Here is a 107,595-nt window from a genome sequence, read left to right as displayed (position 1 = left end):
GATAGTATAAAATCTAGCCAAATCCTACTTCTATTAGACTATTAGTAATCACTATATTCTCAAACACTCATAATTTTTTCAACTATCATATCATATAATAACTAATATATAAAGCTAAATTTTTAGTCAGGACACGAGACAATGACACTTGGCATTCCAACTTTTTGTCAAGTGTCGCGCTACGTAGGCGACAATTTATTATTAGTATGACACGTAGGATTTATTTGAATACATTTTTGAATAAGATAAAAACGTTAGATAGATTTAATAAGATAAAAAAGGTATTTTAGAGTTTTACTTTCAATAAAATTAATATAGATTTAGTAGAATAAAAAAATTATTAGTTTTATTTTCAATAAAACTTTTGGTTTAGAATTTTATTTTCTATAACACACCAAAATTTCTATGCAAATGGCAGCAGATCCAAAGAGGTACAAAAGTAAAAAAAAAAAAAATAATAAATAAAAAAATTAATAAAAAAATAAATTCAAAGTGACTTATTATTATTATTATTATTATTATTATTATTATTATTATTATTATTATTATTATTATTATTATTATTATTATTATTATTATTCTATATCCGTTCTCTTAAGTCTTAACGTTCAGAAAAATTGAAAAAAGATAATAGCTTTAGACAACTGTTCTTTTTATTGTACATTATTACTTCTGCAACCCTACATTACACTTATGCCAATCCCAGTTTTCTACTTCAATATTTACTTTCTTTAAATTACTACGTATAACTTTATTAAAAAAATAAAAATTGTTAAATTATAACTTTCAAAAATCACAAATTCTTATGTGTGGCTAGCCATAGTAAGCGTTACAGACGTTACTTAGTTAGTGTTATATAAGGGTTACTCCGTCAGTGTTTTAGGGTTTAGTCGGTCAATATTATGGTTTACATGGTTAGCATTATAGAGGTTACTTCATCAGTGTTATAAGGGTTACTCGGTCAGTGATACATGGATTTTTTAGTGTTACAGGATTTATTTAGTGTTATGTAATAATAGGTGCAATTCCAAACTGATTTCTTCTAATTGCATGCCACCCTGCTCTCCACCTCGGCCACCGGGCACCTACAAGTACTATACCTGAAACCGTGCGCCGATGCCGGCGAAACCTGACCTCGACCCTAACATTGACCGAGCCACCACTCTACTTTCTCTTCATTCATCCCTAATCTGTAAACCCTAACCCTAATCTCCCGTCTCTCTCCTCCAAATTCATTGTGACACATTCAATTTCACTGTAAAAATCCTCCAAACATCTTCGTTTATCTTCCAATTCTTCCATGGATTGTTTAATTGCAATTTTCAATCACATTAGTTGTGTGCTTAATCAAAACCCTAAATTTTTAATTTGCGGAATTAAGGGTTTTGAGTGGAGGTTTAAGGGGAGGAACAAAGTGGAGATGGCAGGGGTGGGGCGAATTGTGTTCGCCAGCAGCTCCAAGGAAGGGGTTTTGGCGTCGGTCAGTGGGGAGGGAGAGTTTTTCGAGGGGAGGGTTTTAGGAAGGGTTGCAAAGTGGTGGTTCAGGGGTCGGGGTCGAGCTAGGTGGGAAACATAGTGGTGGTTTAAGGGTCAGCGCTAGGGATGTCAATCTAGTATAAAACCGCCCCTAGTCCGATCTGATCCGAAGAAAAAAAAATCCAAACCGAATCCAAGAAAGAATAATACGTATCCGACTTCGTTTTTAAAAAATCTGGTCGGAGGAGTGTCGGAGTTGGAGTCTACTTAGAATCCGACTTATCCGATCCGACTTCATTTTTTCTATGTACTTCTATATTTTATTATTCAATTCATGAATTATAGGTCTTTAAAGTCGATTATATATGGGTTGCTATTGATAATGGGGTCAAAATTAAACTTAAAGTTGGAGTCTGAGTCGATTCGGGTCGGAGTCGGATGTTGGAAATTCAAGTCGAATCGGAGTCCGATTCTCTAAGTCAGATGTCGGAGTCGGAGGCGGAGGCAGATTAAAAATTCGACATCTTGTAGGGTTGGAGTTAGAGCCGTCAATTCGAGTAAACGGGTCGGGTTTGGGTAGGGTAAGTGTGGGTTGGGTTAACTCGCGTTGGGTCAATTCGGGTTAATGTCGTGACCTATGCTGGTTGGGTTTAGGTTGGGTCATGCTTGAGTCGGGTCACATCGGGTCATACATCTTATCGGGTTTGGGTCGGGTTTAGGTCGGGTAAAAAAAAGAGAGGATTACATTCGGGTCGGGTGAATAATAGGTCGGGTTGAATTCGGGTTTTCACGGGTTAAGGTCATTCTTGGGATCAGGTCGGGTTCGGTTCAAGTCAATAATTTGCGAGTTATAATCAGGTCGGGTTATTCTCGGGTTTAAGTTGGGTTCGGTTCAAGTCAATAATTTGCAGGTTATATTCAGGTCGGGTCATTTCGAAGTCGGGTCATTCTTGGGTTCAAGTCGGGTTCGGTACAAGTCAATAATTTGCGGGTTCGGTTCAATTAAAGACAAAATACGTTCAATATTAACATAGAGTAGTTTTAGCCTTACGAAGTTAAGACTTTACAAGTAGATTACAATATATATAGCGTATATCTTTATTTAGCTAGTCAATCTATATCTACAATAATAAAGATGTATAAAACAATAAGTCAAATTGATTTCGGGTTGAGTCAATAACAAGTCGTGTAGATTTCGGGTCGGATTTGTAAAAGATCAGGTTGAAATTCGAGTCGGGTCAGTAATAGGTCGGGTTAAATTGGGGTTAGGAACAGGTCGGGTTGAATTCAGGTAGGGTTAGTAACAAGTCGGGTTAAATTTGGGTTTTGACGGGTTAAAAAGAGTTTGGATCAATTTCGGTTCAGGTCAATAATTTACGGGTTATATTCGAGTCGGGTCATCTCCTGGTCGATTCATGTTCGGGTTCAGGTCTCAAATACTCGGGTTAACTCGGGTCTAGGGTTGGTTTCAAGTCGGATCAAATCAGGTTCAGGTCGTCATTTTTTCGGGTTCAGACGGGTTGGTTAATAATCGTGTTCGAGTCAGTATTTCGAGTCGGGTCAACTTTTGACAGCTCTACTTGGTGTCACTACTACAAATATGGGAAAAGGGATCTATCTAAAGAGACCTGTTACAAGACTTAACAGGTCTCTTTGGTCAAAGAGACCTGTTGTTATTGATAACAAGTCTCTAAAGAGCGATTTGTTGGCGGGAAAAAAAACAAAGAGACCTGTTGTTAGTGTTAACAGGTCTCTTTGTTTTTATTATTTTTTTTAATCTTAAATTTATTTATGATTACTTATATCCTAGTATTACGTGTACACTAGTATCAAATAACTAAGAAGCAAAAAAGAAATATTGAGTAATTTTTTGTTTATTAAAAAAAAAAAGTTGAGACTACTTCACGTGTACTACTAACTTTAGGAAACGTATACTATACTACTAACTTAGAGTTTTAGACTAACACATCCTCATAAAAAAATAAAAATTAAATTAAGGGGTTTCTACTTGGTAGTAGCAGTTCATAGTTTCATCTTCTTCCTCCGATAATCCAAACCCTTGAAATTCCATGGCTTCCTTCCCAAGTTTTTCACTACCTAATTAAAGGCGATCGTTTTCAAGATTGTGTTCACCATCATCTACTTTGTAAGGCCGTCACTATCGTGAAGTTTACAAAGTCGCCACCATCTGAAGCGCACTCGGGCCACGACTATCAACCACTCCGTTTGTTCAGGCGATTGTACGAGGTAAGCCGTTCGATTTCCGGGCCACGTCTCCCAACCACAATTTCGTTCTTCTTTCATTGTTAACTATCAATTAATGATAAAGATTGTTCAATTTTCAGCCATAATACAAGGAATTGCACTACTTTGATCGATTTCCCGCCACAACCAGAAACCCCTTATTCTTTTTAAGGTATTTTTCATTCATGTTCCTTACCCAGACAAATTATTGATACTAAGGTTAAAATTGATTTCTTAATTAAACCTATACTACTCACTAGCTTCAATTTTTATATGTTGTATATATATACTAATTTATCTTGCTTTTGAAGTCTATTGTACTGTAAATGGATTTTATGTTTCTTTTTATTATTCTCTAATTGAATACAATGTTCTAAATTGATATGATATTTAAATTCAGATGATTCATGTTTAATTTATAGGTGTAAAAATTCTGCTTGCATATATGGTGGTTGTTTGGGTTATGGTTTCAAATTTGATTTTCCCGTGAAAAGTACGGTTTTGTCGTATTTCGATTGATAAAAATATTTTGTTTAATATAGTAAAATATTTGTTGTATTCTCTAATTTAATATCTTTGTCACCCCCTTACATACATTACAAGGATGCTACTATTTTTATGTTCACTGCCACATATCTCTTTTTGTTGTTCCTCATATGAATATTTTTATTGTAGGAATGCAATTAATCTGAAACATTAGTGTCTTTATTATATCTTGAATTGACCTAGTCATTTAGGATTTACACATTATTCGGTTAAATATATTGATACTAATAGTAATCAACATAGTGTATGCGGAGAACTCTAAGGAAATGCCACCGAATTTTTATTATTTTTTTTTTAAGTGATAAGTGAGTATGCATTCACTAGTGAGATTTATTAAACAAATTCGAGTTAGGTTGGTGTGATAAGGACCCAAGACTTACATGTACATATATGTGAAGACATTATCGCTTTCGAAAATATTATGATTTTATGAATTAGTCTTGAATTGCTATTGGTGCATATAGAATGGATCGAAGTTGGATATCAACAAAACAATCGGGTGACCCGGAATATCAAGCAGGTTTAAAGAGTTCATTAATTTTGCAGTTACTAATAGTGGAGGTCGTCCCAAGCTACCATGTCCTTGTTATATGTGCCACAATTTGCTACATAAGAGGCCTGACAAAATACTTAATCACTTGAGTAAGTGGGTATTTGGTAAAACATATACGAATTGGATTTGGCATGGAGAATGTAAGGAAAAACCTCTTGTTAGTAATGTAAAGGGTAGTGTGTGTGAAGGTGATAGAATAAATGAGGCTGATAATTTGGAAGATTTGTTGCATTCAGTGAAGGATAACTTTGATGATAATCCTACCATGTTTGAGAGCGTTTTAAATGACTCTGAAAAGCCTTTGTATGACGATTGCACTAAGTATACTTGATTGTCTGCGATAATCAAGTTATACAACTTGAAGGCAGGTCATGGTTGGACTGATACAGGCTTCAGCATGCTACTAGAAGTTGTCAAAGACATGCTTCCAGAAGACAATGTCCTTCCATGTGGTACTTATGAGGCAAAAAAGAGTTTAAGCTCTATGGGTTTACCTTACGAGAAAATCCATGCGTGTCCTAACAATTGCATAATAAATCAATATCATTTATGCATAATAAAATCAATATCATTTATGCATAATAAATTTTATAATAGGGTTCTAGATATTTTTACACTTAATTTGACAAAGTGAAGGTCGTTCAGGGCTTATTTGAACAACGCGGGTGCAAATTACCCTCAAATGGCTCATTTTAATCCTACCATTGCATATTTCAACCCATATCATTATATTCATTTGTTTGTATGTGTAATTATTTTTTAATATAGTTATAATATAGCATCATCTTCCATTATGAATAAGTCATGACTATATACGGCGATTTATTGTTTATCTTGCAGTTTTTTCAAGCGGACCCCTGTACATATTCAACTGAAAATATTGACGAAATTAGAGACTTGTGGGCTAAGTATGTTCTAGAGCTTGAACAAGATGACGTTAATGAAGGAAATGAAGATGGTATGGACATTGTGTGAGTTTAGTTTGTCCATTACTTTTGGGAAAAGTATTGCGAATTTTAAAATTTTTTGTATAAAACTTTTGGAGGTTATCTAAGATGGCATGAAAATTAAAAGAGTTTGGTTTATATTTTTGGGAATTGAATACTAGATTTTGTTTTTCAGATGTTGATGTATAGTATTTTTGGAGTTATATTGTAATTAATGGATATTTGTAAAAATGTTTATCAACTTTTATATTATTATATGCTTCATGAATATTATAAAATTATGGAGTAATGTATATGATGTGCATATAAATAGCAGGTGAAAAATATAGGTACATATATCCTACAGGTTCCATAGAGAAACAAATACAGCTCATATACCGTACAAGAACAAATACTATAATTGAATTTTTGGCAAAAAAAAAAAAAATAACAAAGAGACCTGTTGTCGTTACTAACAGGTCTCTTAAATAACAACTATGAAACCTATTGGCCATGGTAACAGATCTCTTTGCTTTCTGAAATTTAAAAAATAATCACACGCAAAGAGACCCGTTGTCTTACTTCTTAGGTCTCTTATTAATACCAAAGAGACCTATTCTATTGACCAGGTCTCTTAACCAAAGAGACCTGTGAGCTAGAGACCTCCTAAGAAAAGGTCTCTTATGTCTATTTAAATAGGTCTCTAAGGCATATTTTGTAGTAGTGTGTCGGATTTTACGTAATCCGATCTGAATCCCCCATTGCCATCCCTAGTTGGGGCCGGCGCACGGTTTCAAGGGTAGTATGCACCAGCGCGCGGTGGTCGAGTTTCTTTTTTCTCCCCTTATGTTATATACCTTTGGTATTTTAGTTCTATCCCTATTTCAAGGCATGTTTCCAATTTTAGAATTGGCTTTTTAATTGGTTTTACTAACTTTTACTGATTTTGGATGTTGCAAACGGGGACAACAATGTTACATTGTGGAAAGAAGGCGGTGGATGGAGAGTGGCAGCATGTTTCAACCGTAGAGCCATAGGTTTTGCAAATTTCTCTTTGTAATTTCTACCTTACTACAATCTACAATTATTTTTCTTATGGACTTGACTGAACTAGTTTTTTAATTCGATTCTGCTATAGTTTTGTTGTGTGGTGATACAGTTGATTGTATGCTTTACTATGATATTGTTTTACAATATTTTCATTTAAGGTAGAGAAAGACATACTTGTGATCCTTTCTGCTTTAGGTTTTATACATCATCCAAGTTTATTGTTTGCACATTTTTTTGATTTGTTGATTTCATTTTCTCATTAGTAATACCTGCAAATCGGCATGTCGTGTTTATGATATTTCGCATCACAAATTCACAATTCCTGTAGTCTATGAAGGACTAGACGTTGCTTCTGCTCAGTAATGCTGCCTACAAATGCATGGAATCGTCTCAACTGGTTCCCTCCCCCAAATGTCGTACCTCTAAATGTAGGTGTATGCTTATGATAATCATACCTCTAAATTCAGTTCGATTATCATCATTATTCACCTATTTTACTTTAACATTCGACTAACCTCATCTTCCATTGTTTCTACAAATCTACAATACCATACATTAATCTTGATGCATGTTATGTACTTTCTATATTGATTAATCATTTATGCCAATAAAATTTGGCCTACAAAGATATAACAATGTCCTATATATAAACAATAAAAGTGAAACGTACAAACGTAATATAGCTCATGCATTATATGATTATATCAGCTTGGTGAACCTTTATTATGCATCTGAATGTACATAGACACAAGTCATTGGTTTGATTACCCAAATCGAGTACAAGTGTTAGCTGTGAATGAAAGGGGTAGATATGTTTAATAAGGGGCAGCGGTAAAGATATATCTTCCACTGATTATTCATAAGTCCTGATATTATGAGTAAGTTGTTTAGTTTTAATTCGTACATTATTATAATATGTATATTCAATCTATATTTCCACATCAATCCTACGAAAATAAATTAGAAGTATACTGTCTTAATACTCTAATAGGCAATATATATTCTACATCATCTTTGCCCTCAAATATTTAATCTTATTAATTATCAATTCAAGGAAGAAAGAACGCAGCAATGCATGAACAAACTCCATATCATCAATTTTCCGCTTGGCATATTCATTGAACACGATATAAGCACATAGAGATGATTTATTAAAACTAAGAACCATTGTCAAAAATTCCAATGACCTTGATTAAATTAAGAATCAATTCGACTGAACAAAAAAGGAAAAAAAAGAAAACACAGAGAGAGAACATTTCGTAAAAATCAAATATCGATCCATCATGATAAAGTTTCAAATTGAACAATCAATTCCATTATCCTTACTTAAACAGCAACATGAATCAAGAAAAAAAAAAAAAATTAAAATTCCAAGCAAACAAAATTTGAATTCCATCATCACTATCACAAAAATCGATTCACCTATCATACTAATTCAAATCATATTAAAGCTGCAAGGGCAAAAAGTCAGATTAAAGAGCATAAAATTAATTTATAACCAAGAATAAGATTATTTAAAGGTAACTCTCACTTTACCAGGAATAAGATTATTCAAGGGTAACTCTGGCACTAGTTGATGATGCCTTTACAATCAACGAATTTAAAATAATTATACGTTCTTTAGGATTGAACTCTTTCTCAATGAATTTCCAATTCCAAGGTTCCGCATTACTATATCCTTTTGAAGTTTTGGTAATCACCATACAATCCAACATGAAAACACTTTGCAACAAGTAGATAGCAACTGGTATCCACTTTAAATGGAAATTAGTCAGCTTGACCTCCTTCAGATTCTTGTGGACATATGGAATCGGAAGTTCACAGCTCTGACGGACAGGAGAATTTGGAAACTAGGAAAAAAAAAAAACAACAAACAAACAAACAAAAAGATTACCTGTCAAAATTACACCACATGAATAGTTCAAAACTAAATTTGTCAATCTATTTTATAAAATCATAAATTTAAAGGAGTTTGCCATATTTACACTCATCTCAAGCTTTTCCAAAAGCGGAAAGGATTTAAGAAGGCACGGGAGAGCCGACACTATACTGCCATCATCATTCGCACTGGAGTCTGGAGATGAATAGCTTCAAAACTGAGTGAAATATTTTGTGTGGGCTAGACGGTAATTTATTAACCTGAAAAAGAAGAAATTCTAGTAAATCAGACAATCATAAAAACTAGATATTAATAAAATATACAACGAGATGAATCCAACAAGATCCACTTAACCATATAATCTCTTATAGATTAACGGAAAATAATAATCAAAGTTATCAAAGTTTGACTCAAATATTAGCAATGGGGCAAACAAATAGGAACAGAAGGAGTACATCAGTATATGTTAGCCAACACAAGCATATATTCATAAATTCCACCACGCACCAGAGGTTTCCCTCCTCGGAGGATCAGATATTTAATTTTGGTTTCAGCTGCAAGACTTTTTAACATATCTTCTCCTCCACCAGATCCCAGACACATATACACACTTTCCAAATTTGATACATTTTTATAAGAGCACTTCAAAGGATTGTCATTAAAAATCTCTAATTTCTTCAAATTCTTGGCACTAAGTTCAAATTCTTGCAAACTTGGACATTCTCCAATTGAGAGGGAGCGCAAGCGAGGGAAATTATTGCCGATCTCCAACTTATCGGGAAGATTACACATTCTCAACCGTAAACATTCAACAGTTGAACAACTAGATAAGATGTCCCGCCACTGAATGCCCATCCCCTCTAGAGTAATATTAGTTAGATGAAGTGTAGTTAAGTTTCTTGGTACAATAAAATCATTCTCAAGCTTCAGGATGCAGGAATCTAAACGCAGATCTTGTAAATAAGAAAATTGGGAAAGAAAGGAACCGCTGATAAGATGCAACCCTTTACAATGGGACTGGAAATAAGCTCTCCACCTATCTATACATATAAACTGCAGGGCGAGAATGTGTAGACCCGTATTCGCAGCAGCAAAATTGATCCAGCGATCAACATCATCGGTATAACTGTCATCAAGGGGAAATTCCCTGTTTCTCATGGTGAGAAACAAAATTTGTTTCTCATGAGGGCATTTTCGTGAATAAATCAACAACTTTTTTAATATTGTGGGCTCCACAGTTGAATAAAGTTGAAAAAGTTGTTGATTTATTCACAAAAATGCCCCATGAAAAACGAATTCGTTTCTCACGGTGAGAAACTGGGGCTTCCTCGTCATCAAGGCAACATGCAACAGTAAAAGATAAGATCTTCTGACCCCTGTAGTTCTGCAGCACCTGATCCACACTTTTCACATATGCCTGCTTATAAGAAAGTTGTTCACAATGAGTGCAATGAATCCTGTGTGGATTACCAGACAACACAAACCAATCCAAGTCGAGGGATGGAATGGTCAAGCACAAGTTTCTCCATCTTTTTGATAGCACAGCCATTCTTGCAACATCACGCAGCGACATATATGAGAGAATATCTAACAAAACCACATCAGGAAGTTCACTGAGACCATCTTTGACATTCACATTCAGATTGTCGACCTTGGAATTATCATCATCAATAACAACCTACATTGTAGCATCTCAATTAGAATTACCAATACATTCACCTGATTATCATGGAAATAACTGAAAATAAAACTTGTATGTTTATATGACTTCAAATTATGGAGGCCAGGTCTCATAGAATATAACAAAATAAATTACCTTGCAAGAGTGTATTCGATTGGTAGCACGATAACTCCTCCATATTCCATAGAGTGCAGCAACAGTAGCTACAAGGAAGGTGATATCCACCTTCATATTCTAAAAGCAAAACATCAATATTAAATCCTTAAACAAAAACATAAATAAAATACTGTTGTAAAATAACAAAGCAGCCCCTGTAATACTGATTGAGTAACCCTAAATCATCTTAACCTTTATAACACTATTGAGTAACCCCTGTAACATTGATCAAGTAAAAGCATCATACCTATAATTTTAAATTAGGTGATTTGCTTGGTGAAATCGCTAAAATTGGGTTTAGAAATTACAATTGATGGAACATTTGAAAATTAGACATTATCATCTTCTTCTCTCCCTAGAAATAATTAATAAAAAAATAGAAATAGAAATGTCTTATATGCCCCGTTTATCAATTTGGTAAATCAAGCCAATGAACATGTATTTCCTCGGGATTAACATCCCTTGTTTATCTAGGAGATAATATAACAACCCCAAATCTCCCTCTACGGAAATACCAGTATAATACGTATAATTATACTGTAGAGATAGACTTGAGCGTGTTACCGCCGCGTGATTATGCAAGGCTACCAAAACTTACTAAACAAAGCCAATACTTTACAGCGGAAAACTTCAATACTCTTTCTTTATTAATAATAGACCATAAATAGTAACCATTGTCATGAATACTCAAAATAAAACATAAGGACCAACATTCCCTAATCTAGGTGAAACCATTCTCAGGACTCCATATGCTCAATCATTGACTCCACCTGAAATTAGTTAACACTGCTTACCATTACGGTAAACAGGGCGAGTCAAAACAAAATAAGAAATACGGATTAGCAAAATATGCTAAGTACGATAAGTGCAAGATAATTAAACTCAATTTATTAGCAAACATGCTTTTGAAATCAATTCCATCCATTCCAAAAATTAAACCAATAATTCCAACCCATAATTCCAACCCATAATTCCAAAACCAATTTTAATAATCAATATCAATAGACAAACCAATAAAACCAATTTCTCTTTAAAATCCAATTCCTTTAAATCCAATTCCTCACCCAAGTGTGCACACCCCCCAAGCTAGTCTCCTTATGTTACAAGGCTATTCTTGAAGAAAAACCTGGTCATGTAAAGTCCAAAGCCTTATCAATAAACCAAATCCGCATAGTGGGATTACCAATATGCTTACAAAGCATTAATAATTATTATTCAATAAATCATTTTTAAATCCAATAATTCCAACCTTTATAATAATAATTTAAACTCTTTTTTATTAAATTCAACATGCTTCCAAAATCAAACCTTTTAAACATGAATAATAATTTTAATTATTCAAAACATGATATAAAAATCAATACTCCAATTTATTTATCAAAACCAACATGCTTTTATTTCATAAATCATAATTTAATTCAATTCAATTTAATCCAATCATCATAAAATCATTCAAACATGCTTATTCAAACCAATCACTTTCAAGGTATCTAGCCACCTAACGTACCTTGATCCTTGCTAGCAAAACCACACAAAAGGAACCTCAAGAATCTTGATCGAACACACCCTACAAATAAATATAACCTTAATCAATAAAAGGTTAAAAATAAACATAATAATTAAATTAAAAACCCCTAACTATATGTACATGAACCTTTTAAATCATTTTCTCATAAATATCATTAAAAATCTGATTTTATATAATTAAAACTACTCATATTAATTTTTATAAATCCCCCATAATAATAGTAATTGATTGAATAAGAGAAGAGAAGAAGAAAAGATAAGAAACCAAGGAGAAGAGGAGGAGGAAGGGGCGGCAAGGGCAGCAGCACGACGGTAGGTGGCTACTTCTGGTGGTGGCTGGCGGCGGAAGGTGGTGCCGGGGGTGGAAGGTGGTGCTCGGTGGTGGTTATTGGCGCAAGGAGAAGAAAAGAAATGATAGATAGAGAATTTGAGAGAGAATTATGAGAATTTGTGTGAGTGTTTGATCATGAATTGAAGGGGTATTTATAGGCTAGTATGAGCATGAATTATGGTAGGAAAATGTAAAAAGAATTATGGCAAGAAGAGTTTATGGAATTACTTAGAGAAGTGAATAAATAAACAAGGAAAGTTTTGATATTAAAGGTGATTGAGAATAATAAAAATATGGAAGGTGTGTTGTCATGAAAATAATACGGCAATTGGAATTACTTGGGGAATACTCAAAAGAAATAAAAGGTAAGAAAATATGATGATCAAATATTAAGAAGATGGGAAAATGGAATTAAGGAAAATAAGTGATTTTAGGGAGATAATTAAAAATACAATTTACCAAAATAATTTCCCCCAAAATAATACAAGAGAGCCAAAAATCTTGAGCTTTCCACAACTCAGATTTTCGGATTTCTTTAGTAGTATTTAGGAAGATTTTTGCTTGGTTCTAAAGAATAAAAATAATTGTGTAAATAATATAGAATAATTAATTAATTAAATACCAATTATTCACCAACAAAATAACTAAGAAAATCAAATTTCCTACACATAGGAAATCCGAAATTCCTAGCTAATTCATGGGAATTTTCAGCCATCTTAATTAATTAATAAAATATAGTTTTGCCTTAATTAAAATATCCGAAATATATAAATAATCCATTTTTTAAATAGGATAAATGGATAATAAATCTTATCCAAAATAATAATTAAATTTCAAAATGCTTTTGGCGCCAAAATTAAAATATTATTTTGGCTCCAAATAATAAATTTACTAAAATACCCTTTTTATAGAACAAAATACATATTACAGATAATCTGGGATAAGCCCTTACTTAACTGTTTGTCAAAGGAAAAAACAAAAAATATGAAGTATAACTTAGCTGACATGAGTTCTATTCAGTTTCTACTTTCTAGTTGAACCTTTTTTTCAATTTTTTTTTAATCACAAATTCTAATTTAACTGTTCACAGTCCCCACATATAAAGTACATACAATCACCATCAACAGTCAATAATCATCAATCATCAATAATAATCAATAATCTATCCTACAACACCAGCAAAATTTCATATCAATGCAAATACGCATCAAGTGAACTTTGCGTTTGTAATTTTGTGTCAGTTTTAAGTCATCATCAATGGCTTGAAAATTCTTAGCTTAATTTTTAAAATCCATGTTTAAAATTACATTATTTGTAATTATTTCTTAGATTATGTTTATTTGGGATGCGTAACGATTGTATATGTTTATGTTTTGTTTACTGATTTTGTTTTCATATACATCTAATTTAATTCGAGAATTAAATTTGAGCAAAAATGATTGGAAAATCAACGTACGAGTTTCTTGCCTGTTTAACGTACAAAACTCCACAAACAAGATAACTTAATAAGTTTGAATATGGTCCTATTGAAGTTATTTTTATAAATTGTTTACCTGAATTAAATTTTTCATAAACCTCTTTGGTTTTTTTATTAATTTATTTTATAGAACAAAATTAGTGATTTTGGTGGCTTAATCAAGTTAGTAAATTAACTTAATTTCTTATTTTTTAGTTACAGGATGACTATGCTGATGCATGCCTCAACCAAAGCCAACTTTGTTCAACATTTTTACTCCGTTAGATACTTTTCAGTCGTTCCAAATAAGAAACAATACCATATTGTTAATGACAACATAATATTTCAGTACATATATTTGATTTTTTACAATTACAATTCTTAGATTATTTCCGCAACAATTTTTTATTTCCAGCTAAATATATTGATTTATTTTATATAAATGTAAAGATTTATTTTATATCAATTTTATTTTTCTAACATTTTAATGTTCTATCTATCCACTTTTTAAGATTAGATGTAGTTTTTTTTTCGAGGAAAGATTAGATGTAGTTGGTTGTGAATGAAGTTGGTGATTCCATCGAAATAAAAGATAAATGGTATATATCTGTTTTATTATTAATATTATTATTATTATTATTATTATTATTATTATTATTATTATTATTATTATTATTATTATTATTATTATTATTATATATATACTGGGTGGTTCCGCTGAAAACAAGGCTTATGCTAAAAACAACAAATCTCAACCATTCATTATTAGCACAAAAGATCAGACGGTTTAAAAGCCCTAAGATCTTTCCAACCTTACATATAATCAATTCAACCGTTTTAAAGGTCACTACATACTAAAATAAGGTAAATTTATCGAAATTGAAGACATTTACATAGAGTCACTATATATAAAAATAACATAACTATATCAATTTGACAATAATTACATAGTTGTCACTATATATATACTTAGGGTAATTATATCAATTTGATCCCATTTACCTAGAAGTCACTATATATAAAATTAAGGTAATTATATCAAGTTATGTTAATTTTGACGACATTTACACACAGGTCACTATATATAAAAATAAGAAAATAATAACAATTTTGACGATGCTTGCACATAGGTCATTATATATAAAAATAAGGTAACTTTATCAATTTTGATAACATTTACACAAAGGTCACTATATATAAAAATTCGGTAACTATATACATTAAGGTCACTATCTACAAAAATAAGATAATTATATCAATTTTGACCATATTTACATTAAGGTCACTATGTACAAAAATAGGATAACTATACCAATTTTGACCATATTCTCATAAAAGTCACTATTATACAAAAGTAGGGTAACTATATCAATTTTGACTACTTTTACATAAAGGTCACTATATACAAAGACAAGATAACTATATCAATTTTGATGGTAAATTCCAACCATAGTCAAGCAACACTAGGAGTAAGCAAAACCCAGTCAAAAACTAAGGACCCGGTCCCGGAACCGATTAGTACCGGGTCTAAGATTTTGGAACTGCTCCCAGAACTAGTATCAACCGAGTCCCAAAATTTTAGACTCGGAATCGGAACCGGTGGGTACCGGTTCCAGAACCGGGTACCTGGTGTTGTAGTTGACCAGCCATTAAAAAAACTTGAAACCATAGAAAATTTCCAGAATATTGAGATGAACAAATTAGATCTAAGTCTAACAAATACATGAATTATACATTACCAAATAAGTATGAGTCAAATAATCTATATAAATTATAATTTAACATATAATCGGGCTTCTTCTTCGGGTCACCGCCCTTAACTATCACCTCTTCTCTCATTCTCTTAACATTGGTGTGTTCTTCGTTGATGTGGTGGTGGTTCCGACTTCCTCAAATGCCATGAATGAGAACCTGTAAGAGAGAACAAGTTCATAATATGTTTTTCGTCAAAAAAATAATAATAATTAAGAATTTGATATAGATTTAAGAATTTGGAAAAGGGTGGTTGATGAATTATTAGATGATAGTGGCTGGTGAAATTTGTGAAGATGGTGCATTTGGTGGCCGGTGAAGAGTTGTTTTAGGGTTTTAATAATAAGAACTCCTTATAAGATGAATGGGTTGTGAGTAAGTGGGCTGGTAATAACAAAAAAGGCCCAATATTTCATTTGTTTATTGGATTCCAAAATTTCAGATGACTTGAAGAATTGGTTCCGAGTACCCATCGAGTACCGGGTCCAATTTTTTAAGAATTGGAACCGAAATCGGTTACAGCCGGATCCTAATTTTCGGACCCGGAACCGGTGGGACCAGTTCCAGGTCTGGACCCGTCGGGTCCAAACCGGTTCCGGGACCGGGTACCCATTTTTTTCGCCCACCCCTAAGCAACACCCAATCTAAGAGCCACTTGGATTTCATACCTTGCTGCCGCAACTTCTGCATCCTCCATATTCCACCTTCTTCACATATGTTGTACAACAGCCCATACCTCCCCCTTCTCATTACAAGCAAAAAAAACCAAGGCCCACATATTTTCTACCCAAATGCGCATCCACATTCACCTTTGTGACACCCATAGTAGGTCGAATTCATGCTACAACCAAAGAGAAATCGGCTTACAAAAAAAGCGATAAATTTATCTAATTTGACGACATTTACATAGAGGTCAATATAAACAAAGATATGGTATTTAAACAATTTGACAAATCATACACATAGGTCACTATATATAAAATAAAGGTTATTTATCAACTTGACACCATTTACATAGAGATCATTATATATAAATTTAAGGTAATTATATCAAATTTACCACATTTACACAAAGGTCACTGTATACAAAAAATATAGATAATTATTCCAATTTTACAACATTTACTCAAATCAAGAAAAAACCACACATAAAGAAATACATTGGCAGGAAAGTAACTTATAAATTGCAATTGAAGGAGAACAAACAAGTCATACCACAAGAACAATTGTATCTGTAGAATAGTGTAATTACTACGTACTTTTTAGCCAATTTTATCATCACACATAAAACCATAACTGACTACAAAAAAAAAATTCCCATTTCCAAAAATCCTTAAACTATGTGTACATTTAACGTCTCACGAAAAGGAGAGTCTAGCCATATACAACCCTTACAATTAAAGCTAATTTAAGCCAATGAGCCTAGGGTATGCGTACATTTGTACACTTACTATCAAGAATTATGCATAAAACTCAAATTAAGAGTTTGAGAAACAGAGGATATCTAAGTAACTAAATGCAAATCATATAATATAAACAAAAAAATATACGAAGAATTTTAATGCAAATAATCCATATATTATTCACGAATCACACATCAATATTGTTTACTAGTTGAATAACAAAAATTCAACCCAAACAACACCATAATCAAAGCAGAAAAAACAATAAAACAAAATTTCCAGACCATTTATCAATATCATAGTCGAAATTTAGCAGCAAAATCATCACCAATACACATAAAAACCTAATTTACTAAAAATCAAGCAGAATCAAACAAAATACAACTAAAAAAAACTCCTACAAAATTGAAACTGAAGTCGAAACTCAAAAAATTCGAATCGAAAAAATCAATTTGATTTGCTAAAAATAACATGCTAGCTCAAAAGCTAACAATCGAAGAATTCCTGAAAAAAGGGAAAATTACAAAATTAACTCAAAAAATTACACAAATGAAGCTCAAAACTACATTGGCGAAACTGAAATTTAAATCAAAACTCAAAAATTTCAAATCGGAAAATCAATTTGATTTAAATTACTCAAATAAAGCGAAATTAAAAATGATTTACTCACTTGATAGATTGTAGACGATAATGGCAATGAATTTGTTAATGAATCGAAGCAATCACAACTGTTAATTGAAGTAGTAGCATGAACACTTTGAAGAAGAATGAGTGCTTTCCCTTAATATTATTAGGAAGAATTGCCATTCCATATATACATCTACTTTTTTTTATAATTCCCAATTTACTGTCCACCCCAGCCATTTAATGAAATTTTTTTTTTTTTTAGTTTTTTGGCAAAACCGCTATTTGAGATAGCGGTTTAAGTAGGAACACCGCTACTTCAAGTAGCGGTTTCCACTCACTGGTCACTGTCAAAATTTCATCCTCGTCTCTCTGCTCTTTCATTCTCAAACTAATCACTTTTTCGATAAAACCAAAGTCCCCAATTCTCCATTGCCCATTATCCATTATACCTCACTCAAATTTCAGATCTCATCACTCTACTTCTCTCGTTAATTCTTCATATTTTCTTTCTCAATTGCCTAGCATCCTCAAACAAAATTTGTTAGGGGATTTTTCGATTAAGTTTGGGAATTTAATTTTTTTTTTTTTATAATTTAATTGGTTCTGGGTATATAGTCTTGCAATTCTCTTGTTCAATCCTATTTTTTTTTCCATCATCATATACGTTTTATACAAAGTATATGATAGAGTATAAAAACATACTCTATCAGTATATACTGTTAAGTATAGTGTGGACTGTGTGTTATGCGTCGCTGCCTTTGTCGACTGACCAGTGATCACCACCAATATCATCGTCTTTGTCCTCACATTAGGTGCAACAGGGTTTATAAAAATTTTAATTTTAGTAATTATGTAGTTTAGATCTAACTATGAGATTGTTTTGTTTTCCTCATTGTAATATTTTACATACTAATGAAATATATGACAACTTCTCTCTTGTTCTTGCCCTTCTCTCTCTAAAATCAGAGTACTCTTATTTTTTTTTTCACTAACAAATTAAGATTTGATTTTGTTTTTTATTTAATTTGGAGGAGTGTAATTTATTTTACAGTATCTTGTTTTCCTTCTATTTTTTATATGAATTCAGATTATTGTAGAATTTTATTAGAGAAATTTTTTTTTACATGAAATGGAAACCGCCACTTGAGTTGGCGGTTTTCCCTCAATTGAAAACCGCGAATTCAAGTGGCGGTTTTGTGTTAAACCATTAAAAAAAATAGGTTTAATTCTTAAATGGGTGACGTGTGTTAGGAAGATATTCCTTGCCTTTCTCATTGATTTGCAATGTATAAATACAATCCTATTCTAGGTAATTACAATCTAGGAAATCATATACTCTCTAGGGAAGACTATACAACTATTAATGTATCAACCTAGGGAATAATGTGTACATTGCATCTAACAATACATTGTATCTAATATACCCCCGTAGTCAAAGCGGGAGGTAATCGAACGCTGAGGCTATCACGGAAGTCTTCGAATAGAAGTTACGGAAGTCCCTTAGTAAAAATGTCAGCCACTTGATAACGAGAGGGATGTGAAGTACTCGGACTTGCCCTCGAGTGACTTTTTCACGAACGAAGTGGACGTCCATTTCAATGTGTTTGGTGCGTTGGTGTTGAACTGGATTTCCGGTGAGGTAAACCGCACTCACATTGTCATAATAGACCACGGTGGCTTTCTTGATGGGGCAACGGAGCTCAAGGAGGAGATTGCGTAGCCAGCAGGACTCAGCTACCACGTTTGCCACACCCCTATATTTGGCTTCAGCACTTGATCGAGACAAGGTGTGTTGCCTTTTTACCGACCAAGAAATTAAGTTTTCCCCAAGAAAAATGCAATAGCCAGAGGTGGAGCGTCTCGTGTCTGGGCAACCACCCCAATCGGCGTCGGTGTAGGAGAAAAGACCCGAGAGAGATGATGGGTAAAAGTGTAGACCAAGCTTCAAAGTACCTTGTAGATATCGCAAAATGCGGCGAAGGGCTTGCATATGTTCCTTGCGAGGATCATGCATGAAGAGGCATACTTGTTGAACGACATATGAGATATCGGGGCGGGTAAAAGTCAAATATTGTAGAGCACCCGCCAAGCTTCGGTATAGAGTAGGGTCCTCGATTGGTGGGCCGCAAGTAGCACTTAATTTTGCCTTGGTGTCGACAGGGGTGGATGATGGCTTGCAAGAAGACATGTTGGCTCTAGCTATGATATCCTTGGCATATGCTTGTTGAGATAGAAATATGCCGTTGCTATGGTGTGTGACCGAAATTCCAAGGAAGGAGTTAAGTATGCCAAGGTCCTTCATTGCGAACTCCGAATTTAATTTGGACATAATAGACTTGCGAAGAGTGTCGGATGATGCAGTGAGGATGATGTCATCAACATAGAGAAGGATGTAGGCCACTTGTTTGCCATGACAATATATGAAGAGAGAGTGGTCGGACTTGCTATGAATAAACCCAAGAGTGGACACAAAAGTAGCAAATCGGTGATACCAAGCCCGAGGAGCTTGCTTGAGGCCATAGAGAGCTTTATTGAGGAGGCAAACATGACCCGGTTTATTTTTGTCACGAAAACCGGGTGGTTGATGCATGTATACGGTTTCTTCAATATCACCATTCAAGAATGCATTTTTAACGTCCATTTGATGAATGGACCAAGCTTTAGACAAGGCGATGCTAAGAACGGTGCGAATGGTTGCCGGTTTGACTACCGGGCTAAAAGTTTCATCACAGTCAACTCCAACCTGTTGGTTCCTGTCATTAACAACAAGTCGGGCTTTATGCCTCTCAAAAACACCGTTAGCATCTTTCTTGTGGCGATAAAGCCACATACAAGGAATAATATTTGCATCACGAGGACGAGGGACCAACTCCCACGTCTTATTATTAATTAGAGAATTGTATTCCTCGAGCATGGCATTTTTCCAATTATGGTCTCCAAGTGCTTTGATAGGATTAGTGGGGAGAGGAGAGGGAGTAGCAGTGGTGTGGAGATTAAAGTGGCGTTTGGGCTTAAATATCCCATGTGAGCTTCTAATAGCCATTTGAGGAGAAAGAGATGGATTAGGATTTTGAGTGGGCTGATGATTGGAAATGGGCCTTGGAGAAGTAGCAGCATCATGGTGGAGAGGAGGGGAGACGGGCTGGGCCTCCGTTGTGGGGAGAGTGAGGGAGCCGTGAGTTTGGGGAGAGAGGAGGAGAGTGGGCTTCAGGGGGGGTAATATGGTTTGGGCCGTGGGGTGTGTTTGGGCCGTGGGAGTGGGGTGGGCTGCTGTAGGAGGAGTTTTTGAGTGTAAGTGATGTAGAATAGTAGGGGAAAGGCCATGTTCAAGAAATTCATAAGTGTTGGTAGTGGGAGTGTGGATTTTGGAGAAGGGGAATTGAGTCTCATCGAATAGTACATGACGAGAGATGAATATTTTGTTGGTGGACATGTCATAGCATTTGTATCCTCGATGATTAGAAGGGTAACCCAAAAACACACAAGGGGTGGATCGAGCTTGGAGTTTGTTGATAGAAGTAGAGGGGAAAAGTGGGTAGCAAAGGCACCCAAAAACTCTAAGATGTGAGTATGATGGATCTTTGTGGTAGAGAATTTTTGTGGGGGAGTTGAGTCCAATGGTTTTAGAGGGGAGGATGTTATGTAAGTAGGTGGCCATTTGTAGAGCATGGTGCCAAAAGGAGGGAGGCATGGAGGAATGAGCAAGTAGGGTACGAACCATGTTGTTTATTGATCGGATTTTTCTTTCGGCTTTCCCATTTTGAGAGGAAGTGTGGGGGCAAGAGAAGCGAAAGAGCATACCATTTTGTTCACAAAAGGATCGGAAAGGACCATTATCATATTCTCTACCATTGTCACATTAAAAACATTTAATCTCACGTTCAAATTGTGTTTTAGCATATGCACGAAATTGAAGAAAATAAGAATGAACTTGAGATTTCTTGCATATAGGAAAAGTCCACAAAAAATTGCTAAAATCATCCAAAAATAATACATAGTAAAGATGCCCTCCCGAACTCAATGTAGGTGAGGTCCAAAGATCACTGTGAACAATGTCAAATGGCATAGAAGTACTAGACATAGAAGGATAGAAGGGAAGTTTAACATGTTTTCCAAGAGGACAAGAAGTACACATGCTAGCATTAGAAATTCTATTACAATCCACAAAATTGTTCTCTTTTAAAGAACTCAAAATATTATTTCCGGGATGCCCTAGTCTATCATGCCATAGAGAAGAAGAAATTGCAGCAAAAGTTGAAGGTGAGGGAGCTTGAGATAAGGCGGTGGTGAGGGGATATAAGTCGCCGGAGCTATCACATCGCATAAGAGTTGTCCCCGTCGAAAGGTCCTTCACAGAAAAACCAAACGGGTCAAACTCAATAGAAACCCAATTATCACTAGTGAATTTTCTAACTGAAATTAGATTTTTGATTAATTTGGGTGCATGAAGAACATCATTGAGGGAAAAGGGAGGAAGGGGAGATGGAAGGGAAGCACAACCGACACCATTAATTGGAATACCATGCCCATTGCCAACAATAATATGACGTTGTTTGCTCAAATTAAAATAAGACGAGAGAGTACCTTGGTTGGATGTCATGTGAGAGGTGGCGTCGGTGTCCATGTACCACCCGTCATCCGGTGGTGTGAGAGAGAGAGTATGCATTGCGGCATCAATATCAGTTGGAGCATAATTCACTGTTGAAGGTGCTTGGGCCGAAAATGCTTGTTGTTGTGGGCGTGGGCCAAGGATTCCTTGCTGCATGTTGCTTGGACCAGAAGAACGAGGCCATGAAGTTGGGTAAGGGCAAGGAGGGGCAGCCCATTGTGGCTGAGCCCAAGGTTGGTAGTGAGGCCAAGGAGCCCATGGACCCCAGGGCTGCCACTGTTGCTGCTGGTTACGGTGGCCCTGTGGTTGCTGGTTGGTGGTGTGTCCACCACGGTTGTGGCCGTGGTTGCTGTGGCGACCCCTGCCACGACCACCACCCCCTCGGTGGCGACCGCCGCGGTTTCCGCGGCTGTTGCGGTTTGAGTGGTGAGAACCGTCTTGAACGGAGTGAGCTTCACCCTGAAACTGATCGGGGTCATTTGCGGTGGTAAGGAGAGCGGTGCCGGCGGCGAGTGCCTCAGATGCGGCTTGGTTGGAGAGGCGGGATTCTTCAAGAACAAGCATGGAACGAGTTTTGTAGAAGGAGGGTAAGGGCTCGGTTTGTTGGAGAATCGCAGCAACCCCATCAAACGATTTTGGAAGGCCGCGGATTATGGTGAGGATAAGTCGCTGGTTGTTCACCGGAGCATCAACGTCGACGAGTTGGTCAGAGATCATTTTCACATGTTGACAGTAAGCAGAGACGTCGGAGAAATTTTTCATCTCGACGGTGGAGAGTTGTGCCTCTAATTGTACAGCCCTTGTACATTTGTTGTCCTGAAAAATATCCTTCAATCTATCCCAGGCTTGTTTAGCCGTTGAGTTTGGCTCAAGAATTGTGGTGAGGAGGTCGCGAGAAATAGTGCCGTATATCCATTGAAGGATGATAGCATCAAGGCGAGTCCATAGGGCGGCGTCAATGGAGTCGTCTTTCTCATCAGGGGGGATTATATGGTCAATGACCTCGTAAGCGCGCGCCTGAACCTTGAACAACTCTGCCCACGAAGAGTATAATGGAGTTTTGCTCATCTCCAATGTAATTGGGATAAGAGTTTTGATGTTGGGTACAGCAAGAGCGGGGTGGAATGCAGGAGTTTTTGGTGGGTCAGTGGCGGTCATGCGGCTGATGATTAGAGGGGAAGAGGGAGAGAAGAAGATGAAGAGAAAAATACAGAGGAAGAAGACAGAGGATTCAAATTAGCCTGATACCATGTTAGGAAGATATTCCTTGCCTTTCTCATTGATTTGCAATGTATAAATACAATCCTATTCTAGGTAATTACAATCTAGGAAATCATATACTCTCTAGGGAAGACTATACAACTATTAATGTATCAACCTAGGGAATAATGTGTACATTGCATCTAACAATACATTGTATCTAATAACGTGGACAGTAAATTGGGAAATTATAAAAGTTTAGCTGTATTTATGGAATTGGAGGTAATTGGGGCATTATTCAAGGAGAGGACTCAAGAAGAATTGAGAAATTAGGAGAGAGAAAGGAGAGGAGAGATAAAATGACGCATGAAAATGAAGGAGGAGAGAGAAAGTAAGGGTTTTGTGTGTAATTGACAGAAAAAATCCCCAATCGTTAGATTTGATGAGTCAATCAACGGTCCAGATGAAACGTATTCAGTTTTCATATTTAGTCTTGTTTTCACATGATCCTCTTCCTATATATAGATGTGCATCTAATAATTTTTGTTACCTGTGTTCATGTGTGTATTTTTTAAAATTTTCTTATCAAAATATTTATTAGAGGAAACAAAGCCCAAATTAAACTTTGGATCGGAAATTTTTTTTGTCAAGTATTTAACAAAATTTGATCACGAAAAAAGAATGTTTATGGGTGATATATATATCATAATAAATGACGGATGAGATACCATATTTATGATTTATTTATTAATTATAAATACAATTTTCACATAACTAACATCAATTTAAAAACTGTCACTTTCTAACAAACAAATTAATCAAAATATTATATGGTATAAATAAGAATATTATATTTTTGTGAGATTTAAGGACATGTTCCGATTTACCTAAAAAAATTGAATTGAATTGAACTGAACTGATCTGAATTGATCAGACCTGAACTGAATAGAACTTAAATGAATTGTTTATGAGAGAAGGAAATTAGGAACTGAACTGAACTGAAATTAAGCTAAACAGAACAGGTCCAAGTACTCCGTAAAAAACATAAAAAATAAATTAATTGTGCATCGTACGGGCTTTTATCTAGTCAATAATCAATAACATAATGCTAAAACAGACACCAGGAATGACACGTGTCATTTTCAGATACTGTTTTTTCCCTCCAAAATCCCCTTCCCCTTTTTTCCCTTTTTCCCCCCTTTTTTTTTGCCATTAATTACCTATTATAAGCTATACACAAAATATTTACCAAATCATATCATATAATTGTGATTATTTTGATTCATATACCTTTTATTTCTGTAATTAATATTTTCCATTCTAGCTATGTAAATTTTAGACTACTATCTAATGTAATTTTAAATAAATGTAGAGTTTCCGAATGTTTAACATACAATCCTAAAGTAAAATTAAATTAACATAGGTTAAAAAATATACATAAAAAAGTTAAAAAAAAATATATTTTCCAACCAAAATTTATGTTAAATTAATAATAATAATAATAATAATAATTAAAAAAATTGGTGAATACGACGGGTAAAATATATACTTCTTATAAGATTGTAGTTACTGAAGTAGAAGATATGACAAGAAAATGTTAATTTTTTATTTTTTTTTCCGCGGGAGATAGAAAATGAAGGAATATACTTCTATTATATAATTAAGTGAAACAATATTCATTTATTTTTCAATTAATAAATTAAAATTATAAAAAATACTAATAACTTACCATATTATTCAAATTACATTCTTTTATTTTTGTATCCACCATTAGTAAATAAGCTCTTATTACTAATTGAATTATCTTTGTTTTATTTTCCTACAGAATAAATAATTAATAATTTGATTTATAAATCGTGCATCGCACGGGCACTATGCTAGTATATACTAAAAGGCACGCCCGTAATGACACGTGTCATCTCCTGGTGTATCCTTAGTTTTTTCTATTGTTACTTAGTTTTTTTTTATTATTCAAAACATCTATTAATTAATGAAATAATATTTACAAATTTTTTTTATAAATATTCCATATTATTGTAGTAATTGTTATATTTAAAATAAAAAGATTTCACAAATATTTCTAAAAAAATTTGGGCAATTATAAACTAAAAAATATATTCTTAAAATAATTTGTGACCTGTTATAGCATCATTACTATTTTCTAATGCTTTTCATACTCTACCCAAATCCTACTCATGTTACTAATCATTACCTTCTTAAACACTCCTAATCAATTCTTTCAACTAATGTTTTGACATACTTAAAATGCTAAATGCTATCAAGAACACTACAACTAACCAAGTGCGGATTTATCAATGATATACAAAATATTACATATAGGAGCATTTTTTTTAAGGAAAAATAATCCTAACTTTCATCAATTTTGGTAGAATAATCCCAACTTTGGATTATTCTGGAATAATCCAAACTTTGGGGGGTCTTCTTTTTCTTCAATCCCAAACTGTTCAACAAAAGTCAATGACTTGTTGTAACAGGTTATGTGCCACGTGTCAAGTTGCAATTAGTCCATAAAAAAATAATTTTTAAAAAAACACCCAGAAACCCCTTAATCCCATACCTGACCACCATAACCACCACCTGCCACTGCTGGCCGCGCCAACTCCTCCCTTCCCTATCCCAACAGTGCGCCGCTTTCCCCCCAAACCCCCTGTGCCAGTGTTGCGACCCACTTCCACCCACAATTCCCTCATTTTCCATTCGAAACACCCTCGAAACCCCTCCCCCACTCCCGAAAACCCCCAACAACCACTTTCTCACCGTCAAAAACCCTACTGGCTTGGGTTTTCGATGGTGGGGGAAGGGTATTTGGGGGTTTTCAGGAGTTGACGAGATTTTTAAAGAGAGTTTCGAGGGGTGGTGGTGGCTCGAAAAGGAGTTTTGAGTGGTGGTGGCGGCCGGAAATCGAGTGATGGTGCCAGCGGAAAAGGAGGGGAGGAAGGTGGCCTGGGTCGCATCACCGGTGTTGGGGGAGGGGGAAACCGGGGTTGGGGGAGGGGGGAAACCGGCGCAGGGGGAGAGAAGAGCAGCAGCGACCGCCAGAGCTAAGGTTATGGGTGGCCGGATTGTTTTAGGTGGTGGTTTTTTCTTTTTTTCTTTTTTTTTAGTTTTGTTTGTTTTTTTTTTTTTATATTTTGTTTTTATATTCTTTTAACCAATTAACGAGTGATACGTGTCACTTTTTTTAAAAAAATAAAAAAAAAACATTCAACCGGTAACCGATATTTGGGATTGAAGAAAAAGAAGACCCCTCAAAGTTCGGATTATTCCAGAATAATCTAAAGTTGGGATTATTCTATTAAAATTGATGAAAGTTGGGATTATTTTTTTCTAATTTTTCTTTTTTTTTAATAAGAAAATACATATAGGAGTATTACGGAATATGCTTTCTCCTTTTTTTTTTACTTTACCTATTTCATTTATCACGTTTAACAATGCAGAACTTTAACGGTTAATAACTTTACTTCTTCATGCCAATGCAGAACTTTAACGGTCAATAACTTTAATTCTTCATGATTAAAAATTATAAAAGTTATATATTGTGATAGTATTTAAAGACGAATCTAACAGTATCTTACAAGATCATGATACTATACATGATTTGACCTTATATCTGAACTTGTTCGATGATAAATGTTTCTAATAAGATACACCCTCCGTCCTTTTATTAGAGGCTCGTTTCTCTTAATTATGTGAGAAATATATATTAGAAATAGGTCACTAATTTAGAGATGGAAGGATTAATACTAATCTATCTAGAACTCCAAACCCAACCTTAAATCAATTAGAATGACTAGAATGCCACTAAAAGATTTCTGCTTACCTATTCAATTTTCTATGCCACTCTACAGCCCCGTTCTTTAGAGCTGCTCTGCTCTGCTCTGCTTAAATCAAATCTGCTCTGCTCTGCTCTATTTTCAAATAATAATTAATAATAACAATAATGATAATTAATATTCAATAATAATAATAATTAATATTGTATTGATGATAATAATTTATTATTTTGAATAATTATAATAATTATTAATAAAATAATTTTAATAATTATTAATATTAATGATAATTAATATTTATTAATCATAATAATAATTAATAATAATAGTTATCATTATTAATATTTAATAATTCAAACTATTAAGAATTAATATTTAATAATATTGTTAATTAATAATTTCTAATAATTATAACAATTCTTTCAAAAATAAATAATAATAATAATAACAATTAATAACAATTTCTTTTATAAACATTTGATATTAGAATCACAATGTGTAGAAACATTATATGTATGTGGGTATTGATTGTTAGTTCATTGAGTTGAATTATTTTTCAAATCTTTCCATACAATTTAAGAATTAAAAAAAAGAGGTTGTTTTCAAGTAGTACTTTGTATATCATTATTATATTTAGGGTATAAAATATATGATTAAGACAAATTTATAAGTAAAATCATTATTACTTATTAAATCATTTTATTTTAAAATTTTTGTGAAATAAATATAAGTAAACTGTTGTCTTTTATCTTTTTACTATTAACATATGTTTTTTTTTTTTGGTGAGAAAGTGGGCAAAGCCCAGGAAACAAAACACACAGAACAAAACGAAAACAAACGAAAAAACAGAACAAAACAAGAAAGGAAAAAACAGAACAGAAAAACTAAGCTAAAGCACTGTGAAATCCTTCAGCTCTCAGCCATGAAGGCTAAGTCCTAGCAAGCACCATTCGAGGACGAGTAGCTCCCCCCAAATCCTCCAATAAAATAGCCTCAAGATCCTTCGGGACCGCCGAGAAAATAGAGATAGGTTGAGACGCTTCGACCCCAAAATTGGCAAGCCAATCCGCCACTCGATTAGTCTCACGATAACAATGTTGGATTGTGACCTCCCATTCATCACGATCAATGAGAGCGCAGCACTTCCGAATTATATGAATGTAAGGAGAGTTGGGGGAGAAATCTTCCACCAACATTCTGACTACCACCTCCGAGTCCACACACACTTGAACCTTCCTATGTCCCCCATTCCAAGCAATAGCTAATCCTCTAAGAATAGAAAGTAATTCAGCCTTTGTACACGTGCAAATCCCGCAATTAATAGCAAAGACTTCATACAACTCACCACGATGTCCTCTGATCAAGCCACCACCACCAGCCTTCCCTGGGTTGCCCTTAGAGGCGCCATCAGTATTCAACATAACCTGTCCCTCTCTAGGAGCTAACTATTTAACCAGAATCTCTTCTCTCTTTCTTTTAGCTGGACTGTGAATGCGTGTATGACGATCCCACGCCTTTCTAACCAAAGCTACCCGAGTATATATAAATGCAATTTGATTAATTGGGATATTAGCGTTCATTCCATCAAAGCTCCTGGCATTACGCCACTTCCAAAGCCACCAACTTGTAATTGCAAAAATTAGAGCCCACCCCTCTCTTTCAGCATGTCTACGAGGGTCCATATGTTTCATAAACCAAGATTCGAAATCATCCCCCAACCTTTCTTCATCACTCATTCCCAATTTTCTCCAAATACCCACTGCAGCAGGACACGATCTCAATATGTGCTCTGTAGTTTCTTCCCCAGCCCCACAAACTCGACATCTAGGATCATCAAGGAGATCTCGAACAAATCTGTTCTTATTAGTCATTAGGCGATCTTGAATAGCAAGCCAAGCAAACATACGGACACGTTGAGGAGCTTGACTTTTCCAGACTACCTTCCACTTATCACAATCTCCAACCTCTTCTTCACCTCTAATAATATCCAACGTTGATTTAATGGTAAAACCACCAGAAGGAGACCCATTCCAATACACCTCATCAACATCATCTTCACTCGCACTAAGCTCAAAAGAAGCTATAGCTTGCAATTCATTAATCGACAGAAAAGCAGCAAAAATTTCCCACTTCCAACCCACATTTGGATCCCAAAATTCCCCCACCGTAGCATCTTGAATATCAAGAGGAGGACTTGGATTAGCTAACTCGATCAGAGGAGTATTCGTTGCCCATCGATGATGCCAAAAGAACGTCCTAGCACCATTTCGAACAACCATATTAATTCCCTTCCGCACCACATCAATACTACTCATGATTCCCCTCCACGCATTCGAAGCGTTTTGCTTGGATTTGAACATATCAATATCACAACGGTTATTGCAATATTTACTACGAAGAACTCTCGACCATAAAGCATTGGGCTCGGCCAACACTCTCCACCCAAGCTTAGCCAAGAAAGCTGAATTTGCTTGTCTCATTGACCTTATACCCAACCCACCTTGATCCTTGGGTTTGTTGATCGTATTCCAAGCCACCGAGTGAATTTTCCTTTGACCCTCCGCTTCACCCCATAAGAACTTTCTTGATCTTCTATCAATATCGTCACAAGTGGACCGAGGCAATAAAGTTGTTTGCATAGCATAGTACGGAATCGAGCTCAAAGATGATTGAGTCAAAGTCGCTCTACCAGCCATTGACATCAACTTAGTCTTCCAACCTGCAATTTTACCATTAATTCGGTCTACCAAATATTGATATTCCTTCTTGGAAGTCCTACCATTAATTGTAGGCACTCCGAGATACTTTCCAAAGTCATCTGTAACCTCCATATTCAAAGTACCACACACTGAATCACGAATGTCATAATGAGTGTTATGTGAAAAGTAAACCCGCGACTTGTTAATGCTGACTTTGCTTCCTGATGCCTCACAAAACCTCTCTAAACAAGCCTTCATGAGGGATGCTTGCTCGACAGAAGCTTCACAAAAAAGTGTAAGGTCGTCCGCAAAAGCTAGGTTCGAAATCAAAGGCCCATCACGACTAGCTCTAACCGGTTTCCAGCATTTGACTTCACGCTCAATGAGATGAGCCAAACGCTCCATACATATGACATAAAGATAAGGGGATAGGGGATCCCCTTGTCTTATCCCACGGCTCGGAGAGAAAAATTCCATAGGTTCGCCATTCCACAAAATACTCAACCTAGCCGATGTAATACAATGCATAATTACATCCACCATAGCTTGTGGGAGTCTAAGCTCAAGAAGAGACTCACGGATAAAACTCCATCTCAACCTGTCATACGCTTTCTCGAAGTCAATTTTCACCGCCATAAAGCCCACCTTGCCTTGCTTATACCTCATCGTATGAAGCATTTCTTGGACAATAATAATATTATCCGTAATTTGACGTTTAGGCACGAAACTACATTGAGTAGGTGAAATAAGAGTAGGCAAAAGGCTTTTCAATCGGTTAACAATTGCCTTAGTAACCAGCTTATAAACAATGTTACAAAGGCCAATGGGGAGAAATTGCTTGGCTTGTTGAGGGACATCTACCTTCGGTATCAAGACAAGAAAAGCATCGTTCAAGCCATCAGGAAATTCACGCCCTTCCAACACATTTGTCACTAAAGCAATCACATTCGGCTTAACTAAATCCCAATACCTCTGAAAAAATATCGGTTGGAAGCCATCTGGACCCGGAGCCTTGAAAGGCTTCATACTTTTCAAAGCTTTGTATATTTCACACTCTTCAATCGGACGATTAATTCTTTCCTACTCATTTGCAGCAATAGTAGGAAAATAATCAGGAATAATGTTCTCCTGCCTATAGACCAACTGCTCTTCCACAAAAATATTCTGCCAAAAATCAAGGACAATCTGCTTCACCTGATCAGCTTCCATGACCCAAACTCCTTCACCATTCTGAAGCGTCTCAATTCTATTTCTTTTTCTTCGGAGAACAGTAGTCAGATGGAAATAACGTGTATTTCTGTCTCCATACATAATTTTTTCCTCACGAGATTTCTGAAACCATAGCATTTCTTCCTGATCAAGAACAATCTCCATCTCCTTCCTTAATTCACCTTCAAGCTTAATAAGATGTGGCTGTCTTCTTTGAGCTAGCAATTTTTGAATCCCCTCTAATCGAGCCCAGAGCTCTGCCTTTTTCCTAAAAATATTGTGAAACTCCTCCCTATTCCATCCTTCAAGCTTAACTGCAAATTCCTTTAAATAAGGAATAATCGGGGCTGCCCTGTTCCAGTTTGTCACAACAAAATTCTCAAACTTTTCGTGATGCATCCAGGCTGCTTGGAAACGGAAAGGACGATTCACCATCGAAATTGGAGCGAATCCATTAGTGCTAATTAAAATCGGACAATGATCCGATTTAATTCTTGGTAAATTTCGCACCGCACCCTCCTCGAACAACAAACGCCACTCCTCATTAGCTAATCCCCTGTCAAGACGGGCCGATTTTAGAGTATCAGGAGTAAGACCACGAAACCATGTATGTTCAGGACCTGTACATCCCAAATCAATTAGGCCATTATTCTCAACCCAGTTCGAAAATTCAAGACACCGTCTTTGCATCTCCGAGTTATTATTTCCATTCCTCTCTTCAATCGACATAGTCTCATTAAAGTCACCTCCAAGGAGCCACGGACCCTGATAATTATTTCTAATACTCTCAAGATCCCTCCATAAATCACGGCGAAAAGTGCTATCCGGACTTGCATAGATAGCAGAAAAAAGCCAAGGACTATTAACATATGTTAAATATGGTATACATATATTTATGTTTTTACTCACCTAAATCAATGGTATATGCACTTAGTAATAGTAATAGTAATAATAATAACAACAACATTAATAATAATAACATTAATAATAGTATGACTTTATTGTAGATAGAGGAGTGGGGGCCCAGATTGTATCTCGGCTTCCCACTAATTTATTGTAGATTGTATGACTTTTGTTTTTGAGATAATAATAATAATAATAGTATTAATAATAATAGTAGTAATAATAATAACAACATTAATAATAATAACATTAATAATAGTAATAATAATAATAATAATAATAATAATAACAACATTAATAATAATAACATTAATAATAGTATTAATAATAATGTTGAAATCTGCTCTGCTCAGCTCGGCTCTGCTCTGCTGAAATTTAATCTGCTCTGCTTTGCTGACCTCTGCTCTGCCAAGAAGCTCAAAAGAACAGGGCTTACCTGCCACACGATTTCTCTTACAATACTTATGACATACGGAGTACTATTATACTAATGCATTATTATTACGGAGTATAATTTTCCAATCCGACTACCCGAAGAATCCACGACAGCCGACATCAATTTAATGTAGAGTTTATTAATAAATCCCACAAGCCACAACAGCACACTTAAGTAAGATTATAGAAAAGATTAAGAAGAATAATTAGATTAATTACTAAATTAGATGAATTCAAACTAAAATAAAAAGTAATTCTCACTGTCAGTCTGTCACACTTGTCATCTCAATTTCCCCAAAAAAGTGGAAACTTTTATTTCAAAATTCACAAAAAGTAAACGCCCATTATTTTCTTGATTTTTTTTAATAATAATTATTATTTTTAAAATTTGAGGTAAAAGACCTCTTTTTTCTCAATCATCATCATCATCATCATCAACAATTTTGAATCTTCTCCCCTGTTTCGCCGATCAAAAATATCGCGATAACAGAGGAGAGAGAAAATTAGGGTTTCAAATTCCACCATTAATGGCGATTTTGTATGCTTTGGTAGCTCGTGGATCGGTAGTTTTGGCGGAATTTGTTGGAACATCGACGAATGCAAGCACAATTGCGAAGCAAATTCTCGAGAAGATTCCTGGTGATAGCGATACTCATGTTTCTTACTCGCAAGATCGATATATTTTCCATGTTAAGCGTACCGATGGTCTTACTGTTCTTTGTATGGCGGAAGATAATGCTGGACGTAATTGATTTTTCTCTCTTCTTTTGATTTTGATTGTTTTAGGGTTTGTTGTTTTATTGATTGATTGTGTTAAATGTTAGGGTTTTTGTGTTGTTTGTGAAATTGTGATTGTTAATTTGTCATTGATTATGAGGTCATTGCGTTGATTATGAATCATGAAGAATTTGATTGATTGTTAATTTGTCATTGATTGCTGCTTATGCATTGCGTTGATTATGAATCATGAAGAATTTGATTGCAAGATGATTGTTCTGTGTAAGAGCTTGATTTTGAGGTCTTTAGTTGCAGATGATGGGTATTCCCTCGATCCCGGAATTTATTGCGAAAATGTTATGTAATGAATGTTTGGAAAAAGTTGTCACTTTTTATTTTTGATACATTCTTGGTTTATGATTGGATTTTCCTCGATACCCTATTAAGATATAAGAGAGGGAGTAAGAATACTTTTTTAAAGTTTTTTTTTCCTTACTAAGGAAAGTTGTGAATGTGACATTGATCTTTATGGTTTAGAAAGCTTTTTGCTAGCAGATTAGTGGATTTTGAGCTAAACTAGTCAAGATACTTGTGTTTTGTACTAGGTTTGGGTTGGTAAGAGAAAGACCATATGTGTTTGTAAGCAAAGGGGAGCATGCCCATGAAGGCATGAGAATAAATTTTGCCGCTTTTATTTGTTCTATTAGATTTTAACTGTGATATTATAGTGAAAGCAAAGTGTAAGGAAGGTATGGTGGTTTGATTTTCCAGGTAGGAATGAGAACGAAGTAAAGTATGATTATTAATCAAGGTTGAAAATTTTTCTATGCTTGTTGATTTTAGGAGGTTGAAAATATTCTTGTTGTTTAAGAAATTGGTTGACAGAATCATTTTTTGTGTAATTTTTGATTGAATATTTGAAAGTATTTCTTATATAGATGTGTGTACCGTTACTTTGATGCAAATTAGTGGTGACTGATGCAGGAGTCTCTGCATGGTCAGGTTACCTGAAATGTAGGGATTTTCCCAAATAATAGAATACGGTGTTGGTGAATGGAACCTAGAGTTAATGAATGCTATAGGCACTATGCAGGATCTTTTATCTTTCGTTGAGTGTTAAAATGCTGATGATGTTTGTCCAAAAACTGGCTTATGATATGTTGATATTTCACGTGTAAAGCATAATGTAAGGGTATCTTTTCCCTCTATTCTGATACACCTTAACTTTGTTGTATAGGAAGAATCCCATTTGCATTTCTTGAAGACATACATCAAAAGTTTGTGAAGGCTTATGGACGCTCTATTCATACTGCACCTGCATATGCAATGAATGATGAATTTTCAAGGGTCTTAAGCCAACAAATGGACTATTACTCAAATGACCCAAATGCTGACAGATTGAACAGAATGAAAGGTGAAATGGCTCAGGTATGGCGTGTATTCCTAGCTTTCTTTTTTATATTGGGTAGTCCAACATTATATTGTTGTCTTCTTCCCAGTTTTACTTTGGATATTGAGGCATTATCTTTGAAACCATTGCACGGTTGAGGTCCTATCATGAAAAGTTAGTAATAGAATTTTTGATAGATCAAGTGCTTCTTCGCAGCAAGGGATCAGGGTTCTTAATTTGATAGTTTTGTAAATCATTCCTAGGAATAGTGAAGTACATGCCTGCAAGCTGTTGTTTGGTGAAGCAATTTTCTTGTGTTGATGTTACTATAATGTCTGTCTCATTTTGGTGCAACAATTGTAGGTGCGTAATGTCATGATTGAGAATATTGATAAAGTTTTGGATAGAGGGGAGCGCCTGGAGCTGCTTGTTGATAAAACTGCCACATTACAAGGCAATACTCTTCGCTTCAGAAAGCAAGCTCGCCGCTTCAGAAGCACTGTATGGTGGAGAAATTGCAGGCTCATGTCAGTAAACTTATGTGAAATTTGATCTTTTTTTTTTCTTTTTTTTTTTTCAAAATTATGTTTCACCCTTCAATTATGCTGTTTATTTTTGCACTGCTTGTGAAGAAACCTAACTGGTAGTCACTAGTCAGTGTTGCACATTGGTTGTGTCTGACTATACTTTTATATGTGTGTAAGATATAATGCAATGCTGCACACCTGCGACCTGCTAACATTTCGCTGCTTGTCATCTAATACAACTGTCTTTATATTTTAACATTAGACCTGTAAAGAATATGGAGGGCTAACCATTTGTGCAAGCCTATCACTTTTATGTAAGACAATCGAATTTATGACTCTAATTGGATATTTGGATGTCTAGCCTCTAGTGCACTAATGAAGTAATGATCAACTAAAGTTATTTACTTGTTATTATTGATGCATTGCTTACACACCTCTTGAAAAATTTCAACCTTACCTAAATCTGAGTTTTTCAATTCTTGCAGGTTAACATTGATTGTCGTTCTCTTGATCATCATATACATCGTGCTTGCCTTTGTTTGTCATGGGCCTTTGCTACCTTCCTGTGTTTAAGCGTGTGGCTGAAGCATTTGCTATAATCAAAGTAGACACCTTCATCGATGGATTAATGCTTGCTGGGACATTGTCTGCAATTTTCTCGTGGTGGTGATCGATTTATTAAGATGCTCTACATGGCATATACAGTATAACTTATTGCTGTGAAATTGTTACTATTATTGCTTTATTTTTGTATATGCTAGGTTGCCTCCTTTTCATGTTCTCGTTTTTTTGGTTTTACTGGTTGTTTATCTCTTAGCTCCATTAATTCTTTCTTATTTTCACATAAATTTCTCGGGTGTACTATGGGTGGTGTGGTGTTGGCTGTCGCCGTGGTTTCTTGTTGGAGTTTAATTGTGAACATTGTATTTTTAGTATGACTTCTTGTCATACACACATTCAATATACAAGTATATGTCAATACGTGCAATGTGCATTGAAAGATGCCTTTGAATTTCGTTTCTTACCCTGTCTTTACTTTACTCTTTCATGTGGGACTAATATCATATGATACGCTTGTGTACAATATTACCAGATTTACCACATATATGCTTCAAGGTTGGTGAGGACTTAATTCCTTCCTTGTTGCTTTGGTTGCGACCCCTTGTGTACAATATTATTCATATTATCCATTTTGATAACTTTTAATTAATTATATTATACAAGGATTACATATGAAAAAATAACTAATTAGATGGAATCTCGATAGCTTCATTGTAACACTTATTCAACAACTAATATCACTCCTAAACTTTATAAATGGTAAAAACATACATTGACAAACATGTTAAGTTCATACGATAAGCCTAAAAATAAAATATCCAATTTCTCCATTAGTTTGACTATGCTCTCTTTTCTTTTATGAATATTTTTATTTCTTATTGGATTGATAAACTACCAATATTTAATCTAAAGAGCAAGCTGATGGGGGCAAGGCAGGGAACTCTAAATCAAGGGTGGCTTGTGTCCAACCTCGAGTGAGTTTGTTGTGTTTATCAGAACCAAAACTAAATATCAGTATTAGTACCAAATTATTAATATAAAAGTAACACTGTTTTTTGTTTAATAATTATTGACGTAATAACATTCTTTTTTTGAAGAACGTAACAATATTATTTAGTTACTTTTGTTTTTGACAATCTCGAGGTAGACAAAGCTATGAACCAACTAACCCATGAATGAATCAATCAAGGATAAGACCGTGTATATCTTCCCTCTAAAGCGCGTCTCTTGGGAGGGTTCCTCTAGGGCTTCCTAGTTTCTTCCTTTTCTGAAGGTGTTCTCTCGATTGCTTCGAGTTTAATTGCTATGGCGAATGAAGAATTAGTTCCGAAGATTAACAGTAATGAAAACGTTCTTAGTGATGATGAAGACGGGGTGGATTGGGTGGTGGAAGGAGAAGAGGATGAGGAAGTAAGAGTCTCTCTTGGAGTTGTTTGCAGAATTTGGACAGATAGACATGTTAATTCCAATGCTTTAATCGCTCAAATGAACCGTCTTTGGAACCCTAAACATGGGATGGAAGCCAATTGTATTGAGAAGAACCGCTACTTATTCCAATTCCACCATTGGAAAGACAAGCGGAATGTTATGGAAGGGAGGCATTTCGACAGGCACGTTTTGATTCTGAATGACATCGAAGGTAATTGCAAACCCTCTGAAATTCCTCTTTTTCATGTTCCTTTTTGGATTAGAGTGTATGACCTTCCATTTATGGGAAGGAGCAATATGACTAATGCAAAGACTATTGGGGATAAATTGGGGGTTTTTTTTAACAATGGACCAATCTGGTGATGCTGGAATTAACAAATCGCTGCGCATTAGAGTCAATGTTGATGTGCGTAAGCCTTTGAAAGATAAAATTAATCTGAAATTAAGAGGTGGGGTGAAGGAGAGTGTGAGTATCAAGTATGAAAAACTTCCCCTGTTCTGTTATGGCTGTGGGATACTTGGACATGGCGAAAAAGATTGCGAAGAAGGTAATTTAGAGGTGCCTGATGCTAGAAAATTCTCGGATGCGATGAGAGTTTCATCTCCATGGAAAGTGCTTAAGGCAAGGGAGAGTAGTGGAAGTGTTGGGGATGGAAAGTGTGCGAAGCAGTTATTTGTTGCTAAGAAATCCCGTTTTGATGCTCAGAAAGAGAAGGAGGTGGTCAATGCGGTTGTTTCTCAACTTGGAGTTGTTACCATTACTAGTGACAGTGGCAAGAAGAATAATGATGATGTTATCCACCATGAATCCTCTTCTGCTCTTGCTGATAACATAATAAGAAAAGAGGCGGTTGGTGATGACTGCACAGGGGAGGTTGAGGCACAGGCCCTGCCCTGTGATAATTCTCTGGGTGTAAGTGATATTTGCAAAAGGAAACTGAGAAAGGTGAAGTTATTGCATGGAGCACGGGGTATGCATATGGAGAGAGATGATGTGGAACAAGTCACTGGTTTGAAGAGAAAGGATTGCAGCAACTTAATGATTGATGAGAGTGGAGTTGGTATAGTTGGAGTGAAAAAGAGTAAGGTGGATGAGGGGGTGCTTACTCAATTTTGTTCGGTGAAAGTAGCGGTGGTTGGCGATGCCCAACCCCGCGAACAACAATGAAAATCTTGAGTTGGAACTGTCGGGGGTTGGGCAACCCTCGGAAAGTTCGTACTCTCCAAACTTGGTGTTGGAGAGAGAGCCCAAATTTTGTGTTTGTGATGGAAAGTATGATTGATTCGAGGAGATTGGAGTTATTTCGAAACCGGTGCGGTTTTAAGGATGGTATTTGCTTAAGTAGTGTGGGGAACTCGGGTGGGATAGGTATGTGGTGGAAGGATGTTAACGCTCATGTGTGGTCCTATTCTACTCATCATGTTGCTGTGGTAGTGAGAAATGCTAGCAATGCTCCTAAATGGGCAGCCATTGGGGTGTATGGTTGGCCGGAGAATGGAAATAAACACTTTACTTTTGATTTGATTAACTCTCTGAGGGATGATATTCAAGTGCCTATGGTGATTTTTGGGGACTTCAATGAGATTTTGTATGAAAATGAGAAGTGTGGTGGGGCGCCTAGGCATGAGAGGAAAATGGAGCTCTTTCGTGATATGATGGAGAGGTGCAACTTTAATGACTTGGGCTATAAAGGGAACATTTTTACTTGGCAAAGAGGGAATGATCCTAATCGTGTGGTTAGGGAACGTTTGGACAGGTTCATAGCTTGTGATGGATGGTGCGATTTATTCAAGACAAGGCAAGTTCGACATTTCCCCATTGTGTATTCATACCATGCTGCAATTTTACTTGAAACTGACTTGGAGAAGCAGCGGAAAAGAGGGCAGAAACGTCGCTTTTTTGAGGCCTTGTGGTTGTCCCATGATGATTTCCAAAATACTGTTAGGGGGGCGTGGGATGGTGGGGCTGGTCTAAGCATTAGTGAGAAGATAGTGATGTGCTCTGGCAGGCTCCATAACTGGGCTAGAGAGACATTCGGAAATACTCGGAAAAAAATTGCAGCAAAAGAATTAGAGTTACAAGAGTGGCAACGTAATGCTCCTGATGCTGAAATGTTAAGGAAGTGTGCTAGTATTACTTTAGAGTTGGAAGAGCTACATCGTCTTGATGAGTCTTATTGGCATGCTAGGGCGAGGGTCAATGAACTCAAGGATGGGGACAAAAATTCTGCTTATTTCCACCATAAAGCCAACTATCGACAGTGGAGGAATAACATCAATAAATTGGAGGATGCGAATGGTGTGCTTCATGATGAGGAAGAGGATATGGCTCGTATAATTGAGGAATATTTTTCTGATATTTTCTCTTCTTCTTTGCCTTCCAATTTTGAGGAGGCGCTTGCAGGAATTAATTCGATGGTGAATAATAGTATGAATGAGGCGTTGATGTGTATTCCTACGGCGGATGAAATTTTTCAAGCTCTATCTCAAATGCATCCTAATAAGGCCCCCGGCATCGATGGAATTCATGCTCTTTTCTTTCAAAAATGCTGGCACATTGTGGGTAGTGATGTGATTGCTTTTATTCAGAAGTGGTGGGTGGAGGGTGGTGATTTGAGTGATGTCAATAAGACTTGCATTGTCCTCATTCCTAAATGTCATGAACCGACCAAGATGACGGAGTTTCGGCCGATTAGCCTTTGCAATGTGGTGTACAAAATCATATCCAAAACGATGGCAAATCGTCTCAAGACCATTCTTCCTGAGCTTATTTCGCATCATCAAAGTGCTTTTGTTCCTGGCCGTTTAATACGGATAATGCGATTGTGGCCTTTGAAATTTTCCATGCTATGAAAAGGAAGGGGGATGGTAAACGTGGGACTATGGCTTTAAAGCTCGATATGAGTAAGGCGTATGATCGGGTGGAATGGACCTTCCTCCAGCATATTTTTGTGAAGATGGGCTTTGATGATAGGTGGACGCAACGGATCATGATGTGCCTCTCTTCTGTTCAATACTCATTTAAGCTGAACGGTCAGATTTTGGGATGTATTTCGCCTTCCCGGGGGCTTAGGCAGGGAGACCCCATCTCTCCTTACCTCTTCCTCCTTTGTGCTGAGGCCTTCTCTTCTCTTCTCGTGAAGGCTGCTAATGACAAGGCCATACATGGTGCTTTGGTGTGTAGGGGTGCGCCTAGGATATCCCATCTGTTTTTCGCGGACGACAGTATCTTGTTTGCCAGAGCGACTTCTCAGGAATGTTCTATTATTGCTAATATCATTAGTGTGTATGAACGTGCTTCGGGGCAAAAAATCAATTTTGATAAATCTGAGGTGTCTTTCAGTAAGAATGTGGATGCTTGTAGGCGGCGAGAAATTATTGATGTGCTTGGGGTGAAACAAGTGGCTAGACATGACAAATACCTTGGCTTGCCTACTATCATTGGAAGATAAAAAAAAGCCGTTTTCTCTTGTCTCAAGGATCGTGTTTGGAAGAAAATGCAAGGTTGGAAGGAGAAGCTTTTATCTCAAGCGGGGAAGGAGGTGCTTATCAAGGCGGTTGCTCAAGCAATTCCTACGTATATGATGGGTTTATTTCGTATTCCGGATTGCATTGTTGATGAAATCAATAGAATGTTGGCTCGTTTTTGGTGGGGAGCAAATGGTACGGAAAGAAAGCTTCATTGGATTAGTTGGGAAAAGCTTTGTCTTCCTAAGTCGCTTGGTGGCATGGGGTTCCGTGATTTAAGCACTTTTAACCAAGCTCTTTTGGCGAAGCAAGGGTGGAGACTTCTTTGTAACCCCGACTCGCTTGTTCATCGTGTTCTCAAGGCTAGATATTTTAAGAATGGTGACTTTATCTCGGCTAACCGTGGCTATGATCCTAGTTATGTGTGGCGTAGTATTTGGGGGGGGGGGGCAAGGCTATCCTTATTGATGGCTTGAAGTGGAGAGTTGGTGATGGGTCTAACATTAATGTTTGGGAGGATGCGTGGCTTCCGGGGGAGAATGTGAGTCGTGTTCCTGTGCCTAATTTGGAGAGCCCTGCAGACTTGAGAGTGGCAGATTTGACTGACAGCAATAGGGGAGTGTGGGATGTTACTACTCTAAATTTACACCTTTCTCCTGAGGATGCTTCTCTAGTGCAGGGGCTGCCTTTGAGTGTTAGACACACGAATGATGTTAGATTTTGGGGTACGGCAACTGATGGTATTTACACTACAAAATCTGGTTATTTAGTTGGTCGCTTAAGCCATATTAGGGGCTGGGAACATCAGTTGGGGGGTGACTGTGCTGCTGATTGGAAGAAAGTATGGAATATTAAGGGCCCTCCAAAGTTGAGAAATTTCTTGTGGCGTGCGTGTACTGGCTCCTTGGCTACTTTTGGGAGGCTTCACCAACGCCACATTCGCACTGATGGAATTTGTAAAATTTCTAATGTGGATGATGAGAGTATTCTTCATGCCATTTTTTGGTGCTCGAATGTCAGAAGCATTTGGGATATGTCCCCCTTTGATGCGTTGCTTGCTGATGCGCCCTCATCCTTTTTCAAAGTGCTTCTGCTCTGGATTCATGGTAAGGTCAGTTCGGAGGACTTTATGCTTTTTGTATCTTTGGCTTGGGCTGCGTGGGCATTTAGAAATTCGGTGGTGTTTGAAGAACCTTGGCAGAATCGTGATATTGGGGTGTTGGGTTTTGTTAAATTGGTGGGTAACTATGTGAAGTATGTTGGGGCTGTGTCTGTTGCTACCAGAAGAAATGTTGTTGTCTCAAGAAACTCGTGGTGCCCCCCTGCTGCTGGCTCTGTTCGGGTAAATTCTGATGCTGCTGTGCGTGAAGGGTGGGGTGTGGGTTTGGGTGCTGTTATAAGAGATGCTCAGGGTAAGCTCTTGGCTGTCAAGGTTTGCAGGCTGCCTTGTATGACTGATGTGTCTCTGGCCGAAGCTCTTGCTGCTAGGATGGGTGTTCTGCTGGCTAAAGAGCATGGAAATCTGATGGTTGAGCTTGAGTGTGATGCGTTGACAGTTGTGAAGGCTGTGAATGGTTCCCAGCGTGGACGTGCTCCTATTGACTTGATTTTTGATGATATTGATTTCCTGCGTGGGTCTTTCTCTTCTTTCTCTTGTATGCACATTAAGAGGAGTGGAAATTGTGTGGCTCATTTAGCAGCTAGGATTAGTCCTTCTAATGGTGTTGAGCAAACTTTTGTATCTTCGTTTCCGCAAGGTTTAATTGCCTTGGCGGACATCGACTTTGGTTAATTTTATTCTAATCCTGCTCGCTGAGCATCCTTTCAAAAAAAAAAAAACTAACCCATGAATGATATACCCGTTGTTATTACAAAAGTTTTTCAACTAAAGAAGATTAATACAGATTTTTAAGTTTTTTAATCTTTTAGATTACTTTCATATTTGAATCAATTGAAACAATATTAGCGGTTATATTCTCGTGACAATGTCATGTATAATTTCAATTCATAAAATCCGGAATAATTTACAATAATATTTCTAAAATAAGAATAATAATTTAAAAGGTTCCGAATAAGACCATCATGATTCTTTTCCAAATGTAAAAGATCAAATTCAAACTTTAAAAAACAAAAAACGATAACGAAGAAGCGTTTTAATATTTGACTGAGCCACACAAAATCAGTATGTTATGTTAACTTACGATTGATTAACAATCAACATTATTGTTTCAAAACAAAAATCAATCAATATAGCAACCCTGTGTGCTGCACAAGAGTTTCTTGAGAACATAGAAGTGTGTCACTCTTTCTTTGCACTTCTTCACTTTCTCTTTCTTCTCACTCTCTCACTCACTACTTTACTACTCCAACACCCCAAAAATTATTAAAAAATCCAAAATTTCGGTGATTTTGCTGCTACATGCAATTGATACAATTCAGAAATTTGGCCGTTTTCAAGAAATTTGCAAATTCAAATCCAAGACATTCTCAAGGTTTGTTCTTTTTTTAATCAATTAATGGTTGGTTTACTGATTTATGAATGCTGTAATTAGGGTTTTGTTTGAAATTGCTGACATTATTTTGCGGTTAATTTTGTGCGGGAGTTGTTGCGCTATAAGATTTCTTTGTTTTACAATGTTAATGATAAAAATTTGATTTTGATGGAATTGAAGGTGTAAATTTGAAATTAATCTTGATTTTGGCAATTATTTCTTTGTTTGTTAAGCTAATTGCTGTGAATTGTGAATAGAATTGAAGTTTCGTAGGGTTTTACCGAGGTTGTTGGGCAATTGGGGGTAAATATATATCTATGTGAGGTCCTTGGATAATTGATCAATGGAATTAGGGAGAGATATGTCATGTATGTGCAATTTTCCTTTTGAGTTTAATGCTATTTCTATTGAATGTAAAGCTGCCAATTTGGTGAAATAAGAGATTTGGTTTTCTAGCATGTATTGCAGGATGTCATTTTTCGTCCATAGAAAGCTGTGTTCTTTTGTGGGGTTTGATTATCTCTGTTGGAAATTGATTATAGCTGTGAGACTCTCTGCATGGTAATTGGCTATTATTCATGATTGGATTGCTGGGTTTGACTTTTTGATGAGAATGTAGTGCTAAGGAGATTGAGTGGAGTGCGATCGAAGTTGAATCTAAGTCGAGGAGCTATTAAAGATTAGGATGCTAAAGGAAACACGGAACTATAGTACTAGGTTTGTTGGAGACTAGGAGTGTTTATATGTGGAGGGATTGGAAAGTGAACCGGAAATTTCCAGAGTACTAGTTGGGTTATAGTCTCAGCTTATAGGCTAATTTACTTCAGTTGGTGGAATTGGGGTTATTGGTAGGACCTTTGGTATTCACGACCTTGAGTGTTTGGCCAAGGCATTATAAACATTGTTTTATGATTTAAGACTAGAATCTGGAGGAGGTTTATTGATTTCCTTTATGATCTGTGTTGCTGCCTTGCTGGGAGCCTGTGGCCTTTAAACTGAAAGTTCATTTGCAAGAAGTGTCTCGGATGTTGATTGTTACCCTTAGTGTTAACTGTTAATTTGGGTACTAGTAACTACTAAGATGAACTGTAGTTTGAAGTCTACCTCACCCCCCTCCCCCCTCCCCAATCTCAACATTCATTGTTTAGGCTTATTTAGAAAGAAGTAGAAAAAAGAGTGTCTTAGGACGGTCTACCACCAGTTATCTTTCTCTTTGGAATCAGTTCGTGGTTCGTGAAATGAAGCAGTCTTATTACTCTTTTACATAAGTCTTCTACAGTGATGAGCTCAGGCATAGGATTCATTCTTCTTCAGTTCTTCTCAAACGTATTTATATATTTTCTAATCAACTAATGTCTGCATCTGGCCTTTTGTGGCTATTTGTCAAAATCTCAAGAGGCCATCTTTTTCCACCTATGACATTCCAATTTTCCCCCTTTTTTCCTTATTTTTTGGATCTTCATGTATGATTTTAACTATAGTGTGAATTCTCTTTCAGGCATATTTATCTCTGTATTATTTACTGATTTTTTGCACTTAGTGCTTCACTGTTTTAGTTGTTAGAGCCCATTACAGATTTTGCCTATCTATATTAATGTTTGTATGTGATGTACTGCATTGTAAATCATGTTGTGCTGTGCAGTGTTCTGATTTTCAGAAGGTTCATGATGTTGGGCATTTTCCACAATTGATAAATTTTTTCATGGTGGATATGAATGACTCATACGAAATCAGTCTGTAGACAATAGAAGATCATTTTTCAAGCATATAAAATGCAGCCACCAGGTCCACCACGACCATTTCGAGGAGCCCAATATGACAAAGACATGTTTACTTTTCTGCCTGCGCAATTAAAAAGGGATGTTTTGGTTGAGTCACCAAGAAAAAGAAAATTAACCTCCTCTGATCACCAAATCATCGCTCCTGCTCCAAATTTGATGCATGGTGTTTCTAGAATTTCAGACTCCAAGAGTTCTACCCCTGTTTTGGGACCAAGGGAATCATCACAGGGTTATTCTGATCATAGTCAATATTGGGATCAGAGTGATTATGCAGCAAAACGGCAGTTGCAGTCTCCAAATCATAAAGCTCCTTCACCTTCATTTTCTCTCCCAGAGGGCTGCACTCATAAAACATTGAAGTTGCCGCCTTCAGGGACAGAAAATTTTAACCAACATAATAATTGTGAACCAAATCTGAATTTGGCTGCTAATAAAGGGTCAAATTGGTCCCCTGTAGTGACTGAAGCCTTTAGCCAGCATCAGAACCATGTACAAGTTACGACTCCTATTACATTGGACTGGCAACCTCCTATAGTTCGAGACTCTTACCATCACGAGATTCGTGAGTCAAATGCAATTGTAGTGACTCAAAATACATCAAATTGGCAGCATGGGAATTATGAACCAAATGCACATGCAGCGACTCATAAAAAATCAAGTGGGCCTCCTTCAGAGTCTCAAAACCTCAATCACTATAACAACTGTGAATCAGATGCACATGTGGCAAGGGAGTCAATTGTTATTCATCCCCAGGAGATTTTTAGCTATGCACATCAAACGCCTGTAAAGCCAAGGGCTATGGTATCAGATCTTCATGAACAAGCATCCAAAATTTCAGGGGAATCACAAAGATTGCCGCAAACTGTTTTTGAGCCTGGAGCCGTTGGTTTGGATGTAAAAGGTCGTTGTGATGAAGAAACCTACAAGGTTAACTGTCCTAATAATGTCAAAGAATACGGAGATGCTGGTGGGTTTTCCGGACTAGGCAGTGCTGAAGCTTATAAAGTCGGATCTTTTTCTAATGTTAAGCAAAGTGAAACTGACGGTAACAAGGCGTCTGGTAACAATGTCAGTACATCTGTCTACAATCTACAGAATGAAACTAATAATCTCCTAAATGTTTTGAAGCTTTTGAGTGCTGCTTCTGGTGTTGGTTTACCTGATAATAATGATGGTAATGTTCAAGGTTCTGGCAATGATGTTAAAATCATGAAATCACCATCAGGTTCTACTATTCAGAATCAAAACCATCTGTCAGCAGATACAAACCTGTCCAAGAACCCTGATGATGCTCCTGTTCTTAAAAACCCTGCCGTGAATGTTAAAAAAGCTTGTGCTAATTTAGATAGTAAGTCCAAGTCTGAAAATGGACCTTCAGCATTTGCTGAGAAGTTGTGGGATGGCACCGTTAAACTAAGTACCTCTGTTTCAGTGTCTGTCATTGCGTTCTTCAAAAGGTTATTATATACGTTTGGTCTCACCTTTTTATTTGATGTCATTTTGCTTTGAGTAGTTTAAGGAATTCAATGCTTCTGTTATATGATACCCCAAAAAAAGAATTCTTCTAATGATATACTGAAAAATGGCTAACCTTCAAAATTAGGAGTAGAAATTGTAATAAGCTGAAATTGTATTTGTCACTATATCAAATTTTCATAATTCTTAAATACATAATTAAAGATATAATTAGGGGCGGAAGGTGTAGAAATTATAATAAGCTGAAATTGTATTGGAGTATGCTAATATTGTGTAAGTTCAGCTGATGTTTTATGTGTTGTTTAAGAAAAAAAGGGTCTTCTGTTAGAAGTTAGTTGAATTGGACAGTTAGATTAGTTGCTTACTTGTTTTGTGAACAGTTGTGGACCTTGCGGTATGTACTTCTAGGATGCAGTTTGTCACCTGGCACCGCATCTGTGTGTTTTGTATTGTTGAATATGTTGATTGACTGGTTTACTTCTGTGTGCACTCTCCTGCGTCCAAAACTAGAAGGCAGGGTGGCGGGAGAAGGGTGGGTGGGGCGGGGGGGTGGGGAGGTGCTGATTTTTAGTGAATTTTCTGTTTTGGGGGATATGTATATTGTGAAATTAATAATTTCCCACTTGCATCCTTTCTTCACTCTCTTTTTCGCTTTCAAATGGGCTATCTTTTTTATTGTGTGAAACTTACTATTGCCCCCCACTGAAGCTGTAGTTTTGTTATGAATGATGATCACTTTGTTCTAATTGATGTTAGATGATGCAGCTTTAGTCTGATTGTAATGAGGTTGGGTCAGTAAATTTAGCTATTAACATATGCTGGTTTTTAAATTGTAGTGGAGAGAAGATGCAGGACTTCAGCTGGTCTGAATTCGTGGAAGTTAGAGGAAAAGTTAGATTGGAGGCTTTTGAGAAATATGTGCAAGACCTTCCTCGTTCACGCTCTCGTGGACTCATGGTAAGCCGAGTTTTCTGTCACTAGTTATATGCCTTTACTTGCTGGTTGTAGACATACTGACAAAAGTAGTTTGCAGATACTCCAATTCCTGTTTTTGTCATGATTTTGAGTGAAAACCTGTTATGCCAGATTCACTATTATCCACGATGGCACACACGTGCAGACATGCGGACAACCTACAACTTCTGTCTACATCTTTGAAATACTTCTGTTTCAAATTGATCTTAACAATTACTATATGTACTAATTTTAAGAAAATTGGTGAATGGGTGGGATGGATGTAAGAAAAAGGTGGTTAAAGTAAGATAGAGAATGGTAAAAAGTAGGTAGGTGTAAGAAACAAGATGAATAAAGTAAGAAAGGGTGAGATGGATTAGCGTCTTTATATCTGGATTAAATTGGGGAAGGGAAGGATTATGGAAGGTTACAACTTCCATTTTCTGTTGCGAAACCAATTCCTCTTAATGTTGAAGAAAAACAAAGGTCAACTTCTTCCTTCCATTCCCCCCTCTCTTTCCTTTAAATAGTCTATAATGTCAATAACTTCTAATATTGAAGAAAAACAAAAGGGGAAGAGAGCATCAGTAGCGTGGTCTTGTTAGAATCAAACTAACCAAATGATGCTTGTGTGCTTTGTTACGTACAAAACAATTTTTAATTCTCCATGGTTAGGGATTTGATTGTACTGCAAAAATCAATGCAAAAGAAGGATAACACATTAACACGAGATTCAAGCAAGAAAATAGAGTGGATCTGAATGCAGAAGGAAAGGGAAAACAAAAGTTAAAGAATTCAGTACAAAGTGGGGTGCGAGTGAGATTGAGATCTTCACCTATGGCTTTGTTAAATCATTTAAAAAGATTGAGAGGGGAGTGAGAAGAAGTGAAAATAAAACCAATGTAATTTTATGTAGTCCTTAATGGTGATAACTATTGAAACCATGTATATAAGATAAAGTTTCCATGAAATTTTATAATAATGTTCTATGACTTGGAGAAGTGTAGTTTTTGTACTGATGTAGAAATGGAATAAGTGATTAATGAGTATGGCTAATGAGCTTGACTGCCCCATGATCTATCATGATCTTTTTGTACGGTAGGGGTGCAAATGAGATGATATGTTCACTAACTACTTGCAATTTTGCAAACAATCTCGGTCAAAATTTTGTTCTGTTCATAAACTGTATATCTAGCTTGAACTAAAACCTTAAGCTCGCTAAGTAAATGACAGTTTGTATATTTGTTCATGTCCAATTGTAATTGGTTATAGCTCAATCAAACTTGAAGAAATCTTTGACATCTGAAAATAAACATTTGAACATCTTTATGTATCTTATATTCTTATACATGAATTTAAAGTAATTAAAAAAAATATTTTGTGAAGTGTACACATGAAAGTTTATGTATAACCTTTTAAATCAAGTTCGATTTAACCTCATTCAATTTCAAGTTCAGACTCGAAATACAACTAAGCATGTTTGTAAACAAAGCCTGAACTAGCGAAAATCTTAATGTGCCAAGCTAGAACAAGACTATAAGCTTGTTCTAGCTTACGATAACTCAAACACTAACTATTCTTATCAAGCTTACCTCAATCATATTAAAATTTGGCTTGACTCGACTCATTTGCAGCTTTCATATTCTTGTGCTTAATTCTTTATTGTGTTATGATAAGGTGCTGTCAAATGCCGCTTACTGCGGTTTTTAGGAAATGCCTGTTTCAATTGCTGTTAATATTACCCTTTTCCCAAAAAGGGAATCTGTATACATAAGTCTATTTTTTTACCCTCCCTATCTAGCTGCTAATCGCGCAAGACCCTTTTTTTTTTTTTTTTTTCTTTTTCTTTTTCTTTTTTGGGCGGCGGCGCGGGGGGGGGGGGGGGGGTGGAGAGGAGATTAAAAGGATACTTTGAGGTGTTTTAATGCATTGTTCGTTCATTTGTAGCGTTCTCTTTGGTTTAATCTGTGAAGCAAATGATATGGTAAATCTATTGGTGTTAGCTATGGTTTGTTCAGGATTACATTTAAGCTTTTAGTTGATTGTTCAATTACTGCTATATTTAGTCTGTTATCATGTTAGTTTGCCCCTCATCTCTTTGATATGTGTAACGACAATGAATGTTGAAGAGGAAGAAAGAAACTCATGAAGAGTATGAGGAGATTTCGTGTAACTTAGAAGAGTGATTCATCTCAGTAGGACAAATTTAGCATTTGATAGTCCAGGGTGATTTAAGATTTAAGCTTTTGTCTGCTGCATTTGATTAGGGCTATGAATACTGATTCGCACCCCACTACACAAACTGAATCACCCATGTTGTAATGGAAGTTACATTATTTGATTTTTTATTAAGGGCTTGTTCTCTTCACCTTGTAAAAATAAGTTTTAGGTTTAATAAATTCAGATAAGTTACTATAAGGTCCGATAAGTTTAACAAGGCCTAATAAGTTTAATAAGGTCTATTAAGTTTCAATAAGTTGAATAAGGTCTAATAAGTTCCAATAAGCTATAATCATGTCTAATAATAAGGTCTAATAAGGTCCAATAAGTTTTAATAAGGTCTAATAAGTTCTAATAAATTCAATTAGGTTTAATAAGTTCAATAAGGTCTAATAAATTTAATAAGGTCTAGTAAGTTCAGGTCCAATACGGTGAAGAAAACAGGCCCTAGATTGACCCCATACTGAATTTTTGTTCAATATGACTAGTATTGACTGATTTATTATTATAAGCTGATTGATTCATATATTACCTGACTTGAGTCGACCTAAATTGAATTGAATTGCTGATCATATAAACATGATTTGCACAAACTATATATTTCCCACCTTTACACTAGCTTTCTCATTGTTGATGCTTTAAAGGCTGTTTTTGTTGCTCGTGTGAATGTTAAAATAGATTTCAATGCGTATAGATAAAGTCATTGAATGCTTTTGGTCGTGATTCTAATTGACAAAGCTTCGTTATGAACGATTGTAAACAAACAACCAAACTCATCAATTGGAGTAATTGTGTTGAATAACAAACACTTATCATATAACTAATATATAAAGCTAAACTTTTAGCCGGGTCACGAGGCAGTGACACTTGGCGTTTCAACTTTTCGCCAATTGTCACGCCACGTTGGATAAATTTAAATAGACGATAAAAAAGTTAGTTTAGAATTCTATCTGGATAGAATATTAGGATAAAATTGTTAGTTTGAGTTTTATTATCGATAAAATACCAATATTTCAGATGTACAAATTGAATTATAATTTTATTCAAAAAAAATTATTAGATTATAATTCTAAAAAATTATCATAAAAATTTATTTTTTATATCATAATATTTTTTTAAGCGAAAGAAGTAGTTCAAAGCGTAAAACATCCATTTATAATATATACTAATCGGTTAAAATTATATACTTCACAATCTAATAAAGTGGAGACCTGTCAATTAGGGTTGGGTTATGAATCATCTCAGGTTGGGTCACTTCAGATCACGGGTCAAAAACTGTTCATACTAGCACAAAGTTTCAGTTTCGGGTCAACTGAACATGCTTAGAAATTTTTTTTGATTTGCTTTATTTTTGGCTAATATTTTAAAATACCTATTATTTCAAACTTACTTTGCTATTTTTTTTTTTTTTAATTTTTTAAATCAAGTATTTTTACCAATATTATTATTAGTTATTATATGTCTATTGCATAATTTAAATCATCACAGAATCACATCATCCTAACTAATTTTGTATCAATGATAAATTTTAAAACTTGATATATAGATAGAAAGTTTATGTTATAAATTTATTAAACAACCCAGGCATCGCACGGGGCACCAAACTAGTATAGTATATAATATAAACAACTCATGCATCGACAACATAATGATAACTAATAAACCGGTGGGCTTGGGTTTGATAATCTAATGATGAATTCTTGCCACATTAATAGGACCTTGGGATATCAAATTGGTGATTGTAACCATCCCTTAACTACCAACACAACAAGATTTAGAGATAGTCACATAATTGAATCAAACTCATTATTGAGACTTTTTAGTTCTATTATGGTTCCAAACCAACATATATGACCCCAAAAGACACCCACCACATTCACTTTAATTTTAGAAAAAAGTTTCAAATCGGTCCAAAAACATGGATTATAACCTAAGTTTTGGACAATTTTTTACTTTTTTGGGCTCGAAAAAGAAAAAGGACATGGTGCTTCCCATGGACCCTATGAGGACCTGGGAGTTCATTTGGGTGGTTGGAACCATCCATATTGTCTTTAAACTGTCACTTTAGTTGGTTATGTGAGCTTATAAATTAGTTGGTTATGTGCGCACCTCCCTTCATTGACTCAAGGCCACCATGAGCTTTTTTGTGACTAGTGGTTGTATGTGGTTCCAAACAACATTATATGACCTTCGTATGCACCCCTAATGATAACTTGAGTTTTTGATACCAAAACCTAAAATCTCCGAAATTGTCCGATTTTGTGGATTATATCCTTCAAATTAGGCCTTAAGAGATTGGCAAGATTATGCATTGGGGTATTTCACGGGTTTCTAAAGGGCCTTAGGACACTTGCTTGATGCCTGAAACCATCTCATTTATGTCTTTGGCTCTTTGCCACTATTCCTTACCAATTACCATGTATTAGGAAAACAATAATTCAATAAACAAAGTGAATGAAAATCTAATTGTAGCACTTGTTTATATAGTACATGACCCTTAGGGAGTTAGGGACAACTCCCACATTTATTTCAATTTTGGAAAAAGTTCCAAAATTGGACTGTAAGTGTGAATTATAGCCTTTAATTTTAAACAAATATGGACTTTTTTAGACCCAAAATGGAAAGAAGTTAGGATGCTTCCTAGGGACCCTACGAGACCTTAGAAGACCATTTGGGTGGTTTGAATTTGTCCACCTTGACTTTAACCTGTCTATTTACCTCCCTTAATTGACACAAGATCGCCACCACGAGTCTTTTGGTGACTAATTAGTGACCGTATCCGGTTTCAAGGAACATTATATGACCTCAGGATGCATTCCTTATCATAATTTGAGTTTCGACACTAACTCCCAAAATCTCCAAAAATGGCCTCATTTTGTGTATTATTATATTATAGTCCTCAAATTGGCCTTTGGAGATCATTTTTTGACCCAACATATTTATGCACCGAGGTGTTTCATGGGGTTTCAAAGGGCCTTTAGGGCATTGGAAGGCCTACTTGATGTCCAGAACTCTCATTCATGCCTTGGCCCACCCATTGTTGATATGTCTTAGGAAAACATTGATTTAATGAGTAAAAATGAATGGAAATCTATGTATGGTGCTTCCAATTTTTAATATATAACCTTGGGGGACACCCCTTTTATTCACCTTTTTTTTTTTGAAATTTTTTCCAAAAATTAGGCTAAAAGCGTGGATTATAGCCTTCAATTTTGGACAAATTTTTACTTTTTCAGGCTCGTAAAAGGAAGAGGTCAGGATGCTCTCCATAGACCCTATGAGGCTTTGGGAGGCTATTTTGGTGGTTGGAACTGTTTACTTTACTTTTAAACTATCAATTTAGCCATGTTATGTCCACACCTCCTTTTATTAACTCAAGGCTGCCTGAGCTTTAATGTGACCAACTAGTGATTATATATAATTCAAATAACATTATATGACCCCTAGTTGCGTCCCTTACATTACTCGTGTTTTCGACATCGAGTCCCAAAATATCTGAAAATGGGTTTGATTTGTGTATTATACTACATAGTTCAAATTAAGCCTCCGGAGATCATTTGATCTGGCAAGATTATGCACCGAGGTGTTTCCTGGGTTCCTAAAGGGCATCAGAGGCCTATTTGGTCCTTAGAAACATCTCATTAATGCATGCATTAGGAAATCCGTGATTCAATAAGTGAAAATAAATGGAAGTTGTATTTTTATGCTTCCAGTTTTTTTAAAAAAAATTATGTGGTTGGGAAGGAAATCGGAATGGAGACCCTGCAGCTGGAAACCCTGTAATGTCACTGATGGTAGCTTAATTAATTATTTCAGTCTGCCTGTTAGAGTTGTATGAACCTTCATATTCTCTATTTTATTTTTGAATTGAAGTAAAATAATATATAAATGAAAATGATGTAAAATCTTCACCTAGAAAGAAACTAAGAATATTATGGGTTGAAGTTCATGAAACTTAAAATCCTTCTGAGAACATTCAATAAGAACATAATGACAGCATGGTGAAGTGCTTTCTCCATTCTGGTTGAAGTCAGTAGCTTCACTAAGCCATGAGCGATAATAGCTCAAAGGCTCTGTTTGCTGCAAAATAAATGCCACTCTTAATATTATGGATTCAGGTAATGCAGTGTGACATGAAGAGTGAGAGGCCTACCGCGATTTGTAGTTTTAGAGTCCTCTCACAAGGTCACCATTTTTTTTTGAAGTTTTTCGTGTACAGGGGTTAAATGATTGAATAAGTTGCAGTTCCAGAAAGAATAGGTATTGTGTTTTTACTGTCCATTGATGCTTAGGTTGTGGGTGTTGTATATATCTTGGCTATAGGTGTGGATGGTCTTATGATTCAGCCCCATGCAGGTGGGACTTCTTGATTATGTGCACGACTCACTAGGATCATAATGAGGATAATTTTGAGGGAATTGAAGTTAGATGAAATGGTTCAAGAGTTGGTTGAGATTGAGTTGGTCAAAACTTGATTTAGTTCCAGGGTTTGATTCATGCTCAACTCAAGGTTTTTTACGGAGTCACTTGACTTGAAAAGCTCAACTTATACGTAAACTATTCAGAAAGTAGAAATTCCTGTAAGAGTTTAGACAATGGAAATAAAAGATCAAACACTTAAAATAAGCCTATAACTCTATAAGTATTAAAACCATACAAACTATTATCTACAGCACAAGCCATTCCTTGGTTTAATCTCTACTCTCGGAGCTCATTCCCGAGTTGTTGAGGAGTTCTGAAATCGAATTTGGTGTAGCAATGCGGCATGTTGTTTTTCTATTCTTAAATGAGAAATCACCCGTTGTTTACTGGAAACTATCTTTACCAAACATGTGAAACTATCATCTTATTGATCAAACAACTTAGATGCTCAAAACAATCATTAAGACCAATGAAATAGCATATACTTAACTTATTTTGCAGTAGGAAAAAATTGCCTGGTTTTGATCATATACTTATGTCAAGTTTTAAAACGATGCGATGTGTGTTTAGCGTACGACACCATTGTGCTATGTTATTGCCATACTTAATGCTCTATAGCTATTTTGAACGAAGTGATAATCTTTGTTCATATTGTTCCTTTAAAAAAAGAATTATTGAAATTGAAGCGTTTATTGAGGCTCACGAGCGTCAATTGAATATCATGAATAACGCTTGTAATAAACTTCTTGTAATAAACAAGTCAAAATCACAAGCTTGAGCTTGCCTCGTTGACGTGCTGGTGGAGCCAAGTTGAGGTTCATTGAGCCTCATTTGCATTGTTTACGAGCAGCTTGGCTTTTGACCATCTGTTATGGGGACTATAAGTCCCATTAATTTCTTTCTCCCACTCAGACAGTCTTCAGGGTAAAGATAGGCAGTACATTGCGATTTTTCTGAAACCAAATTAGTATGAAATATCAGGCTTCACTGTCAAGCAGAAAATTGTTTTTCTATCGCATTTTTATTTATCTCCCCAAAATTTATTGATATGCAGATTATCACAAAGAAGCTTAATATTTTTCTTGGAGAATCACAACCCAATATAAAGATTTTTGCAATGAAAATTATTTCTATTAGAACTGAATTTTATTTGGATAGCAGAATCTCCTCTTAAACGAAATGGCCTTATTATCTACTTATAGTTTTAAACATTTGAACTTTTGATTATCCAAAAAAAGATTCATGACGTTGATATGCATCGGTATTTCTTCAATGCACGGGGAAATATTGACAAGAACTGAGACGCAAGAATTTTCAGTATTAGTAGATTCCGTCTGTTGCATAAAATGAAGTTAAATGCTGATGTCTGTGTCAATATATTCACTGCATAGTTGCTGCCCACATTGGTACTTTCTGGGCAGGTTCATTCTTTTTGTATGCTTCCTCAAAGTGAATAGACAATTCTAATGCTGTTCTCCAGTTTATCTTGGCACCAGATGACAATTACTGACAGAAAACTAGTTACATCAGAGAATTATAGTTTCCTTTTTTCTCTTCTTATCTTTGCTTGGTGGGAGAGATTCTAAAAAATACCGTACTTCGTTTTGCTTCAAGTGGATTACTTCAATAATTTACTAGGGTAAATAATTTTATATGTAAGTCTTTCTTTTCTCGAGACTGCAATCTAACTTATTACGGAGTACAATGTTATGAAAGAGAGTTGTCCAAAATTTTCCAATATCTAGTGAGGTGGATTGACATTTTACACTTGAATCCTGAACTTGACTCTATTTATAAAACATGAGTACACCAGTATTTTTGACAAAGGAAATGCCTGTGCCATTTCCATGCTTGACCTTCCAATCTTCCATGAAGCAACGTTGGGAGTGTGAACTTATTATGCCTCTCCAAGGTGTATAAGGTCTGATATTATTAGCTTCTGAACTTACATGGATAGTACTGATAAGCTGCTAGCAGTCATTTAGGTTTAGAATCTAGTCAATCGAATTTACATACAAGATATAAGCTCAGTGATTCATGTTGCCAATCGCAATCTCATTTTCTTTTTTCCTGTACGAGTTAAGATTCATGGTAGTCAAATCCTTGCAAGCTGGTCTTGAAGATTGAGAAGTTTTTAAATTGAAATTGATTCTTTGTATGCCCCAAAAAAAAAAAAAAAAAAAAAAAAAAAAAAAAAAAAAAAAAAAAACCCTATTATGTGCCTTCTGCCCTTCTCTACCTTCTGATTCAAGGTTAAATTGTATGCCACAAGTAGCTGAAGGTTTACTTAAATCCTTCATCATTAGGACTTTTCATTTCTTTAAGTTTAAAAGATTTGAAATTGTATGTACAGGTAATGTCACTTTGCTGTAAGGAAGGTTCATCTGATGCTGGACATAAAGGCATGAAGGAGGTAACAATTTGCCAGTTAAATCTATAAGTGACATTTACAAATTACTTCAGAATTTCAGAGTATCTTTTCTAACAGGTTGCAAAGAAATATAAAGAAGGAAAGAGGGTTGGGTTCGCAAAGTTGTCTACTGATGTTGATCTCTATATTTGTCCTCATAGTGATGCAATAATCACTATTTTAGCAAAACACGGCTTCTTCAAGGGAATGGCTGCTATCAAAGACAAATCTGATCCGCTTATTGGTTGTGCTGTGTGGAAGAAAAACTCATTCACTCCTGCCACAAAAACAGCAGAGGGTAATGCCCCACCATTAGGTCAGACTTCTAAGGAAGTTGCAACATCTGAAAAAAGTCAGACTCTCATTGAAGTTGTGCAAAATAGCAGAAGAGACAGAAGTCCAGAGCTTTTGCCCTCACCTCAAGTAAATCAAGCTAAGCAGTCTATAGTCACTGAAAATTTGACCTTAGTCAGTGGTGCCTCTGGCAACTTATCAGAGTTTAATACTGATGTGGAACCAAATAACCCTATTCCACCTACGCCTCCGGTGTCCTCAAAAAAACCTGCAGATGTTGCTGACGATGATGATCTACCTGAATATGATTTTAGAGCTACAGTTTCTCAGTCCTTAGTGAACACTACTTCAGCTGTTGCGGCACCCACTTCTGCTGAATTGAAGTCAATTGAAATGAAGTCAGAATGTCCGACTGCTTCTGTCCCTGTGCCAGATTCTCAATTTCAAAAAGGTGTTGAGAAATATTCTGAAGTGCCAAACCAAAGCTTCCCCCCAACTCAAGAACATAATCAAATTGGGCATTTTCAAGGACCAGCCCCACAAAACATGGGGCAGCAACATTTCCTTTATCAAGGACTAGTTCCGCAGAATGTAAAACAATATTCTGAAGCACATAAACCAAACTTCCCAACACAAGACCAGAACCAAACTGGGCAATCTCATGGATCAGCTCCACTAAACATGGGGCAGCAATCTGAAATAAAGATTCCTAGTTTGTCTGTACTGGAGCAGAAACCAATGGAGAAGGGTGCTGCTGGTTCGAAGCCAAGAAACCTTTTCGACGATGAAGATATGCCTGAATGGTGCCCACCAGATTTCTTGAAGAAGAGGGAAGAAGCAAATAAAAAGACAGGATCCTCATTTTCTTATAGCAAACCCAAAGTTGCTGGTTCAGGGTTTGCAAATTTAACTTCTGGTTGTCAGCTGCCCCTGCCTCCACCTCCACCTCCTCCTCCATTGACCCATATGCAGCTCGAAAGCAAAAGTCACCCAACTGCCCCTCATCTTCCTAATCCAGGTTCCAATGGTTTCTCGCATGATAGTTCCACTCCTAAATCATCCCAGATGCAGTTCGAAGAGAGAGACTACTGTTCTACCCCTCATGTTCCCCCACCTCCTCTAGTTGGTATTCCAGCAACCAATAATTTCATGCATCATATTCCTGCTGCACCAACGACCCAGATGCAATTCAGAGACAAGAATCCAGCTGCTATATCATCCCAGATGCATTTCAACGAGAGAAAGTGCCGTTCTGCCCCTCATGCTCCCCCACCTCCTCCAATTGGTAACCCAGCTACCAATAATCTCATGCATCATAGTCCAGCTGCACCATTGAGCCAGATGCATTTTAGAGACAATAATTCATCTGCTTTATCATCCCAGATGCAGTTCAACGAGAGAGAGTATCTTGCCCCTCGTGTTCCCCCACCTCCAGTCAATAACCCTTACCAAGCTGCTAATAATTTCGTGCATCATAATCCAGTTGCTCGATCAACCCAGATGCAATTTGGAGATGCAAATTTCTCTCCTGCCCCTCGTCCTCCTCCACCATACATTGATAAGCCCACAAACAATGGTGCCACCCATCAGAATCCTGCCTTTCCTCTGGGTTTCGCACCAAGTCCTGCTTTCAGGCCTTGTTTTGATCAGCCTGGTATGACGAATCCTATCCATCCCCATATTCGGAGTACAAGGCCCTGACTTTCGGGTGTTTTCTAGGGTGGTTGGAGAGAGCAATAGAAGGTATTTATAACTTTGTAGAGAGAAGCCTAGGTATGGAGATATAATATAGTTTGAGCCGAAACTGACAGTAGTTTCAAGTTGTGTAAATAAGATAGAAATTAATTTTCCAACCAGTAGATTTCTGTAATTTGAAAGTCTAGTGTCAATGCTAGTTTGCTGACATCAGCTCATACACTATTCTCCATTGTTTGGTTGCAAGCAGTTTTTTTTTTTTTTTTTTTTTATATTTTTTTTTTTTTTTTTTTAATGTAACATCTATATTATACAGATTTGGAAGCATAACCATAGAGACAGAAATGCTTCTTTTACAACCAAGAAAAAAAAAAGTACGTGTTATTTTAAACTTGCATATTTTTTTTTATATTGAACATCGATTATTTTATTATACTCTAATTCTATAAAATTCATGTAATTTTGATATGAATTTCTTATTATTTCAATTTATATATATGTTATTTTTAAATACGTACATGTTATTTCATTCTTGCATGCTTTTTTTTTTTTTTTTTTAAATATACATATTATTGAAGTTAATAAGTAAATAACATACTATTTTAGCAAAATAACACAAGATTTAAACAAAATAACATAAGGTTTAGGCAAAATGACTCAAACATAATTAGTATGGAGTACATGATGCAGGAGTATGTAATACTAATTGCCTTTGGCACGTATTTTGAGGGAGATTAGACTAGGTAAATGGATAAATTAATTTACAAAATTTTACCACCGATAAGAAGAAAGGATTAAGTTGCTACGGTTTAAATTTCATAGCTTACAGAGGAAGTAATTTATAGTGTGAGAATAGTGCAAGTTTCGGAAAGTTTCATCTAAAAGGAAATGGAGTTAGTATTAGACTAGGATGGGAGGGCAGGGGTTTTTGTTTTTAACCAATTACAGTGCGTGAGGACTGCCTGGTTGACTAGGATGGGAGGGCAGGGGTTTTTGTTTTTAACCAATATTAGACTAGGAATACTACATGCTTACTGTAAAATTTAAGATGCATATGCATATTACATGGGTATATCTTCCAGGTGCTCTAATAATTAAGAATAAGAATGAACAAATTCTTTCTGGCTGAATTGACAGACAACTTTGGGTGACGTCCAACATATGAAGTAACCAGCTAATCTATATGCAATTAGGCAAACAAAACAATGCAGAACCATCAGCAAAAACAGAGACATGGGTCACATGTCAATATGGCATTCTTCATCTTTAAGTTATATAAAGATCATTAAGACCAAGATTTTTCAAATACCACACAACTGCACTGATGAAAGAAAAGAGGGGGGAAAACAATTTAAAGGCTTTACAAGGATCCACAGAACATTGGCCAAACTATCAAGGATCGAAATCATCAACAGTAAGCCAGCCAGTCGAATCCTCACCCTCTGAATCTCTATCTCGCAAACTTGAGTGGCCTTTCACCTCGCTGCCTCTGGCTTCCACATTTTTATTCAATCGAACCCATTCATTGGACCCTTCTGGTGATGAAGTTCCCTTTGACTGTGACGGCTCTGAGCTTGATAGTCTAATAGGGAGATCATTATCATCATCTTCAAGATCACTGAAAGAGACATCATCTTCACTTTGAAATTGCTTTGGAGCAGCTGCAGAAGTTCCTATAGAAACGAATTTTCCCTTTTCTTCCCACTTATCAGGCTTAGCATCAGATTCATTACGATCATTAAAGGTACAACTGCTCCCATCCTCTGCCTCTAGAATCTTCTTGTCGTTGTCTGATTCTGTACCTTTTACACTTTCTGATGCGTTTGAATTCTCTGACGCTGTTACATCCTCAGCAGATTGGCTATTGTTCATTGGTGTGTCACCTTCGTTGTCAGAGCTACCCGATTGGGGATTTTCAGAATTAATATCCTTGCTCTTCTTAGCTTGAAGCATTGTCAGCAGTATCTCTCTTGCTTCAACAATCTGCAGGTGAAATTAGTCATGTTACATACTTCAATAAAACTCTGTGGCTTCATAATCTCCAACACTCCCTTATAGTCTTATGTAAACAATAAAAACACGTTACGCCAAATATAGTCAAAACCTCATTATGTAACACTTCTTCATATTGCTTTTTTCACAAAAGTTTCGATCTCAAATCCTCAGAATACAACAAAAGAGAAGAATTGTCAATATTCAATACCAAATTTACCAAGCACACTACTAATGATAGGTAAATGAACTTGTGTGTAATTTGCAAGAAAAGTCACACCCCGAAGTCCATAATAATACGATTAAATTCCCAAAGTATCTCCATGGATTCATTTACCTTTGTAAACTTTAATTATAACTCATCACCAATCTGAAGGTGGCATAATGAACAAGTAACATACTAAGAGAATAAAGGCCTGACATAGACATTGTTATGAACTTATGAGCTACCTTTAAAAAGTGCATATAAACAAAACCATCACCATTATTATTAGTGCCTACCAAACAGAATGAAAGGGTCAAAATTATAATTTACAGGTGAAAGAAAAGTAGAAAACAATGAAGAAAGGGAGGGGGCAGCAGGGATGTAAATCCATATTAAACATTTCTATGATGCAACGCAGTCATCTTTTCAAATATTTCAGCAAACAAAGTAGCTAGTTTAATATTTCAAGGAAGAAAGAAAGATAATGAGGATAAGTGAGGTATTGATCAACAACTCAGTTCATATCCAGGATAGTCTAAAGGCGCAGTGTCACAAGCCAAATACAAACAATCAAAGGCAAAAATAACAGATAAAGCACCCACCACCCCCCCCCCCCCCCCCCCCAAAAAAAAAAAAATAAAAAAAAAAAAAAAGGAAATGTAAATCTTGCCTCAGGAGTCGATAGAAGCTCTAGGTCCTCATCATTTAACCTTGGATGCAACAAAATAAAATATATCTTCCAAAACTGCTTCTCACTTTTGTCACTACTAATCTGACTTTTGAGTTCAGCAAGACCTGGAACCAACTGCTCAACAGTTGAGGCATGCTCATACTGAACTTCAGACATATCAAACTCTGCAAATAGACCAACACAAAGCTGAGGACAACACAAGAGCCATTTGCAAAATACTCGTATGGCAGAGCACAGGACAAAAAGTCACAAAACAGTTACAAGCAGAAGATTGTCATCATAAATCTTATAGCAGACATCGACTGCTCAATTTGAGATTTACGAAGTACATTAGAAAGTGCAATAACATTAAAAGACATCTTTACTACATTTCAAAAAAAAAAAAAAAAAAGACATCTTTAGATCATTTAATTTTCACTACTAGGATACAAATGTTAATTCACAGTTCAGAGTGATCAGCAAGTTCATTCAGGTAATCTGTAGTCAAACCTGCGTCATCACCAACTACTTTTTTCACCCTATAATGTATTTCACTTCCACCTTGGTAACCATAGAAGAATACGGGTACAAGCATAAAAAAAAGGTCTTAAGTTGATCCATAGCCACTGTTAATAGAGCATCATCTTTTTAGCATGAAATCATCAATCATTAACAGCTAAACTACTCAAGTTAAAATTAATTTTTTTTTTTTTAAGACATGAATGTCCTAAATCCTTTAAAACAACTGTATCATCCCAACTAGCTGACAAATTAAAATTAAAGATGAGAGTATCTAAAAGACGATAAAGACAGTCAAGCTAGGTGGCTGCTAGTTGTTATTGCTACTAAAATCAGCTCATAGTTACCCCAAACACATACCTAGGATTGCCATCCATCTATGACAAAATAAGAATGAAACCAAAGCATTCTAAAGCTAAAACAAAGGCAATGCTACATAACAATCCATCTTAACCACAACATACAAATTGAGGCAAGAAACACACTGAAACCTCAAAAGAACAAAAGGGTCTATGGCCACCACTCAATGACATACATCATCCTTCTCAAATTAACCATAAAAACATATCCTCATTTCGATCCCTTGGGTCCTAAATTGAACACTAATACACTACTACAAATTCTTCAGATAACTACTATACTTTTAAGTCACAATTACAAACACTACTTACATGCCACAATTTCACCACCAACATGTCCATGTTCTAGTGATTGTACAAAAATCACCCTAAATTGCATCACAGCTACGGCCACCAACAACGCGATCTCAATCCCACCAATATGCAAATCTAACACCATTTTCGAAATGAAGATCACAATAACTACTAAAGAAATCACCATCAAATTCAAGCAGAAATGCCCAAAAGGGGGAAATTTGTAGATCACAAGTTCACATCAATAATCATAAAACTATATATATCAATATGCCAAATTGCCAATCACAATCTCAAACACAAAACCAACAAATTCAACTAAAAACCCAAAAAAGGAAATAAATTTTTTAAAAAAAATTAACATTTTACCATGATCAAGTGACAAAGGAAATTCAGTCCAAAGTTCAGGGCGATTAGAAATCTGTTGAGCAAACTCAATCACTTCATCATTAACACCAGCAACTTCTTCTTCATCATCATCATCTTCATAATCATCACCATCATTATAATTTCTATCATTACTAATCATAGTATTAACATTATTTTCTTCATCATTTATATGAAGAAAATTGGAAGCAAGTTTAGAAATTTCAGAAACAGCTTTGTTACTGGAAAAGATAGAGAGAGAAGATTTGAAAGTTCCCTTAATTTCTTCCAAGTCACTTCGAATACCCTCGAAGGTTCTAGAAGAAGGGGACCCGCCATCGCCGGAATTCGAGGTTTCCGGCGAAATAAAGGCGCGAAATTGCCGCCCAATCGATTCTCCAATCGCCGTGAATTCCTCCTTCACTCCAGAAACGGCGTCGTTTCTGGGTTCTTCTTGTTCATCTTCTTCCTCTTCATCTTGTTCATCATTGGAAAATTGGAGGGATTTGAAGGGGTTTGGGAGTGGAATTGAAAGCCAAGACATTAAAAAATTAATGGGTTTTTCGCATTAATTACTATGGAATTGAAAATTTGCATAAAATTCTGGGAATCTTGAAAAAAATTTGGGAATTTGTGGGAATATGACGATGATGATGATGATGGGTATTTTTAAGGGTAAAAAAATTGGGAAATTTGATCGAAATTTTCTTGGGTTGGTTCACTTTAATATGTGAAAATTAGGAACTTTTTGGATAGTATAAAGATGGAATTGCTAGAATAAGCAATTTGGGGGGCTTCTGAGTTGTACAATAAACCTTCTTTTTATGCATCTTCAATGTTATTTTATTAGGTTATTGAAAGATGCATCTAAATCTAATGTAATCAACTAATCATGTACTAGGAGATGATTATGGTACATATTTAATGCATCTAGATTTGGGTATGATAAAATTGTATTCTTTTTTAATTTAGGAGGAAGTTTGGAATTGATTTTGTATAAACGATGGCGTGTTAGTTGTTTAACATTTTAGAGGAATGTTTTAAATCAATATGATCAATTTAAGGTAAAATTTCTTTTTAAGAATCAAGTTTTGGATGATTTATGAATTATAAGGTGTGTGAGCATAATGTAATTGTTTTGCACAAACTAGTAGAGGATTTTTATTGTTGTTAGATACTTGTAGTTTGAACACTACTACTATAAACAACCAACATCAACGACAGTGTAATATCCTAATAAAATCACGACACCTGATTTCAAAAAACCCACGACACCTGATGGGTTTTTTGGATGCGTAATTAGTGATTAAAAACATCTCTTACAACTATGGACTACCATTATACCTAATTTCAGATTAGACATGCCGTTAGACCAAATTCATTTTCAAGACATTAGAATAGTGTTGGTAAGCCTATTTTGGTTCCAAACCAATTAATATAACCCTAGTAAACATTCCTTATGTCCATTTCATTATTGACAAAAATTCATAAATAATGACATAAAATTGTGAATTATAAGCTTCAATTGTAGATCAATTTGAACTCGAAAAGGATAGAGTACGTGGTGTTTCTCATGCATCTCATGAGACCCCAAGATGCCACTTAGGTGGTTGAAATCATCTAGTTTGCCTCATAACTATTATTTTAACTAGTTACAAACACGCCCCTTGTCAATGACTCGAGGCTATCTCAAGACTTTATGTGACCAACCAATGGATGTATATGGTTCCAAACAACGTATTGTGACCCTGAGATGCATACCTTACTATTACTTGAGTTTTCGATGCTAAGTCCAAAAATCTCCAAAATGGTTTGATTTGGTGTATTATAATCTTCAATAAAGCCTCTGGGGAACATTTTAGAGCCTGTCAATTTTAGGCCCCAATGTGTTTCAAATCCGATCCAGAGGTCTATTTGGACATTTGGTGCTAAAATCATCTAATTCGTCATGCCTTGGCCAATGATTAGTTATTGAAATACTGCATAGGCAAGTGTGAAATGAAAAGTGTTGCAAGTATTAAAAATAAAAATAGAGGAACTCTATGAATTGAATGGCAAATTTTGAAGAAAGTTTCAAGCTTTGTTCATTTTCATAACAAGAAAACGGCACAACAAATATTTTTGAGGGCTCTGCCCTAGAAAGATTCATTCATTCATATTTATATCACCATTACACCATTGATAGTGTGACAGCACACCAAAGAAAAAGACAGCTAGAACATTCTGTCCTTACATAGCAGCTATACAAGAAACAGACAAAAAAAACTAACTACCCCATGCTATACAGCACGTAGTATTTCCTACACTCCCCCCTCAAGTTGGACTTGGGATAAATTACCAAGTCCTAACTTGGAACTTAGAAACCAGTGCTGATGACCAGGTAAGGATTTTGTCGTGATATCTACAAGTTGAAGAGAAGATTTGACATGAACAGTAGTAATTAGACCACTTTCAATGTTTTCTCGAATATAGTAACAATCCACCTTTGGATGTTTTGTGCGCTCATGAAAAACAAAGTTATGAGCAATGTATTGTGCAGACTTATTATCACAGAACAGTGTGACAGGAAGTTGAACATGTTCTAGATCTTCAAGGATCCCATTAACCCAAGCTACTTCACTTGTTGTCTGAGACATGCTTCTGAGCTCGGTTTCACATGAGGATTTTGACACCACCTTTTGCTTCTTTGTTTTCCAGAAAACTAAACAAGTTCCTAAGAAAACACAATATCCTGTCAAGGATCGACCACTATGAGCACAACTTCCCCAATCAGCATCAGAGAAGGCTGTTAAATATTCATCCCCTGTGCTTGGATAGAACAATCCAAGGTCAAGAGTTCCTTTCAAATATTTTATCACATGAAGAGCAATTGCCATGTGAGGTTTTCTGGGACAGCTTAGATATTAACTAAGCTGTTGAACATAATAGGATAAATCAGGCCTTGAAAGATTTAAATAGAGCAGTCTGCCAATCAATCTTCGAAATACTTCTTAATCTTCCATTAACTCTCCATCTTCTGTTGAGAGTTTGACTCCCTTAGGGAAAGGAAAGCTTGATGTTGTACAATTACTCATTCCACAATCATTCACAATATCCGTAGCATACTTTCTCTGGTTTATCATGGTTCCATGAGCACTTCTTGCTACTTCTATTCCCAGAAAATACTTGAGATGTCCCAGGTCTTTTGTGGTGAACTCTTCATTTATTCTCTTCTTAATGTGCTCAATCATTGAGTCATTATCTCCAATGATCAGAAGATCATCTACATAAACCAAAATTATGCATATTCTCTCATCTTGCTTCCTGTAAAAGACAGAATTGTCTCTCACACATTGCTTGAATTTATGCTGTAAAAGAAACTTCTTCAGCTCCAAATTCCACTGCCTCGAGGCTAGCTTTAACCCATATAAGCTTTTCTTGAGTCTGCAAACATTTCCTTCCTGAGATGTCTCATACCCTGCATGAATCCTTAAGTATATTTCTTCTTCTAAGTGCCCATGTAGAAAGACATTATTAATATCCAGTTGATGCAAAACCCACCCTCTCAAAGTAGCAAGAGCAATCAACATTCTAATAGTAGCAAACTTTGCTACATGAGAGAAAGTGGTTTTGTAATCTTTACCCTTTATCTTTTTATCTCCTCTGGCAACCAGTCTTGCTTTAATCCTTTCAATACTGCCATCTGTATTATACTTTATCTTGTACACCCATTTGCTATCTGTCGCTTTCCTTCCCTCTGGAAGAAAAGTCACTTCCCATGCATCATTCTTTTCAAGAGCACTTATCTCTTCCTACATTGCCTTGATCCACTTAAGATCTTTAGAAGCTTCATTGTAAGTTGTTGCTTCTCTTACACTCATCACATTGTTGAGTGATGCTATATATCCCTCATCATAGTATTCTTGGTTTTCTAGACTACTCATAACCAAGTTTCCAACACTATTAGCATTTTCCTTTTCTTCATTGTTTCTTCCCTTTCTTTCTTCCATTATGAACTCTTTGAATTTTGCTGGAATTCTCCTGTTTCTTTCTGGTCTTTTCAATTCTTCTTGACTCTCCACTTGAGTCACTTCAGGTAACTCAACCCCAACAATTTTTGCACCTTCCTGTTGGTGTTGAGTTGAATTGTCTGAATTTTCTTCTTGCTGATCTTCAGCTTCACTAGATCTGTCAAGACTGAGAGTGTTACTTGCATCATCCACCTCTTTCTCAGCTCTAATAAACTCATCTTCTTCATGACTGATTGGAATAGCCACACTAACAGGATTTTCTTCAAACTCAGTGGTGCCTTGTTTGAAAGGTAAAATTCCTTCCTTGAACACAACATTCTTGCAAACAAATATTTTATTAGTTTGCAAATCATAAACTCTGTATCCCTTTTGGTTACTAGGGTATCCTAACATGATACATCTAGTACCTTTAGAGGCAACTTTATCACCCTTTCTTTGTGTGTTGCTTGCATAGCACAGACATCCAATCACCCTTAGATGATTGTAATCTGGTTTTCTTCTCATCAGAATTTCAAAAGGAGTTTCCCAATTCAGAAGAGCACTAGGAAGCATATTTATTATATGAGTTGCTACAAGAATACATTCTGCCTAAAATTTGCTTGGCAAACCAACATGGATCTTAATTGCTCTAGTTGTTTCTACAAGGTGTCTATGCTTCCTTTCCACCCTTCCATTCTGCTGGGGATTCCCTGCTACACTTCTTTGGTGAACAATACCCTTTTTTGCAAAAATGGCAGAGCATTCTTCCTGAAATATTTCAGTTCCATTATCACTTCTAACAACCTTTACAGTTGTTTTAAAATGATTCTCAATATAAGTAAAGAAAGCAACTAAAATATCTCTCACTTGCTCTTTACTGTAAAGCAAATGAGTCCAAGTGACTCTAGAATGGTCATCAAGGATGGTTAAAAAATATCTTCCACCTGTTAATGCAGGAATCCTGTATGCTCCCCAAAGATCTATATGCAGCAAATCAAACACGTTTTCTGCCATAGAGTGACTAACAGGGAAAGGTAACTTATGATGCTTAATTGGCTAAACAACATGTATCACAAAAGAAATCATTCAAACCCTTACATTAACAGAAAGATAAATGTTTCATCTTAGATAAGGATCCATGTCCCAATCTTTGATGCATCAAGTTCAACTGTTGTTCATTATTACACTTCAAAACTGAATTATTACATTCTACTCCATTACTTCTTTCATCCTTGATTACTTCTTTCTTGCATTCTTCATTCTGCTCTCCCTTTATCTCCAGTTTGTAGATCCCACCTACCTTCCTTCATGTTCCCATTGTTCTTCCACTAGAAGGGTCCCGAAACATACATTCACTGTCAGTGAATATCACCCTCAGTTTTGCTTGTTCCATTAGTCTGCTCACAGATAGCAGATTATGTTTAAACTCAGGTATATGTAAAACATTTTTGAGTCCTATGTCTAGACTTAGTGAGACACTTCCATTTCTTTCACAAATCTCATAGTCCCATCTGGAATCCCTACAGAAACAGGTTTCTTTAAAGTTCTCATCTCAACAAAGAGATCTTTACTGCTTGCCATGTGATCTGAGGCTCCTGAATCTATGATCCAGGATTTCTTGCCAAAGATCTCATAATAAGAGCATGCATTGTAAGAGGAAATTATACCTGCAAAGTTGCTCAAATGTGAATTAGCTTCGGAAGAAATTGCTCCATCTTGCTGCTTTCCATTCATGGCCTTTAAGACCCATTGAACTACTGCATTCACCATCTCCTTCGAAGTTCCCCCATCATCTAAAGGAGTTTCCTGCACTTCATCTTCCTTTCCAGCACTCACATTTACAGCATGACTCACTGATCCCTTTCGCTTTGAAGGATTTTTAAACCAGTTTGGGTACCCATTCAGCTTGAAACAACCCTCTTTCACATGTCCTCTCATCTTACAATGCTCACAAATACTTTCTCTGCTCTTCTTTGGTTTCTCTCTTCTGAAAAACCTTACCTTAGCATTGTTATTGCTCTGTTGAGACCCTCCATTGGCGTATTTACTTACTGCCATAGCACTCAATTCAAATGTTGATTCCATTGTACTACAAACCTCCTTTTGCTTTTCAACCTGTTGTATCATATGATATGCCTTGTTCATTGTTGGCAAAGGATCCACGCCCAAAATATTTCCTTTCATATTATCATAAATTCCTTTCAAACCCATCAAGAAATCAATCACTTTGTTCTTAGCATCTCTCTCTACCAGTTTCTTTATGACATTGCAAGTGCATTTTGTCATGGCTCCACAACTACACTCGGGATATCCTTCAAGACTACTTATTTCATCCCAATAACTTCTAAGTTTCCCATAGTAATCTCCCACACTCTTTTCATTTTGCTGCAAACCATTTACTTCCTTTTTTAATAGGTATAGTTGAGGTGCATTAGTTTCACCATATCTTTCCAGAAATTCATTCCAAAATCTCTAGCAGATTCACATATAAGCATTTGCTCAGCAATTTTAGGTGAAACAGAGGCGGACAACCAACATCTTATCATATAATCATTTCTAACCCATTTACTCAAATCTTCAAAGTTAATAGTGCGTTTTTTGACCTTACCATCAATGAAGCCAACTTGTTCTTTGCTCCTAGAGTCATCCTCACGCTTCTGCTCCAGTTCAGATAATTGCTTCCATTGAAAACAATGCTTCCCAATGAATTTGTCGAATGATCAGAACTGCCTAAGTAGTAAGGATTAGCATAAGGCACTACAAGATTCTCTCCCATTTTTGTGTTTGAAGAATTTGAGTTGATTTTGTTATAAAAGATTAAATTTTTAGATTTTTGAGTTCCACAACCTGGTGAGCTCTGATACCATGAAGAAAGTTTCAAGCTTTGTTCATTTTCATAAGAAGAAAACAGCGCAGTAAATATTTTTGAGGGCTCTGCCCTAGAAAGATTCACTCATTCATATTTATATCACCATTACACCATTGATAGTGTGACAACACACCAAAGAAAAAGACAGCTAGAACATTCTGTTCTTACATAGCAGCTATACCAGAAACAGACAAAAAAAACCAACTACCCCATGCTATACAGCACATAGTATTCCTACAAATTTAAAATTCATAATCAATCAGATAACTCTCAAACTCCAGACTCGAATCAAAAGCACAAAAATCGAAGTCATACAAGCAATACAAAAAAAAAATGAAAAATTAGTACAAATTGTTATTCAAATCTTAAGCTATACGCTCTGCTGAAGTATGTGATAAAAATTCAAAGTACCTGCTCAACATATTCAACAAATAAGCAGGTCAAATAATTACATCAATTATTAAACTACAGTTTCTCCAAGAATGATCAATAAAATCAAATGTCTGTCCTCCCTATAATTATCAAACAATAACCCTGCTATTCCTATCTAAACATACACAAAATATGGTACACAAACCACTTTTCAATATACTCGTCTATCATTTGTTCTCTCTCGTATTTATAGCAAGTAATTCACGTGGAAACTCATAACATTCCCGTGTATGGGTTATATGTTTGCATGGGCATGGCAGGACCATAGGGGTTGGCTGCATAAGGATTGCCAAATGGGTTCATGGCTGGTGCCTGTTGTTGATGGCCCATCATCATCTGCTGCTGCAACATGAATGCTTGCTGCTGATTGGCCATTGCAGCCATCTGAGCAGATTGTGGTGCAACCATAGCATTTGAGGCGTAATACGGGCCATGGACAGGTTGCTGCATCATTGGATTGATCAATGGAGCAGGCTCCCATGGATTGTAGCTCGTCGTCTGGTTGGTCCTTCTCATTGCATCATCATACAGGCTGTCTAGTGTTAGCAAATCCAGTCCTCCAGCCTAGTGTTCAAAAAGTAGGAAAAAGTCACTAAAAGTTGTATTTCAAGACAGCAATGCAAATTCTTCAAATTATCGGAGAGGTAAAATATAACATTTCACATTAATGAGCACAAATGCTCCCAAGCGGTGCTTTCATGTTTGACACATTGCGTGCCAAAAACATGCCTCAGGGCTCAGATCCACATATCCATCTTCAGACGAGCAATAATATATATTCTAATTGCTCTATGCTTTCTTATATTCTTGTTAATCATCAAACAGAGAGTATTATCAGCTTCCAATACAAAACTACACGTATACCTTTTATCTAGATACCTATTACAGAGTATAATATACTCTTTTCAGCAAGTTCTCACTACTATTTCTTTGAAGCAGGGCCCCCGGCCCCACACCCACTCACATTTTTCTCATAGCCTCCAAGCAAACTAATAATTTAGCATTAAATTGATTAAATATTCGAGGTAGCTATATTCTGATTATCTTATATGGTGTTTAACTTTGGATTGTTTAACATATGCTTTTCCAAAGCATGTCTAATTCTGTAGTCCTAAGGTTTTTCTCTTCCCATGTTCGCATCATAGCCCATACCAGCATTTATATACGTATCAAAAATTCAAAATAACCTAGTAATTATATACGGTCCACAAGCATTAAATGGCTTATATGTCTTCTTGATCCTATAACAGGCAATTTTGTTATTTTATTATGGGGCAATGTAACTTGTTTAAATTGTACCAGGACTATTAACAAACAAACAAGTTTGCAATTGAGAATATACCAGCTTGGTAGTGGCAACGGCACTCTCATTTGAGCTTGGTGCAGTAACAAGTGCCAGTTCCCAACCAGTCGTGCCATTTTCCAGCTTGGGAGCTGGAGGTGTAGCTGATAGGTCATCTGTAACAGTATCAAAACACTTCTTTAAAAAGAATTATGTTTCAAAAGATAGTTTTGAGTTCATAGTCCATAAGACAACATGAGTCTTACCGATTGGAACAATAGCAAGAGCCATTGCTTTCTTATCTTCTAAATCTGAAGCAACTGGCTTGGGATCGTCCATACTCTGCCAGAACAGAGAGGTAAACTATTACATGGGGGTAGAAGTGTTTCATGCAGATGGATTCTTTGTTGGGTAAACGCAAGCATAAAAGCCTGTAAATGAGAAAACTTACCAATAAATCAGGAACTTCGGTCACGACTTTTTCCTCCTTGACTGGTTCTGGAGGAGGAGGTGATGGTGGATGTTCCTCCTTAACATCAGTAACATCTTTGTCCTCAATTGCTAGGACTACGGTAGATTTTTCATCAACCACATGTTTGACCTGTTTAATTGAAGTTAATAGAATCAGAAATTCATACAAATCTACAAGTAACAATTTTGATCATGCTGTTTTTTTTAATACATTGAAAAGGATTTTTTTTTTTTTCCAGTGATGTCAACAAATAATCATCAATTCCCACAAAGTAGGGAAAAGGGAAAAAGAAAAGACATAGAAGAGTCAACATATAAACAAGAAACTGTTCACACAAATATGATTTGGCGACTGGAATTTGAACATTGACCAAAAATTTGATTTTGACCACCACTCTCTCAAGAAAGAGCACAAGAGCAACATGCTATCATCAACCACCATATTTCATTTCCGTACCTGTTCTTTGCGGAAAGTTGAACCTCTAGGTACTTCTCTCACATATTCTTCCATTGCTTGTAAGAATGAAGGAGGAGGCTGTATTAACAATATAAAGACATATTTTAGAAGCTATAGGATTGAAGGAGAAAGGAGATTTGTCCAAGGAGCTTCTTTAAAACCTGTTCAATTTTTGTAAACCTCTCTCCACGCCCAACATCAAGGCTCTTGCAGACTTCATAGAACTCCGACAGTCTTTCAGCCTACAATTAGATATAAATGTCAAATCCCAGAGTTGGAACTAGCAGAGTGTGCAGCAAATCATCTCAAGAACTCGACACAGACCTGTTGTCCTGCTCTACGATATATATCGAGGGCCCTCAGTGCATCACTTCTTTGCATCTCAAAGAACTGTAAATAATATAGTTTGCAGTGAATAAGAATATTTTCTGAATAGAATTAATAAAGTAAAGAAGGAGAGCAGTGGCAAGTAAACCCACCTTGTCAACTAGGTTAACCGTACCATCACTGATAGCGCTATAGATTTTAGTACTTTCTGAAGCAACCTACTCGAAATTATTTGAAAGTCAGCAACTCAGCACAACATAATGGTGTCAACTCAAACACACTACAAGTTGTATAAAAGTTGATAGAGTAAAGCTGTAAAGCCACACATACCAGTGAAAGTGCCAATTGAATAACATGATTATGAACAGCTGCTCCATCAGGCTGCATAAAAATTCAATGCTCATGCATAAAATTGGAGAACAAAGCTATTTTGACAAGACATCAGACGCTCATACATGAGAAAAAAAAAAAAAAAAAAAAAAAAAAACTTGGAACAAATAATATGTTATTTATGCTCACACTAAAGGAATTGGAACTTCATGCTTGTCAAACTTACAGAACAAGAAATCATACCTGGCAACCAAGGACCCGGTAAAGAAGCTGCTGTAATGCTGGTAATTGATCGAGCAAGTCAACTGTATCAAGATCTTTTGTTCTCTGCACAGAAGATAGATATATGTTGACTATTTAGCTAAAATCATGCCATAATGGGAAAGTTCAAGCTGAAGACAAGCAACCAGGTATAACGAAATGCATAAGGAGAAGAATTCAAATGTCTTACAGGGCGCTCAGTCTCAACATCATATTTCAGGACACGGAAACATTCCAGCCTTTCTTCCAAAAATAAGGCATAAGCACGAACCCAAGCAGAGTAATCCCATGCTGAACAAAATATTGTGGCAAATTCAGCAATGAAAAACCTTGCCAAAGGCATTGAACAGTTAATTTAAGCAGATATCTGAAACAATCAAACAATACCACTTGCACTTGAATCATCTCTGAAATGCGACATATTGAGCATATGATTCCTGCTCCTTTCATAGTTAATAAGCTCCTCTTGGAATGTTGGGTCCACTTCCCTCAATGCACGATGAATAACAACCAGAGTTTTTAAAGCAACCTAAAAACAAAAACAAAAAAAAGATGAAAAGCAAAGGATTAAGGAGTTTCAATGCAATTTAAGCCAGACGACACCATGCAAAAAACCTTTGATGATTAGCTTTACTGGTGACAATATTACAAGTCTCTATATCACTAGTAACTAATACAGTTCAAAAATTACAAGGCAAAACATCTACATGGCAGTCAATAGATAAATTTATCTCCACGCTCACAACATACCGCCCAATTATGTGTTCTTGATAAGCGCCTAGCAAGAGCATGTATGCAATATGCTACATCAGCCCGAGGTCTTGTAGCAGAAACTGCTGCAAATATTGCTGCACACAGAAATAAAAAGAAATACTCAACAAAGACCCAAATGCTTTACAAGATAACACAATCAAATAAATAGCCAAAATGTATGCACAACATACACTTCATCTCAAGTAACCAAATGTCCAAATCACAACAATCAACAACACCCACCTCTTATGTGTCTCTCTTTCGCCGGTCGCTCAACATGATTAGTAGCCTTGACAATTGCTACATCTAGCTCCTAAAACAACACATCCATTCATAACAAAAATGTATCACGATTACAATAACTAATTCAACAAGAAAATTATCACAGAAACAAAAAAGAATTAATACCTTATAACCACTATTTACTTTAGCTAAGCTAATTGTTGTGGTATCCTTAATGGATCCCAAATATTTCCTCAAACTACTATTTGTACCTCCTCCTCCTCCTGCCATAATCTCCCTGTAAGAAATATTTTTCAAAACCTCATTACAATGATCCAATATAAAATCATCTTATAAACACATAAAATTGCGGTCATTACAATTATATCATCCTTAATAACAGAACTACAGATCAAAAACCCTTGCTTCAGTGTCTGATAAACTCAATAAGAAAGGCATCATTTTTTATTACATACCCAGAAAAATTCAATAACTCCTCCACATAATTCAATGAATTGTTTAATACTTTAACATTCAACAGCTAATTTTAAACTAACATTTAACATGAACAACTACTAAATTACACAACAAATTCCACATAAGATATGATCTTGCAACATTTATAATATTAAAATTAAAAAACAGCTAAACTTCTGCAAAATTAAGCTGGAATTTACTAAAGATAGCACTAACATTTAAACTATACTGTATTAATTTTACAAGTAAGGATCCAAAACCCAAGTACCCAGGATTCAAAATTGAAAATTTGCAGCAAATTAAGCTCAATTTGTGAAAATTCAAAATCAAATTAGAAGTTGAAACTGTTGAGTAAAACAAATAACAGAGATTCAAAATTTTGGGAAAACAAATATAAATTAAAAAACCCAACTCACCTTAAACTCAAAGTCTGAAATTCGACAAAACCCAGAAAATTTGGGAGAAAATAAAGGAAAAACAATATATAGGAGAGAGAATGGACGCCTGCAAACAATGAAAAGTCGACCCACCAGAAGAAGAAGAAGAATAGTAAGAGAAAATATTAAAATTAAAATTAAAATTATTTTAATTTTATTATTTATTTTAGGTTTGGGTGGCTCGTCGGTGTCCTTTGAGTCCAATGACAATAATTCTTTTTTTTTCCACCCCTTTATTCTTTTTTACTAGGACAAGAAAAAACAATGTTTGAAAAATATTAGTGTAATAGTGCGTGGTCAAAGAAAATTCTAAAAAAAATAAATTTAAATAACTAAAGAAATGATGAGGAGTGACCGAGTAAAAGATAAGATGTATTTCCTCGGTTATTTTACTTAAAACATAATTTTTATGCACGTATTTTAGGAGTTGATTAGAGAAAATAAATGATGTTTCATCAAAATAATTTTAACACACAAAATAGGAGAGTTAGGTGGTATATGTAAAAATCTTGTCAAAAAGATTTGTCCATTTTCATTATCTATCTCTTCCTAAAATAATGTGTATTGAAGGTCAATTGCAAATAAAAGAAACGGATTGGTCTAATGGTTAAAGCATTTGTTTATGTTATGATAGGTTACATTTTTTTACACTTCACCTTCATTTGTAATTTGTATTGCATTTCTTGTGACTTAGGCCTTGTTTAATTCACCTTATTTTCACTTATTTCAGAAAAAATAAGTTCAAATCAGATCATCGTTTTTTGTGCAGTTTTTTATCGCTAAATATCTTTAATTTCGTAATGAAAAAAATTATGAAAATCACATATTAATAAAATACACATTATTACGAATCTAACAAGATCCCACTTGATATAAATTTTTTCGTATAGATTATCGTATATTTAAGGTCAAAGTTTGGTCAAATCTAACATTCGGATTAGATTAGACCAGACATGATCAGATAAGTTCTGATAAGCAAAAATAAGGCGAACCAAACAAAGCCTATTTGGATTTTAAAAAAAATACACACTTGCGCGCGCGTATATATATATATATATATATATATATATATATATATATATATATATATATATATATATATATATATATATATATATATATATATATATATATATATATATATATATATATCCAGCTACATTTGATTTGATTTATTCAAGCAAGAAAATCTATTTTCTCATATTAAGATAAACATAACTTAGTTACTCCTTCTCTATTGCATTTAACAAGTTGACTACCACATTTGTTAATACACAACTTTGACCATTTGTTAATACACAACTTTGACCATTATTACATATTGTTAACATATTTTCAATAATTTATAGGGAGATTATTAGACTATAGTATCACATTGGACCATTAGTAGTTGGTAAAAAAAAAAAGGAAGTTTAAGTTTAAACTATTAATTTTAGAATTTGGTGAAGAAAGTGATCAACTAGATCAACATAATAAGAAATCCTTTCTATAGGCTCCAAATGATATGATTGCACAATTTGCAACAAATTTACCGTACACCAAAATATAATACTGAATTTCCTTAGTGATAATATTTTAAGTTATAACAAATACATAATTTCAATCATTAATATATTTGATTATAGTGTGCATATTGTATAGGCACACGGGCAATTTTGTGTTGTTTCATCTTTCTCCTAACCTCTAAACACAAATTTTTTTTGCTAAACCAGGTCACATTCAGATTGTAACGGCAAATTGCATACATACATTTGCTGGACAGCTTCCTTACAGCTATGATATCCTTATACAACACGTGATATCCTACCAAATTAGCATTTTCAAAGTTGTTATTCCATTTTAGCATTCATAATATTCATGCATACTTCCCTAATTTAACAAATTTTTTTCCATGATGAAATAATAGAGCACTAGAATGATCCATATACCACATTGTTTCATACGAGTGTATATAACATATTATACCACTATTGTCATATTTTATAACACTACGGAAAACAAGACAATAAATAGCTAATTAGTCATGTAATTTTATTGTCTCATATTACGTAATTTTTAAAGAACAGAGGAAATACTATCGACAATAGTAATTAATGTCGTACTTCGCAAATCCTTACTCCTCCATGTTTATATTATATCACACATAAGAGGGTAATTAGGGAATAATAATCCAGTATTAGTGTCTTGGCTAAGTGAGTAGTGACGATGCAATGGATGCTGTAATTATGCAACTGAGATTGGCAGTGAGTGTTGGTGCTCTCTGCAATATGAGTCTTTTTGCCATATTGGCAATGGGCTCCACCCATTTGTCGGCTGTTGGGCCCCACTTCCACAAGGTTCCTGTCTGGGCTCCACTCACCTATTGCTTAAATTGTCAGCTATTATATATTCTTCTTAACATGCACATGATTTAGTTTAGTACATTAAGCAATACGGAGGAAATACTACGGAGTATATGACTTCCTTCGTGTCATAATATAATTTAGTACTTACATAGTAACATATTCCATAATAAATAAAGTTAGTACTAATACGAAATTACGGGGTAAGAGGCAAAAGCTTTTGAGACGATTTTTTGATAATTATTGTGAGGGGTAGCATAATTTTAAGACGAATTTTCTTTATATGATGATCCATTTTATTATTATACAGTATGCCGTAATAACTTATTGTAAGTACAAACAGACTAATTAGAGTGTTCATCTTACTGGGGTATCAATTACTAGCTCGAGTAGTGATCGACAATGCTTGCAAAATTTACCAAATTAGCTACTTTTACAAGTTAAAAGTCTTAGAAATAGTAGGGTCAAACTAGACAGAATACAAGAATAATGAAATGGTAGCAATACTTTATTCAATTATTCGTGCTGTACTGCTGTTACATTTCAAACCCGTCCATTTAAGGAATATTCAACTATTGTTACAGAGAATGAGATTATTATTCATTTTCTATAATGATTCTCGACAGTTAAGGTTGTACACAAAGTTAGCTACGAAAATTATACTATCAGATTTTAAAAGTAAAACTAGTTATTGGCCTGGACAACACCCCGAATCATTATAAATTTATAAGTTTAATCAAAATTAATTTAAAAGGGTAATATTAATAAGTAAATGAAAATATAAATAAGTGATGTTCAAGTAAATTAAACATTATTATAGAGAATTAGAGTATGTTCTGATTTACTGAACTTAACTGAGCTGAACTGAACATTTTATGAGAGAAGGAAATTAGAAACTGAACTGATGAAGCTGAACTGAACTAGCATTAGTATGTTGTAATCATAGATATAGATAAATTCTAGGGTACTATTACAACATAATACAGAGTAACACCTTTTTTTTTTTTTTTGAAAATATTCTAACAAATAATGTTTACACAAAATTAGCATGAAAATTATACTATCGGAAAATAAAATATTGGAGTACAAGATAACAGTGTTTTTTATTTTTATTTTTATTTTTATTTTTTTTTTCTTAAATGTTCATAGAAAAATTAATATAGAGTATGCAACAAAGTCAAAATTTTAACAACTACAATAACGGAGGCAGATTAGAAAAGCAGTAATATTTATTTTGGGTAGATAGAATACAAAAGATGAACATATGTAAGCAATTCAATATCGAAAGCTCATTTTCAAGTAATGAAACGAGTACGCCTGTACGTGAGCCTTCGAATTTGACTGGCCAACTATTCAGTGAATATCCAACTTTGATTCATGTTTGATGTTTGATGGAATTATACCACCAAACTTAGGTAAATAGTTTCACCAAACCATCACCTGTCTTTTCCCAGAACAAATAAAAAAAAACTAATTCTGTGGAATAGTCTGTCTCATCTTGAACAATCTAAATGACAGCGTGAATTTACCAAAACTCGGGAAACAGAGATCAAGGAAGAAAATGCAGGACATAATCCATGAGATGTACAAGTACAAATGCAAGAATATGCTCTTTTTATCTCTGTAAATGAAACTAGGGAATTCCTTGACTTTAAAATGGCCCTTTTAGAAGAAAATTGGTAAGACACGGGTCAATATTTCGAGTTCCATGAGGGGTTTATAAAGGTTTTCATAAAATCCCCAAAGAAAAACATTGTTACTGCAAATGGCAAAAAAGCTAGTTCAACAAGAAGAAAACAAGAGGTAAGAGGCCCCTTTATGATAGCACAGCAAGTGGAGGGAGGCGGCAATGACTCACCGACCACCCTTCTTCTTTGATCCAGAATCTATTTTGTGAGGCCTTCTTTTTCGTGTGAAAGCAAACTCTCCAAATTTGTGTCCAACTTTAGATTCAGTGATCTTGCAGCGAACGAAAGACTTCCCATTGTAAATTCGTACAACGCTACCAACAAATTCTGGCAGGATAGAAGATCTCCTTGACCAAATTTTTTTGTTTGCAAGTTGCTCTTTGTTCTCTTTCAGTCTCAACAAGAATGCATCAACAAAAGAACCTTTCCACACTGATCGACGAGACATGGTCCTGGGAATGTCACTGATTACAATGAATAAAAATGTAAATAATATTGTGGATTGTACAATCTCAATTACAGCCATGAAGAAACAATAATAGGTAAATCAAATCATACACCACATAGATCACAGCTAAAACCCAATTATGATTGCCATGGAGATGTATCATGCATTCATGCATGAAAGAAAACTGGTCCACAAAACCAAGTCATTGTCTACCTCCCAAAATCAATATGCTGACATGTAACAGAAGAAGATGAGAAGATCAAGCTTCATAAATCCCCAACGTTAAGCACCATGGCATTTGTCCTAAAAATTTGATAGAGGACAACAAGTCAACAACCACAATGACCTGAGACATCACCTCTTGACATATATAGGGACTTTCTAACGAGAAATACGAATAATTGGTGTATACTCTCAAACTTCATTGAGAAAATCAGAGGTAAGAGCAAGGAAAGAGTAATTTCAAGAGGAAATTGTTGGAGCACACTTGTCACCAACATCCTCAAACAGAAAGGTCCACTTTGGGGTGGAAGGACAACATACTTACAATGCAGTTTCCCTTGTTAGTTCCCACCAAGTTGAGTAGAACCGTAGAAAATGAGAAATGTGTCTTATCTTTGTTTTTGCTTGTTTATTTGCTATCTATCATATAATTCACAGTAATTGCTTCTCTAATAAGATCTGATCAAACTCACAAAAGAAAAAGAAAAAAAAATCTCTTCCCAAGGTATATAATTAATGGGAGTAGAAGGTAGGAAATGGAAAGTGTAATACTAAATCTGTGTTTTAAGTGTTCAATATTTGGGATGATGTTTAAGTATTGATAGGATTTTCAATTGTCATTTGGGAGACTGAAAAAAGAAGTAATGATCATTAAGAAGTTCGGATAGAAACCCTTTTCAATTTAGCCGTGGAATTTGTAAACTGAATTCAATACCTAATCCCCACTCCCAACTCTAGCTCTCAATATCCAAATGCTCTGCACTTACATTTATAGATGAATTTGGACAAGATGAATGACATATCTACTACACAAGCCTTCCCTGAACTTCATGTTTCATATAGTCTTGCTATTCAAATAAGGATCGACGTGATTCAACAACAAGCCATCCTCAGAAAACAAGTTAGTTTACATCAATTTCTCACCAACCTAGCTCTTCTAAGTTCATCAAAACTAAAACCCTGCAAATCTAGCTAATTTATCACCAAATTATAGCATACAAGGTATCACCATCATACAATTCAATATGTAAATCCTAATTAAGTACCAAGTTTGTCCTCAAAATCACAGCAAATATATTCAAAATCATAATACCGAAAAATCAAATTTGACTCAACAATCGAATTAGGCCCGAAAAATCGCAGAAATAATCCTCACTTTAGGATATCAACGTAAACTGCACATAAACAAAATTCTAGCAACAAAATAGTTCGTATAGTATTTCATAAATTCATTAATTATATCTAATAATTCAACAATTCATCTGACGAAGAACCCTAAATTGACTATACTGACAATTAAATTAACGATAAACCCTAGAATATGAAATTGATATTCGATGATTAAAAAGAGAAATTAAAAAATATCTACCTCAGATGCTACTATAATGAAGTAGAGAAAGCTCAAAAGCCGCTTCAATGGAGAATTCGGATTAAGCTTCAATGGTGGAAAGAGAGAGACTGAGAAGAGTGCAGCGTAGAAGTGAAAAGCTCCAAAGTAATCTCGCGCAAATGTCAACCGTCAGATCTATATTACTAATACGATTATATTATATCAAAAAAAAAAAAAAAAAAAAGGTTATCGAGAGATACTCCCTCCGTGTTTTAATACGTGTTACAGTTACACTTTTTTTTATTATTCACATAATCGGATTGCATCAAGGGTCTGCATTAAGCCCTTTTCTTTTTGCAACGGTTCTAGATGAATTAACTAGACCATTTCAAGATGAGGTTCCATGGTGTATGTTGTTCGCGGATGATATCGTTTTGGTGGATGAGACTAAGGACGGGGTTAATGTTAAGTTGGAGCAATGGAGGCAAAGGTTGGAATCTAGAGGGTTTAAGCTAAGTCGGAGTAAGACTGAATATTTGGTATGTCGTTTTGGCACTCAGAGGGGGACAAGCAATGAAGTGGTGAGTTTGGATGGAAAGGATTTGACCATGAGTGAATGTTTTAAGTATCTTGGGTCGATCATCCAGAAGAATGGTGACATTGATCAAGACGTAACCCACAGAATTAAGTCAGGGTGGCTTAAATGGAGAGCGGCCACGGGAGTGTTATGCGACCGCAGCATTCCCCTACAGTTGAAGGGAAAATTCTACAGGACTGCCATAAGACCAGTGTTGCTCTATGGTACAGAATGTTGGGCTTCTAAGAAAGAGCATATTAAAAAGATGGAGGTTACGGAAATGCGCATGTTAAGGTGGATGTGTGGAAACACTTTAAGAGATAGAATCAGAAATGAGGTTATTCGCAAGAAAGTAGGTGTGGCAGACATTGCAGATAAATTAAGGGAAAATCGTCTGCGTTGGTTTGGACATGTAAGACGGAGACCCGTGGGTGCACCGGTGCGAAGAGTGGAAGAGTGGGATCATGGAGGGATTAAACGAGGAAGAGGGAGACCAAAAATGACTTGGTTGGAAGGAGTGAGGAAGGATATGAAGTGCATGGATTTACGTGAGGATGAAGTTTTGGATCGTAAGGGATGGAGGAGAAAGATTTATGTTGATGACTACACGGAATAATCATATTTGGTTCATGTTAGCCGACCCCACTTTTGGGATTAAGGCTTTGATTGATTGATTGATTGATTGTATAATATATTGTTGGATCCGTTATGATGTATACTTCCATATTATAAAATTTTCTATGGTTTTACTAACATATAATTAGATAAATTAATTGTCAAAATAGTGTCTCCACATGCTTGCTTAATCAAAATGTAACACTTATTAAAACACGGAGAGAGTACTATTTATTCCGTACAGTATAGAACAAATGTTTCATAAATTTGTAGAACAATAGTTCCATAACATCCATATCTTTCCCTTAAAAAAAATATATCCTCCATATATCTATCGCTTTCTCGAAAATTATTAAAAAAATATATAAAATTTTTATTTTTCCAATAATATGTTCTCGTACAGTATGATCCTTTGAATTCGTAAATAGACTCTAATACTGTGTTTGGATAAAGAAAGAGGAAGGAAAAGAAGGGGAGGGAGGAGAAGAGGAGGGGAGGGAAGAATGGTGAGTTTTTCTTCCAAATCTCTCAATTGTTAGAGGAATCATTTTCCTATAATTTAATCCTTTCATTTCTCTTTCCTCCAATTCCCTTCCTTCCTCATTTGTTATCCAAATAAAAGATATCACATCTCTCCATTTCTCTTCCCTTTCTTTCCCTCCATTTCCTTCAATCCAAACACGCCGTAAATAATAGGCAAGACTATGAGTCCAAATGATTAATCCCACAAGCACACAACCATGGTTAAATAATCCTAACCTTTTGACCAAGTACTACTAGGTCTATTATATCAATTCAACATGTTTTCTATGAAATTTTTCTTATGAAAATTTTGTACCGAGTACTCTTTAAGCATCTATCAATCTATGCAATAATAATGACAATCCAAGTACATATTATTTCTCCATATTATTCACTTACAAGTATTAAAAGTTTGGGTAATGTTAGGGTTACATATAAATATTAAATACCCTCTTAAAAATTAGGAATTTATGACAAAAAACACGCGTAAATCAATGTAATTAGTGTTTATATTTTTATAATTTTCTAACTTTATATGATTTTCTAGTGTGTATTAATGCTTATAGATAGCCCTAAAGAGCTATGTATAGCATTTAATGTTTATATCTAGTATTATTATTCTTTGGAATTTGGTACTTCAATGAAAACAACATTTGAACCTTTGTTGAGATACTACTCTAAAAGCTATCAAAAATTTCAAAATCTCATGAAATTGCTCCAATAATAGGGTGATATAGTGACTGAGTGAGTGAAAGAAAGATGAGGTAGCAACAAGATGCATCTTTCTTTGAGAAATCATATATTATATAAAGGGGACTTTTTTTTAGTATGATGTGATTACTCTTTAGTGTAAGTGTATATACATTTGGGTTGAGTGTCTTGGGTAATTAATTAGATGTATTATGACCCACGTGTGTTTAATTGTAGCGTATAAATAGCTAAACCTAAACTAATGATAAACAGATTTATCATCATTATTTCACATACGAGTATAAAGATACTTTGTATTTCATAGTTAAACCTATTTGATAGGGAGTAGTCATTTTAGGATATATGATTTCCTAAGAACTTTCTCAAGATTGATGTGCATGAGCGAAAACAGTACAAAATGCATCGAAAGAACTTGTGTTGGTTGAATGTATGATAAGAGAGATGATTATTATTTTGAAATTAAAATAACTACTACGAGTCTATTAGATTGTACTAATGTTAATAGTAAAATTTAGTTGGCAATTCAATAATATATGCAATTATGCATAAAATAAGTGTAATTTGTATGATATTACTCGTATTATGAATGGAAATTATTTTTCAAACTCCATCCACAACTAAAAAAAATCTGCTCTTTACCAACCATTTTGATCAAATTGATGTTGTATATCATAATAATTCTTCTCCATACTCCCCTAATGGCCTAATTAAGTCCCTCCCCGTCAACCTGTGACCAAGCCCTTACACCGACAACCCCTTTCCCTACCCTCGCTAGCCGTTCCAGCCCCTTCCCCTCCCTTGCCGACCGTCTTTCGTTGCCGAAATCTCATCAGAAAAAACGCTAACGACTCTACGTATACCTTTCTCGGCCTTCGAAAAGAGAGAGAAATCATCACATTGCAATCACCTTCTGTCGGTGATTCTATTGCGGCGGCAATCGGCGATCCTTCTTCTTCATTGGATCTCTTATTCAAGTAGAAAACCTAATTTCCAAAAATTCAATTGTTAGAATGTTATTCAATTTTTTAGGTTTGATTAATTTGTAGGATAATAATTTAGTAATTTACTTGTTATTTTATTGCGATTTGTTGATTAATTAGTGTTGGAAATTTGATTTTGCAGGTGAATTAAAATTTGGGAAAGATATAATATTCGAGGGATCGTTTGGGGGTGACTTGTGGTGCTACTGCTTTGATCGGCGGCCGTTGCTGGTATAAACAGAGAGAAGGGGGGTCGTGGCTGTTGTGCGGTGATGGAAGGGCTGCTATGGAAGCAACGGTGGCTGGTGCATTGGGGGTTGTGACGGTGGTTAGTTGTGATGTATGGACTACCAGTAGGCGATTGATGGTGCGCTAATTGAGTGGCGCCGTTGATTATGGTGGTTGAGATGTTGTCATGCTGAGATTAAGATGAAGATGATGATCATGAATTCATGATGATGACAGTTGGGTTTGAATGTATTAGTGTATTAAGTGAGATATTTTATCAATTTCATTTTTTTTATTTAAAAAAAATGTTAACCATGGTTAAGCATTTACTAAATTATTTGGTTAAATTCATCATTGAATAGTTATAACTAATTAAAGTTTACCATGGATGATAAGAGTTTTTACAATTTACCACTGAGAAAATAAAAAACTACAATGTTACCAAAGAGAATTTCCTTTTTTTTATTTAACGTATACTTTTGATCTTAATAGAGGTGAGTACGCGTAACCGTGTAAGACAAAATATAGATCTAGAGTACAAAATTCATATTAGATGAGTACGTTTAGCTAATGGGTCAACTCTCGACATTGGACTCGTATTAATGTATGCGGTGTAAATAAAGCATAAAATTGATGAAGTTTGTTCCAAAGTTAATTGAATGGAAATTGTTTTTCAAACTCTAGCTACGTACGTCTACTGATCAACTCTTGTCTTTAATTGCACCACTAAAAAAAACTCTACTTGCTCTTTATCCACCATCTTGATAAAATTAACGCCTGAATTCAACATCATACTCCAAATCATAAGGGTTGAAAAGCACACAAATTAACCAAAAAAATTAATAAATAAAAAATTGTTTATATGTTAAATTAAGTAAAAAAAATTATTTATTATCACACCAGATTAAAAAATCAGAAGAAATCATAAAGTTGATGGCAGAATTGACTGGCGTATCTAACATTTTATATAAGTGGGTTCAAATATCATAAAAGAATTACATTAAAATTGTTGATAAATTAACAAATTACGTGAAATTACACATATATCATATTACACATCGTTAATACATATAAAATTATGTGTATTTATACACATTAGATTTTTTTTTGAAGCAAACACATAATTTTAATATGTATCAATAACTTTACGTAATATGTATCAATTATTTTAACATAATTTTACGTGTTTGCTCATTAGATTATTACACATCGTTAATACAAATAATTAATGCTCCAGAGAATTAGGATGAAGAAGAATTTGGTTAGTTATAGAGAGAAAGAGTGGGAAGACAGAAGAATTCGGTTAGTTTTAGAGAGAAAGAGTGGGAAGACAAGAGGGAGGAAATGTGTTTAGGGGTTTAATCGTTACGTCGTGGGTTCATTGAACTTTGAATCCCATTTTTTAATTTTTTTTCATCTTAAAAGAAACAAAAATAAAAGCTTAAATACATTTTGTTTGCTTAAATGAGTTAGGAAAATCAGCTTAGCTCGTTGGATAAATGGTTGCTTCGTATTAGGTTTCAAGTTCGACTTAGGAAAATATAATAAAAAATTCCTTATTTTTTTATCGTAAAAAATATCATAATCAATTAATTAATTAATTATGATGCGAACAGCCAATTAAAGCACACAACATACACCAAAATAGAAACTCTAAAAAATAGGAGGAAATTAGGAAAAGTTAATCTTGCGCGTAATGTCAACCGTCAGATCCATATACTAATAAGATTATATAATTATTAATTAATACGAGTATCGATATTCAAAATTTATTCTTATTTAAGTTTTGTTCTTGAGAGATAAATTAAAAATACTCATATTCAGTGGCATGTAGATCATACGTTTCAATAAATTGTAGAACAATAATTCCCTAAACACCCTCCATATATTTAACGCTTCTTCGAAAATTATTGAAAAATGTAAAAAATTAATATTTTCCGATAATGTGTTTTTATATGATCCTTTGAATTTGTAAATCGGCTCTAGATCCTAACTTAACCATGGTCGTGAAATGATCCTAACATTTTGACCAAGTACTACTAGGTCAGTCAAATTAGACTATTAGAGAACGCTCTCAGCTTCCTTTCTCTCTCTAATCCCATCCTTATCCTCCACCATTTTCCTCCTTTTCAGCCCCTGCTCGCCAGCAACTGGTGCGCTTCAATTAGCTATCGTCGGTGAGCCCAGTCCTTCTGCTGGTTTCCTTTTTTTATGTTTAATTTTCGTTTTGTTGGTCGCTAGGTGAAGAAAACAGGGTAATTTTCAGAACCAATTTTCTTCATCCTCTTTGGTGGTTTCAATTTCAGTGTATCGTCAGTTGTTTGCGGCTCAATGAATCAAGCATCAAAGGCTACTCTTAACGCCGCCGTCGAAAGGAATTTCGTTAATTAACTTCCCGACGATAAAGGTGAAGTTAAGGTTATGGTTTCCTCTCGTTTCCAAAGTTAGGTTCGGTGAGAGGTTCTTATTGTGTTGCCCTTGACGTCTATTCTTGGTGGTGGTTTGGATTCCGCAGGTGAGGTTCTCTTTTCGGGTTCTCGCTCCCTTCTCCTGTTGTCTCGCGTATGTTTGCGTGCTTGATATCTTTTAGTTGTTGTTCTTGGTTAGCCTTAGTTTAGTCATGTTGTTCTTGTATAAGTTTCTTGTTTTGTTGATTTGGTTTTGTTTTTGAATAGTTCTCTTTCTCTTTTTGATAATGAGTTAGAGTTCCATAGAGTTGTTCTAGTTTGGAAGTTAACGAAGTGTTGTCATTGTCTTTGGAGCCTTGTTGGTCGGTTTTAAGGGTTGTAAGGTTGGTTTTGAGGGTCGAGTTTGGTATGCTGTTCTTGTTGCTTTGTTATGGGATGATATGGGCATTCATACAATTGCTATCATCCATTTGTTAGTCTTGGTGATGACAAAATTAGTCATCGCTGTTTAATCAAAATTTTGAATGAGGCTCCCCATCTTTTAATGTTTGGGGGAAGCAAAATCCTCCATTTTCTTGCATTCTCTGTTGGTAGAACTGCAAGAAGAGAACCTGCATTGGAATGCACGGTTTCTCACTGTAGAGAGTTGTTAAAGCATACGATTTTGTTGGTTATGTTCCTAGACTCCTAGGATGCAGCTATACTTTTCAACCCCTAGGAGTGGAATGATGTCAAAGGTTCGTTTTTCAGCAACATGGTGCATTCAATTTCTGGTTTTTCCGTCTTCCAACAACTTCCATCATGAGTTTCCTTCGGTGTTTGTGCTAGTTTCGGGTTTTTTAAATGATTATAACATGTGCTCTTGGTCCATCTTGACTCTTCTGGTTCATTTGGCTTCTCTTGGTCTACAATGTGGATGTGGTACGATCCTCCAGGCCCCGCAGCTATTGCTATGCTGCACGTCTTTTAAAGTATTTTGCATTCTTTGTTCTTCCCGTAATGGTTAGTAGCAAGTTGATTAGCTCTTTTAAGGTGTAATTCTGCTTTTATTTATACTAGTGATTCCACTGCGTGCGGTATAGTTAGCCCTTTGAGAAGAATTATTATCAATGTTCTTTATGTCTTATACCTGGTTGTGTATAATATTTTATCAAAGTTATTTGCATATAAACGATAAATGTGTTGAATGTTGTGCAATGTTCTAAATTTTAGTTGATCTACTTTAAAATAACGCCCACATAAAGAAACAACATTTCATTGTCTAGTGATTAATGTTATGTAATTCAACCATAACCCCCATTAATATAGAATATTCTAAACTTTATTATTCCAATCCTCCTTTTAATTTCTGATCAATTGATAAAATTGCAAAATTAATTACACATGGGGATAAGAAGGTAAATAAATATTTTGAGAGGTATAATAGTCTGTGCACTATTTATAAGAGCAATCTCCTACTTTTTATAAGGTAGGGATAGTTCTTTTTGTCAAAAAATAAAAATAAAAATAAAAAATACTACTAGGTCTATTATATCAATTCAACATGTTTTCTATGAATTTCTTCTTATCAAAATTTTGTACGAGTACTCTTCAAGCATCTATCAACCTAGGCAATAATTATGAAAATCCAAGTAATTAACTGGGACTTCCTCTAGTCGAATATTGAACAAATAATACCACTTCTGGAAGGTCATAATATTCATAATTGAGTAAAAATGACAAAGTTATTATTACAGTATTAGACTTTTGAATCAAAATCTTTCGAAGACAATGACAATACTATGCACATAAGTTTCACTCAATATTATAATCAAGATTTACAAGTACCACAATATATTACTTTTACAGCTAGTTCTAGTCAAATGATCAAATAATAAGCACAAATTTATGTTTTTTTTTTTTTTTTTTTTTTTTTTTTTTTTTTTTGGAAAAAGTAACAGAAAAATAATGTTACAGAAAATAATTAAAAAAATAATAAGTTCTCAGCATTACACTGACACAAGCAGCCTCATGATCTTTTAACAACTGCTACGGCAAAAATGGGATGATATGTGAACTCCAACGAGATTTTAAGAGTAGCATCAAGAGCTCCAACACGGTTAATCACATTTAGAGCAATGTTGTTTCGCTCTGCAACCTGCTCAATGGATCGGAGTTCAGCCATCTTATCGGGGTCATTTGCGAAACTCTTCTTCAATTCCTTTACGATCTTCTGAGCATCCTTGAAGTGATTATACATAACTAGTGTCTACAAATAAAGTGATGTTAATTGATGTAATCTAGGTGTAGAAGTATATGCACATCACTGACTACTGAGACAAGTCATACCAACAGTATCTGAGAATCTCTAGGTTATACTCACAGAAAGTCGAGCTTGGGCTGTATAATCCTTATATGAATGGTAGGAAATGTGATCTGGCAGACAAGCTTTCTGTAAATGCTCGAAGTGTTGAACAAATCTCTACACAGTTGTACACCAGAAGTTAATCAGTATTACTATTTCCTTTTTTTTAGCAAAGAGTTTTTTGAATGGAAAAAACAGAAAACAAAACACTCCAGAATGCATATTGATAAGTTAATCAGACGCGATTTAGTTCATTGGAGTGATTGAACTGTTGATATAAGAATGACTGAAAGATAAAAAGTATAAAATTTAACAAATGACAACATAAATAATCACCTCATATTCAGTATTAAAAGGGCCCACATGCTGGAAGAGTTTTAGTTCATTTCTCATAGCAGCAAGCATCTGCAAAACCTCATTACAGTTAGCATAAACACTGCAAAACAGTAAAATTTATGGCACAAGCTAAACATGCACTTATTACCATCTTACATTTCGAATTTTCAAGCCACACTAGCTAACTTACCATTTCATGGCCCTATAAAACATGCACTTATTAACATCTTACATTTCGAATTTTCAAGCCAAACTAGCTAACTTACCATTGCAAGTCCCTCAGCAAGACAAATATAACATTGAAGCAACATAACAGCTGGTGGGATGCGGTAATCCTTTGTATCCATCACCGAATCTCTTTTCTTCTTCCCTTTTCGTTTAGCTGCTAAATTAGGATACAAATGTCAACTGCAATGGGAATGTGCACAAAAGGCCGATATTGCTTGGTTGAAAGTGATTAGTACTTTAAGTTTTAAATAATAAGACTTCATTTACATTGGATGTAATTATGAATAATATAAAAAGGTTGAAAAAAAATAAAAAAAATAAAAAGAGAAAAAGAGAAAAAAAGAAGGAAAGAAGTCAAATGGGATTCAAATTTCTCAAGATGAAATATTGTGTAATGCATAAATTTTAAATTTCTACCCATAGCCTCAACATGTGCAATTTTATTAAAGGGAATATCTTGACAACCACCAAACGGCAAAATTCTTAAATAACATGACTAATTAACAGACCGACACTAGGCAATTTGATAGTAAAACATTACAAGTTTTGAAATTCTGGAACAGGTGAATGAAGTAATCTTTTAGGCCCTACATTTAGATCATCTCGGACTCTTGGTGAACCCTTAACTGTTACAGATTGCCAACAAGACAAGAGTACATGTTTTCTCCTTTTAGTCAGGGTCTTCATCTTTATTAAACAAAGAATCGGTTTGTAACATTAATTCTTTTATAAAACCATAATATAGTTTTTTTGGGCACGCTTTAGCATAAAGCCTTAAGCAACCAAAGGTACAACATACCACCAATTGACGCAAATCCGCATTTAAGGAGTAAGCTCACCTGAGTCAGCAGCAGAAAGCTGCTTCAAATGTGTTTTCTCTGCAAGCTTAACCAGTATGACATAAAGGTACCAGTATACCATGCAATACTCATTTGAGGAGTAAAGCTCCAATTCAAAGCCCAAAGAAAGAAAACGCAAAGCAATCCAATATGTTTGCTCTTCAACCCATATAAGTATGTGCCTAGCCAGTTTCATGCATACATTCTGCAAACCAACTAAAAGGATATCAATCTCTACAAGGACAAATCAACCAGAAACACCAACTCATTTGTTTATTTTTTTATTCCACAGCTTTAAACTTTGGAAATGAGACAAACTCCTTTAGGTTTCCTATGCCGCTACAAGTACAAAATTTACCAAGATGTGCCACAAAAAAAGGTGGGTTCTATTGGTTCACAAAATCCAAGTTTTAAAAAAGTAAGTGAGTTTTCTTTTCTTTTCTTAATTTCCGACTTGTATCAAATTACTGGAATCAAATCAATAGATATACCTCATCAGATATGCCAGAAAATTCTCCAAACTCCTCCCTGAAAGCAATTTCCAGCTGAAAAATAAAAACTTCAGGTTTTCAAATGAAGTTCAAGATTATTTGGACAGCTCAAAGGGAAGCATGCTTCACACAATAATCCAAACATGCTGAGAAACACTCAGAAGACTCAGAAGTCAGAACTATAGACAAAAAGACTTAAGAAGACAGGTGGCAAGCAACTCACATTTCTTGGCAAAATGTAACTGCTGCCAATTTTCGATTAGGGTAAAAGAATAAACAGAGAAATACAGATTATTAGAATAACAGCATCACCAATGTCATTTAACAGGAACATTGTTAAATATGAGCTTAATCTGGGGAAACTTGAACACATGCTTGCTCTTTAAGTTAACATTTTTTATTTTTTTTTTATAGGGGATAGGATGGTCTACATGTTTTTTCACAGATGCACCTTGAGATAACATGAAGAAATTATAGATAAAATAACAAAACTTTACATCCTACATTCATGCCCAAGAAATAGATGTGGCTGATGATTAACTGGCATACTTGCCCAAAGATTTTGGATTTTACACATGGTACATCAGCCAAACTTATTCCTGGAAATGACGGACAATTCTAGTCAGAATCATGTAGACTGGACAAGGAAACTCTCAATTCTTGGTTTTCTGGGTGTGATAAACCATTGAAATTTACACATGGTACATCAGCCAAACTTATTCCTGGGAATGACTGACATTTCTAGTCAGAATCAGGTAGACTGGACGAGGAAACTCTCAATTCTTGGTTTTCTGGGTATGATAAACCATTGAAAAATAAAGTTCTAAGGACAGGGAAGAGAAATACACTTTCTGGTTCCTTTGATTCCATGGAAGTTCAAGTTCCAAACGTAAATCCACATGGAACATGGAAAGTATCACCTCTCTGGTTCAACTGCTTCAGAAAATACTAATTTGCCATCTTTTTTTGTTTTTCTCTTTTTTTTTTTTTTTTTTTTTTTTTTGAAGGGGTGGGGGATAAGGGAGGGAACAAGTACTTCAGTAGAAAGGTTTGCTATTCTATTAGGATAAGCGTGAAAAAAAGGTCAATGTCGATGCTGCTGTTAACAAGTGACTATGATTCTTCTGATTTACATTCACAACTCAGGGATCCAAGTCATCCAACTGACAAAGTTTTGCTCTTTGTGTTTGCATAAGTGACTAATAGAACAATTACAAAAGTAAAAACATTACAGACCTGTACATATATTACACGCCAATCTTGTAAAACTTTCCCAAGTTTACGCCTTTGCCATGCAACATTTGTGCAAAGGATTTTGAGCAAATTGATTAAACACTGCATAAATTAAACATAGAGCTTTGGTTACACAAAGTAAGTGATCAAGGAAATGATATGATTAGAAGCTTATATGTAAAAAAAAATAAAAAATAAAAAGGTAAAATTTCCACATGGCAGCAGAATGTTTGAATTTTTTTTAAGAAAAAACCTTTTCAAATTAAGAACCTAATGAGATCAGTGTGGTGAATACAGACCTGTCCTAATTGTACAACAGCTTCATTCTTTTGGATATTAAGGTCCTTCATAGATTCAGGTAAAGCTGAAGCTTTACACATGACAAAAAAGACAGGATCCCGCCCATATAATTTCCCACCTTGAATCAAGAGAACCTGCAGACAAGTCATATAAGATAATAGAAAAAGAAAAAGATGTTCACAGGTTCATCTGGTCTCACACCCTTCACCCCAATAAAATACATAGATTCTCATAAATTCCCTGAATTCTCAGTAAAGCAGAAATAACCAAGTATAATTTTTTATCAGATAGATTCTTTTAAGCGCTCACACTTCCAAACACTCAGAATGTTTGTAGATACTAGATAACACTTGTCTTTTTTTTTTTTTTTTTTTTTTTTTTTTGTTGTGCGCATGCATGAGTTTAGATTTGGCTGTACGCATATAAATCTTCTTAGTAATGAGAAGATGGTTGTGGCATGGGCATATATATTTCACTTAACAACTTCAGGTAGTGTTTGTACTGAAACCTAGCACAATAGAACCAAGTTACAGCATTTTACATATCTTTGATTCTCAGCAGAAAACATGATAGAGATATATGACAGAACAATTGTTCAAAGAAAGCTTCAAGAAACCCCGGGAAGGTTATTCTTGCTGCCAATGCAGAATTTGGTGGTAATTCTGTTTTGTTATGACTTAGCAGAGTAAAAGCAAAGTCATATGAGGGGAGAAGGTGGCTGCAGTGCTGCCGTAATTGAGTGATATTATTTCACTACGTTGTTAATTCAAATTTATGGAAAACTTTATACAAAAAAGGGTTAGCCCATTCCTAAACAAATACAGATTATTTATGTGCAGTCCACACTGATCATCTGGATGTGATATGTTGCTGAATGCAGGCAGTGGAGATGGAGTCTTTCTGGAAATGTCAGGGAAAAAAAAAAGGAAACATTGAAGATTATGGCAAGCTATGGATTATTCACTAAGCAACTTGTTTGGTTTAGTTTTTCGAAAACACTCTCCTAATCTAGAAACAACCAGTGAGCCACTTGGTCCAAAGTTTAGAAGAAAGAAGCTTACAATCAAATGAAACAATGGCATTCCTTATGAGAATAATAGAGATCAAGAAGTTTATGTAGGAATGTATACTTTCCACTATTTGAAGAGCAGGTAATTTCAGCAGTAAATGGTTAATTGTAAACTTTTTAGTATTCCAAGTAATAATTCTAAAAATCTTCTATAACAATACTAAAACAGAAGAGCCTCACACGACACACACTCTTATAACTTTTCCTGCCCATTTTCCCACTCATAAATAAAATGGTTCCAGTTATATCTTTGAGATCTTTTAAGGAGTAATTCCTATTATGCCTTTGACATTATTTATTCATAAATTGATATATATCTTCAATAATATCTTTGAAATCTTATTATATCAGTAACAGTAAGTTATGATAATTTGACAAAATATTTGACCAAGTCAAAATTTATTTACATCTATCAAACTATCTATGTAATATAACTATACTAAAACACAAGATGGTTTTTCCACACATTTTCTCATTCCTTAACAAAGAATTTCCAGTAATTTCTTGGACGTCTTTAATTCATATAATGTCTTTGACATTTTTTATTTAATAGTTACGAGTTGTATTATATCTTGAACAATATATATGACCTCGTTTTTTTTTTTTTTTTTTTGGGTATGTTACGCTTATGTCTAGGGAAAACATTTGTTCATGCCAAAATATATTTACTTGTACAATAATATAGCTTCATCAATAATAATCTTATTAAGAACAACACTATGCTATTTAATATGCTTTGTTTCCTATGTAGAAAATAGTAAAGAAAAAAAATAATAGTAGATGCTATTTAATCATTGAAAAAAGCATACTTTTAATGTGAAATATTGTTTCTAAATTTTTTTTTATACAAGCTATTGGTAATTTAGGGCAGAATATTTAGAAATTTTTTTTTAAGATTATATGGTATACCAATACGTAAATACAAGTCAAATAAAGTTGTATAGGAATATAAATAAGATTCATAACAGCCTAATATTGTTATTGTGTTAAATTTTCAACAAAAATAATACTACAAATTTGGGAGAATAATTACTAAATAATCAACAACATTATTGGAAGAAGATTTAATGCCATAGCAAGAACTGTTACTTTGTCACATATTTTAATCATATTAATCCTTAATTACCTGGATATTCTAACTAATTTTTGTCCCTAAATCTTTTTTCATTTAATTAGTGCTTCTCTTCATATGTGATTCTACCCTTCTTTATCCTTATACGGAGTAAATATTGTGAATAAAATATATACACATATATAGTTTTCCTAACTACCAATATAGAGAAAATAAACTGGCTAAAAAAAAATTTCCCCCTTATTTATGATTTTGTCCTTCTTTGTTCTCCCTATTTCGGATCAATCAAACTATTTTCTCTAACTTCCATTTCTAAAATTTTCATGTACAGTTCATTTCTTAATCTCCCAAACGTATACTATAAAAGGCGGATAAAGAAGATAATCACTAACATGATCAAATTGTATGTGTACTACTTTTGTATCCAAAGTGTACCTGTGTGATGGAGCGGATTTGGGCACGGTTATAAGGTTGTACTTGTTAATTATGGGGAACATATTAGACAAGCAACTTACTAAGTTGTACACTTATATATCATTTTTGGAGTACATGTGAGATGTTGCCACTTAGCATAACATTATTTTGGATTTGTCATTGGAACAAGGTATGTTGCATACACTTTTAAGGTTTTGTATGTAATTGTAACATTTTTTTAACATAAAAGAAACCACTAATACTCATCAAAATAAATCTCTAGATTTCAAATAGAATTGATATTGAGATTTTAAACAGTAGGTAATAAAACTCCCAATAGGAAACAAGCTTTTATCCCCTGTGTTTTTTAGGTCCTTTTTTTTCTACTCACTTCTATCATAATTTTTTTTGGCAAACTCCCCTTAATGTCCTAACCCTTGTAACCACAGTATATAAGCCAAAATTTCCATTCCTGGACAGATTCAAAGTGATGCTAAAATAGGGACAGATTCATAGGGTGATCACATCTATCTATACAAAAGAGCCGATAAATTACATCAAAAAGCTGAAATAGGGACACTAAAACCCTCAGTGGGAAGAATACAAATTAATGTTCATAAAAAAGTTCCACCCGATAAGTTAGAAGCACTGTCTTGATCACCAAATTCTGACAGTGGCTTCACAACAATTCAAATATTTAACCATTATTCATGCCTCCATCCTTCCTAGCTTGAAGTTTGGGTGGCCAAGTCAGCCCTGATCTACCTTATGAAAGGACAGGTAGAGGTGTCCTAGCAGGGGGCTATTCCGAATTAAAACTACGTATATTTTGCTTTGCTAATAACAAAGATAACACACATTTCCCTATCACATAAATCAGCATTTTGCAGACAAAGAAGGTAGGAAAAAACATAGTAGAAGTTGATGATAGCCATCATACGGTAATTGCCGGATAGTAAATTTGTGGGTTTGACAGTGCCTACAGAGAAAATCAGGGTTGGTGACAATAATCAACAGAACTGGAATTCAATATAAACAAGCTGCTTGCCCAATTGATATTATTATGATACAGGGACAAATATATAGAAGTTTTAGTTGCAAAGTTATCAATCAACTATTAGGTCAGATTAACTAAGATTCTACAGATTCATTGCTGCCAACAACAAAAGCATTCATGGCATGAAGGGTGCCCACGTACTTATGACACAACTGTCCTCTCAACTGGCCAGGAATGCATTATATGAATCCACACAGATAGTATCTGAGAGTAAAAGTAGAGAATAATACCAGTGAGAACATGTTAACTTATCCATCTAACATACTGCTGCCTCAAGATTACATGTTCAAATTCATAGAAAAGCAATGATATCAACAAGAATTTAATGGCCAACATGATTCAGGTCAGTGGATCAGACAGATTGAAACCCAATGATCAAAAAGATGGTTAGATGAGATAGCAAACACATTACAAATTTACAATTCCTTTTTTAAAATGTTTATGATTCAGGAGTTTTCATTTTAGAGTTAGTATTTGCAAAATCCATCATTATATTATTTCAGGTTCATATACAGTCCGCTGATGCTTCATTTGACTTGGCATATTGATGAAATCTTCTCAAATGACAAAGCAGTAGAACTATCTATTGTGTTGAGAAATACTCCCTAAGAGAATCCAATAATTCAAGGCAGCTAACAGGTTTCACAGACTTGACAAAAGATTGATATTGATATAGTTGAACCAAAAAAGTATCAAAGAGAATGTAGAGCTAGCAGTTGGAAACATCATTGTTAGAAAAAAGACAATAAACTAACAAGTTTGAAAAAATTAGAAGAAAAATATTACAGTGCAAAAAGGGTGAACATTGAACTCACATGGAGGTGAGCTCTGGCAACAAGATCTGGTTGCAGTTTTTGGAATTCAACAATAAACTGCAATACATTTTCTAGCAATGGATCCAATGAGAACGAACATATAACATCCAAATCATGGAGAAGCTTTTTAAAATATTCCAAAGCCTGGGCAGAGAGAAACAATTTGGTAGGCTATAAACATCAGAAGAGAAGAAGAATAATACGAAGTACGGAGTAGGACATTTTCAGTATTCCTCACCATATCCCAGCTTAAAGTTTTGATTGCACGAGGAGGAGCAGGAGCTGATGATCTAATGTTTAAATTAGCATCGAAGCCAACAGGATGACGGCCAGAAGCAGTGGTTTCCATTGGAACTGTATCTTTTCTTGTCAAGCATCCTATAGACCTCAGAAACTCAGCTGATTTTTGCATTTGTTGCAGCTCTAATAAGCAAGATGAAATATGTTTCCTTGCCAACTCAAAGCCTCTGCCTTGGGGTTTCTTCATGCACATAAGAAGGTGGTAGTAGTGCTGCAACACAAAATGAAAAATGAAGTCTCATTACACTATAGGTCTGATTAACTAATGCAGCCATCATATTGAACAAAATTTAGAGGCCAAATCTTACTAAAGGCCAAAGAACTCTTAACCAAAAAAAGCTTTATTTCCTTGAAAAATGCAATATAGTGACTATGCTAGTGAATTCTTATTGGGTATGACACACTCAATGCAAAATTTATACATGCATTAGCACATTTCAACAGATTACTAGAGCATGGATTCCAAAAAATATTGCAGAACTTGATGTCTTCTTTAAATAACTAGACATGAAATAGAGTGGTCATCAATAGGAATGATTGTCCTCTCAATATATACATAGAGGGAAAATAGCGCAAAACATCCAAAGTCATGGAGTTCTACTGTATACAAGCTAAGTGGCAGCGCAAAAAACAAATCCAAAATAGCACAACACTTAAGTCTCCCTTGTCGCAAATCTCACAATAACAGAAGCACGATATAACTACTCACACAATGCATCCTGATGATCTGATGTAAGATTGACAATTAGGGCCTTTAGGGGAACCAATAAACGTAGCAAGAGTATATAGGTTAAGACCTTACGAAATCGTAAACGGCACAACAGAGCTCGGCAAAAACCCTCCTCTAGATCTGGATTGGTTTGCAATGGCTCTTGATCTGCAGTCCAAGAACCTGAGCAGGTCAGCAATAAACCAAACTACTCATAACGACATTTAACAATTGACATAGACTGCAGTAAGAGCAGCAAGCAACATGCATAGCTTTTGCCTGAAGACGCTTGCAAAGAATAAGCAAGTGAACCACTCATCCATTCCATAATCCATACTACCAAATTTAACTTATCCCTTCAGATCAAATAAAAAAATGTAACTGACGATGAAAACCTTTCACAATTATTAACAAAGTCACATTCACAAACAAATTGAATAAACATATACCAAGTCTTTTTAGAATCCAAACAAATTTTGGAAAAAATAATCAACAAAATAGTTGCACAGCTAACTCTGAAAAAGACTTGCAGCTTGGAACTAATGCAATTCAGCCACAATATGTCTAAACTAAAACCAAAATCCAACAGTTACCTTCTACCACCATCTTTTTGGCAGCTGGAGATTTACAAGCACGCATTTGTCGACAGAGTGTCTCTTCTACAGCATTTAGAGTAGATAAGAATGTGTCACCTTTCTCTCCTCCCAAAGGGAGACCATAAGCTATTGTGAACAGATCTTCTTCCTATCAGAATATAATGCAATCCAAATGGTAAATTATTTTATGGAGCATAGGTCTGTCTCCTCTGACATGATGAAAAGAAGAAAAAGCATAATTTCAAACACATTCATCCACAAATATATGATTGTTTAGATCACATAATCCTTCATAGTCACCATTTGTAAAGGTTATAATTTAGGTTAATAACAGCGATTTCTAGATTTTCTGTATCCACATTTATTTTAATATCCAAAAAAAAAAAAAGGATGCATGATATTTAGTTGGCTATCCTGAAGCATTTTCCTAATTTCTCTATCAACTATGTGTAGAAGCAAGCAAGCAACTCCTCCCTGCTGTCTTGGGAAGATTTGGCATCTCTATGTCATTTCAAGTGGTAAATCCCAATCCAGGATACTAACCTTGCTCCCCCAGTGTGATGAATCAATGTAATATTAAAGACTCTAGCATTAACATGACATTTTTTTACTACTATTAGTTTTCAGCATGACACTGTACCAAACAATTAGCATCAGTCTCTCAGCTTGTTAGGTAATTTAGCCACAACACACTTCATAAGTTTGAAATCTAACTATAAGAAACTGCATTCCAAATCATAGACCTTCGGAGTCATCTTAAGGTTCATACATATACTTTATATAATGCAACAATAAGGATCTAATATTCTCTAATGTTATTAATTTGATCTGCAACTTAATTTGAAATTTCTCTCCTGACTCATATCACAAACACTATGGTTGGTTATGTCCGTCTTACTCAAGCATTCAATAATTTGACTACTTCCTTGGTTATAATTACTCCAATTTATGCATTTTCAAATCCTTCAGGTTTTCATCGAGAATTTTGCCAAATAAGAAGACAGAGCACTATAAACAAGTAAATACTCTCTTTATCCTTCACCATAGTAGGGATGAAAGTTCAGTATTCGGTTTGGAATATGTCCCAAACCGAAACCGAACCGAAATAATTCAGTTTTAGTTTTTTCAATCCAACTCCACACCGAATTGAATTTCGGTCCAATCCAAACCGAACCGAGTTTCAAATACATAAACCGAATCCAATCCATACACCGAAATTATTATTTGTTTTTTTAGATCTGCGATATTTCAAAACAAAACTTATAATTGTAATGACAAAATAATTAGATCTATTTCAGTCTTTAGATCAATCTTCAAATTACCCAAAATAATAGAATTAAAAAAATTTACATCAATTAAAATTATATGAATATACAGTGAAAGAAAATAAATGAAACCATGAAATTACAGAAACTATTTGTGACATTCCTTGTTGCCATTCACCTCTAGCTTGCATTTACATCATTTATGGTGCGAAAACCAAATTCATAGATCAAATTACATTGTAGAAAAGCAGAGGAGATCAAGAGATTGAAGGTCAAAAGATTGAACATTTAACCATGAGAGAGGATGAGATGACACAAGAAAGAACACAGATGAGAAAACAGGAGTAAGGACGAGATGAGAAAGCAAAAAGGGGGGCATATGAAGTTGAAAGAAGGCGGAAGGAGAAAGAAGGCGGATGAAAGAGAAAGGGCATTTAGAAATTCAGGGCTTCTAATATATAAGGGAGGACTTAGCTATGGGCTTAAGGTTTGGGCCTAGTTTACATTATGTAGATTTCGGTTAGAATCGGTTTTTTCGGTTTCGAGCTTCTCAAAACCGAATCCAAACCGAAAACCGAAATTCATTATTTTTTCAATCCGATCCAAACTGAATTATAAAAAAATCCAAACCGAATTACTTATTCAGTTTGGTTTTCGGTTTGGTTTGGTTTTAATCCGAATTACTTTCACCACTACACCACAGAGCACAGTAGGTCGGAATCATGTAAACTTATAACGAGTCCAGCAAGTATTACTTAGTTATATGCTAATCAAGCAGAGAAAAGACGGCATAAATAAGCAACAAAAGTTGTCATCCAAATAGATAGAGCAAAAGAGATGTTTAGTACTTTACTTCATGTGTGCGAGCCTCTGAAACAACAGATATGACAACGTTGCATGTCGCACGAACTAATCTACAAAAAGAAAGTAACAGGGGATGTGCTGAGGTACGATCAAGCCGCATAAGGTAGATGCAAGAGAAGACAGTTTGTGCCAATGAGTGCCCCTTATGCCACGTAGCCTGCCATTATACAAGGACATGTATCAAACAGATGGAAATATAGCATGCACTAGTCCATAATCTAAAAGCCCAAGCCACATTGAAATGTACCTCACAAGCAAGGAGGTGATCCATAATATCTAGAATGCATATAACATCCATAGTTTTATCAAAACTTAGCGGAACTGGAGCCGCACCATTCTCTATGGCCTCATCAACAGAATGATATCTGCCATTATCCATGCCCGAATCCATCTTCGGGTCCATTATCTAACAAAAGAAATACAGAAAGGTATTCTTTTCAGTTAAAGGATTCCATTAAAAAAAAAAAAAAAAAAAAAAAAAAAAAAAAGAAGAAGAAGAAGAAGAAACCGCACATCAGCTATAGACCTCCTTCAGGATAAAATTCACAATATCGATTGCTATAAAATCTACACAAACCTACAATTCCCTAGTTCAATCAATGACAATCGATGTCACATGTTAAAGAAGCTCAACAAGAAAACTTCAAAAAGTTACATGCAGGCTTCCCTTGAAATATTGAAAAATGGAAGCATTGTACTTGTAATGCAGTCTGAAGAAGCTCCCCAAGGGAAAGCATTATGCAGGTAATAAGTACTAATAAAGCCTAGATGCATCACTATAGGGCTATAGGTAATCAACAATATTGACAAACAATGTCTTCGTATTATTGTGAAATGAATAATATTGACATACAATGTCTTTGTATTTGTGAAACAATTGATTATCGTATTATTGTAAAATATTTCAGGATCAATATCATAAACAAGACAATAGTTCCCGACATAAAAGAACAAACTTGAGACAAGTATGTATGAGTAGTACCTCTAAAGCCGACATGGCGGCAAATAGACTAAAATTATCACCATGTATCAGCTCGCCGTCACAAAGCTCTGCCATACACATACAAAATTAAGCATTAACATAAAAGAAAACATTAATTTCACCATAACACTAAAAAATCTAACATAAACCAAATAATAAACGAATTTCACATAATAATCACTTCTATGATTCAACATTTTCAGCTTAACTACAATATAATCAATAGATTCGAAATAATCAAAGATCTTCAATAATAATAAAATTAATTCGATAATGTTTAGCATCAAATTACGGTCTGAAAATCAATAAATAAAGCAGAAATGCAACAATCAAAGATCTTAATTGAATAAAGAGAAGAAAAAACCATTGCAAGCTGAAGAAAGAAGATTAGAAACGTTCGTCCAAACAGTTCCGTCGCCGGAAGGTATCGCCGCCGCAGTAGACGCCATCGTCGTAGTCGGAACGTTGAAACCTCGATCGTCCGCCATTGAAGACGAAAGAAGAAGGAATTAGGTTTGGAGGAGAGAGAAAAATTGAAGAACAAAAATGGCGGTCTCAGTTGTTGGTAGTACAAGTAATTTTATTTCAGTTGGAAGGGTTTTGGTTTTGGGGGAATTTTTCTTTTTTGCGTTTTTTTTTTTCCTTTTTTTTTTTCCTAGAGTGAATAGTCCAACGGCGCGTCAAACAGAAAATAACCCTTAGACCATCTTGTGAGATTTAAAATTGAATATTGAAATGCCTCAAAAAAAAAAATAATAAAATAAAATAATCATCAATCAATTACATTACATTACATATTACATACTACTAAAAGCGAGTTTAAGAAAACACTTGTCAATGTATTATTAAAAAAATTCCCACCAAAATTACTTTCTAAAAAAAATGTTATCACATTAAAAAAGGATTGCATTTAGATTATGACTTTTATTTTATATAAAATCTAAAGTAAACTTCCTAAAATATCGACTTGCACATTATAACTATCACACTTTTAAATATTTTCTCTCTCATGTTTTTATTGTTTTAATACGAACTGTATTTCATTTTTAATACGAACTGTATTTCATACGGTTTAATACTAATCAATCGATTTAGTTTTTTAATATTTAATTATATTTTCATTATAATTAGTCAATATCCGTGCATTGCACGGGGTTTCACCTAGTTGAATATTGAAATACAAAATAAGTTATTTTTCTCTCCATTTGATGATACTTTCGGGTGTATAGGTACACCCAATTAATTCAAGGTTAATTTTTTCTCTTCATTTGATGAGAACAAAATGAAAAACAATCATCAATATGAGAACAAAATACTTATAGGTGTACGATGCACCCAGGTGTATAAAACAAATTTCACACTTTTTGTCAAATGAAACTCAAAATTGAGTATCTAAACTTAGGGTTTGTTTGGCATTGTTTGAAAACCAAAAACAGGAAACAAGAAAAAGGTGTTTCCACTTTTTTATTGTCAGTTTTCAGAATTATCATGATTTTAATAAGTTTGACTAATTTTTTATTCATTATATAACATATATCATATGATTTTAAAAAACCAAAAAACAGAAAACCACAATGATGTCAAATGAACCTTAGCAACTTTCTTTTGGAGTTGTCAACTTTGAATACCAACTTATTGGTATCATTGCAAAAAATATACTCTCTCTCCTAATAAAACTCCCTCTAATCTCACCATTGGAGATGGTTATAGTAACAGTGATCTAATACGGAGTACTAACGAACTACTCCCTCTGGTTTTTTTTTTTTTTTAATATAAGGTAAAGTTGAGATTTTTCACTATTTATATGTTTGACTTTGCCAATATATAATATATAAATATGATCATATAATTAATATGTTGTTGGATTTGTCATAATGTCTACTTTTAAATTAATTTTTTAAATAATTTTTATTAATCTCTCATTAAAAATATTGATGGTCAAAGTTGTGTCTTAGCAAATATGCAAATTTAACTCTAACTTATAAAAAAAAAAAAAAAACTGTGAGAGTAATCCCTGTAACACCGATCAAGTAACCCCTATAACACTAACAAAGCAATACTCATAATGGATGGCCACAACCCAATGTGGTCATTGGTCAACCATATATAAGAATGAATTTGTGATGGTAGTATGATTACGAACCGATTTATCGTATATTTGTGAGTGATTGTCAACTTTGTTGTATTGGTAGACTTGGTGAAGCCGGTTTGTAGTTGAGTATATAGTTGACAGTATAAGAAAAGTAAACAAAGTTAGAAAAAATTCCCTATTAAAAAAAAAGGTTAGAAAATTTCTCTACTTAAGACTTAAATATAGATGTAGATAATTGTGTTTTAGAGATGAGATAAGGTGATTTGAGTATAAGCCGAACTAAATGTAATTGATCATATTGAACATAATGAGAATGAGGATTTGTGTGATTGGTATAAATTGAATTTTCATGATTAAGTAACCTACGCTAAAGGAATCATAACTTAATAGCTAATAGACTGTATGGGTGATCAGACTGGTCAATAATAAATAATGATCCAAATTCAGATGACTCAAATGTAATTACTTATCCACAACTAATATATATACGGTATATACCTAATTAAGCTACACAATTGAGGAGAATTTGACCACATATATGTCTATTACGGTTTCGTACGAAGGGTCTGTTCTCTTCAGATTATTTTTAGTTCAATTCAGTTCTTAATTTTCTTCTCTCATAAAATATTCAGTTTAGTTCAGTCAATCAGAACAGGCCCTAACATAATCTATTTATATCTACTTCTATATTAAAAAGTATTCCTAAAAAGGTTTATGTGCCACATGACAACCTCGCCATGTAATTTTTCAATTACGGTCATATTCTAATGAAAAATGTTTACCATGAGATTTGAACTCTGTCCCAATCGCTAAAATATACAGTAGAAGTTTTACGATCTCATCTATTAAATAATGATGTTTTAATATTCGACTCATGAATAGATATATGGATTGAATATATGAACATTTAATAACTGTAATTTTTTTAATTAAAAAATAAACGATTATATTATTCTTGTAATAATGCTCATCGAGGTAATGAATGCAAGAAAAAATTGATAATAATTATGTCTTTGTTTTAATTATATTATATTATATATACGAAGGTCATATTTCTATAATTATCAATAGTTGTTCTTAAAGGTTTTATAAAAAAAATAAAAAAATAATAAAAATGAATATATAAATAGTAGTAATAAAAAATGAGCAATCTATTCATTACAAGTATTCAAAGTAATAAACCGATGCATCGCCCGGGCCACACACTAATTTTGGTATTAAATTGTTAGCTAACCTAGCTACCAACAATATATTTCTGCCATCTTCCCTTTTAATTTCAATGTGCGTGATATAGTTAATTTTGATTTACCCTAAAGTTACTATCTTTGTGACTAGTCAAAAAATTTCAATTATATCAAACTTATATTTCTATATTTATCTTAGTAAATTTAGATGAACTTTTGTATGTATTTAAAATGCTATCTTATTGTATTTGACGGAAATCTATAATCCATCCACTAAAATAGGGCATTAAATGGTAACATGGTTGCTTGTCCCAAAAGTGTTTACAAAGCGCATGATCCTAGTGATGAAATTCATCAATTAGTAAAGTGAGGTTACGTTTTGCACCCTTTCGATATCGATGTTGACAATTGTCTACTCAATATAATTACGATGTCAGTATATATATCGTTGTCAATTACTCTAATTTCATTCAAAGAAAAAATAAATCAATTTTGCATGACTAACATACTATAATACAAATTTTGTACCGTTAATGATGTTTAATTTGATAGAAATCTCAAAAATATTATTGATATGGTAATCTTAGATCAAGCCTCCTTAACCATATAGAATGTAACATCATATTGAATTAAATCAAATGGCTTAGAGAGCCTATTCAATGTATAGTGCCGCCTTACACTCTTTACTCCTTTAACCAACTTTAAATACTTTTTAGTGGAAATTCCTTTCAAAATTGTTGTAATCTCAAGAATTTTAGCCACGGGAATATGGATTGAAAATTTACTCTAATCAATAACATCATTGAAAGGGAAAGAATAATTATCTTTGATAATCACTGGTATACATTTTGCATGTATAACTTCAACTACCCTTGGACTTGCTACTTCATAACCACTGGGGCACAAGCAGTACTTGCTTTGCCCTAACATTTAGAAGTAGTTTAGGTTTTGGGAAGGTACTCGAAACTCAAATTTCTTCGTCCTTCTTATCCTTCCATTGCTCAAATAGGTATTTTCTTACATGGCCATGGGCACCACCCAACGAAAAATGCAAAGATGTTACGTTGACTTATTCGCAACCCTAAGCTTGGTGGATTTAATTTTCTGCCCGGTAATTTAACTTCTGAGATGGAAATCGACATCTCTCATTGGTTGGAATCCTTCTGAAGAATTGACATTACAAAGTGCTCTTATGAGATTTTAAACAATTTTGGATTGGCATCTGAGATACCTGGTGCCTAAACCACATAGTATACAACACTTTCATTAGATTTCTATACTCTATTATCATATAATAAAAAAGGGAGAATTAGCAAAAATTTTGTGGATGTATTAGCCATGTATGGAAGAAGCTTATAATGTATTGAAGAGGATTTATCTTAATTTTTTGCCTTTGTCGCTCTTAGTTGTGTTCTTATATATTGCGGGGTAATAAATTTAATTTATTTGAAATTTTAACATATACAAGGGGACATACATACTAGTATTTTTTTATGCTTAGATTATTATATTATTCATTATTGTTACACTTGTGCAAGAACTTAATGAGTTAATTATAATATGGAAAAGTCAAAGTTTAGCTAAGGGACTTAATAGGCAATTAGGGGAGTATGGAGAAGATTTTATGAAGTATTGGAATATATATAGACTGGTACTACAGAAGTATCTATCCCTTCAGGTTTTTGTGTGTATTATTTTTTTTTTTAATTTCGCGTATAACAAAAGATAATTAAAGAGTGCGAAATATAATATTAGGTGAGCATGTTTAGCTAATGGATCGACTCTTGATATTGAACTCGTATTAATGTATGTATTGCAAAGCATAATAAAATTGATAAAGTTTCTTGTAAATAACTACTTAGAGTATGTTCATTGAATGAATTTTTATTTTCAAACTCCAACTACGTATGTCTGTTTAACTCTACTCTCATCCACCACTAAAAAACTTTGCTTTTCATTCACAATCTTGATTAAATAGACACCTAATTGGTATACATTGAATTTTAAGGAATTTATCTTGAATTCTTGACACTTAACATTATAGAAGTCTAGAAATTAATAACAAACCAGGCCACGTATACAACAAATGTCACATCATAAATAATTACTCCTTTTCGCACATCTCAATTACGGTTTTAGCTAGTTGGAAACTAACCATCCATTTTTTAAGGGTTTTTTTTTTTTAATTTTTATTTTTTAATTACAATATTATTATAATTATATTTAATTATGATGCAAGAAGTCAATTTAAACACATACGGAGTACCATTAAACAAGGATTGCAAATTTAGACTATCAAAATATTTACCTAATAATCATACGTAATTTATT

At 34.8% G+C, this 107,595-nt stretch overlaps 7 protein-coding genes and 2 long non-coding RNA genes across 12 annotated transcripts; 2 read left to right on the top strand and 7 right to left on the bottom strand.

Annotated features, from left to right (window-relative positions):
- Nucleotides 1–15,532: 15,532 nt before the first annotated feature.
- Nucleotides 15,533–17,787, bottom strand: LOC145578473 (uncharacterized). Its single transcript, XR_014098871.1, has 3 exons — nt 17,651–17,787; nt 16,246–16,418; nt 15,533–15,736 (listed from the first exon to the last, which is right to left on the bottom strand). It is a non-coding gene; the product is annotated as an uncharacterized LOC145578473 (long non-coding RNA).
- Nucleotides 17,788–30,989: 13,202 nt separating this feature from the next.
- LOC145579675 (uncharacterized) lies at nt 30,990–31,847 on the bottom strand. The gene has a single exon (XM_081636912.1). It carries the CDS (start codon nt 31,845–31,847, stop codon nt 30,990–30,992), a length of 858 nt encoding a protein of 285 aa, XP_081493038.1.
- A 985-nt stretch (nt 31,848–32,832) lies between these two features.
- On the top strand, nt 32,833–36,069 carry LOC145578472 (vesicle-associated membrane protein 711-like). Its single transcript, XM_081635782.1, has 4 exons — nt 32,833–33,200; nt 34,411–34,601; nt 34,927–35,090; nt 35,576–36,069. The coding sequence occupies exons 1-4, from the start codon at nt 32,984–32,986 to the stop codon at nt 35,661–35,663; spliced, it is 660 nt and encodes a 219-aa protein (XP_081491908.1). The 5' UTR covers nt 32,833–32,983; the 3' UTR covers nt 35,664–36,069.
- Nucleotides 36,070–42,787: 6,718 nt separating this feature from the next.
- Nucleotides 42,788–59,012, top strand: LOC145579774 (uncharacterized). Its single transcript, XM_081637020.1, has 5 exons — nt 42,788–43,039; nt 44,682–46,277; nt 47,133–47,253; nt 56,246–56,305; nt 56,381–59,012. Exons 2-5 carry the CDS (start codon nt 44,812–44,814, stop codon nt 58,295–58,297), a joined length of 3,564 nt encoding a protein of 1,187 aa, XP_081493146.1. The 5' UTR covers nt 42,788–43,039; nt 44,682–44,811; the 3' UTR covers nt 58,298–59,012.
- Nucleotides 59,013–59,453: 441 nt separating this feature from the next.
- LOC145578471 (uncharacterized) lies at nt 59,454–63,548 on the bottom strand. Its single transcript, XM_081635781.1, has 3 exons — nt 62,700–63,548; nt 61,159–61,343; nt 59,454–60,274 (listed from the first exon to the last, which is right to left on the bottom strand). The coding sequence occupies exons 1-3, from the start codon at nt 63,238–63,240 to the stop codon at nt 59,684–59,686; spliced, it is 1,317 nt and encodes a 438-aa protein (XP_081491907.1). The 5' UTR covers nt 63,241–63,548; the 3' UTR covers nt 59,454–59,683.
- A 4,495-nt stretch (nt 63,549–68,043) lies between these two features.
- Nucleotides 68,044–69,461, bottom strand: LOC145579674 (uncharacterized). Its single transcript, XM_081636910.1, has 3 exons — nt 69,294–69,461; nt 68,165–69,157; nt 68,044–68,082 (listed from the first exon to the last, which is right to left on the bottom strand). The coding sequence occupies exons 1-3, from the start codon at nt 69,459–69,461 to the stop codon at nt 68,044–68,046; spliced, it is 1,200 nt and encodes a 399-aa protein (XP_081493036.1).
- Nucleotides 69,462–69,949: 488 nt separating this feature from the next.
- LOC145579773 (putative clathrin assembly protein At5g35200) lies at nt 69,950–75,108 on the bottom strand. 2 transcript variants are annotated; one of them, XM_081637019.1, is made up of 17 exons: nt 74,983–75,108; nt 74,276–74,387; nt 74,111–74,180; nt 73,865–73,962; nt 73,502–73,643; nt 73,305–73,405; nt 73,097–73,180; nt 72,854–72,904; nt 72,676–72,741; nt 72,521–72,586; nt 72,358–72,438; nt 72,197–72,274; nt 71,720–71,869; nt 71,535–71,610; nt 71,329–71,444; nt 70,398–70,550; nt 69,950–70,358 (listed from the first exon to the last, which is right to left on the bottom strand). In XM_081637019.1, the coding sequence occupies exons 2-17, from the start codon at nt 74,378–74,380 to the stop codon at nt 70,200–70,202; spliced, it is 1,596 nt and encodes a 531-aa protein (XP_081493145.1). In that variant the 5' UTR covers nt 74,381–74,387; nt 74,983–75,108; the 3' UTR covers nt 69,950–70,199. The 2 variants fall into 2 exon arrangements, with proteins under 2 accessions (XP_081493145.1, XP_081493144.1); XM_081637018.1 differs by having other exon boundaries at nt 69,950–70,550.
- Nucleotides 75,109–78,969: 3,861 nt separating this feature from the next.
- Nucleotides 78,970–81,214, bottom strand: LOC145579783 (uncharacterized). Its single transcript, XR_014099198.1, has 2 exons — nt 81,073–81,214; nt 78,970–79,497 (listed from the first exon to the last, which is right to left on the bottom strand). It is a non-coding gene; the product is annotated as an uncharacterized LOC145579783 (long non-coding RNA).
- Nucleotides 81,215–88,856: 7,642 nt separating this feature from the next.
- LOC145579772 (uncharacterized) lies at nt 88,857–102,600 on the bottom strand. 3 transcript variants are annotated; one of them, XM_081637014.1, is made up of 16 exons: nt 102,353–102,599; nt 101,989–102,056; nt 101,254–101,412; nt 100,996–101,163; nt 98,875–99,025; nt 98,370–98,449; nt 97,511–97,783; nt 97,273–97,416; nt 92,845–92,979; nt 92,549–92,647; nt 91,313–91,366; nt 90,822–91,026; nt 90,021–90,139; nt 89,755–89,823; nt 89,437–89,535; nt 88,857–89,322 (listed from the first exon to the last, which is right to left on the bottom strand). In XM_081637014.1, exons 1-16 carry the CDS (start codon nt 102,474–102,476, stop codon nt 89,083–89,085), a joined length of 2,187 nt encoding a protein of 728 aa, XP_081493140.1. In that variant the 5' UTR covers nt 102,477–102,599; the 3' UTR covers nt 88,857–89,082. The 3 variants fall into 3 exon arrangements, with proteins under 3 accessions (XP_081493140.1, XP_081493141.1, XP_081493142.1); XM_081637015.1 differs by having other exon boundaries at nt 90,021–90,136; XM_081637016.1 differs by having other exon boundaries at nt 89,223–89,322; nt 89,403–89,535; nt 102,353–102,600.
- Between the last annotated feature and the right edge of the window lie 4,995 nt (nt 102,601–107,595).

Source organism: Chenopodium album, chromosome 14, assembly GCF_948465745.1.
Source record: "Chenopodium album chromosome 14, dcCheAlbu1.1, whole genome shotgun sequence".
Taxonomy (NCBI): domain Eukaryota; kingdom Viridiplantae; phylum Streptophyta; class Magnoliopsida; order Caryophyllales; family Amaranthaceae; genus Chenopodium; species Chenopodium album.
Note: the sequence above shows the minus strand (reverse complement) of the source record. Positions and strands in the feature narration are given on the sequence as shown.

Excerpts from the sequence above, each read along its gene's own strand:
- LOC145579772 (XM_081637014.1), bottom strand. The coding sequence starts at position 102,476 with ATGGCGGACGATCGAGGTTTCAACGTTCCGACTACGACGATGGCGTCT. Across the intron at positions 92,648-92,844 it reads CTGTTGTACAATTAGGACAG|TGTTTAATCAATTTGCTCAA; the intron begins GTCTGTATTCAC and ends TAATTTATGCAG. Across the intron at positions 89,824-90,020 it reads TTGCTGAGGGACTTGCAATG|ATGCTTGCTGCTATGAGAAA; the intron begins GTAAGTTAGCTA and ends GAGGTTTTGCAG.
- LOC145578471 (XM_081635781.1), bottom strand. The coding sequence starts at position 63,240 with ATGTCTTGGCTTTCAATTCCACTCCCAAACCCCTTCAAATCCCTCCAA. Across the intron at positions 61,344-62,699 it reads TCCTTTGTCACTTGATCATG|AGTTTGATATGTCTGAAGTT; the intron begins GTAAAATGTTAA and ends GTCTATTTGCAG. Across the intron at positions 60,275-61,158 it reads AGCTTCTATCGACTCCTGAG|ATTGTTGAAGCAAGAGAGAT; the intron begins GCAAGATTTACA and ends TTTCACCTGCAG.
- LOC145579674 (XM_081636910.1), bottom strand. The coding sequence starts at position 69,461 with ATGGGAGAGAATCTTGTAGTGCCTTATGCTAATCCTTACTACTTAGGC. Across the intron at positions 69,158-69,293 it reads ACAAGTTGGCTTCATTGATG|AGATTTTGGAATGAATTTCT; the intron begins GTAAGGTCAAAA and ends TGAATCTGCTAG. Across the intron at positions 68,083-68,164 it reads GATTTGTGAAAGAAATGGAA|ACTAATGGAACAAGCAAAAC; the intron begins GTGTCTCACTAA and ends ATCTGTGAGCAG.
- LOC145579774 (XM_081637020.1), top strand. The coding sequence starts at position 44,812 with ATGCAGCCACCAGGTCCACCACGACCATTTCGAGGAGCCCAATATGAC. Across the intron at positions 47,254-56,245 it reads CACGCTCTCGTGGACTCATG|GTAATGTCACTTTGCTGTAA; the intron begins GTAAGCCGAGTT and ends TTGTATGTACAG. Across the intron at positions 56,306-56,380 it reads GACATAAAGGCATGAAGGAG|GTTGCAAAGAAATATAAAGA; the intron begins GTAACAATTTGC and ends CTTTTCTAACAG.
- LOC145579675 (XM_081636912.1), bottom strand. The coding sequence starts at position 31,847 with ATGTCGATTGAAGAGAGGAATGGAAATAATAACTCGGAGATGCAAAGA.
- LOC145578472 (XM_081635782.1), top strand. The coding sequence starts at position 32,984 with ATGGCGATTTTGTATGCTTTGGTAGCTCGTGGATCGGTAGTTTTGGCG. Across the intron at positions 33,201-34,410 it reads GGCGGAAGATAATGCTGGAC|GAAGAATCCCATTTGCATTT; the intron begins GTAATTGATTTT and ends TTTGTTGTATAG. Across the intron at positions 34,602-34,926 it reads TGAAAGGTGAAATGGCTCAG|GTGCGTAATGTCATGATTGA; the intron begins GTATGGCGTGTA and ends CAACAATTGTAG.
- LOC145579773 (XM_081637018.1), bottom strand. The coding sequence starts at position 74,380 with ATGGCAGGAGGAGGAGGAGGTACAAATAGTAGTTTGAGGAAATATTTG. Across the intron at positions 71,870-72,196 it reads CAACTTTCCGCAAAGAACAG|GTCAAACATGTGGTTGATGA; the intron begins GTACGGAAATGA and ends TCAATTAAACAG. Across the intron at positions 70,551-71,328 it reads CCGTTGCCACTACCAAGCTG|GCTGGAGGACTGGATTTGCT; the intron begins GTATATTCTCAA and ends TTTGAACACTAG.